Here is a 144,179-nt window from a genome sequence, read left to right on the forward strand (position 1 = left end):
ACAAACAAATCTAAATTGTACTGCAGTATGCACACGTGCATGAATGTAAAAGTTCTCTCCATGCCATCGATCTCTGAGTCTAGGGACATCCCATTTTCACTTCCTGGTCTGTGTTCCAGGTTCTGAGCAACTTCTGTAGCTGACCCCACTTTGGCAATCTCCAGAGCTCCCTTCCAACCTCAGCTATTCAGAGCGTCTATGATTTCATGTCATCGGTAAGGGACTGCAATCTAAATCATCATTTGGCACTCCTCATCACTATTCCTCTAAGACATTTTGTTAGCAGTGTCATCAAAATGTTATGATCTATACATAGTCTGTATAAGACTCCAGGTAAATTGTCTATTTTCCTGTACCTGAGCAAGTTTTTTTTTTTTTCCTGTTTCCTCTTCACTTAATTTTTAAATTAATTGCAATGATTCTTACAGCACTGGATTAATTTGTGTCAACCATGACTGCCACCAAAATAAATAATGTAAACCAATGTAAACCTGTTTATCGACTAAGTTTTACTCCTTTAGTAGAGATTCCACAACAGTCCAGGACAAGCCTGAAATTTTACATATCAGTGATCTAGAGAGTTAAAAATTGAACCATAATTCTGAATCAACTTTTCTTCCTGTGATAATTTTTTTTTTTTTAAGTTACGTATTTGTCACAGCATTATATTAACTGGGTAAGATTTCAATCTAGTATGTAAACATTACAATTTGGAAAAAAAGAAAAAAGAAAAGACAAGAATCACCTGGAAAACACTGAACAAAATTACAAAGGATTATTGACTATTGTAGAATAGCTTATCAGTCAGTGTTTTGTGTGTTACAGTACACTTTTTAAAATCATACACCAAGATAAAACTGGAACCAAACCAAACTACTGACTTTTTTTTTTTTTTAAGTGCATGGAGTATTAAAACAAATCTCTGCAGCACAAATAAAACCAAGCAGCTTTGTGTAACAAATGCCATCAGTTGTCTGCTGTCCTGATAATGTGATGGTTCACACTCTAGCCTTAAAAGTGAAAATGAACAAATTTGTTCCAAAAAGCTCTAGAAAAGTTTATTTTATACATGTAAGTGATTGATTCTCAGTCACCCTAGGCATACTGCAACAAAACTAGATAAATATTCTTAGTTCTTTTTCTCATCTGCTTTGGGGGAAAGTTGTCATCAAGTACTAGTAGATCTCGTAAGATATTTCTTCACTGATCTATCCTGTCCTGCTTTAACCTCTCACAGTAAAACATTTCTACCGAACAACAGTAAGTGGTAGAGTTTGTCATTCAGATATCATATGCGGTTGGCCTTTATTTTAATGGACAACCCCTTTTGCAAAGCAAAGGATATTTATTTGTGCTTTTTTGTTTGTTTGTTTGTTTGTTTGTTTGTTTGTTTGTTTTTCCACCAGCAGATACTGGAACCCTCATTGGAGAAGCTGAAGACATTCAGTGACCGACTTCTGAACTAGCTGGTGCAAACCAGAAACCTCTGTCCTGGATGGACATATGGCTATGCCCAGTCCTGAGTGTAGTAGGCAGCAGAAAGTATCAAAGATCTGCCTCCAGACAGCCAAACCAAGGGATTCAGTTCCTCACACAGATGTGTCCTTGGCTCAGAAAGCAGGAAATATCTAAAGCACTTTAAGTAAATGGGGATAGTATAGAAAATGCAGATTCAGTATCTAGCATTAATTCAGTAGCCTGAGGATGGTTTATTGATGTAGAAAAAACACTAACAATACAGAATGCTCCTGCAAGGTCTTTCAGACAGCTTCTATCCGTATTCAGAATATTAGCACGTGACAAAGCAATTTCATTTGTTTGTTGGTTAGACCAATAGCTAACAATATGCCTTCACAAAATGTCTGGCCTTTCTACTCTGTGTTTTCTACAGAATTTCTAGTGAAATGTATAGTTTTTTGCATAGGTTCACAGTATCAAGATGAGTTTGCTTTTCATATTTTGAAACTTCATAAATTTTCTTAGTCTTTGCATTCAGACACATTTTTTACATGATGTGAACAATGTTTGCAAACCCTTGACTTACTACTTTATGTCTGCCACTGCCAACTCCATTTAGCTGGTAAAGGATTTAGCTTTTTGCAGTGCTATGTCTGATATAAGTAGTAACTATTCTCATAAGCTGCAAACAGTTGCCTTAAAGAAAGTTCTGTGGAGTCTGCCTTTTCTTCTTTTTTCCTTCCTAGAAATTATTTTCATGCTTAGTTTTAAACACTAGTAGTTTTTAGCTACAATATTCAGTTTAAGGACTTAAAAACTTCTTCAATGACATGAGGCCTGTAACATATTCATCTTTGAAAAGAAAGAGTGTGAAATATATGCTGATCTCTTCCACCACAGTGGTGCATAAACAACACACCTCACACACTGCAGAGCTTTTTGACATTCATATTGAAATTTTGTTTTCAAAGACTTTTATCCAAAGGCAAAAAATAATTGAAGGCTTACCTAGGCTTTGCAGACAAAGCATAGGCAGATTCAGGGATGGGAGAGCCAGCCTTGTTGATAACTTTCTGTACAACAAGAACCAAAAAGTAAGCCAAGTTTATTAGTTTGATTATTAAACAAAGGAAAGTGAATGCCTAAGCAGTGGCAAGACCAATGGCAGGACAGCATCTATGTCTCCACAGCAGCCCTGGCTCCTTCCTCTGTTCCACAGCTTGTCTGGTTCGTCTTCCATCTCCGAACACATGGACATTTTCATTATGTGCAGCAACGCTTACCCTCCCTTTTTCAGTGTAACCTTTCTCATCCCTTAAACCATTCCATGCACTCAAATGACAGAGCTCATCACATTTCTTTGATTTACATCATGTGGGATGTGCAAAGCACCTTGTGGAGACAGCGCTATACAGCTGTCAGAATATGGTTCCAATCTCTCTGTCTTTTAAGACTTCAACATCACTATTGCATTAATATTCAAACGCTTTAACGCCTTCATCTTCAAACTGTTTACAGTCTTGCACTGCACATGAAGCACCCTCAGAAGGAGGTTGGTTGTAGATTTAGGTAGTCAAATTTTCCCTTCTTTTTCTTAAAAGAAGTGTGGCACCTCACTTCTTACTGTCATTCCAGAAGAGTTCAATGGCTGTCTGAGGTGCAAGACTTCTACAAATGACTTGAAAATGAAGAGGTATCTTGAATGGACATAAATAACTATTGTTAAGCAGCTGAATGCAGTCTTTCATTTAGGAGGAATCATTCTGAGATTGACTTCTGAATTTAGATGTCCACATATATATGTGCCTGCCTGAAGCTGAATTATGGCCAGCAGAGAGTTACCTAGAGTCAGTGCAGCCTATATAACCTGTCTCTGGGGACAGCTTAACTGCTTAAAGACAGGTATCTAGTGTTGTAAGAGATACCCTAGACAGTCCAAGATATCAGTGTGGGACTGCCAATATGCCACAGGATTTAACAGAGATACATACTCATCTTGGGAGGCACGGGCGCTGGAAGCCATACCTAGTCAGACCACATTTCGGTTAGATGCCTACGGTGAAAATGTCCTTTGGTGTGTGCATGTCACAATTTGTAAACCAAATTTATTCCCTTTTATTTTATTTTATTTTTTTTTTTGGTTCTCTGTATTTTCTCCATTCTTCTTTCACTCGAGTGGTATAACTACCTGAGATTAAACAATTTCACTGTTTTCTTTAAAGAAAAAAACTAAATGCCCTGGTTTGTAATTCTCTCTCTCTATCTCTCTGTCTCTCTCTCTCAAATGCACACATTCTCTCGCTATATATATACACAATTTGACTAGTTAAATGAATCTTTCCTTGAGCCTACGCTAAAAAAAGAAGAAACTCTTTATTTTCAGGAAATTACTATGCTGTCACTTCTACAGTGACAATACATTTCCTCTGACATATGACAATGCTCAGATCCTGTACTGATATTACAGTATAAGCCAGTAACTAGATTGATATATATTATATATATTTTCTATTTTCGTATTTAACAGAGCAGAGGGGTGATTTCTCTAAAATATCCTCTGTTTCTGTGGCGTGGAAAGCACAGACTGATAGCACTCAGTTTACTTGCTGTGTGTCTGTGTCTTGCTTTTTGCTGTGTCCTCATGCTGACTTGATCTGATTGTCTTATCCTGGTGTGACAGACTTTGACTGAATGCTGGCATCACCAGTGAGTTCTTTGCTGAAGCCCCACTTTGAAATACTCAAAAAATCAGGCCTAGACAACAGCAGTCCGGCTGAAGGATACACATGGGGAGGACAGATTTTTTGTTTCAAATCTGCAGACTTGTAAAAAAGCTGAGGCAGATCTGAAACAAATACTGCTAGAACTGCAAGGAATCTTTTATTATTATTATTATTTTTTTTCCCAAAAAATGTTTACATATATGTTGACATGGTTTATAAGAGTGTATGTATTAAAGCACTCCGACAGAAAGTGTTTGGAATGAAGAGACATGCTTCATCTATATCACAGTTTGGAAGTGGAGATGACATAGGTAGGACATCAGCTAAAAGTAACACCATGTCTATTATACTGTTGAAAACTTTCCCTTTCCCATGTAAGTGTCAGAATCTTCCAACATTAATGAGGTAAGGAGGTATCATCACCTCCATTTTGTAAACAGTGGGATTAAGAACAGGACTCTGCTTTCTTTCTGGAGCAGTATGCACATAGCATATATGGAAGGCAAGTGGCACTGACAAGACCTATGGAAGGCCCAATTGTCCCTACTGTTAGGTAATGGTCCAAAATTTTAAGAATCTAAACATAACCCCACAAAGTCTGTGCATTTGGTGGTCTAGCAACTGTGAACATCCTGAGTTTTTGCCTGACAGTTGCTAGCAAAAGCACTTTAATTCTATGCGATATTGCTGTTCTTTGGACCGATTAAGAATCCATGTTTTAATGGAGCTTGATGCTAAGCTCTAATCCTCAAGTGTATTTAATACTCAAACTGCTTAATATATTGTACCAGGTGCCAGTGGTGAGGTGTTGGCAGTGGGAAGCTGCAGGGGTGGCCTCTGTGAGCAGAGCCCAGCAGCTGCCCCATGTCAGATCAGAGCCAGCTCCAGATGGCTCCAAAAAGGACCCGCCACTGGCTGGAGCTGAGCCAGTGAGCGACACTAGTTGGGCCTCTGGGAGATCAGATTTAAGAAAGGGGGAAAAAATAAATTAAAAATAAAATGCTGTGCAACAGCATCTGGGAGAGAAGAGTGAGAACATGTGAGAGAAGCAGCCCTGCAGCCCCCAAGGTCAGTGCAGCAGGAGGGCAGGAGGGGCTCCAGGCACACAGCAGAAGTTCCCATGCGGCTTGTGGAGAGGCCCCTGGTGGAGCAGGCTGTCCCCCTGCAGCCCATGGGTCCCACACGGAGCAGATCTCCACGCTGCAGCCCGTGGAGGAGCCCCCGGTGGAGCAGGTGGATGTGGCCTGGAGGAGGCTGCAGTCCTCCATGCAGGAGCAGACCCCTGACCAGAACTGAGGCCCTTGGAAAGGAGCCCATGGTGGAGAAGGTTGTCTGGCAGGAACTGTAGCCTATGTGGGACCCATGCTGGAGCAGTCCAATCCTGATGGATGTACCTCATAGTACAGACACCTATTGGAGTAGTTCTAAAGAAGGGCAGTCTGTGAGACCCCTCCAGAGACCCCTACACTGGAGCAGGGAAAAAGTGTGAGGAGGAAGGAGCCACAGAGATGAAGTGTTGTGAACTAAGCACAACACCCATCCTCCATTCCCCCTGCACCACTCAGCAGGGGGAGGAGATAAAAGGATCAGGAATGAAGAAGTGTCATTGAGCCTGGGAAGACAGAGGATAGTGGAAAGGTGTTTTAGTTTTTGTCTTTTTTTCTTGTCTTTTTTTCCTCAACATCCTGTTCTATATTTAACCGACAATAAATTAAGTTAATCTTCCCCAATTCAAGTCAGTTTTTCCAGTGATGGCAAATGGTAAGTGATCTCCCTGTTTTTAAATTGACCCACAAGCTTTTCCATCTTATTTTCTTCTGCTGTCCTGTTGAGGAGGGGAAGTGAGAGAGCATCTGGGTGGCTATCTGCCAACCAGACAAGGTCAACACACCAGATATTTAAAATGAATGATAGTTACACTGACTACCTTTAGGAATGTGATCTCAAAATAGATTTAGTCAAAAAAAAAAACAAAAAAAAAAAGTTAGCTGCAATCCCCAAATTATAATTCCTATATGTAGCTGTTAAAATTATTCTGTATGTAGCAGTAGTTTCACACATGCTCCACAAGTTCCCCTGGTTTAATCATGGTTTGCTGTATATCCACTGTCCCACCTACCACAAAATTCTGTTTTCCCCACATCATGCTGGCCCTTTAACACCCTTGGGTTGTCCCTAGTGCCCAGGCACTGTACTCATAGCTTCTTCCATTCCCTTGCCCCACATCTGCTCTTAGAATCATAGAGTCATACAATGGCTCGGGTTGGACCTTAAAGATGATATAACTCCACCACCCCCCGCCATAGGCAGGGATGCCACCAGGTGTCCCCTCCAGTCCCCAGATCCCTTTCCCACTCCAGAAACAGGTGTTAACCTCTTGGCCAGCTATCCTGTGCTGCATCAAAGCAGCCCTCTGCACAGGGTCCCAGGCTAGTCAACAGCTCAAACCTAACAAATAACCATTCAGGTCATGTATCAGCCAGTGCAAGCATTTACATGGGTATTTTATTCTGACATATTTCCTCTACTCAGCCACTGCTTGTTTAAGAGCTTAACATTTTTAAGAGCTTAATGTCTTTGAGACTTCACCCAAGTCAAATTTTGGGGAAATTGGCCAATGACTTCAAAATACATTGTTGGTGGGGAAGGTGATTGACAGAACGATCACAAAAAAGGAAAGCAGATTAACAGTCTGGTGAGCTATGAGTCTTTTCATCTGTAATGCAGAGGGAAAGTCTGCAAAGACTTCAGAGGTTACAGGTGCCATCACACAGCATTTCGTCTTGATCTAAACAGCATGAAATTGTAAGTTTGTATATTTGTACCTGTGACTTCTGCCATCTGCCCCTGAGATCAGGCTGGAGCATTATATGCTGGCACTGCATATCACATTATGAAGCATTACAGGCAGTGACCTTCAGTCTCCAGGGGCCACACTTCAGTTATTAAAAGATGAAAGAGGCAGCCGTCTTCTCCGTTTGATTCCTGGCATAAGATCCTCTCTCTGAGCAAGGAATTAATTTTTTTAAAAAATATTTTCTACAGCTGTTATGTATGCATTATGTCAGCTTAGCAGAATCATTTTCTTAAAAAAGACCTGAACCATGCATTCAAACCACGTTGAAAGAGCAAATTTGAAAGTTACTTTAAACTGAATGTAACATTCTTTTATGCCTGGGTGAGTAAATAATAACCTTACCAGTAAAGCTTCCTTGGGAATCTATTAAAATATGTAACTGTCATCATATTGCTTCCTCCTCCACATATGAGCCAAGGAGCTATCCGTGCCCCTTAGACAACTCAACATGCCTTCTCTAAAAAATAATATTTCTTGCTTCTTAAATGGGAAAGCAAAATTACAAATAAGAACACTTTGTATTTTTACTGACACTTCTTTTCTATTAAATGTTTTCTGCAAATATTAGTGGAAGAAAAGTTTTTCCATTTGTGAGACCAGTAGGGAGCTGGGCATCTGAGAGCCTCACTCTGCCAGGGCTCCCTCAGGCTGGTCCTTAATTTCCTGTGGAAATATCTATATAGCAGGACTCGGTGCTGTGAAGAGACAGCCAAGTAAGCTCACATGCAGGAGACGTGATTAAACATTAGTTTTTACAGTATTGTGCATGGGCTACTTAATGCTCATTAATAACAGGATGTATCTGCTCTGGAAGAGAACCAGGGTGGCATAGCTACACACTTCTGCTATCCTGACTAGTGCAGATGGCTCCATGAGGCATGCTTTGGGCTGCGCAACTGTATCCTAAAAATCCCTGACAGCAGAAGAGAGGAAAATTCTCCTCTTCGGAAGCTGGTTAGAAGTTAGAAACCCAACCTTTGTTTCTTCAGGAATGTGTACCATGTATGTGTACCAGTGTGAGACACTTCCACAATTCTCGTCAAAATGCAAATCAAAGTCTTTTCTACAGTGACATGGCAGATGTCAGATAAATGAAAATATGAATTCGCTTTAATGGTCCTGCAAACTGTCACAGTATTTGTAAAGTGGCGTTTAGACTCGGGAGGATCCAACCTACTTCCCTATGCCAATGCAATGGGATTTTGCTGTCTCAAAGACAGCTAGAGGTATTTTCTAGTTTGCACTTTTACTAATTGCTCCAACTTCCTCCTCCAATCAGAATTACAGATCTCCACTTCTTTGGGGGCTGGTAAGACCTTAGAGAAATTAAAGGAGATCATAGAGAAAGTTTCAGGATTTCCTTAACACTCATTAAGTCATTTATATGGTTACTACATAGGGTTTAGAAACAGGAGTTGAAGCCAAAATGCCTATTTTATCCCACATCAAACACTCACTGTGTTGTGATGTAGCCTGTTCCTTCCATTTCATTGGCAAAAAGGAGAGTAAGTCCCCTGGGATCCTAAAAGCAGGTCTGGGCTAATAACCTTGGAAAGGTGAAACGAAATGCATGTAGAAGTGAATACCATCCAAAAGTGCTCCATCTTCACCCAGTTATCCTATAGTCAGAACAGCTGGCTACTGTGAGCAAGGCAGTAAGCTATTATTTCTGAAGATATGCTGTAAATTTTCTTCCTGTCTCCTGCTTTGTCTTCCCCCCTCACCAAACATGAGCAGAGAAGGAGCGTCCTTGAGGCACAATGCCTCCAAGGGCTGCCTTTGTGGTGCTTCAGACTGTGCTGCTCATCTCGCTCAGGGCTGTGCCTAAAGACACAATCTAGCTCGGGGGTGCTAGCAACAAACATGTCAGCATTGTAATCAGGCATAAGAACATTAAACTAACTGAAAAAAAAAATGAAAAGAAAAAAAATGCCGGCTTCACTGTCTGTGCTGAAGGAAATATGAAGTATGCATAAAAGTGAATTTGGTTTGCAAAAATTCACTGTGACAATGTCACAAGATATTGTTAATCACCACACGGTGTTGGTTGTTGCACAGAGAAAGTATTTTAAATATAATTTTCATCTTTATGATGTCCTTTTAAACCTTCATATATGGACCCTGTTTGCATTGTTTCCAATCATTGTGATCCTTAGGAAAAGCTCTTCAAAGAACAGTATGACTGTAAATAAGGTCTGGGAACAAGCAGTTCCCAACAGGCTTAAAGCTGTTTTGCTCTGCCTGTCCCCCACCCCAAATCCCTTCAGATTAAGTCTAGCACAAATGGAATGCATAATGGCTTGTGGCATGAATTCTGATTTGATTTAAAAAGCTAACACCTGCATATTTTGGCCAATAAAATAAAAAGAAAGTAAAAAGCTGTAGATTTCTTTGTGGCATATAGTGTTTTCTGATATGAGTATAAGCTTATCTTATCCTGAAACCATATATGTCTGTGCTTACAGATGTTGTCAGCAACGACTATAGTTACATGTGGACTGGTTACATGAGTTGTTTCCCAAACGGATCCTTTCAGGACTGTATCCAACAAATCTTGAAGAGAGGAAAAACTATGGAAAATAGCTCTGAACAAAACATATTGCAGCATTAAAACATTGCACTGATTAGTAACTGATCACAATTTTCTTGATACAGGTCAATCTGCCCATTCCGCACATTTTAAATGATGTACCCCATCTCTTATGGTTTTGGCATTTTTTTTTTGTTGTTTGGTTTGTTTGTTTTATTTTTTTAAGGAAGATAGGAAAAGAGAAGCTTATTAAGGGCATTTTGTATTTACATTTCCTGTCACTGCTACAGACTCTAGTGTAAATGGCATCACACTGAAACACTGATACAGGATGTAACATGCCACATAATGAGGATGCCTCTCATCTGCTTTCAACCCTTTTCAGGATATCATGAGTCAGATATGTTTCCAACACACATACAGGCTGTGTGGCACACCACCAAACAACTTCTGCACAGTTTGGGTTTTCATCATTGAAGCGTATATTTCAGTTTTCATTTTGAAATATATTTTCTTCTTGGTCTATGTCAGTCACCATCACAACTGACAGGTGCATGTGGCATATGCTAGCTTTCTGCTTTGCCTAAGGTCACTCTTTGTAAGTGCTCTACTTTTGCCAAACCATGTTATTTCTTAGCAATCCTTCCTGGGACAGGTGCACAGCCTCCAGAAACATGTAAGTGTTTTTGATGTATGCTAGCACAAATCATTTTAAAGCCTATAAATTCATCTATATATAGATACACTAAAGAAACTGAAGTATAACAGAGCTACAGGTGAAATAAAAAGGTAAAGAGAGTATAACAGACATGAATAGACATGACAGGCTGGGTCCTTTGAAGGTTCAAAATGGGAGAGTAGGAATGTGCTCTCTGTAAATTTGGGATTACTAATTCAACATTTGCCTACCTATTTTAGCTTCTGCTGCATATAAATGACTATATATTATTCATAATATTTCTTTCATTATGATTTGATCTTCCCACTCAACTGTTAATAAGTTGGTTTTAATTAGGCCACCTGCATCTTGTAATTTAATGGAGGCACAACTTTAAAACTATGAATGCAAAACAGTAAGTGCAGCCTCACATGAAGAAACTTATCATGAAAAATAATTTGACATTATTGTTTGAAGCTTTGCATTTCTGTAATGTGATAAGTGAGAATAATTTCCTTTTGCTGTAATTCTTATAGGATACAATGTTCATTTAATACAGAATTTAATAGAACAGAAAGTGTTCATGCAATGGGAAAAGATTAGGAAAAGAGCTATGCAGCATGCATTTCAATGCAACCTTTCCCACACATCTATTTTAGTTTATGCAGGCCACCTGTTAACTAAATGTCTCATGTGACCAGACACAAGTACCATGCACCAGTTATGGCTGTGCCACTTTAGATACTAAGGAAGAGTGACACTTGTCATTCACATCATTGGCTTGACAGAAGATAAAAATCCTATTTTCTCATAGTTGTTATGTATCACAATGAAGAATACACAGCTGAATTGTCATTTGTTGTTTAGAGGCACAACAGTTGCTACATTTCTTCTTAAAACATTGAAGGGGTATCCTAAAGCTATGTAAGTAAAGCCTAGGCAGCACATTGGGATTCATAAGGACACAACAAGCATGATTCAAAAATAGGAAATTTGTTTGCAAAGACACTCCATGTACCTAAGACTAGTGAGCTCAACCCACATTCTTAACTAGTCTTATTTCAGTTGAATACACAAGAGTCCAGACATGAATAACAAGAATTCATAAATAATAACAATTCATGAACAGTATTAATTAACCACTCATCCACAAGTTGATAAAATTGAGCTAGACCTCTCAATTACAATTTATGTTTCTGAAAATACAGAGTTTGGCAAAAACATTTAATGATCCATTGAAGTTCATGTTTTGATTAGACTTTTTCTAAAAGGCAAAATCTTTCTAATTGCATGGTTTACTCATAAAAGAGTTATCTTAAAAAATAATGAGAACAGGATAGGTAATATATGCATTTGTTATTGTTTATTTAATAACTTTTTTTTAATGTAATAATTAAATGTCAGACCATGCAAACATGAAACAAGAAATGACGAAGTGATAATGTGACGTTTTGTGAGAGCACGCTAACCAGACTGAATAAACAGAAATGTCTTATCTGAGATGCATTTTCTGGTAACAAGTTCCATCACTGACAGATTTTATTTAGTTTCGAAGAATAAGTTTCCTACTTCCATAACACATCATTACATGAAACTGTGGCAATTAACTTTGAAATTTTCCTTCTGCCTTTTTTTTAATTACATGAAACAAAACTATTAATATGCTATCATTCAAAAATTAGAACTGTTAATATTTTTAAGTTTGCTTATGAAATTACTGTGTGATTACTTCTCACTCTAGCAGGAGAATGTAAATATATTCTCCCGTGAGTCTACAGCAATTCAGAAACTTTGACACAATATTGTGCAGCTATTGCAAAGCTTGAAAATATGTGAAACCATTTTCTTACCTCTGTGCCTGAAAATTGTTTCTACGGTTAAGAATCTGGCTGAGCATTGCATGATTTCCCTCCCACTCATGCCTTCCCCCAGTCCAGAATCATTGCATTTCCTGACTGTTCCTCTTTTAAATCTGTTACAAGTTCAATAAAAGTCTGTGAGACATTGCTTTAAGCCCTTCGAATATGCTTCGAGATGTGCCAAAGTTTGCCTAGACTTGGCAATTCAGAGCATCCTTACTGCCTCATGAATTGAAAAACCTGGTTCAAAAATCCCCCAGAGACCTATTATCTGTGGATCACTGACACAATAAACCAGAATAGCTTTCAAGGAACCATTCAGGTCAGCGGTGTCGCTTTGTATGTGGTACCTGGGGAATCTTTAATCCATCACTCACTGACACAGTTCAGAACCATTCCAGACTACTCAGGCTTTGCTTAGGGAGCATTAAGGCAATAAATCTATACAACCTCCTAAGCTCAGCCTCCTAAAAACTCTTATTGAAGTTTCTGGCTAAAATTATTGATGAGTCCGTGGTTGACTGGTTTTGTGCCTGAATTCATCATGTTAAAATATGTACCTTCCATGACATTGGCCAGTACACCACTCTGGCATCACCTGGAGACTGAGAACCATGTCACCTTCAGGAGGTTGATTACAGGATGTATCTAAAAGATGTCCAAGGCTTTTGTGTCCCCTTATTACTCATCCACAAGAAAAACTAAGGATACCACCATAAATAACCCATTAGGACCTGGGAGAACCAACAGGCTATCATGGACCTGACCAGTCTAACCTTCTCTGTATTCCTCCTCTGGAGACTTAGAGTTCGTGCTCAAGGTGTGCCCTGATCTGGTGCAGGCGTGTAACCTGGAATCCGACTTCACATAAGAAAACAAAGTTGCAAGAAAAGGCCATGAGAAGCCTCCCCTGGGGCCTCCGTGGAGATGGGACCTGCACTGAGCTCAGGCTTTGCCCTCAACACCTGCTGGAGGCACCTTGTCACTCTGCCTGTGCCTGGCCTTGTGCACTGATGGTCTTGATCTTGACCCTGACTTGCCTCCTGGATTTCCCAGCAAGGTCTCAGACCTGCTTCATGGCTATGGCCTCACAGGGCACTGGGCTACCATGACCACAAGCCCAGCCCAACCCCTCTCACACAGCAGCCCCCTCCTGACCAGCCTTGGCTTAACCCAAGTCAAGAATATTTGTAATGTCCTGGGGAAAGGGTGAGGGGTTAGGTGGGTGGGTGGGGATAGGTACACACTCACGCAGGTGGCGTTGTCAGGAGGAATGTGACTCCTTCCATGGTCATTCTCCCCAGATGCTGGGCAAAAGCAAAATTTTCCTCACATCACCTGGAAATCTGTTGTGAAGAGGTTGTCACAAAAGACACGAACAGCAACATCAGCTTTGGGAAAGGTCTAGAAATAGAAGAAAAAAAATAATGGGGCATAGGAGAGAGAGGAAGATAAGCTGATCAGGTAAATATTCTAAATGTCTGCATATCATCACTAGAAGCATGAAGACAAATAAGAAGAGCTGGAAATCTTGCTACGTGATCAAGGAAGTGACTAAACAGTCATAGCATATATTTTGTGGAAAAACTCACGTTACACTTGTCAATAGTAAAAGATATAACTTTTTCACAGAGTAGGCAAAGATACGTTGGCCTGTACACTCTGCACCTAGATAGTAGCTTAGAGACCAAGAATACAGAGAAAGTAGAACCAACTGAAGCAAGGTTTAGTTAAGGTTAAAAAAAAAAAAAAAAAAAAAGCACCAGGAGACTAGGAGTACAGTCAATGCAGAACAGTTCATTACAGAAAAGGAAGAACAGGCTAAGGGAGTTTTTTGTCTGCACGAGGTACAATTAAGTAAGGGACCTTTAGGGAAGTCTCAACTGGCTGAATGTCTAGGGAAAGCAGCCCAGCAGGATAGACTTCTCATATGCAAGTTAGGGAAACATTGCTGGGTGTCCTATTGCATGATGCAAAACTGGTTGGACAACTGGAGTCTAGACAGCAGCTGCTAGTGGATAGCTGTCAAAACCAGAAGGAGGTCTTGAAGTTCCACTCTAGTGGGTCCTGGCTTTAGTGGCAAAAAACATTTTCATTAAGAGTCTGAAAATTAAAGAGGAAGGCTTCTTATGTTTTTTTGTTGTTGTTGTTCATTATAATTATTGTTACATTTGCATAAGGCAAATAAAAACAGGGCTACAAGTATCTTGGCTGGCATCATTACAGTTCAAATATTAAGAAACAAAAAATTATCTACAGATACAGAACAGGAAACAATTCACCTAAAAAAAAAAAAAGGTTTCTATTCTTAGCAGTAATTGCAAAAATAAAGAAAATATATCTGATTTCAGTATCAGTTCTTCAGAAGTGGATCTTTGGATTTACTGTGGATCGCAAGCTGAACATGAGTGACGAGTGAACAAAGTCCTACTCCCAAGAACAAGACAGCTAGACATGCTAGGATTTATAACTAGGAATACGTGGAGATGTGAAATAGATCCCTTGTTCTGTGTAGCATGGATTTGGTTTCAGATGGAAAATGGGATCCAGTTCTGGGCACAGAATGTCAAGAAAGTAGTAGCAATCTAAGCATAAAACACAAGGTATTGAGAAAAAAAATGGAAAATTGTGGTTATTTAATCAAAGGACACATAACTAATTTGGAAACATGGTAAGTCTTCACGTACATTGAGGGATGGAATGCAGAAGGGGATTAAATACTCTGTTCTCTACCTGTGATGAATAGGACAAGAAGTAAATGGCTTAGGCTGCAGCAGTAAATATTCATGGTAGACACTAGGAAAACCATACTAACAGTGGAGGAACAAAGCCCTTGAAAATGTTGCATAGGGAGGTTCTGAAATCTGTCAGGAAAGGTACAATGCATGTTATAGATCCCATTTTGGAAGTGAGTGGTCATTTTAGCATTTTTCCTATGCTTATAAAGTAACCACAATGTTACAAGAAATATATATGTTTTATATATATATATATAATGTATTCAGTATATTTTGCACTGTTGTAGCTCTCTGTTTGGATAAAAAAGCAGCATTCATCATGATAATGTTTGTTCCCTTTTCATCCACTTACGACCTGAACCATTTTCCAAAGTCTGATGAGGCAGAATTTTTTTTAATTATTTTTAAAATGATTAGATTAGTCTAAAGATTAGGATAACATCTGATAAAGTTATATCTTTACGTGCAAGAGGAAGATTTCCAAAAAAGAAATGAATAAGCATGTATCAGATTCAATATTTAATCTCCCAGAAAGAGTGCAATTATATTTTGTACCACCATAGTCTTAAAGCTGTATGTCAATATTATTAGGTTATATATTGTGTATATTCTCTGTATGGTTTCCTCAGCAACTATATTTTGGGTAGCTTTGCTATGGCAACCAGAGATGATTGCTTATTTTACTGTTTCAATTAATAATCCATGGCCTGAACCATAAAAGCAATAGTTAGATAATATCAATATGAAAGGCTAAATAAACATATGTTACACAAGTGGAAGCCTTCCGTAAGAGTTATTTCTCTGGTGTAGGAATAATACATAAGTACATCACTAATTAGGCTCTGTATTTCAATGCTTAAAATAGAAATACTGGGCTCAGTTCTAGCCTTATGTAGAGGAGGGCACAACAGTGGGTTTTGCAACATATGTGACAATCATCTATTATGTGAGAATCACATTATGTCAGAATCAGTTCCTTGTTTAAGAAGGTAGGAGAATGAATTTCCCAGTATGCCCTTCTGCCTCAGTCCTGCCCCCAATTATATGGAAACAAATCTATTAAGTCAAAAGACTGTCTCTATAGAGCCAAAAGAGAATTGGGCCTTTGTCTGTTCTGCTTACAGAATTTCTAACCACACTAAGCTGTTCCACTGCTTTTGTTATATAGTGGTCAATGTATGTTTCTGTAAGACTTCTTAACACTGATGACAAAATATTCTCAGTCAAAAGCGTTTCAGATTTTGGGACATTGAGCACGAAAGCTGAACACATCTTTAAGCTAACACTATTTTCTGTAATTAGTTTGGACAAATACATAGAGTATTGCAATTTCCACTTACATAAGAATTATTATTTTTTTGCAGCTCTCCACATTTCAGCACTTTGTCATCTGACTATGAAGTGGCTCTCAGATTTAATTATAAATACAAGCCTGGAAGCTGGTTGATGTTACCAGTCTGGATCTGAACATTGCTTTCACATGTCATGTCTACATTTTTTTTCTCATATCAGCAATGTCCTTATATTGAATGCAGGTCAAATTATCCACTCTTTTGAAGTACATGTTTAAACAATGTAAGGCAACTTATGGAAGGTCTGAAAATTAAAACATGCTGAAGTCTGGGATTTGTGCAAGTATTAATATATGTTCTTACTATAACAATTCTACTATCCTTTTGTATATATTATGTTATGTCAGAACTGTGTACTTGGTGAACAGCTAGAAAATGTATGCAATACATAATATCATAGCAAGTGAATATCCTAAGCTATGTTTTGAAGGCAGTACCTCATGGTAGCCTTTGGAAATCCAAAGGAAAACCATAAGAATCTAAGCAAATAGGTATACTTAAAAAATAAATAAAAAAAAAATCTTGGCCTCATTGTCTTGTGCTTCAATCCATCCACAGAAACATTCTTCTTACTACAAATAATTTAAGATTTTGAACTATACATGTGCATCAGTGTTATCTGTACAGTAATATCTAAATGTGTGATATGTTTATATAAATAGCTATATTTTTGTACGTATCCTTCACTATTTCCCTGTTCAACTTTCCCAGCTCAGTTAGATGGTAATCCATAATCAACAAAACTTCTTTGAATCCCTCTCCATGAAAACCAGGGTTCCATAACTTTAATGATTTTTGAACCCCAGGTCCTAATGGGAATACTTCAGCTACTCAATTTATTTGGAAAATTGAATAATGCTATTTATTTATTTTTGATAGCAACATTGCTAGCTGACGCACTTTTCTGCAGTTTGTCCATCTTTTTTTAAAAATGGTTAAGTCAGTGCCATCAGTTTCTAAGGAGAACACGGGAATTTCCGAAGAGAACATTACCTCATGTCTAATCTAAATGAAGGTGAAAATAAAAATCAAAATCCTCATGTACAGGTGGGGATGTGCAGGTGAGTACCTAGTGAATTTTCAAAATACAAAATCTATATATACGCTCCATGAATTAATTCAGAATCTTTCCTTGGGTCATACAACCATCACATTCAATGTCAAATGATCTTATTTTTTATCATCAGATTTTCCCAAGTGCTCTATAATCCATATGCTGATCTAGATTGCCTCGGAAAATCTCTAGATGTTAAGACGAGATTTTTCCTTGCCAAATCCAGGACTGCTTGAGCAAGGCATAATGGAGATAAATGCCACACTAAAAAGAAAAAATGAAACAAAACAAAAGACCACCACCAACAAAAATAAATTAAACAACAACCACAAAACAGCAAAACAAACAAACAAACCCCTATATCTATATTTCTTTTCATAGAGTCATAGAACCATTCAGGTCGGAAAAGACCTCAAAGATCATATAGTTAAACCTTTAACCTAGTACTAAATTCCACCACTATACCATGCCACTAAGTTCTAAATCTACACGTTTCTTGAAGACCTCCACAGATGGTGATTCAATCACTTCCCTGGGCAGCCTTTTCCAATGCCACACAACTCTTTCAGTAAAGAAAGTTCTCCTAATATCCAACCTAAACCTCTCCTGGTGCAACTTGAGGCCAATTCCCCTCACACTATCACTTGGTGCTTGGGAGAAGAGCCCAATCCCCTCACTATAGACTCCTGTAAGGTAATTGCACAATCAGGTCTCCCCAGAGCCTCCTTTTCTCTAGGCTAAACAAACCCAGTTCCCTCAGCCACTTCTCATAATACCTGTTTTCTAGATCACTCATCAGCTTCACTGCCCTTCTTTAGACATGCTCCAGAACCTCAACGTCCTTCCTGTAGTGAGGGGCCCACAGCTAAATACAGTATTCGAGGTGTGACCTCACTAGACCCAAGTCCAGAGGGACAAACACTTCCCTAGTCCTGCTGGCCAAACTAATTCTGATACAAGCCGGGATGCTGTTGGCCTTCTTGGCTACCTGAGCACACTGCTGGCTCATATTCAGCCATCTATCACAGAATCAGGTTGATGTATGATGGTGAGGGCATAAGGAAGAGAAAGACATAGGACAGAGGATGGTGGAGCAGCCCTTATGTAAGAAGGTATGCCCAGCTGGATAAAACTGAACTGTTGTCAAGTGAGAGGCAGCTACAATAGATCTGGAGACTCCTGCTGTTTAAACAAACAAACAAACAAACAACAGTGAATTTCCATGTCCAAATACCATTTTCTACAGAGCAGTTCCAGGATTAGAATTTCTCCTGGATACCAGTGCTACATCCCGTTTTTTGCAGATACCAGCACAACGGTAGATACTAGTTTGTATTTAAATTGTTTAATTTTATTTTCATGACATTTTCCTTGTGATTTACCAAGCAAAAATTCCTTCCATTTCAAGATGAAAATGCCTCCACTACTTCTTTGTAAATATATTTCATCTTTCTTAACAAAAGTCCTTAGCAAATTGTAATTCGTTGGTTTGACTGAAATTTCTAGACAGAATTACAGTTAAATTACTAAAGGCAAAACCAAAAGGAAGCTCTTCCAACAACTATCTTAGCAGAATCACCAGAGAGAAAGAAAAGGAATAGGCAGCATTTTAGCAAGAAATGTAGCTGAGGAAGATCTCCTACACATATTAGTTACCTTATTTTGAAATCAATTTAAACTACTTTTACATATTTAAGCAATAAATATTACCAAAAACTTATTCTTATTTTATTTTTCAAGTTAAATAGCATAACTCTGGCTTCTAGAATCATTTCCAAGAGGAACGCATCACTTTAAATGTGATTTGAGACTGAGCACCCTGCATAATGCATGTTTGTGTTGGTTTTCACACTCTAATAATTATCAAGCAACTTGCCAATGTTAAGCTTAATTCTTGCCAAAAACCCTGTTCTTGTAGTAATCAATCAACACTTACTCAACAGTAGTTTAAGTTCCACAGAAACATTTAAAATATACCACGAAGTATAGAATTACTTGTGAGGAAAATGGTGCCGACACTTCTCATGGATAACTACATGATTCTTTTCCTTTTATGACCTCAGTAAAAATGAAAATGGTGAAAATATTGCTTCAAGTTCTGCATTTAGCAAATATATATGTATGTGTATATATATATACATATATTTTAAAATGTAATAGATAGTAAGCAGGCAATTAAGCCTTTGAAATTAATTCCCCCACAGGAAGAAGGGAAAAAACAACTGAAAATCAGAAAATGTTTTCCAGGCAACAGAAGAGATGTTGCCATCTGAACAATGACCTTTTTAGGTCTCCAGAGATTTGGACTTACCAGAGGTAAAAGATCTGGCTTAGAGAGAAAATGTTGAGAAAGAAGGCACAAAAAAGGAGGTCACCTGCTTCCAAATCAATTACCAAACAAAAAAGAAGCACTGAGCTGAAAGTCAGCTGAAAGTGTAGTTTCAAATAGAGATCCAGGACTAACGAGTCTAGACTAAGACATTTATGGCCTTGATAGAAAATGCCAGTACATGTTGTCTCTTGAGAATTTTGACAGAGAATAAGAATTTGAGATTGAGTTACGAATACTAGGAATTATGTGTCATCTTCATGATGATACATAAATATGTAAAACTCACCATTCAAATTTTAGCATGTCAAGAAGTCTAATGCTAGGAAAAATTGCCATTGCCACCTAATGAACCAGCAGCAGGAAATTCAGAAAAGCTGACTTAACTTCTACAGGAGCTTATTTTAATATGGTGATGATTTCTAAGTTATGCAGAGAAGTGACAGCTTGCTAACTTTCAGAACTGTCTGAGTTTAATAAGCAAAACTTAAACTAAGGAAGAACAAGGAGGTTTCTATTCAGTTTACTTGACAACATGCAACACAAGGAGTACAATGGAGAAGTTCTCAAACAAATCTTAGAAATCGGGATAATTAGGAATATTCAAAACCATGTGTGTAAAAATTTCAGAGAATGAAGGAGAACTGGAAAGGAAATGCAGGAAGTCCCATCAAGTTCAAAAGTTATCCCAAGCCAGTTTGAAATGGACACAGTTCCCCTGAATAGGAGGGCAGTAGGAGAAAACAAACTTTCAAATATTTTAAGCTTTTAATGAAGCATAGAAATACTGGTATCTAGGTCAGAATTGCACATCTGGGTCCACACCTTCAGCAGCTGTAAGTTACTCCAAAAAACCACTAGCCTAACTATTGCCTCTTCGTGTATTCTGAATTTAACTTCCATAATGGACAAGACTGGAAGATCTCTGTAATGTTGTGATTGCTGAAATAAAGTCTATTTCTTATACCCAGTCTTAACCTATTACAAGGATATTGGGAGAAAATCAGCTATTCTTTTGAGAAAATCGGTACTGCAGATCTGTGATCCACACAGTGGTTACAATGACTCCAATTACAGGATGAGGTATTTTTCCCTAAAATGTCTGCATGTTGTGACTTGGTGGGGCATTCAACATGTGGATGCCTACAGACATGTTCACACCTGACAGTGTGGTGCTCTTGATGTGAATTGCTGCCATAACTGATTCTTCTAGTATCAAATCCAAGTCAAGCCGCATCCTCTCTGACACTCAGTGGTACTTATGTCACCTATATGAATCTATATCATTCTGTATAAAACTCCCTAGCAAAGCCAGTGCTGTGTATGTGTGCAAAGAACTGTGCCAGAATTTCTCAAAGATTCCCCATCCCCTGCAAATTGAGAGGAATTTTTTTCTCTCTCATAAAAGAAATTTCAGAATATTCAAAAATATTTATCCATCTTATTGCAAGTGTTATATGCCCTTGTACCATCAATCAGGAACTTATAGGACAGCATGATATCTTACAGCATGTCAGATCAGGAGAGAGACATTCTTGTATTTGGATTAGTTTTTAAAGCAAGACACTATTGTAATTCATCCCCAGCTTCTCCCGCCCTCCCTTGACCTCACAGTTAGGTACTGCTGCTCACACAGTAAATGTTCCCAGAGGTGTTATCTGGAAAACAAAAGCACCAAGTTTCATGGGGGCTGTGTAGACACAACAGTCTTCATGGACCATGAAGAATGTCTTCAGTTTGCTCATACTTGTCCATACCAGCACCACACAGTATTTATTGTGACTGAAATAAAAAGTGCCCGCACAGCTTTGCTCCCTGCAGTATGTCTTCATTCACACTCAGCAAGGCACTGACATGAAGGCACTAGTACTTCCTAGAAAAGACAGAGAGAACTTTACACCTCCCTTTCCCTCTCACTGGCACTTTCTGTCACTGATGTTCTCAGCCCCTATCTTTCCCTGCCCCTCCAGTCCTCCGTGGCATGGCACAGGATGGACATGGGAATGGGTCTACAGAAGTCTGTCCATCCTCCAGGCAGAAAAATGAATCATCCTTTACTGAAAATAACTAATTTGCAAGGACAAAGCCAACACAAGAGGAAAGAGAACCAGGCCTAGATTTGTGCTTACTTATTCATGTAAAGACATTAGAAAACAATTATTTTGCACCTTGATAATAGTGAATGAAAACTTCTACTGAAGTACAAAATATTATTACATCATTTTTACTGCATTATTTGAAAAGTAACATGAAAAAAATGTTATTTCTAATATTCTCTAGGAGGTCTTTCATTTAAAAAAACAAACAAACAAAAGAAAAAAAACAACTTATTTAAGTTAGTTTAAAAGACTAGCAGCAGTGAATACATGCTCACAGCATTCCCCCTGTGACAGACCTGCTAATGGACATGCGAAAGAAGCGATGCTGCCATTACAAGGGAGATAGCCATGACAGATCAGCCTCAGGAGATGTCTCTGCAGGTGCTAATTCAAGAGACCTATCTTCTAACCAGAGACCTACCTTCTAACAGGGAAATACAGAGGAAGCACAAATCCAAATTATTCAGTGTGTGCATTTGTTTTACTGGAAGCAAATTAGAACAGAGGTAAAACGCATCCCACTATCACACAGTTATTTAGCACATAGTGATACCTTTGACATGCAATTTGTCTTTCAAGATGGGGAAAATACTGTCTGCATTTTAAAACTGTTCAAAAGATTATCTAAGCTGGCATACCTTTGTACTTCCTCTCCGGTCTCAGGTAGCAGAGCCGACAGTAATGTTCCTTGGTGTCACAGTCAGGCTGCAATCATCAAGCTGCCCACTTCCAGAGAGGCGAAAATTTACCATGTTGACATATTCTTACTGGCAGTGTAGCTATTTCATCTCACGCAGAAGGAACATACTGTCGTGTTAGGTTTTGACAGGTCTCCAGAAAAAAATGCACTTAGCTGGCAACTTCTATGTAGAGATGCTGCAATATCTAACCCACTTCCCTGAAGACCAACAGAAACATTTTCATTATTATTGACAGTGTAATCAGCACGATATGGATTTTCATTAAAACATTTCCTTGTTAGTTGGTTCTTAGAGAAGCTTTGAGACTAAACATATTGTTTTACTGTTGTCTAATCTCCACCAAGAAATTAGGGAGATTGATTTCAAGATCTAAAGATGAACGCCTTCTCACAATCATTAGTTCCTTTCCAATTGCTCACTGGAATAAGCTTTGATGTTTCTAACTCTGCAGGAGACAGAGTTAAAGAGTTTTCTGCTATTTGAAATCTGAAGTCTAAGGTGTTGCTCTATATAATCCCTTGGTTTACATGAGAAAAGTTAAGTAAATTCAACCTCCTTTGTCTTCATTCTGGCACTTTTAAAAGGCAATGACCATTCATTGTTACCACATATTCTTTCTTGGAAACAAAAGGCATCTTTGTTCATTATTAGTAACCAATCTAAACATTATGTTGCTATAATTGGGGACAAATATTCTTCCCTTCTATATGCCCTGTTCTCACTTGGTTGTTTTTCATGGTGCTTTTCTCCAGCTCCTGAGCTAACTGTCCTGGGTTATCCTTGGTGTGATATCCAACAGGATTTGCTCCATACTTTAGTGTATTGCCCATGTTCTGCTTTTGGTTACTGGACAAGTCTGATTCCTGGGAGCTGTAGTTGAAAGAACATATTGGTTAAAAGAATAACAATAATACGTGGACCATATTAAAAATGTTGAACAACTTACTTATTATTTATCTGAAGTAATTGGAAGAGTTTCAAGAGCACTAGTTTGGATAGTAGCCAGGCATAATTACCATCGCTTTATGGTGGAGAATCAAGAACTGCATTGGGGATGTAGGGATCTGCCCCAGCACATCCAACAGCTTGGTGGTGGTGCCAGGAACAGAGTTGCCCTACAGGCAGCCTGGAAAGCAAAAATGAGGTGTATATTTGCAGAGACAGCTGAGTATGAGAACCCCTCAAAGATCCCACCATAGGGGGGTCAGATGGTACTCACTGAAATAACCCTGTTACACTGGTAGCAACCAGATACCCTTTTTATTGCAGTAAAAATCCTTGCTTGTTTAAATGATGGTGGATGAATCTTTCCCACCACTAATGTTTTCTACTTGCAGCTCCTATCATACAGGTTTGTAATTGCAGTAAGCTAGAAATGAAGCTGTGGTACTTTTGCAAGATTATGTATTAAAATAATCTTCATTTTCAGAATCACACAAACTGACAAAAAACATTACTTCTACATTATACTGCCAGCTGCAGCATCTAGTTCTTGGTATGCTTTAGAGAAGTTAAATTACCTGGGATGGATTTGCCATGTCTCAGAATTGAATCAAAAAAAAAAAAAGTGGTAGGACAGAGATGAGAGGTTTATTGAATTTCCAGTACACAGGAACAGAGACCTAAACAGGAAATAAAACTTTTATTGGTCTCTGTTCGGGACCTGTGCTACCATAAACCATCAAGTCACCCTGATAAAGCAGTGAAGAAAAAGGGTAATTAATGATTTGCAGTTCTAAATTGCAGTTTCTTAGCTTGTAAAAGCTGCCTGGCACGTTCATGGGGGCCAACAGCAGTTCAGAGTCAGATCCAAAAATAAAAAAGCTTTAAATTCTGCAACACACAGAGAATGCACCATTTTTTAACTGCTTGGAATCCAAACTCCTGAATAAATCCCATGAACTCCTCTGCAGTGTGCAGGGAGACCCATGAGAGACATGGACAGGACTCTCCGTAGGAAGCTGGCTGAGGAAGGCCCAGCCTAGTGCCAGCCCTTCAGAAACACCTGCAGGTGGGCAATGCTGAGCCCCTCTTCCTGCTCAGGAAGAAAGCCAGAAACCAGGGTGCAGGGCAGAGCAAGGTTTGTGTACACAAACTTCAGCCTTCCCTGAGAAATTAGATGTAGGGGAAGCCAGATGTGGGCAAAAGATAGTTTGAGAAGCACTACCTTAATACAATTCAAATATAACCCCCCACTGAACTACACTCCACATTCTAGGTCTCTTGTACACATTTTCAAAAAATAGTCTGTAGCAAATTTGAATCGCAAATGAAGCTACTCTAATCTTAGCTACCTTAAATACCTTACTACATGAATCCTTCAGGGTGACAGATGACTAGATTTAGATTTCTTTCAAGTTAGTCTCATGACAGCGATTTGTGAGATAATACAATCTCTATTTTTCTGCAGCTCTGAGGCAGGCTTTGGCTGTTTGACACACACTAAAGACATCTTTGTTCCAGATCTTTGATATCTTGCCCAAAGGAAAGCCCAGTTACCCCTTGGTTTTTGGTCCAGGGTCTGTGTAACCTTCTGTCAACAAAAGAAAATCTTCTAATCACCAACAGCGTGCAAGCAATTGCTGAGCATATAGCAACAGCATTATCCACCCAGACAATTACAGCATTTCTAGTGTCTAAACCAGTTTGGCAAAGCACTTCAAGATTTACAACACAGGGAAAACACTGCCTAAAACCAAAATATATTGCATGCTATTTATTGGTTAATCACCAAACAGTAAAGTTCTTGGGACAATTTCTCAGTAAGATTATATTAAACTCAACTGAAACAATTTAGTGAAAGATACTGCTCTGTGCTCTAATAGTTTTTTTACTCGAGTGTTTGCTATTGCTAAATTTTGTGTGGACATGTAATTTCAAGTGACATATTTCAACCCACAAATCTCATATCAACATTGCTGGAAAAAAAAAAAAAGTCTATTATTCCACATCTCAGTAGCTGCGGTACGTTTAAATTGAGGGGAAAAAAATCTAAATTGAACTATTACTACTTTTATTGATGTAAATAACACAGCAGTTCAGAACTAAACCCACACAAGGAAAAGTAAAAACCTGATTGTTTTCAGTTTTGCTAGATTGCATCATAAAAAATGTTATATCAATGTCAACATCTAGAAATGCAGAGAGAAGATATATTTCCATTTAAATAGTCTGACAGGCAAACTGATATTCATATTCTTAAAGTAGAACTAATGGCCTATGCACAAAAAACAGTACAGTTTCCATACATTAGAAATAAATCGGAACTAATGAGCATTTTAAAATGAAATATCACTAGCTTTGTTGGCACAAAGGACATTTCTAAGAGGACATGGGACTGCTGCCTTAGAACAATTGTCACAGGAGTAAATTACTTTTTTACCATTTCCTCCTCCTTCTACAGGTTTTGTCAGGAGAATGAATATATCTTACACTGCATTCTGAACTTGCTGTAGTCTGTCACAGGAATGAATTATCACCAAATTTTAATGCTTCAACACTGTGCATTTTTATTCTCATTATATTCTCCCTTTTTTCTCAATCTTGTGAGAAAAATTATAATAATAAAGAGAAAATAGCAGAACATTTATCCATTTATCCATTCCCTTGACACTCTTAAGATTGTAACCAGAACAGAAAATTATATGAAAATGATTTGTTCTTACACTAAATATAGACACAAGGAAAGAAATAAGTTTAAAGTTAATCAGTTCCCTGAAGAATATGAATTCTTGGTCCATCTTCAGTGCCCTAAAATGTGCTTCTACATTGAACATTGTCATCAATTCAAGCTATAGACAGTATTAAACATTGACATCTGGTACCGTGATGTGGACTGCTGTGAAGTAACACTGCAGTTGGACCTGATACCCCATTTTGGTACAATGAGGCACAGAGAAAAGAGAGCAGAGCACTAGACCTCTGCAATTTCTTAACAAAAGCATAGATGTCAAGAAATCTGAGCTCTGCAAGTCCTTGTCTCTAAACCAGAGAGGGACACATCTCTGCTGAATATTCTGTCTACCTTATATTTAATCCTTTTTAGTCATCTTTTCTTTAACACAGAATAACAAGCTACAGGTGTATATATCTGGGTAAATAAGATCTCCATACCAAGGAAGAAAAAATATATATTTGTTTATAAGAGTAACATCTTATAAATATTACCATGTAACTTTCTCTCTTTAACTGTATATAATGTACGCATATACTTATATTTGAATATATCTATAACTGTATCTGTACACAAACACACACACACACGTATATATACAACAGTATTCCAAGTATGTGGAGTGGAACAACCTTTTGCAGTTAAATTCAGGATGAGCTTGCAGCTGAGTATTCTGTAGTAATTACCCACCTGTCTTTACTGTAGTGGGTTTACATGGCAAGGTTTTGGTAGCAGGGGGCCATAAGGGTGGCAAAAGTGAGGAGGATCTAGAAGCTGCCCCATGTTTGGTAAGGGCCCCACTGCTGACCAGAGCTGAGCCAATAAGTGAGGTTGTTTTGCGCCTCCGTGAGAGCATATTTAAGATAAGGGGAAAAAGAAATAAAAAAAAAATGCTGCACCACACAGCAGCTGGGATAGTGAGAGGAGTGAGGAGCAGCCTTGCAGGCGCCAAGGTCAGTGAAGAAGGAGGGGAAGAGGTGCTCCAGGTGCCGGAGCAGAAGTCCCCTGTAGCCTGTGGTGAGGACCATGGTGAAGCAGGCTGTCCCCCTGCAGCCCATGGAGTACCATGGTGGAGCAGGGTTCCACGCTGCAGCCCGTGGAGGAGACCACGGTGGAGCAGGTGGACCTGCACCGACGGAGGCTGCGGCCTGTGGAAGAACCCTGCCGGAGCAGATTCCGGCCTGGACCTGTAGCCCGTGGAGAGGAGCCCACGCAGGAGCAGGGGGTCTGGGGGGAGCTGCCGCCCGTGGGGGACCCGTGCTGGAGCAGTTTGCTCCTGAGGGATGGACCCCGTGGTACGGACCCATATCTGGAGCAGTTCTTGAAGAGCTGCTGCCTGTGGGCAGCCCACGCCGGATCAGTTCAGCAAGGACTGCATCCCGTGGGAGGGACCCCACAGCACAGGGGACAAGAGTGACCGAGAAGGAGCAGCAGAGAAGAAGCGTTATAGACTGACCATAACCCCCACTCCCCCTTTCCTGCGCCACTCAGGGGGAGGAGGTGGAAGAGGGTGGACAGGGGGGTAAGGTGCTTTTGGTTTCTTTCCTTTGTTTCTCACTTCTCTAGCTTGTTAGTAATAAGCAATAAATCTTACTGTCTCCCTATGCTGAGTCTGTTTTGCCCGTCACGATAATTACTGTGTGATCTCCTCATCCTTATCTCAACCCTTGAGCCCTTTTCATCGTATTTTCTCCCTGTTCCTCTTTGAGGAGGGGGAGTGAGAGAGCGGTTGTGGTGGAGCTCGGCCGCACACCTGAGTAAAACCACCACATTCACCCAGGGGTAAATGTAAAGATAATTATCCTGCAGAGTATGAGTATCAGTAGCAGTGGCCATGGCCAAGTTCAAATTGCCTCTTTTCCTGATGCGACTAGTTCACCTCATACCCCCAGGGTGAGGGCTGCCCTGTAAGGCCCTGTACCATCATGTAGTGAATGGTGATTCCTGTCCCAAGAAGATTATAAACTGCATCACTGAGAAATGGGAGAAGAAACTAAGGCACAAAGACACAAGATGACTTGATAAGGGCTTATCAAAAAAATGTGAAAAGAATATGATCTGGGTTTCCTGACTATCATTCTAGCATCCTTCCTCTTCCCAGGAGATGTAACACCTATTCACCAACCTGTAAAGCAAGATAATTTAATGACTGGAGATGACATGAGGATCTTTTCTGTGATATCGGTGAAGCACCTGATATTGTAACCACCTTTAGAAAATACTTTGTACACAAAGTTCACCTAAACAAGTCTAAACATTTTACAAGCTGCAGGTAACTGTACTTAACTGTCTAAGGCTTCAAGTTCAGATTAGCAGAAGTGTGAATTGAGAAGCTGTGAACCACATTATGGGACAGAGAAACCCAAATCCCCTGGGTGATTCTGGAAGCGTATTTCCCTGTCCTGGTAGATCTTCTTCTGTACTATGCTGATAATATCACATCTAGCTTTCAAGGACTGTTACTTACTAATTAAGTATGTTCATTCTCTTGCCCTTGGAATTTTCCATTAGATTCTTAGCTGATGAAAACGTGCACCATAAATGAGAGAATAATGTGTAAACTAATTGCATTTTTTGTGTTAATAAACTCATATCGGTGAGTTCACACTAAAACAAATGCATTTCCTGATTTTAAGGTAATGCAATGCAACTTGAATGTACTAGTTTGTCATTTTATGTTGCTCAGATAAACCATGATTCTTCTAGAAGAATCAAAATGAACTTTTGGGTTGAATCTTAATAAGCATAAGAATATATCACACATGATTTCTGGCATCCTCCCCACCTCCGATGCATTCTTCTTGCTTAAAAACAAGCAGCTCTTATTGGGTCCCTTCCTGGCATAATTATATCATCTAATCCAGAATCTGAGTTTAGGAAGATCATAAAAAATGCACTCATTTTTGATCCAAAATGTACTTCTGTGGATATAATAAACACAAACAAACAAACAAACAAACAGTTGACAGGAAGCAGTTAACTACAAGCCTTAGCAGAGTACAAGCCTTAGCAGAATCTCATAGTAGTTAAAAAATCACATTATGTAGAAAACTAATAATGAAGTCTGTTAGCCATATATCTGCATTGTAGGTAAGTTTTAATAATTTAAAAATCAAATGAGCTCTCCATTAGCCCTAGAAAGCAATTTTAAATTAATTTAAATTATTTTCATATTAATAATATACTGATATTATTATAGCACCATGCTCAAGGTCTTTTCCTAATTATGCATTCAATAGCAAATTAACTGAAGTATAAATCTGTCAGTATTGAGAAATAAAATGGAAAAATATGGTCAAAACCCACAGCAGTTGTGAAAGATGTTAGATCTTCTGGATGAGGAAGACATAGTTATTTATAATATGAAACATACATATATGTAAATATATGAATTTATAGAAATATAAAAAACACAGGGCTTGAAAACATAGAAAAAGAAAACACAGTTATAAGTTTTCAACTCTCTTCTTCAAATTTGTAATGAGCAAATGGTAAATGATATTTTTCAGAAGGAATCCTTTCCAGATTTGGTCAAGACCTTGGCCTAAATGGATCACAATAACACCGCATGACATTTTAAAAATGTTATGTATCAGATGTGTGGGTAATACATGAGAATGGCAATTCTTGGAAATCTTAAAATGAAGGAGAATATAAACAAATGAAATTGAATATCTGAATTAAAGACAGCAAACCTAAGGACTTTAGATTTTCAAGAATGGAATAACATAAACAAGAAACAAAACCACTGTAAAGAAAAACCCTTTTACATTCACCACCAAAAAATAAAAATAAAATGAAATAAATTAAAAAAAAAAAAAAAAAAGAAGTGTCTTAACAACTCCTTAACTCTTGGAAAATAGTGGGAGACTTGAAAATTTGAAGAAGTGGCAATAATAATGAGACTTACGATCAATAGAAATAAAAAGAAATTTGTTTTTGTAAACTGGCAAGAATAACTTAGAGAAATTTATCTAACTGACAATAACCAGGGATATCGATAATAACCAAGGACATCTCAAATACCTAGCAAAATCACTTATAAGTATCTATTAGATGAGGAGGGATATTAAGACATGAAAATTTCACTTTTGTCCTTTCGGCTAGTGTTTAATTCCAACAACCACTGAGAAGAACCAATTTTAAGACAGCCATACCCTTCAGATGCAGATAATAACTTTTAAAATAATTAACTAAATAAGCATTGGGATTAATTTGGGGGGCAGTAAGAGAGTAAGATTAAGAAAAAGATGTAACAATAAATTGTAGAAAGCTTCAGGGAAAACATCTGCAGCAAATACAACAAAATTCTGACAGCCTTGATGGGCCACCAGGAAACTGAGTTAAGACATGCTGCGCATAGCCCATGAATATGAATTTCCCTCCGATAGGACTTTCCAAACTGTTTAAATACCTATGTTTTTTGTAGCCACTAGAGATCCTCTTCAACTGTCACCATGCAGCCTGAAATAGAACAGGTAAGAGTCTTTTGGGAAGGTCTTCCTCTGGTTTTCTGCTCTTGCACAGCAAACAACTGGAAGCTGCCTGGAAGGGATCCTAGGTGATGCTGAGCTGCCATCCCCACCAGATCCTTTGACACCGATAATAATGATGTCTCAATTCAATGACTTTATGATTTTTGGCTAACCTTTGGCCAAACTCCCTGCTTTTTGAAGTTGTTTGTTTGTTTTATTTTACTTTAAGGTTTTACACCTTTCCATGCTTTACTCTTTTCCATGGTTTCCCTCTTGAATACTTGAGTTGCTAACAATCTTGTCTCAACAATCCTACTTCTGTCTATAATTTCTGACCTTCCTGCAGAATTTCTAACAGCTCTTTCACATCGGTATGAGCCAAGGTCAAGCAGCAGGGCTGTATGAAAGCTGGGACCCGGAACATCAAAGACGGGTGCAGAACCCCTGGGTAGGGCTTATGGAGAGAGACAGTAACCCTGGGTGCACAGGGTGTATGCTCCTCGCTATTCTTTGCCAACTGCTGGATCCCCATTCGCTTAACGTGTATTCCTTGGGGAAGACACTCTCCATCTCTCCCAGAGTCAACATAATAACCTCAGACAGACTGTAATGGAGTGCAGCTCCCTGCCCCTTGCCAGGTCCAGCTCAGGGTCAGACATCTGAGCTGTGTGTCCTAATGGACCAGGAATTTTTACATACAGAAAAGTTCTTTACTTCTTTTCAAGAACAAAGTGAGATCTACTGCTAGTTCCGGGGACAGGATGGTGTCTTTAAGGGCCTTGATGCTCATACAGGGAGCTTTGATGTGATATTCAAAGCTTTTTCATTTTCTTTTTCTTCTTTTTTATTTTTCATTTTCCCTCACAGCCCACTGTACTAAGGAATCAAAGTGCAGCCATACAGCTTACACAATGTAGGGAAAATGGCAAGCTTTTTGCAGTATGATACTTTACAGCTGGTGTTTAACACAGCTATGTGCTCAATCAGCTGTGGCAGAACCAGTCACCAGCCCAAAGCTGCCTTCTTCTGCAGGACAGGTGGGACCTGGATGGTCCTGTTTCTCTCTGGATGGTCAGGTTTCTCTCTGGTCCTACCAGAGATTTATATAGCCCAGGGTCTTGGCATGTGTGACCGATTATGCGCTCTCTTCAGTGGTCATGGGTGTTTCATTTTTCATGCCTGACCAGGAGAGGGGAGGCTACCCATTAATCACTGACATAAGTATTGTTTCAGGTACGCATGATGGATAGTTATAACTTTTGCAGCAAAGCTGCATTTGCCAGGCTTGAGCAAATACTGAAAAAGTGGTCTGAAACAAAGGGAGTACCTAAGCATTTCACTGCTATTATAACTATATTGAGAGAGAGAGGGAGTGAGCAAGCTGGTGACTTTTTAAACTCTAGATACTTTTTGCTCAATCTGTGCATAGTCAGGATAAACCCTTTAACACTAGCTGTGACAAAATCAGGCCACAGCTTTTGGCATCACCACTACCTACAGATTATTATATCAAGGAATAGGACTGATATTTTATCAAATTTATTAAGTATTTTGATCAAATATTTTCTCTAATGCACCCACATTTGCAAGAATCTGGCAAATTTCCTTTAAAATATAGAATCCTGTTGCACAAGTATTATACATCTAGGGAAGGTGTTGGGTGGTAGTTTGGCATCCATGACATTTCAGCAGAAAATATGGCATATTTTTTTATGATGAGTCCTGCATAAAGGGCATTTTCATCTGAGAAAAAATGCAAGAACAGTTCAAACTGCTTAACAGAATTAACATATAATTTTCATCCTGTGTTATGGAATGAAAAGAAGTGAATAATAAAGAATGTAAGGGTATTTCATAACAATCGGACACTTTACCATTATGCCTGCTTCAACAGGCAAGCAGAATCACAGAGATTTCTTGTAAGAGCCATCAGTGTTCCTGCTCTAGCTGTCTGTACTTGCAAGCCAAAAGAGCACCTTCAGGAAGATACACAATGGATGCAACATACTGGTATTAATAAAAAGTTAGAGAAGCACAAGAAGTTACCTAAAAGAACCATCAGTCCTGAAGTACAATGACAATAAATATACAATTAAATACTCCATGAGTACTTCTGGGAGAGTGTTGAAAAAGACCTGTTACCACAAAATGATCAAAATGAAGGGCCAGTGTTACCGACATAAAATCTAACTAGTTGAGATTTTTAGAATTTTTACACTGATTGGCAAAAATTAGGTATTCCTACTACAGTGCCTCAAGATAGTTACAGTTAAGCAATAGATTTTTCCTGCCAAATCTGCTTTTGCCAGACTTGCTATATCTGACAGCAGTGTCTGACAACAGGATCATACTTTGGAGGACATGAATTTAGGCAGTTAAAAATTATATATGTGACTACATGTATGATAATGAGTCCATTTTAACTCCCAATCCCGACTGAAGAATGTTAAAACAATAAAGCAAGTACTGTGGAAGCATGTAGGAAATCAGGAGTGTAGAAAGAACTTGAATCAGTGTTGCAAAGCCCCACACTAGACTTTGGGGGTGTGAGACAGATGGTTTTATGTTAAAACAACAGTAGTTTCACTCATCCATGTCACAGTCTCGTACCCACACATTCACGAGCACCAGGATGGAGGTACCCAGGTGGTCGGTCTGCCTGTCCTGGCTGTACAGAAGATGAGGGATGCCAGCTACTGAGACCTCATCACATCTTCCTGGCTCTTCTCGGGTTGATGATGACATGCTGTTTTTAGATGTGCTTTTCCATATTCTTTAGGAGTAGAGTGTAATTCCTGTTCCTCCTGCACTGATTTTTAGGACTTACTCACTGTTTCCTATCTTCTGATCTGGGTGTCCTGAGAAGCTGTGTATAGATGCACTGAGATCCTAAAGACCTGCCCTTACAGGTGTCAAAAGCACATGCCTTTCTTTTGTTGCTCCTTCTGGTTTTGTACCGTAGCATTTGCATTCACTCTCCACTCATACCAGTCTTCATGGCTCTTTATAATTCTTTGCACAGATAATATGATCGCAAAATTATATCAATGAATCATGTGCTGACAGCTTCTGACAGTTTGCTAAACAAAAACAAAATACCTGCACAATTAGAAAACAAAGTCAGACTCACTAAAGAACTGTGGGATGAGAAAGAGACAAATTTGGTATAAAAAAAAAAAGAGAAAAAAAAAGTCTATCAGTATTCTAGGATTTGCCACCCCTTCATGAAAATAACACTGTTCATCTCTGTAACAAGAAACTGTGGTCACCAACAACTTTCTTGGGGGTTGCCCCATGGATTACATGAGAGTCATTCTCAGCAGAGATAAGAGAGACAGACAAAGAAAGGTATTTAGGAGAATGCTGGGGAGGAAGGACTGGGAAATGTGCCCAAGAAGGCCACGGACAGGGACGAACCACAGCAAGCCAGCCATGGCACAAACAGACATCCAGACCTGTCACCCCCAAAAGCAGCCATGCTGAGGGGCCAGGGGCTCCCGTTCATGCAAGGGCAATGTTAAGACATATAGCTAGCATAGTTTTTTGTTCAGTATGTTATAACGGGGGAATATATTACTGCTTTTTCAGTGTTACGATTAGCTGTCAGCAGGAAAAGGAAAAGATGACGCCGAGCTTTTGAGGCAGCAGGTCTGCATGCAGCGCAGCAGGGCCCTTGCTGGCGGGCACCAGGCACAGAGAAAGCCTGACCCTGGCAGGATCCCCTGACCCTGGCAGGATCCCCTGTCCCACACAGCCGTAAGTGTACATTTCTTAAACAGCGCCTGTCTCTGGGATGCTCTCAGTCATGCCTGGGAGCAGATTTCCACACTTCTAAGCCCTCTGTCACTTGTGCCCTGTCACACTGGAGCGTAACTCCACCATGACATAGCGCTGTGCCCAGCCTCCCCTTGCCCTGGGTTGCACAGGGGACATCTGGGAGACTGCAGAAGCCATGTGAGAATTGACTGCACAGGAAAACGATTTGGGCTTGAGCTAAGCAGCTGACCTCTCCATGGACACCCACCCATTTCTGCCTGGAACACCAGACTGTAAATCTTTGTGTATCTAAGGACATTTTGTCTTTCTAAGAGAAAGAGCAATTTGGCAGCCAGAACACTCCTGCTTTCTGTGGAAAACAGAAGTTCAAGTCTGTACTCCAAATCGTGCTGGAGTAAAGATTTGAACCTGAATGTTTTGGGTACAAGGTGTTGCTCAGTGCAGTCCACTACTGTGTACTTACAGTGGCATTTCCACACCTGGTCCTTGGGCTGTGCTTAAGGTCACGGCCAGCTGAAGCACACCTCGAGCACAGCCAGAATCTGATGCTGCACTGACTCGGGGGAGACACCTCCAGCTCATTGAGGACCCCACTTCTGCAGCTTTGAGTTAAGGTCTCTCTTGAATGGTCAATGGGCAGATCAGTCCTGCCTGGTGGCAGGATTACAGACGCTTAGGGATTGAGAGGCAGGTGGGTAGTACCAATTACAGTGGTATTATTACAGAGATGCATACAGGGCCTAAGTCTGCTTGAAGAACCTATGTTTGCCAAGGTTATGGCTGCAGTGCTTTCAAGGTTTTAGATTTGTGTGCTTTCTTCCAGTAAATGAGTATCTTTATTAATGAAGCCATGGGGCATTTAGTTACTGATAATCAGATGTCACAACTGAGACACTGAAAACAACACACAGAACTCAGTTCAATAATTCATAGTAAGAATAAACAGAAAAAAAAAAAAAAGTGTTGTGCCAAATTCCCTTAGATGATCACAGAGAGGATTAAATAACATTAATTCTCTCATTATTCATCTCATCATAAGGTCAACTGCATCTAAAGGATAAGTAAGATGCCTTTTGGTAACTTTGAGATCTTCAGGGAAGTATGATTGCTGCATCTTATCAGCTTGGAAATGTCAATGGTAGGAAGAGAACCAAACAAGTCAGTAAGGTTTATTCTACTTTCAGCATTATCCTAAACTTAGAGCAGATCCTTAGAATATTGTTAGAAAGGAAAAAAAAAAAAAAGGCAATTAATATACTCCACTTTCAGGAATGAGTTATGTATCTAGAATTAGCTGACCTGGGGAAAAGACTTTGTATCAAACTTCTTTAGCACATGAACTCCAGATACAGCCCAAAGCATTGATCTCTGTATGAGTCCTTTACTGAGATTTGTAATGCCAAAAGGTAGTAATGTCAAAATGACATCAAGGGTTATCATTTGTCCTTCATGTAGACAGCAGAACAACTGTGACCCCACAGAGACATGAATAAAGCCAAACACCACAGGATTATTAAACAGTCCAGGTAGCGTTCTTCATCTTCCTAAGAGCAGCATTCACACACTGACGTGTTTTACAAACTTCTTACTGTCACAGTGACTTACAATTTATTTTTTTTGTGCAAAAACGAAGTAAAAAGTGATCTTGTGAAAAACAAAGGACTATAGGGGGAAGAAGTTTTAGTAATAGTTGCTAAGCTTTCTCTATACAAACCTGTGACAAAACGAGGAACGAAGATTTCTCAGTGGCTGTTAATGGGTTGTGCAGCCTTTCATCTGTGCACTGATTCAAATCCAGACTGGTCCTGAATTCTTCTTTCAGTCATACTCAGCTGACTATTGCCCTGCCAAAGTTAAATGATCACCATCAGCTTGAGCTTGGAAATTTTATAATTCTTTCCCTTCTTTTGTATTGTCCAGCATGAGCCCAGTACTGGGGACCTCCCAAGACAGCCTCAACACCGTAGTGCAAGCCACCTGGTCCAGTGCCAATGAAAGTAACAAAACTGATCAGAAATTACTGCTTTTAAGCAGTACGTTCAGATGGCCTCCATCTGGCTTCACATGTTAAAACTCACAAGCCAAACTCATCTGCTTTCTTTCCCACCATATGAATACAACCACTATCTGAGGCTCGCAATGCCATCTTCTACCCACAGTTTCTGTCAGACACCTGATTGTCAATAGACCTTGTCATAACTTTCTCTTTAAATCAAAACACAACATTTTCTCCCCATACCTACTGTTAAAATATCAGTCTGTGGTCCTGTCGTATACCCTCTTTGACCCATACAACTTTCTCTTTTATGGCCTCCCCAAGACACACATAAATCTTCTCCAATGCATCAAAAATAATAAAAAGTCATGAAACAGAAGGACAACATTTGTAAGGAAAGCACCATCTAAGCCAATCTGCATATAGCTATTGTGTTCCAAAATATGCAGTCTAACGGATATATGCTTTCTAATTGCCTGCAATCATGGATAAATAAAAGGCTACATTACTACAGGCTGGTGAAGAGAAAGTGTGACTTATTATCTCTATTTGGACTGCAAGTCATAAAAAAGTCAGAATAAATTTTGAATCCCTCAGTGCTTGACACTTCCAGAAGACGACAGATACTGGCAAAAGGAGTCCTCAGAGACTACGAATGCGAGCAATTAGCACCACCTATTAAATACTTTCAAGATATTCTGCAATGGGAACAGATAGACAGTGCATTTATAATCTAGTCAAAAGCATTAGAATGCAGATGTTCGTATAAAATTGGTTTCAAACTTGCTAATCTACTGTCACCCCTTTTTTTAAAGTTTATTCTCCACATCCTCAGACGCCTTATGTATTAGAATGCAATCTCAATTTGTCTTTAATGCAGATGCCTCTTATACATGTCTGTAATTGCAAAGTCTGGCTGAGCAGTCGTTGCCATTCTGTGCACAGAGGTGCACGACAGCACGTAACACTGAGGCATAAAACCTGGCTCCTATAGACTGAAAACCCAACCTTAATACTCAGAAGAGTCTTATCAAAAAGTGGGATGCCAGTCGCAGAACTTATTGCCTTATTGCCTCTGTTTGCTGGGATGCATGTTCAGGGCTTTATCTGTCAGGGTGCTGAACGCCTTGCTCCTGATGCAGGGAGGCAAGCAAGCGTGTGACTAAGTTTAAATGGTCTCGCGGACTGTCCTGGTACTGAGGATATGCTTACAGGCTGGCACGTGATTAAGTGCTTCACAGGATGTCAGACAGAAAGTTCAGACAGTGTTCAGGCTGAGGGGGAAGTGAAACATCCTAAGGACTTCAAGAGCGTATGTGTGTGCATGTACAGCTGTGCACATACATACATATCTTTACATACATACACACATGTTTGTGGGTGTCTTATACATGTTCGTGCTATCATGGGTATTGGGCATTTTATCTAATAAGTGATTAAGTTTGAGCCTTGCTCTGTTCTGATACTGATGAGTTCACACCTGCAGATGAAATGATTGCAGAACATATTTTCAGACACTTCAGAAAAGAAGTAACACCACCCTAATGCATAAAATGTGTGATTTTTCCCTACTGCTCTGAAGAAGGGACCGATTCCCAAAAGTGAGTAAGCAAAATAGCAAATAGCCATGTAAGTTAGCAGTCTCTAACCCATTTGAAATTTAGGATTGGTAAAATAAAATGTTTTGTGATTTAAGGTGCTACCAATAAATCCTGAAAATAGTGATGGAAATATATATCTATGACGTACATACCTGTACAGCTTCCATCACAGTACTCCCTGTATCACAGCTGGAACATAAGGACAGTCAGCATGGAAAATGTTGAACTTTGTCACTGCAAAAGACTTCTCCTGAGACATTCGGGGGCTTCGTGGTTTGGCAGGAAATTCCATACATCTCGCCAGAGACAGAATGCTTTCACAAAGGGATTTTCCTTTTCCATTTCCCCAGAACTCTATGGAAGTTACTGTCAGCTACAATGGGAATAGAAGTAAATCACTACAAATGGCTTTTGGTAATTATGTTGATTTTTGAAAATATGGACTGGTCTTTCGCAAAATTAAAACAAACAAACAAACAGACAAAAAAAACACCTTGTAGTCACAAGACTCCTTGGACTGACTGTGGTGTGTCTGCCTTCCCTTGTGGTTTTTTTTCTAATCCTGTGATCCAGCATCATCATCTAGTCAGATGGTTTCCCAAAATATTGCATAATTCCTCTATCCTTTTGCCAGCTGGGATATGTAGCTATAGATAATAAAGATGTTTAAGAGCTATCAGGAGCCATGTCCTTCTAAAGACTGAAATATTTAGGACACAATCAATATCATATATATATAATGTATGTCACTTTCATTGTAAGTGTTTTGCAGGAAGTTTGACACTGTAATTTAGTGGCTAGAAAAATAAGATGTGGGATCCTTTCCTGATTTGCTGTTGATCTTCCACAAGAATTTCAGGAATTCATTTCATCTTTCCATGTGCAGTTTATTCTGGCTGTAAAAGGGAGACGACCAACCCCACTCTCCTCTGTAATATGCCATGAAATCAGTGAATGAAAGCTAATACTTAAACGTCATCCAAAACCCACTGAGTCTATGAAAAAATCTTCCAATAACTTTGGTGGCTAAGTTTGGATCAGGTGCCTTAATACTAAACCTGCTATTACTATTATTTTATTATTTATATGAATATTATTACTAAACATACACAAAATATACATATATCCCATCTTTCATGTATCTTAGATTTTTATCACCATGGTCACTGGAGCCATTAAGGTGAGACGTGTCAGTTTTAATTACATGTATTTACAACTGTATTTCTCAGTTTACTCTTGATGAGTGATTTTTCTCACTGCATGAATTTTCAAACGGGTAACAGAAGATAAATGCACTTTCCTTTAAAGGTTTGTGTAATTTGTGAAACACAAAGACATTAAGCAGTTATATTTTTTCTGAAATCATGGTGTCTTTTGTAACAACAGCTGTGTGTTTAGTTCAACAGTGAAACTCAAACTGTTTTTGCTAATGAAAAGGGAGCCAAATAACCAAGTGCTGGAATGAATTGCAGGCTATTGAGAGCGGACAGTTGGCTCATTAAATGTGTCCCTCATGAATGATGTCCCTTCCCTTTAGACTGGCATTGAAATAATCCAGATTTACTTTCTATTTCACAAAGTATTTTTAGAGCCTTCTATGACCAAGATAAGATACGGGAAATATATTCCACAAATAAACTACATTTTGATAACTCACAACAGCAAATCTTCAGCATTTACCAAATAGATGCAAATCGATTTTTGGATAGGTGACTCTCAGTGCAATTATTTATTTATGGGATCTTCTATGGGCTTAGCCCTTACCATTGGACTAGAGCATCTGGCATATGAGAGGAGACTGAGAGAGCTGGGATTGCTCAGCTCGGAGAAGAGAAAGGTCAAGTGGGTTCTTAGTGATGTGTATAAATATCTTGTTAAAGAAGACAAAACCAGGTTATTTTCAGAGGCATCCAGTGACGGGACAAGAGGTAATGAGTGCGGACTGATATAAAGAAAATACCATCTAAACATAAGAATTTATCTATTGGTTTATTGCTGTGAGGGTGACTGAATACTGGCACAGGTTGTGCATAGATGTTGTGGAGTGTCCATCTTTGGAGATATTAAAAACCTGACCGGGCACCATGCTTTCCAGTGTCCCCCGTTCTGTGACACTGTGATTCTCCTCCCCTAATCAGTGAGTATGGACATACAGCACAGCTCCTTCTTCTGACTTCTTCCCCTTCTTCTGCCAGATACACCACCTTGAACCTCTTGTTTTTCCTAATTCTCTTCTTATGTCACTTATTTCACATTCTTTCTCAGGCACCAATCTTTAAATAAAAATAAAAAATAAAGAAGTATATTTTAGGCATGCATATGTAAAGGACAATTTCATTATACCAGTTTTCTAATTTATGACTAACACACTTGGATTTAGATGCTCAGAACTTAAGCAGACAAGCTTTATTTCTAATAATGTCAAAGCTGGTAAAATAAAAAAGGCTATTTACATGTTCCTATAGATAAGCATGCATCCAAATATGGATTAGATCTAGATTTGAAACATACGATTATTCAAGCTTATTATGTTTTAAATCAATTTTTATTTTCATGAAGCTTCTCCTACTTATTACAACCATATGCGCAGAAGCCAAGAAAACATCTGAGAGCATAGCTTGGGAAAAAAAAAAAAGATGTACTATACAAAACAATGTGTGGATGACAGCTGCTACTCCCCCTTTAAATCTCATTCTGTCATTCTTGTGTTGTATCCTCTTTTGCTTACCATTCAATACTGATGAACATAGCTTAACCAGGTCCTCTGAAGCTAAGCTGCTGGTGCTGTATATGTTTTCTTGCTAATGTTGTACGATAATTGATTTTTCTCAGAAAGAACCAACCAAACACAACACAATATTCCAATACCTGTGGAAACACTGATGCGTATTGAAATAACATCTCAATAGTTCACATTAGTACAAAGACAGACTGAAGTCAAGAAGGCTGTACTCAGTCTTTAGTTACTTACTCAGCCCTGGAGGGAGTTTGGATGCTTTGTTCCAGCAGATATCTACCTCTAATATACTATGCTACTTAATAATAATAATAATAATAATAATAATAATAATAATAATAATAATAATAATATCATGGTGGTGCTCACAATAATCACAGGGAATCCCTGGGTTTGCCATTATTGACGGGCAGCTCTAGCATTCCCCTGCAGTTGGGCAGGGCAGTCAATCAGTGGGTGTTTAACTCTGGCTGGCACGCTCTGCACTCGCTTCTGCGGTTTCGCGGCTCCCACCTCCTGCCAGCACCAGCTCCAGAGCTCCTTTCTGCAGGGCTGGCAGCTGCCTCCGTGCCTCTCTGCTCCAGCCAGCACTGCACAGAGACACCTCTCAAGTCTTGGCAAGAGAGCTCAAAGAGACTCCAGCGGCAGAGGAGATCCCCTGCCAGACTAGAGGAGCAAAGGGCTGAGGGAAAAGGAATCACTGGGCTATTTAATCCTTGATTTTCATGGCTGTATAAAGGACAGCAGGAAGCATGTGGTGCCAAAGGAAAGAATTTTGTATCAAAAAGTGGCACAATTCTTTCTGTCTCTTTCCCTGATGCCTTTCCCTGCTCTCAGAAAGAAGTAACTTTTGCTTCTTAGGGGGATCAAAAGGAGTCTGCCAGGGGTGACAAAAGAAAGGTAGAAGTTAACCTCATGACATGGCAATAGGATAAACCAGTATGAAGGAAGATTAGACTGCAAAGGCCTTCTAGGACTGAGAAGAAAATTGTCTTTGGTTCAGCAAAAGAGGGAAGGTAACACCAGAGGATTAAGAAGTGAGGGAACACAGCAGAAATGACAAACCTGAGAGAAGCACCTTGGCAGCAGCACTTTAAATAAACAAAGCTGCAGGGGTCACAGCAAGAGAGAAGAATAATTGTAAGTCCATGACTTCAGGTAACACAGTCAGAAGGGAATTGCTAGGCCTAGGAACTGCTCTGCGAGATGCAGTAAGACTTCAACACCACCAGATGGGAATAAAAAGAGAGGGAAGATAAAGAAAACGTGAGTTGAAGGATGATATCCGAAGCCATGTTTGTTGAGCAGGGCAGCCAGAGACAACGTATAGACACTCAAGTATTAAAAACACAGATGGAAACTTATCGCAATCTCAGCAGCAGAAAAGGAGGACTCAGTAACAAAGGTTTAAGAAGCAGAAGTGAGGAATCAGGAGAGGAAGCTTTTTTAAAAAAGCAAGTGATTACTGGATTTGGGAAGAGGAATGAGTGTTTCAAAAGCAGTCTGTCAATCAGAGAGACAATAAGGAAACACAGGCTTTCATATTTGAGATACTAACTAGAGATACAAATGTGAGCAGCTTCAGCTGATGGAGGAAGGATGAGCCACACTTAAGGAGATGTAGGATATAATTAGAGCAGCTTTGGACAGCATGTTTGGAGAGGTTAGAGATGACAGGAATAAAAACAGAGTGATAGTTACAGGAAGGGAATCCAACTGGTGTTTTCATGATAGGGAAGGTCTGACTACCTACACTGATTTGAGAGGAAGCTTAAGGACTTCAAGAAACAGAGGGGAAAAAAATGAGGCAGGACAAAGCAGATACACATGATGGGAAGGGAGGGGATAAAGAGAGAGGAAGGAAGAGAAAGGATGAAGTCAACATTTTTGTGATAGCGGACTGGGAAGCAAATGTGGAACAAGTTAACGACAGAAGTAACTCAAGCTGTGTTTTAACTACCTCTTTTCTCTGCAGAGGCAAATGAGGTGCCTGTGGTAGAGTCTACTTTCTGATGGGGAGCTCAAAGAAAGAGAAATGAAAGCCAAATAAAGCAAGTCCCAACTTTTGTAAGGGAAAAAAATGGGTGGATCCGAGCAAAGTGATGAGGTGAGGACATAGTGATAAACAGCTAAAATGTCAGATTAAGTATCACCAAGGTAAAGTAGCTCAAGGGGTGAACATGTTGAAGTGATAAGCATTGCCCCACAGTCAATGTCTTATCAGTAATCAGAGTTAGCTTTTCTCATTACAACTGAAGTCCAGAAATTGATCAGAATGCTTCTTAGATCAGTGTAGTCTTAAACAAATGGCTCTCATAAGCAGATGAACTGAAGCAGAGAAAAAAAAAAAAAAAAGGGGAGAAAAACAATCCCCCCTTCAGGGTGCAGTCTTGCTCTGTTGATTATGTCATAACCTCTTCCTGTCCAGAAAGTGCACTTTATTTTCAATTTCCAGTCTCACGCATACCTCCTTAGCCTTGTGCTCAGAATTTACAAAGCTTTAGCTTGTCAGCTCTGGGAGTTCTCTGCCTTTCCTCTGAATATTAGTTACATAATAGCTTGAGCTAAGCAATCAAAGTGGTGATAGGTCAAAAGGAAGATTTGCCTGAGGTGATGCAGGAAGTTGATGGCAGAGCTTGAAGCTGAATACACATCTCTCTGCTATTCAGACAGCATGAAAAACCACTAGAGTCTCCTTCACTGTTTAGATTTTGTTGCCATTTTTTCAAAGCAGCCTTATTTCTGAAGCCAAATCTAAGAAATGCAATGGCATTGAAAGAGCTAATAAGCCAGAGATACATCCCCAAATGGCACTGCTTTCTAACTCTCAATGGCACTTCCATGCTATTACTAAAAAATGACATATCTAACAATCAATATTTTCCACAGCATTCCTACTGTACTTGTCCACGTGACTTCGACTGTCTTTAAATTAGTACAGCTGTTGAGAAGAGGGAAGAGACAGCAAGATAATTTTGTTAGGTCCAGTCTTCCCCTGGGATTTTACACTCCTGACCTTCAAAATACTCAAGTCCAAAGATGCCATAACTCTTTGGTACTGACATTTCTAGTTTTAATACATAAACTTGAAAGACATTGTTCAACACCCTCGCATCTGTTTTGTGGGACTAAAATGACAACTATTGAAAATTTTAGTTGGTAAGTGCTGGTGACAGCAAATACAACACTGAAATTTACAGGGATGACTTAAACACTTTTTGACATACTGAACACTGTAACATTCACCTGTCAACAGTGTAGGATGCAGTAAAAAGGCCAAGCAGGGAACAAAGGGGGCCAGGACTCCAAGGCCCCTCTCTGATATGACAGCAGTGATTAAGGTGACACCTACCTACCTCCTGCACTTCACATTGCTGCTCTCCGGATTCAATAGGGCTTAGATTTGTCTGTGATTCGTTAAGGAATGGGTCGGGAATTGTAACATTACTCTCCTCTCTGACATGGTAACTTTATCTCAGAAATTTCAGGCTTTTTCTCAGGTAATGAGTTTTCTGGTTCAGCTTCTCGAGAAAATGCCTTTGGAACTGACATCAAGTATTTCATAACAGAAAAACTGTGAAGAAGGTTTTTCACGAACAAAAGGGATGATTATCTGTTATATTAATATTTATTTTTATTTGTATTACCACAGTGTCTAGGGACTCTCGCTTATAAAGAATAAGCTTTCACACCACTTGATATAAAAAGAATGCAAACACACACAAAATAAAAAAAATAAAACTACTCCTATCCCTGGAAGTTCATAGTCTAAAACAGTTGATGGATCCAGACATGAGGAAAGCATTAGCAGTAATAAAGTAATTATGGTCAGCACAACAGTAATATCCCAGCTCAGACTTACAAAGTTTTTATAAGCATGATGAATGGTTGCTCAAGGGCAATCGTAGTGAAGTTATATAAGGCAGAGGCAAAGCTATATGTATGTCGGACAATCTATCTGAGTTTCTAATGTTCTTAAGAAGCTCATCAGAGATTGCTTCTTTCAAGAGAAATGATTACAGAAGCTGTTTTCTTGCACAAGTGCAGGGAAACATTGTGACAACGTGGGTTATCATGAATTAATGCTTTACATAACACGTTACAAAGTCTTGGTTGATTTTACCTCTGTATTAGCACAGTTATGTCTGATTATTTCTATGCTCATTCCAAAGACACACACTTCATAATAATTGTTTATATGTCTTTTATACAAATATAATCCCACACATTTTCCACCAAAAAAAACCAAATACTTAAGCTTTGATTAGGAACTAGCTAGGTATAACTAGGGGCATTTACAATAGTAAAAAATAAAAATAAAAAAATTTAGCCCTGTTCTACGTAACAAAAGGATATTAAGGATATCACATTGCAACACAGTACTTTCACAAGCACCTTGGTCTGAAGCAAAGAAATAGGTCAAGCTTGACTTGGATGCTGGGGGTGAGCTCAGGTGACGCCTGGTTACCCTTGCCTTCTGCCTGTTTTGCCGCAGAAGGCGCCGTGCCGCCGTGCACCCTGTCAGACTGCCCCAGCGCTGGTGAGCGGGGGCTGTGATGGTGGCACCGACCAGCACTCGGCACCACAGCCTACAGCTGAAGTGAAGCAGGCAGCGGCTGCAGTAGGACCGAAAGCAACTCGTGCTGTTTAATCATTTCGAGGGAGAAGAGCAGACAGCCAGCCCAATCGTGCTTTTATTGACTCCGCCTCGATGCAGCCGCGCCGCCGGCTTTCCGTGACAGGCTCGGGACGCTGCTCCCCTCACGGCAGCCGCCGCCATGGCGGCTCTCACGGGAGGGCGACTCCTCTCACGGAAGGCAAACGGGGCTCGGCGGAGGGCTGGAGCCGGGCCGCGCCGCGGCGCTGCGTGCCGGGAGGGAAGGGACGGGAAGGGAAGGGAAGGGAGAAGAAGGAGGCGGCCCGGCCGGGTCACGCCCGCCCCTGGCTCCGGCCCTCCGCCGCCCCTTCCTGTGATGGCGGCCGGCGGCCCCCGGCAGCGCGGCGAGGCGGCGCGGGCCGGCCCCGCGGGGAGCTGAGCGGGGACGTTCCCAGCCCGGAGCCAGCGGCGCTGCCTTGCGCCGGGAGGTGACCGAGGGGCGATGGGGCCGCTGAGCCCCGCCGAGGGGGCAGGGGTGGGGGCAGCGGCCGGTCCCGCGGCGGGCGGGTGTCCCGGTGAGGGCAGGGCCGTGCTGGGAGTGCCCCACGGCCTTCGCGGTGCGGCTGTGGCCCGGCGGGTTTGGGTTTCCGCTGCTTGCGCCAGCGCGCCCCCCGCAAGGCGCTTGTGTGGCCCCCGGGGCAAACTGCGTGGTTTTTTTTTTTCCTTTCCCCTCGGTTTCTTCGTGGTTGCCTCAAACCGGTTCTTCTGCAGATGGTGCAAACAGAAAGGGTATTTGTCCTGTAGTATGCACGGGGAGCTTGCTCAGAAGAGGGACCGAAGGTTAAATCCACGACCTCCTGAGCACATACCCATCGCCCCACGTACGCAGAGAAGCTGTGCCGTGCCAAAAGGTAGAAAACCTACAGGAAGAGGCCCTCGGTGAAGAAGGCACAGCCTGGAGTAAGCAGGCACTCCCCACTGCAGACAGCGGAGCACATGCTGACCTGACCTCGTGATGAGGCTGAGAGATTTATTTCCACCGAGTGAAAAAGGAAGTGAAAAGAGTTGCAAACCCACTAGTTTCCTCATATTAAGTCATTCATTTTTGTAGTTGCTTGTGAAGATAAAACCTGTATGTCCTAGCTCCTGTGCAGATATTTGTAATGCAGCAGTCACATTGGTTGGCTTTTGGGGGGAGAATCCGAGGGGGCAGGAAGGGAAATCCTGTCACGTTCCTTCTGTTTTCCTTGTAGATATCGCTGAGGTCCCTGCGTTCCAGCACTTCCCTCGTTTAACTTCCCTGTGGGGTCGGCAGCATGTCTTCTACCGGGAGCACCTCAAAACTTTTCCTGGCCCTTGCTTCGCTGCTGCTGGTGCTGCCAGCGGTTGAAGCCATGGATGCAGGAGATACGATTGCCTTCCTGCTAGGCCTCGCTGTCAGCGTCATTGGATTCTGTGCCTGCCTCGGCTTGTATGCCAGGAAAAGAAATGGACAGCAATGATGTCAAGAAGATGCTCAAATGAAGTGTATTTCCAAATGCTGCTTGGGGTTGAGGTCTGGGAGTTAACACTGTGTTCCAGTTCTGGATAGCTTTCAAAAACTTCTAGTAGGTAATTCTGCAAACCCCTCTTACTGTGCAATACAACAAATCGAGATTGTACCCAGTAGAAGGGATTTGTAGGATCGTGTCCTCATGACTGTAAGGTGATTTTACATTGCTTGTGATTAAGTACTGCCTTAGCGAAGGGTAAAAGACTGTTTGAATGGGGAAGGAAAACCATAGAGTGGTTCACAGTAAATGATTACAAATGAAATGTGTGAGGGAGACCTTCAACAAGGTCTGCAATTTTGGTTTCAGGAGTTAATCAGGTGGAAGCAGCTATTAGTCTTCCAGTCAGGATGACGGAGCTTTGGAAATACCTCTAACGAGACAACTAGCGAGCAGACTGCTTTGACATGTGTGCATGTGCTCACATTCTTTGTAATGACAGTTAGTACCTAACAGCTCACTTCTGCTGTCACAGGGACAAGATTTGGGAGAGCTAAGAAAACATGGAAAACTTCATTCTATTGTGTTTTTATTTTAGAATGTGCCCCTTCTGTAGCCCGGGTTTTTGTTACCAGAGTGGGACCGTTAATTTTCTTTAACGTGAATTTTGCATGTAAAACTATGTAAATCAAATAAGGGTTATGTTTTGTTCTCACATGTTTATTATTTGCACTCAGCTTTCCTTTAAGCACACAAGGTTTAAACTCTTTTTCTTTTTTTTTTTTTTTCCTGAAAATGAAGATTTAGCTATTTTACTGAGGAATTATGTGTAGTGTTTCTGCATTAGAGGGTTGTTAGAAATATATCAAGGCAGTTGTGCACATTTCGTTTGCAATATGGAAACCACTTGCTTTGTTAAAATCCTGGTTTTAGTCAACAGATCTGTTGTTCTTGAGTGTCATCCTCATAACAAACTTAGTGTCATTAGCTAAACATTTAGGCTTCTTATCTATTGATACATTGGAGTTCTATGGAAGAATAGGACCAAAACCAAAGTAAACAGTCCTGATGCAAAATTCTATTCATACTCAGTCAGATTGTGTTATATGGTCGAAAGAATCTACTCAGTAGCATATCTAGAACCCACTTCTTTCTTTTAGTACCAAAGGGGAAATGGCACAGCCAAGAATCTCTACCACAAATCCCTCTGGCTTATTATTATTGTTCTAGCTGTCAGCTTGATGCAAGGAATACAGTCCATAAAAGCAAATAAATAGCAGCGGAATAAGCAGTGTAGGAAGGTGAACTCTCCACAGTTCACATAATTTCCTTCTGATCTCGTGCTGTGGGCACTGCCACTCTTGCTAGAAATCTTGGCTTTTATCTTTTGGAGCTGGGGAAAAAGGTTAAACGTGATGCAAAGTTATATATTTTGATACTGTTCCTCCCCTTTCTGTGTAAATGTCTCTGTTCACTAGAGTACAAAGCAATGGCTAGAAGAATTGTCAAGTAGGCCTTAACATAAGTAATTGGATGGGCAGATCATGTTCTACAAATTATTTCTACAGATTTCTATATTCTGTATGCCATTTGTGGCTGTTTTGACTTCCCTCTCTAGCTTCTGAGGAGACAGAAGCCTTGTTCATTTCAGTCTTGCAATTTGTGTCTCTCTGTCTCATGGTTGATAGCGGGAGGAAGGTAAAATTAAAGCTTCCAAAATTTTGTGGGGTTGAAACTGTAGGACTCAACACAGCAAGCCGCAACAATGGTGGTTTCTGCTCTCAAACTACGGGAATAATAATGGTCACAAAATTGCTGTGATGAAATGTAAGCCTTGCCGTGTAGCTCTTCTCAAACCTCTTTTGTAACTTCCAAACATCACAATGGGGATGTGGTGCACCATTCTCATACATATGAATGAAATTTACAGTCCTACAGGGAGCTTTGGTGTCACCTTCAAAGGCTGCCCTGGAGCAGTAGATGGTCCGATATGTGATTTCTTTCAGCTGGGTGGATGCAAGCACACATCATGTGTGATCTTCTGTATTCCAGCTTGGCTAAACCATTAATACCCTTTCAAAACAAAAGATAACAAAAAAAAAAAACAACTGACAAACTCAATTCACTTTGTATTTCCCAAAATTTGAGAAGTCTGCCAATTTTTCAATAGAATATTAAATAATGCTCTTTCAATAGAATACGTTTTATCGCAAGCAGCTTTTCTCAGACTCCTTTATCTTCACATTGGAAAAGATCCCTGGCAATGGTTTCACAGGATTGTGCAACAGTTTCACTCCAGGAGAATGAAATTTTAGCAGAATAATTAGTGTCAGGCTGTAGGGATATGAGGAACTGTGGTGTTTGCCTGAAGCTTTATGTTCTCCATTGAAAGGTGTTTGCACAGCACAATGGCGTTTCCTAGGCTCTGACAGAGCTTTATTGTTGGCGACTTGCATTTGTCAATGACTTGAGTGTAAAATTGGATATCCCTCTTTTTCTTCTGTTTTAATAAACTTTCACATATGATTTGTTACCAGTTTGATGAGTAATTGTTATGAAAAGGAAAATAGGGATGACAGAAGTGACTGAAACTGCTGCAATTCCTTATATTAAATATTTTCTTATATACTTTTGCTTACGCTAGGTGACTTTACAAACTTAGGTGTTGTTAAGACGTCTTTTCTTTTCTGTACAAATTGTATACTTCGTCCTGTTACTGTTATATGTGAAAATTATCTCATTTCAATATTAGTTACTTGAGAGCACTTTTAAGAGGTTGGCCTTCTTACTTTGAATCTGACAGCTTGCAATTTTGAAGAAGCCTGTTTTCTCTGGTACCAGGGAAACTTGAAGTATTTATTTTTCCTTTAGACTGCAAATTTTGAACATTACTATTATGTAGTTGCCTTTGTACCAGAAAAGCCATTTATGGCAGTTTTCTAGCTGGAGACCCAAAGCATATAAAGGACCGTTTTCTCCTTTTTTTTTCCTATAGAAAAATTGTTCTAATGCTTTATAGTTATTTGACTTATACAGTTTTTAGACTTCAAAAGAGGTTGTTTTATCCCAGCATTTTATGAAAACAGGGTTCTAGTTCTTTGGGGACTTCAGCTCGGTGCACAAAGCAGTTTGTGCACTAAGCTAATACCATTAGTGGCTGTCTTCAGAGCAGAAAGCAAAACCAGCCTGACAACGCCCACCTCTTAGCAAACACAACCTACCCTCTCATTAGCGCAGGAAAGTTGTAAGTCGGGAACATAGCTTTTGACTCCTGTGATTACCATCTGCCTTAACAACAGCGTAGCTCAAACACAGCCATCCCACAATCATTTTGCAGCCAACCCACAGTTCCGTTGTGAATGGACAGACGTCCTTCATCGCTCATTGCTGCCTTCAAGTGCCGCACAGCAGCTGGGCATTGGCATCCTGCTGCATGCAACGGTACCTGAGAAAGGAACGCAAACACTGCTTCCAGTTCCTAACACCCGTCCTCTTCTGGGTGTGTTAAAACCGATAAAATTGCTGTGAACCCCTTCACCCACTCAGACAAATCCTGGTGCTGCTGTAATACTATAGTGAGACTCAGCAATTCTGTGGCATCTTCCATCTAAGAGCCCTTTTATGCTTATAGATGTCAACGTTCGCATACCCGTTTTATCCTATGAGTGGGAAAAGTGGAAGTCACGGTCAGTGACTTGACCGTGGTGTCACAGGAAGCATCTGGCACCTCCCTGGGATTTCTGGAGCATATTGTGCATGTAGTTTGCAATCAAGGTGTCCCTGCCAGAGGAGCTACCCCTGGACTAGCCCAGAGACCCTGTACTGACTAGATGCAGTCTGAAGCCTTGATTCCTCTTTGCAAAAACGTGTTTACATAAGCTTTGTGAGAATGGAGTAGGGAGTTGAGTTCACCATTTCTAATAGGATAAAACATGCCTAAATGGAAGAACTGTAATAGGTCTGTTACCATGGCAAAGGCTGTAATTATTACACTACAAAAGTAACCTCTCCGTTCATTTTTTTGCATATGATGAAAGGTTCGGCAGATCTAAGCTGATGTAATGACAAGAGATTCTTGGGACTGGTGGAAAGGAGGGCTTGGATCTGCCTGTCCTCCCAGTTCCCACTTGAACACATTGTTAGGAAGTGATCTGAAGTCAACAGAAGTGGGGGTGGTTCACCAGCCTAGAAAAACAAGACCACTATTCAGAATCAAATGCAGCAAACCATATCGGGTGACCTTTGAGGCAACTAAAGGTGGACAGCACCCAAAACATTCTTAAAAGAATGCAACCAGCTCTAGAACTATGAAGATTTTATGTGAGTAGGCAATATCACCTAAACATTTCCAATATTCAGTAAGCTGGAACATACAAACCAAGCTATGGTATGGTAACTACCATAAAAGCATAAAACCAAAAAAGCAGTAGAATTTTATAGATATTCAAAACATTTTTAGAAGTTGTGCTGATCTCCTCAGCTCCTACTTATTTGAAAATAGGTGGGAGGCCCTACCAAATTAAGGTGCAGGCACAACAGGCAGCTAGCATAGCCTTTGGATTCTGGATCTAATCAGATCAGAACTGAGATTTTCATGAGAAAAGTAAAATTAGAGTGCTGAGCAGAGAGAACAAGCTCTTGATGGAAGTGAAGACCTGAAGTGAAGACCTCTAGCAGACCTAGCAGCTGCAACCAGCAGAGGCAGCAAAGAAAGCATCCTGCCCCCAGACAGTGGTCATAAAAAGCTTGGCCTTGCTGCTGGGTTGGGTTAAAGTTAGTCTTCTTGAGCATCACCGTACTAGCTGTGTTCCTCGTCACTCATCCTTGTCTTGGAAATTTTAACTGGAAACAATATTTCCAGCAGCTTTTCCAGCTGCCATTCATTCAAGGCACTAAAATGCTTGTGCACATCTTCATACTGTTACTTTGCAAATGTAAGAGCTTGGGAAATACCTTTTTATCTGAGTGGGGTCAAAATTCTGTCTAAAATTTATTAGAGCAGGGTCTGTCTTTTTCTGTTGTTCTTCTGTTTCTGCAGCTCTTTACACACATTGCTATAATACAAAGAATAAATGATACAAAAACATTTCCCTTCCCTACCCTCTCACAGAATAGCAGCAGCCCTAAAACATGACCAGTTTTAATCCTGGCACAATTAAAGTGAAGAAATCTGTCATTTTTATCAAATATGTTCACTTTCTATTTTATGAATTACCTGTGAAACCAGAATGTCTTTAGTTAATTCTAGAACTGTTCAAGGATATTTTCTGCCAACCTTTTTCAGAACTCAGCTGGCTATGGAAATTATGCAGTAAATACCTGCACTTATTCCTTAGACTTTAACCTAACATGATCTAGCTGTGATTGTTCATAAGTCATGTGGTAGCAGTTTTAAAATGTATTTTAATCTATTCATATGATCTGGAGTATTAGCAGAAGCCATCTTGACTCATTTTTCCTCGAACTGTGTTATTTATTTCAGTGTCTTCATGAATAGCAAGGGACAATTATGCCTTGTTAAAGTTTCAGCTTTGAAGAAAGGCCAATTGTGGTCAACTTTCAGAAGTCTACCTGAGATTTGGAGTTTATTATCTATAGTGTTTATAGACTACAGTCTGTATCTATCAAAAAATAAAGGTCCTTTTTTTTCATAAAAAGTAGTACTTCAATGGGCCTTACACAAGTCACTTTTCATCTCTTCATAAAAATTAAAGATGGTGATCATATATCCAGAGCAGTTGCCTGTAAGAAACCAGGACTCAGCAATAAATGTCACAGCCATGTTTTTCATTCTATTGTATTTGCAGAAAAGAAACGTAAATCCCAGAAACAATTGTACATTAAAAGTAGGCAGAAAGTGCTTTCCCAAGAACCAGTCAGTGTTATCTAGTAATAATTATGACCCTCGTGAAAAACTCGGTGAAGTCAGCTCAAAAAATTTTATTGTCTTAAAATTAAATCAAGCTCTTAGAGGGGTGATCAAACTGTGCCTTTTGAACGCAGTGCAACTTTGTCACGGCCATCTGGCCATATGGCAGCAGGCTGTCCTGATGCAAGGGGTGCTGGATAACCTCAAATCCTGCCTGCGATGTGACACGGCTGGGTCACCCTGGGTTCCCAAAGAACACCCAGGCCATTGCTACCTTCTCTGGGGAGTCACCTCCTGCTACGACAAAAGCCAGACCAGGTATTTGTTTAGACACTCTCAGTTATAGCTGTGTGGCTTAAGACAGTCTTTAACCTTCTCCCATGCCAGATTTCAGGTTTTAAAATTCAGTCTCAAATGTTACCCTTTATTTTTAAATACCACCTACATAATTGTTTAAAATATAACCTGTACGTGGGCTGGGGTCTGTGCTTGGATCTGAGAGAGGTAGGAAAGCAGAGGTCACTGTCGGAACTTAAGGGTGGCTGAAAGGATATCTCTAAATTGCTCATCCTCAAAAGGGGAAAAAAAAAAAAAAAAAAAAAAAAAAAAAAACATCTCTGGGAAGAGACCAAGCCAGGAAACGGCGGAGGTGACCTCCAGAGCTCCTTTCCAACCTAATTTACCGGATGATTCTATGAAATCTTAGTTGTAAATGGGATGCATAAACAGCAACTCGATTCACTCATATCTTTATGGCAAACAAGGATATATTTGTGGTGAACAAATCTAATCACAGTGTGAGCCCATAGGGAATCTGACTGCAAAAGCTGTGAGGCTGTTCAGTCATCATGTAAGACCACAGGGAAACCAGATGTACCAGGATTCTCCCACTGCGTCTAGTGAAACTCAATCCCTGAGGCATTAAAAGGTTATGGAAAAAAGGGAGCAAATATAGCATATGTACAGTAATCCTCTTTTTGGAGTCGAATTTTCAGAGATGGGCTTATGGGGCTAGCACTGTACTACAAAAGGAATTCAGTTCAGTTCAAAGCCTCAAACGCGAGTTACCTCGACTCCTGGCAAATTCAATGTTTTGAAAATATTAAGAATCAACAGCCTGAATAAAACACTGTGTTGCACGTGGTGTTCACATTGCGCATCAGTGGGACCTTTGGACAAGGTCAAAGACAACATGCAGGTCTGGATGCAGTAGCCACGTTGACAGGTCGGAGAGCTCCCTGTCATTTGAGCAGTAGTGCACCTTGCACTGCGTGGTGCTCACGGGGGAACTACAGCCACGTTAGGCTCCATCCCCACCTCATTCCTTAGCAAAATATTAGCTGAATTATTTATTCGAATAACAGAATGCCAATTTTTCCTCTGGTTAAAAAACAGCCTGAAGTTGCTGAAATCAGTACAGTCATCCTGATTTAAATTCATTTTGAACAGAAATCACAAGAGGCTTCATTCTGACCTTGCACCAGCCCTTACACTTCTGTGTAATGCAGTAGAATTATTCTTGATTTCCATTTATGTGAAAATCTAAATTGGTTCTTAAAATAGACGCTGTCTTTTTTTTTTTTCTCTCAGTCCGCTACCAGTAAATTATTTGACCTACATCTTAATACATATTGGAAAAAATGTTCTCCCCACTCCTATTTTACAAATACATTTCAGAACTCATATATTCAACTTACACTCTATTGGTTTCCGCCCCACAAGATTTATCACCCAAGGAAAAGGGAAATCCAGAGGAAAGCCCACTCTCAAGGACGCCAGATGAATATAAAGTGTCTATTCACACACTTTTAATGCATATGTGCTGCGCACGTTGGATGTACACCAGCTTACATTTCTGTCTTGTTTTTTCTATCATTTCAGTAATGAGAAAAATCCGTTCTATGTCAAACTTCCTTAAGAGCTCCCTTCACCTTGTCTGCATGATGTCCTCTGTATTGAATGAGAAGCACTTTGTAAATTTTCTTTTCCGATCCAGAAGTAACAATGAAATCCCAGCAAAAAAAGGTTACGTGCTCTCAATTTCAGAAGTTAGAAATACAAAGCACTCAAAATCTGAACTTTCATGAATTTTGCCATACGTTTCTTTGCTTAGCTCCCAATAGCCTTAATAGGAATTAACTATGAAAATCCCTTCTACTTCAAAAGGACTACTGACCTTCCAATACCGAATGTACAGCACGTGGTCACTTTATGCACCCTACCAAAATAAATTTAGTGTATTCAAAGCAAAATCCCAGTAAGCTGAAATGGACCGTACATACTCATTGTCAGATTGCTGCCTTAACATATCATGATGCCAAATGTCTTAGCGCAGGACAATGACGGTTACTGGATTTATGGCAAAATACAGGCTTTGCAAAGCAAATGTCACAGAAACAAGGTGAAGAGGCGCTGACAGACTCACCTCATATACACCCTCTTTCATGTAGTAGCAGCTGAGCTGTTTGTTCAGTAAGGATTTCACATCCTCTTACAGGACTGGGCTTTCGTTTTTTCGCTATTTGGCGTGGAAAAAACTATTTCCTTTTGTCCTGTGTTTGCAACAGCTACATTCTTAATTGTCAAGAAACAAATGCTAAGGGAGTAAACTTCATGAGTGAAAGATTGTTTTTTCCCTTGTTGAACCACTTGATCCCTACCACCTGCTTACAGTAACTATTTCTGGTCTCATTACCAAGACTGAGAAATGTGCAGCTTATATGGAACTGGGACATTTGCGAAGAGTTGTATAAGTACATATGTTTCTCTAAATTTGCCACAGAAATAATAAAACCCCATAAACTACACTGGTTCAAACAGTACCTTCTAGGATTTACTCACTAAACAGACCAGAACAAATCTTTCACCATCCCCTGGTACAGGCACTTCAGAAATCCTTTCTTAAAACTGCTATGTAATGCAGTTTTATTCACATTACAGCGTACCCAAGCCTTAAGCCATAATGCTGATTCAAATTCTACTAAACGTGCATTCCTTTCTTCATTTTAGCACTTGGTAACCCAATGTTAAAATCTCAACATATTCTTAGTACTAGTAGTTATTCATCCTCTTACTCTTTCTTATATCACTCAATGGACGTGGTGCTTAGGGACGTGGTTCACTGGCAGACTTGGCACTGCTAGGTTAAAGGTTGGACTTGATGATCTTGGAGGTTTTTTCCAACCTAAGCGAATCTATGCTTCTATGAATTTCAGAAACCTCAAGGCATAATTTAACATGTAAGGTTTTTTTTTTCTTTTTTTTTTCTTTTTTTTTTTTTTTTTTTACATTAAAAAGAAGTATTTAGCATTATTTTCTGTTTTGAAATGTGTCTTAATTTGTTCATTAGGAGCCATATTTGAATCCATATCCCCAGTTTAGCAGAATTTTTCCGTAAATTTTAAAGGGTTTAAGAGTTGAACACCTACCTCACCTTAAAAATAGTTTTGGTATAAGCAGGTTCATAATTGCACTCCAAGACTGCAAAGCACAGCAGAAGTCTGAAAGTTTCATAATTAAGACTGTAACTTTAGCTGTCTCCTACTTCTTGCTGTATCTACTGAAGGCTACCCCAGATCCATTACCTAACTAGGCTCACCTCAACAAAAAGTACGTTTAAATCTCATCTTGCAATTCCACTGATACTATGTTCTCAATTGCCTCTGTCTGTTTGTGACAGCAGGGAAAAAAAATAAAAAAGTAAAAACCACCTTCTTACATTCCTGCAACAAGCTTTTTCTTCTGATGTCTGTCTTACTCCAGAACGGCCCTTCCCTTTTTAACCTTTCCTTCTGTTTCAGCATCACCAGGTTTTCCTGTGTTGTGGTCTGTGTTTTAGCAACTAACCCACTTCGGCAAATAAATCATTCTGAGCAATTGCCAGCTCTTTTTGTCTGAGGGTCCTCCATTCAATTTCAGGTTGTCAGCATTTCATTATTTTCCATGGTTGGCCTCATGGCAATGTCCTTTTAAAATTCAATACACTGAAAAGCTTAGGAAAAAAAAGAGATAAAAAAATGTTCCCTTTTCAGTAGAGAGCATGCAGGTTGAAACAGATATATCTTGAGGACCCATGATATCAAAGAGAATTCGTAAGTTTTACATAAATTCCTCAAATTGCTACAGTTTTGTTATGCATGCATATTTATGAGGAGATATTATACATAATAGAGATATACAGTATATCAACTAAATGTTCTGTTAGCTTTTGAAGCATAACATTAATACCAAACTTGCAATGCAGTACAGAATTACCCAACAAGTACGTTTTCCTTGGCTGCCTGTCCTGTACTGTGAGGAACTGGTAAGTTCACTCATCAAAGGAGTGCTTTTATGTCCAGGCACATATCCCAGATTAAGGAGAACAGATCGCTAGTATTTAGGTCTCTTATTTCCACATTTTATATTAATAATGGAAAGTGAATAAGTTCACTGAAGTTTAACAAAATTATGTAGTGCGGAAGTGCAAGAGCTTCAGACATGATTTAGATATCTAAACCATGACTTGAAAAGAATTTAGGACATAAATCCTCCAAAAAGTGACTCAGGAACCCTTCACTGCAGCAACAGCAAGACTTATCAGTGCTCACTTTTCACTTTGGCATTTATGCTTTGGACCTGCGTTCACAGGTTTCCCATCCATGTGCAGGACTGCCCGAGAGTACGCAGCTCAGAACCTCTGTGATCCAGATGTGAGACGGAGCATAACCTAAGTGCCTCCCTCCCCCGCAGAAAGACTCTAAAAGACTCTGATCTGACTGGTGTGGTCAGGTAAGGTATATCAGCAGCAGTGCTGAGCCCAGCAAATGCACAAATACCGCAGGAAGCCCTCCTTCTGCGCTACTGCCTAGCAGTTGCAACATGTGAAAGAAGATCTGGAATTCCTGTTCATCCTGGATCCCCGACATGCAGAAATGCAAGAGCAATGGAACCGGAAAACAAAAATTGAAAACAGAAACTGACTCCCAAGTGCACTGCCTAGGACACTTGCCTCTTCTGGTAAGATTTGGGTCTTGATTGTTGCTCCATGGCCTGACCTTATGCAGCCAGTGAGGAAACAAACCAAAACCAACACTAAACAGTGCAGGTAGCAGGGATCAGAACCCATGAGTTTCTCTTGCCAGCTGAGTGTCTGATTTAGTGCAGTGCAATATCCTGCTCTTGCTCTATTTTCCACTCTTTTCTTTAAATACCATTAGGCATTCAAACATTGCCTAATTATATGCAAATACTAGTCCAATTAAGCACCAGATATTGCCATTTGCTAACATTAGGCTAGATTAGTTTTGTAGGTGACAATTCAATAAAACATTCATTCTTTCATACCTCCACGAAACAGGCAATTCAACAATAATTTTGTATTTACAATTGCATCATAGAGCTGCAATCATGCACTTCCTCCTACTGTGCCATCGCCACGCTGTTCTCACAGTGTCTGAACAATTCCAACTGTCACGTTTCTTACAGATGGCTTACCCTTACCCAGAGACTGTTTTCTGCATCCTCATCAGTATCATAAGACCTCCAGTCTTTCCCCCCTCACAGTACCTAAAGGGGGCCTACAAGAAAGATGGGGAGAGACTCTTTGTCAGGGGAATGATTATCACTATCATAGTGACAGGACAAGAAAGAATGGCTTTAAGCTATCAGAGGGTAGGTTTAGATTAGATATTAAGAATATTTTTTTCTGCTCTGAGGGTGGTGAGGCACTGGCACAGGTTGCCCAGAGAAGCTGTGGATGCCCCATCCCTGGAAGTGTTCAAGGCCCGGCTGGATGGGGCTTTGGGCAACCTGGGCTGGTGGGAGGTGTCCCTGCCCATGCTGAAGAGGTTGGAACTACATGATCTTTAAGGTCCCTTCCAACCCAAACCACTCTGCGATTCTAAGACTTAAAATTGCTTCACCTTTTTCCATATATAAATCAGAGCATTTCAAACTTAATAACCTACAAATTGACAAAATGAAACCTTGGCACCAGGTTTCAGATGTCAAATTAGTTGCATCAAACAGGTAGCAAGTGACACAGTAGTATCCAGGAGCATTTCCACTTTCTAGACCATAAGACCTAAATATAATGAGTAGAACATATATTCATGCTAACTGCTCACAAAGTCAGCATTCACTCTCCACCTCTGGTGCTATAGACTTGATTCTTCATTGTCTAAATCTTGTGCATTCAAAGCAATTATCATTCAGGATAACACTTTTTTTAACCACTTTATATTTTCTTTGCGGAGCTTTAAATCGATTCAGAGCCCATATACTGTACATCTATATTGCCTTCAATTGAAACAATAAATTAGTACGAAGTTTAATGCCTAGCTGTGAACCAATTGTATCAGCAAAAATACATATTTCTAACACTAACACTGTGAATTTTTGTCCCTGAGAAGGGCCTAAAAGTTCTCTGAAAGCTGTCAGTGACAGTTATCCCATTTTATCTTATTATTTTTAAATCCCCTTCTCAGTATGTTGCTAGAAATAGAAAATGTTATTGCCAAATAGTCTCTCTAATCCTACAACATAGTGTCCATTCGTGGTTCACCTCTAACCTAGCCTTAAAGATGGTAGAAAATGGGAGAAGTGATATAACTCAGCTCTGCAAAAAGTGACTGAGGTATACTGCTGCACACCAACAGTGGTCATGCAAATATTTCTGTGAGCAGCAGAAGAAATGGAGAAGTAACTGTGCAACAGAAGCAAGGAGGGGCTCAGCAGTGTTCCTGTGGGATGGTTTGATACTAAACTACCAAACAGGATATCTTCAGACTCGCAGAACCAGCAAAGCCCTTGGTTCTAACAGTGCTGTGCTTGCTACTTGCCATTCCTCCCCTGGTCAGCTGCACAGCTGAGCAGAGCCAAGCCTGGTCATGAAGTGTCTGGATGAGGACGGATTGAGACTCCAGGCCATGGCTGGTTTTGACCAGCGGATAGATGGCTGTAACCTGAAGTGTCAGGCATCAGCCAGTCCCTAGGGTGTCCTGAGATCACAAGTGGTGGCCCATGAGAAAGAAGAGCAAGGGAAAAAGGTAAACTCTAGGACAAGATGCCAACACCTACATTCACAAAATTTACAGGAATCTCATTTGCCTGTGAGACCTCTCTGCTCATGTATCTAACTTCACTAAAAAGAGCCTTCGGGTTCAGTGAAGGGGACGAAATGTGCATAAATTTACTTAGTCATTATCTAGCTTCATGATAGAAAGTATATGAAAAATAATGAACCATAATCACTTCTTTCATCAGGTCCCAACCACTTCCTAATAATCTCCAGTGAGCCAACTGCACAAAAAAATAGATGGGAGCAATACCTGGCACCGTACCAGCCCAGGAACCACCCCAGAAAGCTGAAGAAGCACTGCACACATACCCATACAGGCTGGAAAACTACACAAGACCTCGGGACAGAATAGCTTTACGTAACTGGTATAGCTACATGCATCACAAACACGGGGCTGTCTGCACTTAACACCGGGTGCATGAAAATGCTGGACACAGCTCAGCTGGAAGAAGTCATCCTTCCCCTGTCTCTCCTGCATTTTTAGGTTGCTCTCTCAAGGCGAGCGGTCTCTGTAATGTCACCAACTCTATTCATTTTGCTCCACAGTGTTGCAGTGGCACCTGTAATGGTGATATATATATATAAAAAAAAAAGAAAAAAGAAAAAAAAAAAGGCTCTTGAATGCAGTGATTGGCATGGTTAATGACCATGACACTGCAAAGCTGCTGTGTGCTTCAGCACTGGTTGGCTTATTTCAAGTCCTGACTTTCCATTTAGTAGAGTAAACCAGGAGCATTGCATAGCCTCTGAGTAATCATTTTATTGAAGCTCAAGTGTTAAAATAGCCTAGACAAAAGGACCATCAAACATAATACTTAAGAAGGGGTGAGGTGGGCAAACACAAACCAAACACTTCCTTTGTTAAAAAAAAAAATCAAAAAAAAAAATCTGCAAGCTTTTGTCTATCATCGGTTTCTAAAGCTAGTAGACTACACTTCTAAAATCATGGTAACGGATTTCCCCACCGGAGTAAATGAACTTAGCTTTCTATGTTAATGGTGAGTGCTGCTTGCATTGGCTAGAAATATTACCTTGAGTGGGGATGCTCCACTCTTACCAAAACATGGTTGGCATGCTGTCAGAAGGTAACGTCTGTGGAGAACAGTCAGGGAGGCCAAGCCTGCTTAGCCATGCATTGGAGCCAGAAAGTCATTAGCATGGCTCTCATCAGTTCTCCCAGTTCTTTTTTTGGATTCTGAAAGACTCTACCAGTTTCTTACCAGATTGGTTTTGTATTACTGGCTAGACAAGGCACTTGCAAAAGATACAGCTTTCACCAATGGTGATTTAGTCATGAATTCATAACTTGTCAGCATCGTTCCTTTCAACTATCTTGGTTGCTGAATTGTACCACTATGATGTATTCACATAGCCATATGTCATGCACAGGAAAAAGTATCGGCGAATGGAATGTATTTACAGGAGTTGAAAGACGTATATAGCTTATACTAAAATATGTACAATTAATTGGATTAATTAAAGCGCAGATGAAAATATATTAAATAAATGAATCGCTATTTCTGTAGGACTATTCCCAGTGTCTGTGCACATGCTTCAACAAGTCCCATCTACCAGATTTGTAAGCAATGGTATTTTATTTTTGGTTAGGGAGAAAGAAGAAAGTTATTTCCAGCCATTCCACATTCAATTACCAAAACACCAACAGAATTTCTGGCACGGGAGGAGAGCAGAAAGACCGGATATAGCGGGTACTTTCCTAAGCTTGGTCCGCATTCTCTTGAGTCCTGATGAGAGGTTCATTCTCTTTCCCAGGAGGGCAGGGAATAACAGCAAGTGTCCTTCCAAGGTCAGCAGCTCAGGACCTCACTGAAGGCTACGTTGTTGCTCATATTAACTAAAAACTGTTGACTGGAGGAGAATTTCAATACTTTACACTAACAAAATTGCAAATACAGCATTATTCACATTTAGAAAAATTGATAAAATGGACACACAAGATAAGAGTTTACCCTCTGTTTTGCTATTTTTTTTTGTAAATTTGAGCTAAAAAAATTATTCAAAGATTAAATTTTAAATACACCATTATCTATGCATACGATTTACAAGAAATCCAAGACGGCAATATTAGACAAATATTCTCAGCCATTCAAAAATGTATCTACATGATACGTCTACGATAAAAGTTCCTTTTATCTTTTTTTTTTTTTTAATATACATCTGTGGTAATAAATCATCTATTCACATCACTGTGGATGTGATTATCTGTATCTTTAATCAGTTATTTATTATCACTCCACCTTGGCTGTGAAAATAAGCAATCTGGTAATTCTTCAGTACATTACAACATACATATGGAGTACAAACCACAAAGGCAGCATGAACCCTTCTTTGCCTCTCTCTCTCTCTCTCTCAAATATATAAAAAGGCCACTTGTGAAGTCCAGCAATTTAAAAATGTAGCTTATCTTTTTGTAGAAACAAGTAATTAGCAGTGCAATTTAACATTGGCAACTAGTCACGGGCATGGTTAAGTTCATTTGCATTTCTGACTACCTGATAGCAAGTGAAGTCAAGTAATTACTTGTCCACACTACCTAAATTGCATAAAAAATAACTGAACGTAACACTGCAATATTTATGTAACAGTATATCTATGAAAATTAGATGCAGAAGACGTGTGTCCAGTCTTTCAGATATAGTTGTAATGAAAAAAATGTTAAAAGATGTTCAGAAGCTTGAGGACACCGATGAGTATCTAATGCGATTTTCAGAAGCACGTTGGTTTCTCACAGCCATTAGAGTTGCACAGAGCTGTTGTTTCCCTCTGCAAGACAAAGCCTTTTTATGTGCTCAGCAGACAAGTTTATGTATATTGGCCCTTAAACCTTTATTTATCCCTGTGTTAGCGTGCAACATAGTTCAATTTTTAAGAATAAAATTAACTTTCAAAGGGCACTTTGGAAACATTTTTTAAATACCTCATTAAACACTTCTGAGAAATATTTATAAAACAACTGAGGATCTGGCAAAATATTAATTTTTAAAATTGCAATAATTACCCAGAGGAATTGTTTTCAATACTCATATGAATGTGGTTTTGTCATATGTGAAACCAGGCATCACTGAGGTGGAGACCAGTTCAGGCACCTTTAGCGTGGGGTGAAATTTATGTCTGTGCTCAGGGCCAACCCCGCAGCCAGACACTACCAACGATGTCTTTACTCTGCAAACACTTTACAAAGCACAGGAACCAAATATATTGCAGGTGAAATTCTCTGTTGTGCAGGGGTCTTTCACAGGTCTCTGTATTACATAAGTTGTACTTAAATACTATTTCAAAGTTGCACAAATCTACAGCACTGGCATGAAACTTCCCTTGGAAGAATTCCTTGAGCCCTTTGAAAAGGATGTACTTTGATAGCATCTATCACAGTCTCTTAAGCAATACATAAATCTTGTGCTGGCCTCTGCACAGAGGTGGGTACACCTTGCAGAGTATCTCCAGTTTTGTGGAGATGTCACAAAATCCCACAGTGCTTCACAGTTTGCATTTTGCAGACTGCCCAGGCAACACATACATCCAAATTTCAGAACCACTAATAAACGCTTTAATTACCCAAATGATCAAGAGAATAGAGACATGAATATTTTACAGGTTAGCTGCTCACAGCTTCTGACCCTGGGCTGAAATCTTGATTCTGCTGAAATTGGCGAGAGTTGTTACTGACCTTGGTGAGGCTAATATCTCACCCCATCTTTTCAACTGATAGCTACTCGTCATCACTAGCCTGTCTTCCAGCCCAATCTCTACCTCAGACTCCATTAGTGAGATTTGTCAGTGTCAGACTTTTCTAAAAAACCTCTTCCATTCTGAGGAAAAAGCTCAAAACAATGAGAATCACCTACTCACCAACCCGACCTGGTTTATAACTTTGGTACACAATTCCTCAAAAGAAATCAAGTGCCATGTACCCAAACTGCTCTTATATGCCAACAAAGTTCCTTTACAATAGTAAACTGTCCCTCACACAGGTGCCAGAACTCCTGGTACCCAAACATCGCCACCACCTCATGGCAATGGGTTGCTGCAATCTCTTGTCAAAGACCAAAAGCCTCAAAGTATGACTCTCTAATAAGGTGGTCCTGTTCTGGGAATGGACCTAGTGGGTCCAATTCACTGGACCCAGACCTTGGTTATTCTTATACACTACCTAAATAGCAAAAAAAAAAAAAAAAAAAAGTCAGTCAAAATATGGAATTCTCAGTTACCAACAGCAATGCTGAGTACCTCACCCATTATCTTCTAGGCTGTGGGTCTTAACTTATGAAAAAACAAATAACTCCAGCAGGAGACATGGAAAGATCTCTGTACCATAACTGTCAACAAATTTGCAGTAGGGTTACCCAAACCTGCAGACAGTTCACGTCTTTGATCTAAATCAGAAAATGAGGGAAAGAGTCTCGACTCTCATATTTTCTAGGGAAGGCTTGAATCATTCTGCTGTTAGCTCCAATGGGGTACATAAATGCTCTTGCTCTTACACTTGACTTGTTCTCTGTCCCTTTCCCCTTCCTTCCTGGGGAAAAGCAGACAAGAACTTACATAAAAATAGCAGGGAAAGATTATTTACCTTCCCAAGAATAATCACTTCTGTCCTCTGAGATGTTTATATAGCATGCAAGTCCTCTCTTTTAAACTTCCTTCCTGCTGTCCTTAATGCTGTCCCCCTTACACTCAGGAGCGGGCCATTTATTCCAAGTTCAGGATCCCTTCTTGTGGCAAAGCCCCAAGAAGTTCTGCTTGGCTACCCCTAATCAACTCACTTTACAACAAAGGCTTCCCCACTTTTTTTTTTTTTTTTCTGTACCTTTCAGATCTCTAGCCTGAAGAACTGAAGAGTACAAATCTGAAGAACTACTGAGGACAGATCTCTTCACCTGTCCTTTTGTAGCTTTTCTCCTCCCCCCCTTCCAAAGGCATATTCATTTCAGCTCATGCTTCCTGGAGCCATCTTTAACAGACCACTCCTTTCATCTCCCAGATTCCCAGTCCACGACTCCTGGATTTGCTTTCCATCCATGGGGAAAGTGACCTGCTCCCAGAACAACAGCTTAACATAGTGTTATTTCACACTTCACCAGAAATCTCTCCGTTTCTAACAAGGGTTTCTCTTGCTTAATTCTATTCCAGAGAATAGTGTATCCATCTGACCTATTTTAGACTTGTGCTTCAAAATGAGGTGATCTGATCCCTAAAACATCTTCTCATGTACTGTAAGGAGAGGCCAAGGACACTTGGGTTGTCTAGTCTGGAGAAAAGAAGGCTCAGAGGCAACCTCATTGCTCTCTGCAGCTTCCTGAGGAGGGAAATGGAGAGGGAAGTGCTAGTCTCTGCTCCCTGGTAATGGATGATACGATGCATGGGAACTGCAAGAAGCTGCACCAGGGGAGGTTTCGGACTGGGTATTCAGAAAATTTCTTTACTGTTACGGTGGCCAAACACTGGAACAGGCTTCCTGGAGAAGTGGTTGATGCTCCATACCTGTCAGTGTTCAAGAGGCATTTGGAGAATGCCTCAATAATAAGTTTTAACTTTTGTTTAATCCTGAAGTGGTCAGGCAGTTGGACTTTCTGATCTCTGTAGGTCCCTTCCAACTGAACTATCTCTTCTCTTCTCTTCTCTTCTCTTCTCTTCTCTTCTCTTCTCTTCTCTTCTCTTCTCTTCTCTTCTCTTCTCTTCTCTTCTCTTCTCTTCTCTTCTCTTCTCTTCTCTTCTCTTCTCTTCCATTTACAATGGGAAACTAGCTTAGTTATATGTAACTTCAGTCTAGATGTCTACATTTCATTGAATAAAATTAGAGCATTAGTTCCCAGATTACACATATGATGATTATGCTAAACCAGCAGTTGAACAGTAGTCCATGAATTCTGAAGTCTATGGACTTCAGCAGTCCTTGACAGGTATAAAAGAAAAGCAAGTTTTTAAATGTTATATAGCGATATAAATTGTAACAGCTCTATGAGAAAGCACACATATTTAACAGAAAAGGGGTAGCCAGAGAGGTCTGCTTAGCTCAGCTGATTGTGACATGAGAAGCACATCTTGAAGTAGTAGCTTTAATAACCACCCAAAACGGCAATTTTTGGAAGTGAAATCAACCCCAAAGATGAGCAGCAACCTAAGGTCATAGTAATTACGTTCATGAAAGAAACAAAGAAACAAAGAGACAAAGAGACAAAGAAACAAAGAAGAAAAAATGATAAGGTATCTATGATAAGGCTCTATGTGAGTTTTCTACTCAGAAAAATGTTTTATTTGAAGCAATTCACATGCTTGAAACACTGCAATTTTTTGTTCTGAGTAACTGTATTACTCAGTGGCTGCAGACCTTTGGGTCCAATCACGCTGCTCCTGAAGCTAATTTTGTGGCTTGGCCACTAATTCCAAAGACTTTTAGAAAGTGCCAAAACCAAGAAGAACCCAAACTTTGATAACAGCTTTAGTAGTCTACTGGCGATCCTGAAGATGTGCCACATATTATGAATCAACCCCACAAACCCATTCTCCAGAAGGACTTATTTTGGCTTGAGTGGAGGCTGCCTGTGAAGAAGTTCCTCAGAAACCAAGCCTTTTTCTACCCTGGAATACCTCATGGGACTTCCTCCTCGAAGGCTTTTGGGGCACCTCTCATTAATGTGCCCACTTGTCTGGGATAAACCTCTACAAAGATTCAAGAGGCCGGAGGGCTGAGGGCCACGCTCCGTCAAGGTTTTTCGCCAAACCCTCTGCTTCTTCCCCGGGTTTTATACCCTCTGCGAGTGGCAGTGGGCGGCCAGGCACTCGCAGCAGCTAGGCTGCAGGCTGCCTCCCGCCATGACCACCTCGGTGCCCCCGAAGGGTGCCATTTTGGGGGACGGCCGGGCCGAAGGGTGCCATCTCGGGGGACGGCCGGGCCGAGGGGTGCCATCTCGGGGGACGTCGACCCACCCCGTCCCCTCGCGTCTCCCCGCTCCCTCGGTGCGCGTCGAGGCACAAGCGGGGGCCGCGCCCCGGCCGGAGCAGGCTGCCGTTAGCATTCGGCCTCGCCGCCATGCAGCGCTGCCAGCAGCCCTGCGCCGGCCGTGCCCGCACGCTGCCAACGCCGCCGTGCCGCCGGCTGCCGGGGGGGCAGCGGGGGAGGCAGGGGGAAGGTGCGGTGTCCTAGCGGCCCCGCAGCCGAGGCGCCCGCCCCGAACCGCGGCGCTTTCTTCGGGAGCCCCCCTCCCTCTCCCCGCCGCCGCAGGGGCCAGCAGGGGGAAGGAGAAGGGGGCGCTCCCTCGTCCCCCCCCCCCCATTTTCAGCACAAGGGGAGGGAGGGGGGGGAGTTCATCGGCACAAACAAGGAGCGCAGGACCCGCTTCCTCCCCCCCTCCCTTCCCTCGGCGATAAATCCAGCCGGGCTATGCATCGCGATGGGGACGCGCTGCCGCCTTCCCCGCGCTGAGGCGGCGGCTGCTGCCGCTGCCGGGGGGGCCGCCATCCCCTCGGCGGGGACAGAGCAGCCGCCGCGGGGGCTGCCCGGCCCCCAGCGAGGGAGCAGCCGTCGCTGAGGCCGCCCTGCCCTCGGCCAGGGCCGCCGCCGAGGGCCGGGGGGTGCCCGAGCCGCTGCGACACGGGAGGGAGGACGGGGCTCGGCGCGCAGGGAGGAGGCGCAGCGGGCATGCGCCGGCCGAGCCGCTGACTGAATCCTCAGGCGAGGTACCGAGGCAAAAAAAAAAAAAAAGGGAAAAATAAATAAAAATAATCCTAAAGGAATGAGAGAGAGAAGAACGGAACGCGGCGGAGGAAAGCGAAAAGGGGTTTAAAAAGGGGATAAAGCAGCGCTGGAGGAGCAGCTGTGGCATGTGGGCACCGCCGGCACCAACAGGTAGGAGGAGGAGGGCAGGGGCTGGCGAGCCGGGGCTGCCGCAGCCGCAGGTGCGGGGACCCCCCCCCCGGGCTCGGGGATGGGGTCCGGGGGAGCGATGAGAGCCGAAGCCCGCAGACAAAGCCCCGGCTCCCCGCCGCGGGGGGCTCCCGCAGGGCGCCGGCAGCTGCGGCTGCCGGGCGGCGGCACCCGGGCGGCGCGGCGCAGTCGTGCCCGGCATGGCCGCGGGTGGCGGGCGGCCCTTCCCCGGGGGGTGCGAGCGTCTGTGGGGTGCGTGTGGGGTGCGTGGGGTCTGTGGGGTGGGTGCGAGGGGAGGCAGGGCCGCCCGGGCGGCGGGGACGGCGCCACAGAGGAGGGGGAAGCGGCGGGGGGGTGAGGGGGAAGGTGGGGGGGGGGGGGGAGGGGGAGCCTGATTTCATGGTTTTAAAACGATGCCATGATCTGATCAGCCTCTGTTTACACAGCAGCAATCAGGCTCTTTTGTGGACGGTAAGAATGGAAGGGTTTTGCTGGGATTCAGTGGGAATATCCTTTGTGCACACCCGAGGTGGAAACACTCGGGGTGGGGAGCGAAGGAGCCTGATCATGCCTGCTGTGGCTCCCGTCCCTGGCTCCGGAGGGAGGGGGAATAATAATAATAATAATAATAATAAAACAACAGCAGACAGTTCTTTATTTTATTTTATTGCACGAAATGATGTTCCGGTGAGGTTCACCGGGAGGATGAGTGGGAATCGCGGAGCCCTAATTAGCTAAAAATATATATATATATATCAATTTGTTATATGTTTATTTAAGCATAATCAAAACCAGCCCTCCTGAAAGGATGGGCATTGTATCTTGGGTGTGTTGCCTATTTTTTCTCAGTATTTACATCAAGCGTTGCTTATTCTGAATTATGTTGAGGCTCTAAAGATTTGCATTAAAGCGGGGAGGGGGGGGACCCTAAAGCTTAGTGCTATCGCCTGTCTGGCATACCTGTTTATTTGGAAGCCTAAATGATAAAATTATGGCTTATAGGAGGAAGGGAGGGGAATAATGAATACTGTTTCTCTTACAATGTGCATGAACCAACACAGTGTGATTAATGTGCTTTGGTGACTTGGGTTAAAAAACATAAATTCTGCAGGGTTTCTTTGGGTGTGATCCGTATCAACACAGCAGCTGCCTCTAAAACATTGACAAATACTGTAGCCGTAAAATAAATATAGGTAATGTCAAAATATCAGCAGCCTTTGGGGATTTTTTTAAAGATGCCAGTGATTAACTCTTGGGCTTGCAAACTAGGAATCTTTTTGATTCATAAAATCTCTGAGGCTTTAACTGTAAAATTATATATGCTACCGAATATAAGGGGCACTGGTCAGTTCTGAAACTGTAATGAGCCAAATCTGTGAAATGCCAATAATCAAACATGCTAAACAGTAAGTATAAAAAACAAAAAAAAAGCCTCGAGATTTTTAAAAACAAACAATAGTACTCAAATTTACAACTTCATTTGCTTCTCCATAAATTAACATCTTTGTTAGCACTTTCTGACATCATTTCTTGTTAACTTAAGAACTGATAGCTCGATTTTTTTTCAGATATTTTGATGGCATGACAAATCAGAAAGAAGAGGATGTACTGTATGACTAGACACCAGATCAGTTCTGTTTGTGGATTACATTTTCAGTAAGATGTATGGATCTATTTTTTCCTTGTTCTTATATATAGATCATGAGACTTGACTGAGGCAATATACATATCATCCATCCATCTATGGCGAACTACAGCCATGCAGCTGACAACATTTTACAAAATCTCTCTCCTTTAACAGCTTTTCTGAAACTGACTTCACTGGGTTTCATAATAGGAGTCAGTGTGGTGGGTAACCTTCTGATCTCCATTTTGCTAGTCAAAGATAAGACCTTGCATAGAGCTCCTTACTACTTCCTGTTGGATCTTTGCTGCTCAGATATCCTCAGATCTGCAATTTGTTTCCCATTTGTTTTCACCTCTGTAAAAAATGGCTCTACTTGGACGTATGGGACTCTTACTTGCAAAGTGATTGCCTTTTTGGGGGTTTTGTCCTGCTTTCACACTGCTTTCATGTTGTTCTGCATAAGTGTCACCAGATACTTAGCTATTGCCCACCACCGTTTTTATACGAAAAGGCTGACCTTCTGGACTTGTTTGGCCGTTATCTGTATGGTGTGGACCCTCTCTGTAGCCATGGCTTTCCCCCCAGTTTTAGATGTGGGCACCTACTCGTTCATTAGGGAGGAAGACCAATGCACTTTCCAGCATCGTTCCTTCAGGGCTAATGATTCTTTGGGATTTATGCTTCTTCTTGCCCTCATCCTCCTAGCCACACAGCTTGTCTACCTCAAGCTGATATTTTTTGTTCACGACCGCAGGAAAATGAAGCCAGTCCAGTTTGTTGCAGCAGTGAGCCAGAACTGGACTTTCCATGGTCCTGGAGCGAGCGGTCAAGCGGCTGCTAATTGGCTGGCTGGATTTGGAAGGGGTCCCACACCGCCAACCTTGTTGGGAATCAGGCAAAACGCGAACACCACAGGCAGGAGAAGGCTACTGGTTTTAGACGAGTTCAAAATGGAGAAGAGAATCAGCAGAATGTTCTACATCATGACATTCCTCTTTCTGACCTTGTGGGGTCCCTATTTGGTAGCCTGTTACTGGAGAGTTTTTGCAAGAGGGCCTGTAGTACCAGGGGGATTTCTAACGGCCGCTGTCTGGATGAGTTTTGCCCAAGCTGGAATCAATCCTTTTGTCTGCATTTTCTCCAACAGGGAGCTGAGGCGCTGTTTCAGCACAACCCTTCTTTACTGCAGAAAATCCAGGTTACCAAGGGAACCTTACTGTGTTATATGAGGGAGCATCTGTAAATCTTTAGCCTTGTGAAACACTACCATTCTCTGCTAAGCAATTGTGGCCTGTAGCCATGTCTTGAGAAGAAAATCAAGAATGGGATGTCAGCAGTTGTAAGGATTTGGGCAACATTCTGCAGTCTTTGCAATAGCTCACCTCTAATCCTATTTTAAACCTAAACATGTTCCTGCTGACCACTGCTGAAGGTTTGTAATTAAGAACAAAGGACTGAACTACTGCCCTGAATTCCTTTATGTGGTTGAAATCTAGATTATGAAAGTAGCAGGTGCTAAGTATCAGTGCTAAATGCTGTGTATATCACTACATAAAATAAGACCATCAAAAAGATTAGCATTGGACATCTTAATAAATTAAGTTGATATGAGGTTAATGTGTTGATAAAACTAATTTTAGACATCTGAAGACCTTTAAAACATTTCATACAATTATTGTTTTGCAAAGACTGAAAACTGGGGACTCAAGTACTGTAACTGATTAAAGATGTGCCATGCATTATTGGATTATCACACTTACAAATCTGTTTGCCTTGCGAGTAAGTTTTGGGGAGCATTCCAAAGCAGTATTTTTGTTCGGATTTAGACTTTACTTTTTTTTTCTTTTTTTTTTCTTTTTTCTTTTTCCCAGATATATTACTCTTTCTAAATACCATTTTCCTTAACGGTGAAATTACTAACATTTAACTGTATTCTGTGGGTTTTGCTGATTTGGTATAAAGTTTAATAGACTCTTATTTATATTTTTTAAAAAGCTAGATATCAGTCTGTTAGGCAACGTTAATGATAATATCCAGTCATAATTGAACAGTTATAATTATACAGAATAAACACATGTTGCCTTAAAGGGTTATCTAGTATCTTCCATTTTGTTTAGCATTGAAGCAAATAAGCAAGGAAAATTGAATCAGTAACTCTGGTCAGTCATTTGGGAGTGCATGAGAGATCACTTAGTCCTCTTTTTTCCTTTTTACTCCAATGGTTCCCAAAATCAGTATGCACATCACTGGGATGATATGATTTTTTTTCTAGGTGTGCCGCCCTTTCTAGTTTGTTCTGAGAAACACAGGCAGTTGATGTATGTTTATATTTTAAGACAGCTGTCATGGGGAGACCGCAGCCTTAGTATGATATCTTGCACAATTTGTGAAGCATTTATTCTACTGAAGGCACAGTCTTGTTTATATTTTCTGCACATTTTGGTGTATTGGTTGTTTTAAATTATTTAAGTTTTAACTTGTGAAAGCATATAATATGATTTCTTAGTATTTTAGAAATACATTAGAGTCTGTGAGTCTTTCCTTCTTTAAGATACAGATGTGTGGATTTCAATATAAAGTTGCATTTGCCAAAATTTACCTGTGTAGCTTGTTAATTTTCTTGGAATAAAATTTTACATTTTTCCAGTTATACAATTAACCTTTTTTATTTTGTCTAGTGAGCTAGCATGAAGTACTGAGAATGTAGCCATTATGAATTATTATCCTTTGCAGTCACTGTATTCCCAAACTGTAAATGCATGAATGATGGGGACCACAGGATTGATAAATGATATTATCTACAGTAGCACTATTGTGTAGTTTATCATAATTACCCATCTATCTGTTCTAATATGTCAGTTATATTTAAAGTTACAACACAGTATTTGACATTAACTTCACGGTTTAATTTTGGAAAATGTGTATATTTGAAGCACAACATCATGAGTCAGTCGATCGTAAAGAACATTGATTTTTTTCTTAATTTTTTTGGAGAGACAAGACTAGAGGTCTTAATTCAGTATTGGTGTATCTTGTTCTTTGTTGTAGTTTTATGACCAGCAAGTTAATATATACATACACGAGCAGCAGTCAATAATGGAAATGCTTAAATTTGTATGATAACATTATACAACATATGCAACAATTCAGAGAGTTGTGTCTATATGTGATCAGACAACTTGATCAAAGATTTAGTGAGCAATCTGTTTGACCTCACTTACACTTTTATACTGAGGTTGATTGGTTGAGAGGCATGGCTTAATATACTGTGTTGAAACAGAAAACTTGCTGAAATACCGAGTCCTCATCAGTACAAGGATGTTTCAGAACGTAATTTGAAACGGGACCAATAAACTTCCACCAAAAGGACTTTTTTACTACACCGAAAAGGCTTTGAAATTAAGGTAGTTAAGCAATTGTCAAAGATAGCAGGAGTGCATAAAAACTGAATCGTTTGTTGAGAAAAATTCTGAAAGTTATCCCACTTAAGTTTATTAAAAGGTTGATTGGCAATAACTTCAGTCTAATTTCTATAAAATAGTAACCTTTACAAGGAACATTGATATTACATATTGTAATAAAGAAGTACATATAAATAAAGTTGTAAATAGTGTTATAGTTGTAGAAGTAGTCGGTTCTGAGGATTAGCCAGAAAATTTTCAACTATGAAATTTCACAAGCTGCGAATTCGGGGCCTGACCTAGCTCCTAATAAAGTCAGTTGGTGTTTTCCCATTAACTTCATTTGGAGCAGAAGCTGGCCCTCACGTTTCTATAGTACTATGCTTCTGAAATACTAAGAAGGCTGTATTTACTATGCAGTGGGAAAAGGAAAAAACAATTTAAAATTATTTCCCTGGAAGTTTTGCAAGCAGTAACTGATGTAAACTAAAATAATAAACAGTAAACAAGTCTGAAAGCAAATATTTTGCTAAATGTTTTTCTTTTGATATGAACATAATTCCTTTGACTAACTGAAAAATACACGAGTGTATTGCTACCTGACAGGGGAGGTCTTTCTCTAAGTGAATTTTTATACTTGTTCCAATAAGAAGTCTTGTGACAGATGTAATTCCTTTTATTCTCTCCAGTGTTAAATGAACAAGGGGATGTGCAGTGAAGTTAAAAGCCAACATATGGAGTAACATGCCATGCAAAGTTATTACTCAGTGGAACTCACTGGTGCAGGATGTCCGGTACCTTAGAGAGGTTCATCACATGTAGACATGAAGTAAAGCAGTGCTTGCAGGTTCTGCCATGGGTGTCATTTGATCTTAGTCAGCACATCAAACCTCATGCATTGGGGGATAAATTCAAAAGAGCAAGAAGGTTTCTTCCAGCTCAGTACACAGTTGTGTCACAGTATGAAAAGCTTTCTGCTCTCCTTTTAGTACAGGAGTGAAATCGGTGCCAAAGCTTATACAGGGCTGGTAGGTTAGTCTTCTATTTCAGAATAGCAAAGAGTGTCACAGTGTTTTATGTCTGCGTTGATCTTTGATGCTCATGGGTTATATGATGCTAGTTGTTTTAATTTTCCTGGGGAAGAAGAAAAGAGTAAGAACAGGTGCCCTTGAGAAAAGACTGTCTGCCCCTCTTGCTTTCTTGCCCTTTACTTGTGCCACTGGCCCTTTGGCAACCTCTCCATCAGTTCTTGTTCAATGTGAAGTATTTCATATATTGAGTCCTGTATTTCTTCTGCTCCAGTGCTCCTTAAGAAGTATCTCAGCCATCCCCCCTCCACAGCAGATAAGAGGAGTCCACTTTCCTCAGCAGTAGCTTCTTGCAGCGGCTTCCCAAGGTTTGTCAGTGTCTGATTTCTCTCCTAAAGACAGAGGGAGGCCACTGGTTCCTTCCAGCTGCCTTCCTGGTGCTATCATGCCATGATGCTTGGCTAGCACACTGTCTATCTGTGTCTTTTGGCTTTGGTCATGAAGTAGTCACTGTCTATGTTATGCAGAGAAAAATGTATAATGGCGAGAGTGCAGCGGGAAACAATTTCCCCTCTCCCAACTCCTTCATAAAGAAACCACAGTTATTGTTGCATTGATCCTCTAAATGAATAAAATGGACAGTTAGCAAATTAATGCAAGGTTTTTGGTATAGCCCTAAAATATTATTACACAATGGTTTTCAGGCAGTCTCCAGGCCTCGAGGGCAGAGCAGCCTGCTGTATCCATCTCCTTTTAAGTGCATTGAGTTTGCTCACTTGTATTGTCTGTGCTTTGCCTTCCAAACATAAGAACATTTTACTTATATTAATCCCAGCCCAGTATTGCAGCAAGCTGCTATTATTCATGGGTTTAATAAATAAAGTCAAAGGGAAGTCTGGTGGTTTTTGAGGAGAATTAAAGATGTACTTTGACTAATACTTGTTTTTTAGCAAATGTTGAGTAAAACTATGGGTTGCCAGGCTCTTCCATAGTTACACAGTCAGCTGTCAATTATTGAAAACAGAAATGGTGTAGACTAACTTGCATAAAACATAGGTAATACAAAGCATATGCACGCTAGCCTGTAAGAACTTCCTATGTTTATTACATTTCTTGAGGAATGAAGTTAAGCTGAACTAAAAAGCTGCAGGAGAAATTCAAAGGAAAATGGTGGGTGTTTTTCCTTTTATTTCTGCTTTGTTTTAGCATAGCCCTGCTAATCTGCAACCTGGGTTACACACCCACAGACAACCAGGAGTTGACTGTACAGTTCTGCATACCACATAGACAACTTCCCTCCAGTTTATACTCATTGAGAGCTATGGAAGTGCACGCTACTAATCTGATTGACTTTTCAGAGAAAAGAGAAGTCTCAGCCAGAGATACAGTATTCTTCAAAACTAAAATTCAGTGTATGCTCTTTGCTTTTGTTTACTGAAGTGATTTTGAATGTAAAGAAATCAGCGATCTAAATCAGTAATGATCATAAGCATTCTCTGGCTGTGTCCACTAACAGCAGGACAAGATGACATTTTGCAATGCATATGCCAGCAACAAATCAAAGAATTTGATATTACACACCATGACTTTCCTTGAGTGGCCTGAAAATAGCTCATGCTTATATTTAGAAAAGATACGATGAAGCTGTCCATTTAAATGGATAAAGTCTTTAACTAGCCAGTATCAGAAAACAAAACAAAACAAAAAGTGAATTTTAAAGATTGCTCATTATAAATAGCAAAGAGTTTTTGTGGTGGTTTTTGTTTATCTGAACTGTGTAATTACATAAGTATATGATGATCAAAGGAGTGCCACAGTAAATAAGTCAGAGTTTTAATAGTCTAAAGAGGAAATAAGTAACAACAAGCCATTTGAAGTAAAATAAATGTAGCTGACCATGTGTTTCATAATACTTAGGAAACAAAGCAATAATTGAGATTTTCACTACATAGTGATTTTACGTACCCAATGCATTTAAAAAACAATGTCATTAGACAGTGAGGTGACTGATGCAGTCCAGTGAGACTTACTCTTCACATCACAGTTTTTGTACTATGCACTGCGTTTAATGAGCATGAGATTTGAAAACAGAATTTGTCTGATACAATCGTCAACAAACTGCATTAGGTACAATAAAACTTCTCCAAATATTAGGTAAATTACTGTCTCTAGAGATTATTCAAAATTATCGCTGTCCTAATTCAGGAAAAGTCTACTTCACCTTTGTAAAAGAGCCATCTAGTTAAAGATGTTTTTTTCATCCTTTCATTTGTTAGCCAAGACAGGTTATTCTGTAATGTGGAATTAAAAATACCAAGTTTGAAAGGATACATTTGAGTTCCAACTATTATGCCCCCTATCCATGATACTGTTGCCATATTTTAAGTAAACCCACAAGGTCTGTGGTTGAAGAATGTAAACAATCACTTAGAAAATGAACAAAGCAAAACCCAATGACATGCTTCCAGTTCATTCTCTCTCCTATTTGCATGAAATGCTAAAATTTCAATTTCAAGAATTTGAAGGCAAACTCTGAAAACAAGCATGTTGGAGGGGAGAGAAGGCAAGCCAGAAATACGTTTGTTGAGGTTATCGTCACAAAGAAGAATGTTATCATGTATGTATTGCATTTTCTGCATGGTTTTAGTCTATCAGCTTGCCTAAGCTTTGCCAACGCATTTAAGCAGCATAGATTGAATTCTCATGCTACCATTAACTGCAGCTTTTCCTGACTCCTTTTATTTTCATTCTATAACCGTAAAGCTCAGGCATGTTAACATTCCTATGCAAACTGAAGAAATTGCTAAAAATAGTTTTGCAATACAATAATTTTGGAGGATCAGCTTCTTGAGGCAGTCTAAGAGCAGGGTACCTATTTATGATGACCACTTTAGGCAGCAGCTTGGAGGATACAACAAAGTTTTAACCCCTGTTTATGAGCTAGCTAAAATCCTGCTGCTGTCCCTCAGTGAAACCACCTCCCGTGGAACTGGCCCACCTCCAGCCTGTGACCCACTTCCATGCTGAGATTAAGTAGGACTTCATTTGTGCATACCCTGAGTGGTAATGGGTGAAACTGAGCAGGGAGCAGAAATGCCTAGACAATATTCATAGGCTACAGATAGATTATGCATTTGTCTTCTCAAAACAGAAGTAACAGAAGAAGCAGAGCCCCAGAGGTAAACACTTTTGTGAGCTGGTTGGTATTTCATGCCCTGTTGTCCCCTCAGAAGTGACTGAGATCTTCTGCTTTACTCTTGATTTTTTATTTTTTGGAAAATATATTCTGTCTCTGCCACTCCACTATGTCCCACCCCTTACAAGTTGATTTTATGCTTAATCAAGTTTGTATAGTCGTTACAATACATATTTAGTAGTAAAACATTTGTAGCTTTGCACTGATTATGGAGATATATATCAGTGTAAGTGCTTGCCCATTTCCATAAGCAATTCCTGTGTTACAGGCACACAAATCCTATTTTTGAAATTAAGGCACTCTGCAATTATGTGTTTCCTGAATTCTCTGTTAAGGCCCTTAAGCTTTGGAAATTTCTCCTATTTGATCCAAAACACTCAATGCAGATTATTATGGCACACCGCAGGGAACATTCGATCTCTCTGACTGCAGGACTGTTTGGACATGATGAAGACTGGAAATGTATATTTAGCTCCTGTGTAATAATTTATGGTAATGACTGAGCAATAGAAGCGATAGTGATGGGGCTCCTAAAATAACATATTTGGGTAATTGCAACTTTTAATCGTAAGACATCCAGCACAAAGGAGAAATGCTCCTTTTGTAAGATGATTATGTAAATGAAAATTAAATACACAATTAAATACAGTTCTATAGGATTTTGATTAACATATTCTGTCAAAGCTACAGCGAGATGGACATAAAAAAAAAAAAGAAAATAGAGTACCATTTGACATGTAATCCTTGTAACTTTGGCTATATTCTTGCAATCCCTACTCACGGAAAAAATTCCCTCTCTTTTGTGGAAATTGTCTCAATAAAGTCTGTAAGATCTTGATAATTTACGTAAGTGTTCATGTTCTTTACTTGACTAGTTCTCAGTAAGAGGATGGTACAGCAGGACTTGAACCGTAATTATGTCATAGTCTATGTGCAAAACTAATCTTTTGATTGGTTTCAAGAGGGAATGTGTATGTGTATATGTGGGCTTTTCTCAGGCTCTCTGACAGAGTGTGGTGTAGTTGGTTCCAAGTAGTGGCGGTTCCAGCCCCTGAGGAAGGCACAGGACATCACACCAGAGCATGACAAGTGAGTAGAGAAACAGGTGCAAGGAAGGTGAGGGACCTGTGCTAATAGGCATAGATAATGCTTTTGGGCTCATTTGTAAGTTCCTAAGTGTTGGTAAGGGTGTCTGCAGTAAGGTGGGGTGGAATGCTGCTGCCCCCGCCTCTTTGCATAGGGGCAGACTGGGAGTAGTACACATTACAGGTTGGTTCCCGCCCCAGGCAGCTGGCGTGGTAGTTTGGGTCACTAAACCCAGCAGCCTAGGGATTTAGCCCAGGTGGATTATTTGGTCACAGTCCATGCTGTTCGAATGTGCGAAGCTTGTTTTTCTTTCAGTGTTTGCTGTGAGTAGTTTCTGGTTTTCATAGGTAAAAAAGAGGTGTGTGTAAAGAGAATGAATGGGCAGATCAAATCCTTTTCAGCACAACCTTTGTGTGAGGAATTTCAAAAGGATGGAGATAGATGTGGAAGTCCCTCATGGTTTTACCACATCTCTCAGACAGTCTTGTATTTCAGCTTAGTTAGCATATATGCACACAAGGGACTGAAGTGATCGGCCCCCATCAGCATTCAGTCTCTTTCCAGTGTAAATCTCCAAAAAGACAGAACAGCGTTTGTGGAGACTCTTTTATATAGATGACCTTCTTCTAAGAGATGTGTTGTCACAAAAGCTGAGATTTATTGTGTCCTTTTGTATTGGAGAAAATTCAACACGGTATCTTTAGGAATAAAATTTCATATTATATTTGCTTATTAGCATACCAACTTAAAGGCAATGTTACAAAAAGAGTCCATTGCCCTCTTTGAACTAGGCGAACCACAAGTCTAACTGGTAAACAGTATCAGCAGGGATATCGTGATCCTTTGGCATCAGATAAATGCTGATATGTTAACAGTCATTGCAATATTTGACTGTGTAAACCCCCCGAAGGGGTTAATTTCCCGCTTTGACATTTTCCTTACACAAACATCGTCATCCCCTTTCATACAGGATAGGCTTGGTAAATGTGGGTGCTTTGGGTGGTATTGACATCTCAGCCATGCCATCTAAGGACAAGTGCTAAATAATTTATTAATTGAAAGTTCAGAAGAGGCTGTGTAAAGCAACAAAACAAGCTATGTTTTCTTAAGTTGTGTTTGTGATCCATTAAACACTGGCTTTGGTACCTGGGTATTGTCAGACCTAGCATACAGACCTGATACAAAGTTAGAAATCAAGCTGTCAGGGTAATTCCTAGTCACTGAGTATAACTATGAAATGTTATTGTTAGGTGTATTCTAATGGACTGCTTCTTTGCAAATATTCACAAAGTCTGTATGATAAGACACGGATAGAAAAGCCTTGGCCATATTGAACTTAGTTATAAAAGGCCTGTTGCTTTCAGTGAAGTCTGAATGCTGTGCATAAACCTTAATTTCCAAAGATGGCAGATTCACCTGTGCATGCCCAGCATGTCTAAGGATGGAGTTTTTAAGGCCTTGACCGTATTCTTAAGCATTTTGGTTCTCTTCTTCATGACAAGGTTTTCATATGATGCTTGCTGCAATGAAATCTGAACTCCCTTTGTAATTCGTGTTTATATAACCATGTTGCTTAATAGCCTCATTACGGACAAGTACCTCTTTGTATTAGGTTCTGTGAAAAAGCAGCCTCTGTCTAAAAGCTTACAATTAAAAGATAACAGAAGATGGGTACAGACGAGTGGGATTCCAAGGAAATTATGAGACAGTGTTTGTTGGTAAGCGTGATGGGAGAAGAGATCCCAGAATACTCCGTCTTTTTTTTTCCTTTTTTTATTTTTTTTTAAAGGGAGAGAGGGAGAGAGATGATGGAAAAGGAGAGTTTTCAAAGGATTGAAAAATAACAAGGGGATGGGTTCTCAGCAGAGAAGAGCAGCTTGGGAGAAGGTACGAAGGCTGTTTCCTGAAAATGTAATTGTCGGTGATAATTGTCAGTGATAGCCTGTCAACATGAGCAGATCAGAACCTCTCGATAAAGAAAGAAAGATGATAGGCCAAGAAGAGCAGAAAGAAGTGGCAGTGAAGCTGAATGAGGGACAGAAAATAACTGCTGATCCACAGCATTAGGTAGGGAGAGGTCATTAGAGGTCATGTTGAAAGTAAGGCTCAATGAAAACAGCTGGGGAAAGCCAAGGAGATTGACACCGGGTGCTGACTGCAGGCAGGGAGCTTAGAAAGGAGAGGTAGAATAAGATAGCAGTGTAGTTGGCAGAATAAGTGGGATACAGAAGCCTTTTTTTGTTTGCTTGTCTGTTTTTGTTTCCAAATTAAGGAAGAGGCTACATAGCCCCTGAGCTGTTATGGGGGGAGTCAGAGGACAGCAAGAAGCTGATGAAGCCAGCAAGAATGATTGAAGGACAGGTCTGGTTATTCAAAAGAGTGGTGGGAGGTGAGGATATCTGAAAGAAAGGCTGTAAGAATGACCAGATTTGGATGATTGTCCACAAATCAAAGCAAGTGGATGTACATTTGAGGTTCCAGGAGGAGAAGCACTCAGGCAAAGATGGAAAGGACAAGGAGGAAGGGGGGTCGCATTAGCTGGGGAGTGGGAGGGTGAAAGAAATGAAGAGCCAGAAATGAGGGTCACCTAGACAGGAGCAGGTTGCTGTAGTCTATTCGAGGTTCCCCTAACCAATGACTTTGTGCTAACCCATGGCAAAAGAAAGCAACGCCAAGGGTTTCCAACAACAGTGTTGTCTAGGCAGCAGTGGTGCCAGTGCCTGCATAGCCACTGTGGTCCCAGTGTGGCAGCAGTGGTCCCAGTGTCTTGTAGCCACTATTATATCCGAGTTCAGCAGGAGCCTGAAGAAAAGCAGAATAATATCCATCATTTTCCATTCATTCCTCTTTAACATTATAACAGGATTTTCTGTTCTACTTCCATGTTCTTTTTCTTTCTCTTTTTGTAATGTTACTCTACTAAGAAAAACTACATGTTCTTCATAAGTGACACTCTGTATTTAGAGTATGTTGGGCCAGCAATTTTGATAACTTTCAGACTGAATGATAGCTTTTCAGAACAGTGAAAGTGCAGCTCCTGTGCAATTTGAGAGCACTGCAGTGTTTTATTATCATTATCTCCCATAATGGTGGTATCTTGGTCTGGTGAAGTGACCATTAGGATGAAAGCCAGTAACTTCCAGGTTCTCATTGCAGCTTTGCTGCTAACATCATTGCATGGGTGACCTTGGATGATTTATACACGCCAACTTTCCAGTTATCCCCAGTTAATTTTAAGCAATCCAAGGACATTTTGGGCTCCTAATATAAGACACTAGGTGACCAATTTCCAAGGGAATGCAGCACTAATAAGTACAGATTATGTTAGTGTGCTAGGTGTGTAGGTGGTAAAACTGATGAAGAATGTTTTGTTTAGCACATTTTGCCAAGTCTTGGCCTCCTGCAGGAAATGTCAACGTCTTTTCAGATTTTTCCTTCTTGAGAAACTCAAACTATTATGTGAAAAAAGCTCTGTTTCCTAACCTCTTCTTAAAGATTAGGCCAAGCAGCATTTCAGGATACAAAAATAAGATAGCCAGATTATTGGTCAGCTTGAAAATGTGTTTTTTGTTGTTGTTGTTTTTTTGTTTGGTTGTTTTTTTTCTTCCCCAAGCATTTTTTTTGCATAATGTGCCAGTTGAGCAAAATGGCTAATAATATAACTTACTTGAAGGATGAGAGAATTAATTAGCTAACGTCTCTAGATTTCTGAAACTCATTACAAATCAGGATTTACATCATGGCCTTGTAATTGACAAGGCCATGATGAGAAGCCTGTAGCTACCCTAGGCAAGCAAATAGTTGTTAGAGCCTTTTCAGCTAAAGGTTGACGAGACAGTGTGGTGGTCAGCTTTCATTGCTGATGGTAGACTGCAGCCCAAAAGTTTGGAGACAACTGTGACAGATGATTTGGGATGTTCAGATAACCTCATCTTGCCAAGAGATATGTTCATTAAGTTGTCAAAGAACTGAAATGTATGCATTGCCCATCCATCTGGCATATAATTTAAATACAGCTGAATTCCTGACCTCAGATATGATATAAGCATTTCTGAGTAGACGTGACTGATAAATTTGCATAAACAGAGGCTCTTAGAATACATTTTAAAAGGAGAATAAAAAAAACACTTCTGAGATCTAGAGACTCATGACAACATTGATAGATGGTAACATACTCAAATAAAAAAAATTTACTGAGTACTAAATAATATTTTTAAATGTTTAACAGAATTTTTAGTACAATTAAGAAAGTCTCTCTGTAGCCTGAAGAAAGGTGTCAGCAGTTGAAGTGCCTGAAACCGAGATACCGAATTCATCACAATGAGTTTTCTGAGGGCTGAATAGATAATCTGCATGATTTTAAATATTAAAAGCCTTTGTCAGGGTAGATATACCTGCAAAAATGCAAGCTGGCAGTTACACATGATGAAGGCACAGTTGTCCGGGCAATTCCGTATCTGGGTTACCAAAAATATAAATAAAAACAAATATTGTTACCTGACTTCATTTTTTTTTTTAAATTTACTTTTGCCAGACAGCAATACCGTCATCAGTTAGGTGGATTTCAGCAACACCTAACATCTTAATATTTGAAACCCAGTCACACTGATACGATGCTAGACCCCAAACCTGCAAAACCCTATGTACTGACCCTATGGGAACAGTAGCGCTGTGGATGCTGGCTGTGTCCCCTGGGAGGCTGTGCAAGCAGCCTAGGCCCCCCCAGCTGTCTGTGGAGCTTCAGCAAACAGGCTGATGGTTTGACCGATAGGCTTGGAGAGAGGTTCTCTGAATGCTGCAGGCTTTCAAAGTACGCACTTAAAGCAGAACCTGAGGTTTGGTGCTGTCAATACTCCTTCAGTCTTTCTTCAGGTCTCTCTGCGAGAGCACTGCTGCAATCTCAAGGCTGAATCTAGCAGAAAGGGAAGAATCATCCCTCTCTATCTGTGCAGAAGGGCTGGTGCATGAATTTAAACTTCTACACAAGCAGATGGCAATATTTTCTTTTCCCCTCCCTTTTCTCGGCATGGAGCTCATCACTCTCTTCAAGTCACGAATCTGGAGATATGTTTATCAAGAGAGCTAATAGCAAACCCTCCCTCTGCTGTACAAGCAGTTTAAAGAGTGATGTATTTCTCACATGCTCATGAACATGCTGAAAGCCTGTTTTGCTCATGGGCACTTCTGAGTAGCCCCTCAGTGCTGCTCCTGCCAGTGAGGGTCTCGCAGGCACCCATGTCACAGCGTGGGAGGAAATGGCCCTGCCTTCTAGCAGATCATCAAAATCCACATGGATTTCAGTATTTCCACAGGGCAGAAACTTCTGCCAGCATTCAGATGAAGAAAATGCGGACCTGTAGATAGCAGAGGTATAGGCGTTAGGTATTTCTGTTCTGGCCATGGGCCTTTCACCACTTCCTCTGCACAAGTACCGCCCCACCCTCTGCCCATTTTTTCCTTTCTCCTCCTACAGTTTCTACACGCTTGGAACATTTTCTTCTTGGAGGGCAACAACAGCAGAACTCATTTGTCCCTGCTCAACAAAAATTAAGTGAATGTATATCCGTGTCTTGAGCTGTTTGATGCCCCTGTGCTTGCTTCCAGGCATCTTGTGGGAGGGCAGAGCTCATTCCCAGGGGACAACTTCATGGTTTTCCCTGCAAGGACTGCTTAAATCTATAAGCATTTACAGGATCTGGTCTTTATTCCATCTTTGTCGTTCAGTGTTAGGGAGGCTCAGGAGCAAGCTGAGGCACAACAGTGCTCCATGACCCTTGTTCCGTTCATTGCAGGTCCTTCAGCTCACAGTGACCACCCCACAGCACCTCCTGCACAAACAGCCAGGTGTTCTGGGGTCCCTCTGGTGGCTTCAGGCCATGCTGTGGTTAGGCCTGTTGCACTGCTGCTGCTGAAAGGGCGCGTTTAAAAAAGGTGGCATGTCAGCTTTTTGAAAGCCTCCTGCTGAGTGCCGTCTTGCATCCAAACAGTTCATGCCGTGGCTGTAAGCCACACGCAGCTCTCAAGGGGATTTCAGCCGTCTGAGGGGGTGAGCAAGTGCTTCTGTCCTCAGGAACTGAGGTGGGATGAGCACCCCAGCCAGTGGTTGACTAGTGAGGGTGCTCACAGCTTTGTTGTTGTTGCTCAGGCCTCTAAGCCAAGCAGCACACCGCGCAGCGGGAGCTCTTCCTGAGGGACTCAGGGTGCGTGGGCCCTGCGAGGTGGGCAAAGGGAGGAACTGCCACAGAAGAAGGAAATGGACAGTGGTTTCCAGCGTGCTGGAGAGGATATGCAGATGGCAGAAGTTTTACTGAAAGTAGGGAAGGTCCCTGGGAGCAGTGTGGATGCTCAGGGGAGAGAGAGCTGGTGTGGAGAGGCTGCAATAGGCATAGGGGTCTTGGGGAAAGGAGGCAGCGTGTTGGGCTGGATGGGAGGCTACTGCGGTACGAAAGGCTGCCGGAATGTAACCTTTCATTAGTAGGCATCCCTTAAATTAGGTTAGTTTAGACACAGCCAAGGTGTCTTCAGTTTAGAGAGGAATTTGAAAGTTACTTAAAAATAAGATAAATGCAGCCAGAAAGCTCTTAAGGATTATGGGGGTCAATGACAATTGGACCCAGCGATCCTGGCTCTTCCAGGCCAGCTAGCAATGCTGGTGCATACCCCACCAAGGGCAGGACAAGGTGGAAGGAGAATATGGGAGGCCGTAGTTGTAGGAGATGTGTGATTTAGTGCTTTCCCTGCAGCCTCTCTGTGAAATGCTTCTCCTTCACAGAACTCCCAGGGGAGGATGGGAACAGCATTGTCTTGCACCCTCATTGGGATGATTTCTCTCTTCCCTTTCCCCTATGTGACACAAGCAGGGAAATTAATATTCCAAACCATTGAGCCTGTTTGGTGAAGCTAGCACGTTGTTATTTAAGGTGACTGTGATTTTTTAATTGTATTTTTTTAATTGACTCCATCTAACTCAGCATTTGAAAAACCTTGAAGATCATATTATGTGCACAAGCACAATTAATTTTTTTGTTGCAATGACCCCAGTCATAAAATGTGTATATCCAAGGCCATTGTGGAATTAAGACTTAAGGTCATTTAAGCGACTCTGCGTGTGAATAAATAACATTCAGCCTCCTGATGCCCAAAAAGTATCCAGGCAAAGCCCACAGAACCGAGGCTTTCAGCACAACACTGCCCTCTGGAGCATTCTGAATCACTCTCATCACAAGCCAAACAAAGGACATAAAGGAAAAAAATAGAAAAAGGCCTTGGTCTCCAATGTAAAAATGAATAGCACAGTGCAATGAGTAATGAAAGCAGCTATACTGCAAAAGCAATGGAAATATAAAGACATTCATCCCCGTCACAAATACCAACAAACATTTTTCAACATTGAATGGAAGGCAGAAAGAAATTGAGAATTTAGAACAGACCTGGAGAGAATGGCACATAATAACAAAAATGCTTTTTAATTTTGCTCAGAGGTCTTGGCAGAATTCTAACAAAGAAAAATCAACAAGCTATTGGGAAGGAAAAAAATAATTTGCTCTCTCAAAAATCTATTTTAGATGCAGATCTTTTACTGCTAGGCATCCTTTCACATTTTGGTAGTGTTTGTGTCAATGCAAAGATGATATGTTACCTTGTGCTGTCAAGAGCTTACCAAAATAAACCTCATCAACAAGACATTAAATAATAATATCACCTTTTCCCGACGTTTTGATATTCTCTGTGATGTACTTATGCATATTTTTAAAAGAACATAAATTATTGATTCCCTCCTTCCATCAAACCTGTCTAACCAGTGAAGTGTGTATAGAATGCAGTCCTGTACTAAGCTCTGTTAAAGAACAATCTACAACGTGTAATTGAAAGCATGGGCTTGATAGAAGTGAATTTCTTGAATTTATTAAAGGCCTAATCTTGCAAATACAACCTATAACCAGCAACAGCTTATCGTTGCTGATCCTTCTGATAGCGGATATTATTGTCAGTAATACATGTGTGCAGAATTGGATTCAAGGATGTAAGAACCACATTCCAACACCAGCTTCCCAACACAGTATGTTTCAGCTAAACAGAATCATGGAAAAGCTGAGGTTGGAAAAGATCTGGAGATCATCTAGTCCAAACACCAGCTCAACGGAGGATCAGGTAGAACAGGTTGCTCATGGCCACATCCAGTCAGCTTCTGAGTTCTTGCAAGGCTGGAGAGTCCACAACCTGTTAGGGCAATTTGCTCCAGTGTTTGACCACCCTCACAACAAAGATTTTTCTTCTCTCATTTTTACAAGGTATTTTCTGTTTTCTGATTTGCGCCTGTTTCCTCTCATCCTGCCACTGAAGATGGGAGGACCCGTCTTCTTTACTTCCCCAACTGGGCATTTATTCATGCCAATAAGGACCCACCTTAAGCAGTCCCAGCTCAGCAGTCCCAGCTCTCAGCCTCTTCCCATATGTCAGGTGGACAAAGCCCTTAATTTTCTTTGTGGTCCTTTGCTGGACTCACTCCAGTGTGGCTTTGTCTCTGTTGTATGGAGTGGTCCGGCACTGGACCCAGCACTCCAGATGGATCTTGTTGGCACTGAGCAGAGGGTAGGGGTGCCAGCGCTTGACCTGATGACCAGATGCTGTTGGCTTTCTTTGTCAGAGGGACACATTGGTGGCCTGTGTTCAATTTGGGGTCCACCAGGACCCCAAGGGCCTTTCCTGCAAAGCTGCTTTACAGTCAGCCCCCAGCCTGTGCCGATGCATGGGGCTATTCCTCCCGAGAGGAGTTCGTAGTGCAATTAAACATCATCAGGATAGTAGCTGCCAATGAAAAGAGCTGAAATAATGACTTGGGAATAAATGACTTGTGTTGCTGTAGTTGAAAGAAAGGTTATTTGAATACCAATAGACTAAGGGGAATGGATTGCAACAAACAGAAATGGCAAGAAAAGGGAAACAGCCATCGCCTGGTGAGTGAACGTCTGATCATAGAAACAGAGCTCCTGGATGATTCACTCAGGGCTTGATCCAGTAGCTGTTTAAGCCAGAGAGATTTTCCCCAGGGTTTTGGGGCACACTGAATGAAACCCAAATGTATCATGAAGAAAGGAAGAAGTTGCATAACAATCTTTTTTTTTTCTTTTTTTTTTTTTTTCTATCCTGCTAATAACAAGCAGGCAGCACAGTGAGCTTCTACAAACAATGGGAAATTCTGAAGACACCTCATAAACTGAATTTAGAGTAATAAAATATAAAAATGTCAAGTACAGCTTTAGTTAGCCTCAGTGGTACCTCTGCAATGCAAATAATTAATTATGCACATGAATGTTTGCAGGACTGATACATATATGGGGAAGGATATTCAAAGTAAATGATAACACAAATTCTATTGTCCTCTCTCCGTTACTTAGGGAATAAAATCTAGTTTGGCACTACTGGATTTAAATACGTTCGAGTGTTTTATGGAGTTGACCACAGTGCAAAAAGTGAAGAGAAATGATTATACATTTTATCCTATGATGCTAGTTATGAAATATTGATGCTAACATTGCAGTATATAATAGAAAGTAACAGTTATCAGACTTCATCCTTAGTGCAAATGTTTAATAGCTTAATAACATGTTTAATTTCACTTCCGATCCAACCAGATACCATGGGGTCAGCTTGGCTGATTTGTGTATCTGTGCATGTAAATGTCTCTTAAAGACTGTTTTTCCCTTTAAAACTGACTTTTCCAAATACGTGAGTTTGTAAATATGAGGCAGAAGCTGGAATTCAAATAGGTTTTCCTCTTCACTGTAAAAACTTGGAATAAAAAGTTTGCAGAACACATGTCCTGGTTGGGTGTGAGGTAGGATTTGAATTTAGGATCATGGATTAGGGCTGCTTTTGGAAGATAATTTATGAAGCGGATTGGTCCATTCCTACCTTCCCTAAAGTAGAAATAGATCACAGAAATCTGAGATGTTTGTTTTTCATTTCAGTATTTTATTAGAAAATCTAAATTTCCTATACAGCATTCAAAAGTTTACTTATTTCACTCTTTCATAAATAATTAATCTTAAAACACCAGATGGGAGGATAAACTAATCTCTGTCCAAGGTGAAGAGCTCTTTGCCTCCCGTGCTCCCTGTGCAAAGCCCTGTATATTCAGTGTACAGATGCACTGTAGAAAGGATAAACTTCTTATTTCAGAGTGTCCTTAGAGAAAAATAAATAAATAAATGACAAAGTAGAAAACAGTGATCAGAAATCATCGCAGGACTTACTTTGTTTCTTTGCATTGATTCTACAAGTATTTCTGTATCATCCAGACACATTTTAGTGGATGACAGCTTTTTTACTTGAGATCTTTAGGATGATTTCTACTTTAAATAACTTCAGATATAAAATCTTTAAAGCATTCATTGCTAGGTTTGTATAGTCAAATTTGTCTTCAGTCAGGCTAAGTGATAGCATTGTTATCATCGTCTAATCTTTAAAGGAGCTGAAGGTCTTGTCCTCAAGGATATCAGTTTAACTCCAGCTCTGTGTATGTATTTAGCTAACTCAGAGGACATGATGTGGCTCATAGTGATTAATAACTATGGTCTTCAGAAGCTGGCATCTTCACTGAGGTCTACAGTATATCTAATTGAATTGGCCCCACTGAATTTAATCTTGAGATCCCCAATACACAAAAGAATTAAGTACAATTTTAAGTATAGTTATTAAATTATACTTTCATTTGACTAGGAAATATGGGCATGCAACACTTAAGTGACATGAGATGAAAGATTAATAATAAACTCATACAAAACAACTTACAACTTTTCTTTATAAATAGAATGGCAATGTTTAGAAAAGATAGAACAATTATTGAAATATTTACAAAATATAGGCTAAAAGCAAGTCCTTATTCGTTGTAAGTCCTCTGATATTAGTGAAATCAATATACAGTTGGGGATTCAGACTATCATCCAGGCGCACTGCCAGCAGAGTGAATGACTCTTTACCCTTGACTTCAATAATATGAAGTAGAGAACCAAAATGACTATTGAGATGCCTGTAATTCAGACACTGGAAAGCCTGACTATAAGGCAGCTATGTCATACATGTTGATTCAGTGGAGTGGCAGCATACCCTTAGAGGATATATCAGATTAACAAGAAGGGGGCGCCTACTCAGAGGGCAACCTAGAAGGTCTACGAACTAAACAAAGTAAATAAAAGCTCACTAGTAAGAACCTCACAGTGGGCACAGAAACCCTCTTCTGACCTTCAGCACCAGGAGGCTTTCCTGTCCAGTCAAGATCCAGAACACAAAATCCTCTCCTGAGGATTTTAAAACAGGACTCTGGGAATGATTAGAGACCTGATAATTCAATCCCTCCTCAGGCTGAAGGAATTCAAACCTTCAGTTGTTTCATGCCATGCTCCAAGACTGGACTACGACATAATCTGTTGAAATGGAATCATTGTTTGATCAGTGCTGTGAGACTGATGAAACCGAAAAGAAAGCAAACATGAGGGAACTTGATGTTATAGCCCAGTGAATATACCTCTTTGCTCAGAGGTATTGCCTTCCTGATAAACAAACTCCTGTATTGTTGCTGATGATCTTGGACCAGTGTCTGCAAAAAGCATTTATGCTTCTAAAGATTTACTCAAGATACAAACTGATTAGCCTGGTATCGATATCAGAGCAGATAAAGAAACAGTTGGAAAAAAAAATGATTAGTCCTAATAATAGGATTTGTGATAGGATTAAAGAGTGGTTAATGAATGATTAGTGCCAATCAAAAAAGTTTTAATTGACCTATAAATAGAGATTTCAATATTTCTGATTAAATTACAAATGTGATTGTTAAAAGCAATATTGAGGATATAACATACTTAAACTTCTGTGCATCATTTGACCTAGACCTGTACAACTTTCTGCTTAAGAAGCAGGATACAAAAATAACTGATTAAAGCTATTGAAAACTAGGTAAATGACAGAACTCAGCCTGAAACTGTAGCCTGGGAATCTGCATCAAATAGGATTTTTTTTATGGGGGCCTTCAAGGATTTGTTCTTGGCCTCAGATGATTTCATTTTTTTATCAGTGACCTGGAAGAAAAAAAAAATCATGACCGAGAAAGTTTACAGAAATTGAGGAGGCAGTGAATAATGAAGCTGACAGATCACTGATACAATTCAGATTGTGCTTTTGACCAGGCACAAACAAACAGTATACATCTTTCTTCAGCTGAAGCTGTTCTTGGAGAACAAGAACAGCATGCTAGCCAACAGTCATTGCAAGGATGACTTGATGTGCTGGTAGATATCAGCCAGGTGTAGGCTTCTGGTGCACAGGTGTGGCTGAAGGAGCCAAATGAAATCCTTTAGTACACAAATAAAACTGTGTGAACAGTAGTAAAGGGGCTGTGTCATTCCACATTGGGTACTGATGTGACTGCCACCGGACAACTGTGACCAGTTTCTGTCCTGGTGAATGCTGAAAAGCCAATCAAGATTTAGCGAAGCCCACAGCAGCACTTAAAAGAAAGTCATGAAAAGACTATTTAGCTTGAAAGACTGAAAGAACTGTTTTATTTGGGGCTACTGTTTAATCCCATCTGGGAAAGAAAAATTCATTTTGCTGAAAGATCAGCCTGATACAGGCCAGCAGAAAGGCTGATGAAACAGTGACTCTACCACAAGTCCTTGGTGGCTTGGTGGCATGTGTACAGGGAGGGTTAGGACTGTGGTGCCGCAGTGCTGGGCCCTGTTGGAGTGAGTGGTTCTGCACTTGTTCCTCTGGCAAAAGCTTATAAGGACAGGCAGTCTAAATTAAAGAAAGGATCCCACGACTCGGCTGCTGTCACTGCTCTACCAGGTGGACAAGAGAAAGAGAGTAGGTCAGGTTAGATAATCACCTTACAGTCTTGGTGCTTATCTGAACCTTATGTCTATCATATCCTACCTTAATCATTTGTATCAGCAGAACTAGTTTCTAGCCTCATTAGAACAAACTGTCCTAAAACATTTAATATTTATCACATCTAGTCAAGCAACAATTCCTGGGGAAACCGCATTTTTCCATTATATTTCAGCACCAAGTCTAGAAGTGCACTAGCTTGCAAAAATGAGGATGGGGGGAAATCCTAATTAAATTTCTCTATTAAAATAACTTAGTCCTTAGGGAGGAGGGTGTTAAGGTGTGGACAACAGGTTATTATGACTAAAAGGGCAGAGCTGTCACCATTTGTTAGCTTGTAAATGACAAAAATGCAAAAGGTAAATTTTTAATGCAGTAACCCACTGAAAGCAACGCTGCTTTTACAGAGCATTTCCCATGCAGGCTGCCTTCCAATCCATGCAAGCCAGATGAAAGTTTGAGCACTAAAATATTACCAGGTGAAATGAATTTGCACGGTAATTGACCTCCTGCAACATGTCACTAATACAGTGTCCTTTCCCCTGGCTGTGGCCTCTAATAGAAGTTTTGGAAGAATATTAACCTGGCTGTATATTATTTTCTGGTTCATTAAATATAATAGCAATTCTGGCAAAGCTTTTTGTTGATGAGAGAGGTTTGGCCTCCACAAGAAAACGTTGTCACAATAGTAGATGCTGTATCCTTATCTAATTTACTTACAGCCAATACAATTTTGAATAGAGATATTAGATGGCAAAACCACAAAGGACAATTTATAACTTGCAGTCTACAAAACTATCCCAGCCCTCAACCACCCGCTTTGCCTCTATTCCCAAACATTCCTGCAATCCCAGCCACCTTTAATGTGTTCTCTGTTGCATATCAGCCGTTGGCTCCTCTTCCCATGCCATTAGGACAAACTATTTTGTTCTAAAGGTTTAATTCTCCTTTGCCAAGAGGACTCTGAGGGAAGAGAAAGCTTATCATCCTTTTGGTGTTTTCACTCCCATACTTAAGAAAGACCCTATAAAACAAAAGGGTCCAAGTGTCTGTTTTCAGTGTTTCATCCGGTTTTAAAGCATCTGCTGTTGCCCTCAAAGCATCTCTTTCAGGCCGTTTGTCACTGTCCTGGTGTGACTGGCAGTGACAGTTCACCTTTTCTTATCACCCTGCAGATATTTACTCAGTAGTTCAGTTTTTTTCCCCTGGCGTACTAATAAAACACCTGCATTTATACAAGACCTTTTATCCCAAAAGATTTCAACAAGCTCTGCAAGCTATAAATTTACAGCAGTACTGTACAGGTAATGTAGCTTTCAGTTCAATATAAAAGGCAGTATCCAAAATCTGGAAATCCTGATATTTTAACAAGTGACTGCTGAACACAGGATTAAAGCATAGGGTTGTGCGTTTTGGAGGGTTAGTCTCAGATGTAGAGCTAGGTTAAATTCCCTGCTGAACCCACACCCAAAAAACTCACACAGGTTTCCTGTGGGACCTTGGGGAAGGTGGTGGTGCCCAGATCCACAAAGTATCTTGGCACCTGACATGGGACCTCTGTGGAGCCGAAGCGATGAATTTCAGCGGTGTAGGCCTCAAAGCTATGCCTGGCTCCTTAGTAAGGCTGTCAACTCCTGCATTTTTGTGTTTGTGGTGATGATGAAAAATTATCAGTAATACCAATATTGTGCATACCCAGAACTTCAACCATATTGCCTAGACTGAAAAGTTTAATGTTTATTACACACCCTTACCCAGTCAAGACACACATTAAGTGTCCCCACTTACATCCTTGTTAGGTCAACTCCATGAAGCAGGCTTAGGTCAAGCTTAAGGCCGAGTGGCAGCAGTTTAGCTCAGTCTGGATAGAGAGGCAGGAAGGAAACTGCTATGCCATTGAGCAGATCCCATTGAGGTGAAGGGCTGAGGAAGAGGGACCTTGAGTTGCAGAGCAGAAGACATCCACCCTCAGTCCAGACACAGCTTTCATGCCTCACCCATTTAAAAATAAATAAATAAATAAATAAATTTATCTCCTTTGACTAGGACGCTGCATTCTACAGTAGTATTCAAAGTCAGGATTATTTCCAAGCTCAAGAACCTAACATATTTAGGATCAGACTTGGCCTCCATCAAATACAGATCTAAAATAAGCAGTCACTTTTTAAATTTTGGCCTCAGTAGCAAAAGTAAGATTTGGATGACACCAAGTTAGAAAATACAAACCTTTCTATTGGATTTATGTCACAAGCCAAATGCAAATTATTACTGTTCCTCATTTTCAGTTTACCTCTGGCTATTTAATCCATCCTCCACTAATTCTCGTCTGCATTATTGGTCTGGAATTTAGTCTACATGATGAGAATCATTTAGTTGATAGCACTTTAAACTCATCTATAAACAGCTTTTGATGACTAATATGCATTTTTCTGTTCCTGCAATAAATTTGTTTCAAGCAAAAGGAGACTGTTTGGAAACACCTTACATTTCCTGGTAAATCAGCTATTTAATATTTAATTTCAAGCTGTACTGGGAAAGCAAATCTAATTTTTTCTCAGGCTCACATCAGAAGGGAAAAAAAGTACAATAGCCGCAGAAAAATAGACAGAATTTGTATAATTTCAGTATGGATATATGTCTTCTTAAGCCATAAAAAGAATAATTTTATATGGCTTTTTTTTACATTTTTCCATCTTAAAAGACATCCACTTTAGATTCATTTAATTTGAATTCCTACATGGCCTCTGCAAATAAAGAGAATGAATAACCAAATGGAAAATGCTTTTGCTTACTCCCAGCCCTGGAAGTGATTCATTATTTAAAGCATTACTATTAAAAATGAACCATTTCCACAGATAACATGAAACAGGTAATTCTCTTACAGGCATCCTTACAACTACAGAAAACGTGAATATTTGTATACTTGTATGCTTTTGAGAGGAATCCTCAGTAATATACACACAAAGAGACATCACAGATGTCTTCTATCTTACATTTTTTATGCCATTCTCATGCTAAATGGCATTAGACTTTAGCATACCTTTCTTTAATATTCTTCTTTTTGTGCTATACCCAGTCCCAGTTTGCTTCTGCAGTCAAAACCAAAAAAGCCCTCAGCTTCCACAGCTGCTTCTGCTATTCAGTATTATAAAACCGCACTACTGCCACTTAGTGATACTGGATTTTACCTTGCTGCTTGATCCTGCCCAAGGACAGAGTGCATAATTGTCCTGTTCAGCCACGTATGAAGCAATCTGGCCCACAGAGGTTGTACTGAGTATATTTTGTGTTACTGTCAGAGGCTCTGTCATCAATACTTTCTTGGCTGCATGCAGTCGAACCAGGCAAAAACTCTTCAAGGAGCAGCAAACACCACCTGGGGCAGGAGCTTAAGGAAGAGAAGTCCTGTCAAACCAAAATATTCTTTCCTCACCTATCCACAAAGGCAGAAGCTGTGATGAGGGAAGTTTCCTGATGTACAGGGGTTGTGCCAGGAGTGCACATGCAGCTGCAGTAATGGGAGATGGGGTATGATCAGCATCCAAGAGGGGCAATAGATCTAAACCACACCATCCAGCTCATTTGGCTGATCACTTTGAGTTTTTTCATCATTCTTGGGATCTCTGTGTTTTAGTCAGAGTGCGCAGTAGAGAATTGCATTAGTTAAAATAGTTCTTGAAGCAGACAAGAATTTCAAGCAAACTGCAGACTTAGAGCTTGCCATTAATATTTTCAAAAGGTAATGACTCAGCTCAGTCTTATCACAATTCTGTTGCAAATTCAGATTTCCATCTTTGTTTCTGCTGACTTCACGCAAAGATTTTGCTACTAAAATGAGACTGTGTTTTCTGATACAGGCCCTTGCTTCACGCCAGTCAAGCTTTTGTGCCAGTGGAGTTGCAGGATTGTCTGTGCTGTTCTGAGTATATTAGGAATGTATACAGGATATTTAGTACTCAGAAAGTACCAGATCAGTTCAAAATGACCTTATCTGCTAAGTGGGGATCAACCCCAAGATTAATACCATGCATAGTTGTACGTGCTCTGCGCCCCATGAGGGCCTGGTTTTATTGCTTTATGACACTTCCCGACCCCAACCTCTGCATTTGCCAACTAACAGCCAATAATCCTTACAGCCACATTTTTTTTTTCATTTATATATGCAAGACTATCATGCATAAAAGCCTACAGCATTCTGTAGATAATTTTAAAGAAAATCCCCTTTCCTTGGAATTCAGTCAGTATCCTGAGCTCTTTTGGCACTTTATCCGAAGGTTGAGATACAGGGTCGTATTTTTAGCTTTCAGGCCAAGTCAAAGAGTCTTACTCATTCTAAGTGGCTGTTTGTGCTCTTCACCATGAGGTATGAGTGATTCATGGGTTTAGTCCACTTGGGCTCATTTACAGTAATGCTGTACAGAAGCATAGTTTCTTGGTGTAATGAATTTCTCTCTCTTCTCAATAGTCTAATTTGACTGGCATAATTTGACCGACGTAATTGCTGGGCTTTCTATTAAGCAAAATAGAAGTACAGATCATGCATTCTAGTTATTCAGAGGATTCTTGACTCAGATGAGGAGTACTTAATCAAGTTATTATTCAGGTAAATACTACATGTACAAAAGTGACTTTCAGTTTACCAGCTGGAATTGATGTGAAGGGGGATTTTTCAGCTCATTTTCATAGTTGCACTGATGAGTTTGTCAGAGTTCAATCAGGAGAGTTATCCACATTCCTACAACTGTGTTGCTATTCTCTTACACAGTTTTGTCCCATTCTGTTGTGATAAAACATTAAAAGACAGTGCCCTGTTTATCAGCAGGAGTTTTGTCTTTGCTATTCAAGGGGCATTTTCACTAAGCCAAATAACAGGTTTCCCATTTGCAGTCTGCAAGTTGTGTGCTTCCTTACCATTTGGTGGGAAAACTAAGTGTTGACATTATTTCTTTCTGTAACTTTGAAAAATGTGTTTCTTTGTGCACAATAGCTGGTGCCATCACAGTGTACAACATTCTGGGCCCTATCCCAAATGTCTGATACGTTAGCACCAGTCAATAGCCTGCCCTCCCATACTATTTTCTTTCACCTCTTATGAAGGTAACTCAAGGCCATTGCCTCAAGCAATTTTTACAGTGAATAAAACTGACTATAGAGCAGTCAAGGACTACAGAGTATTTACTTAACATCCTCTATATTTCTTGATAACCCCATACTTTCATGTAGCTCCTTATTAAGGCATGAAATCATTTGACATTTTGCCTGGTTAATCAAACAACAGGAGGTAATCTGGGAAAGCATCAGTCTTGATTATCGCCACGCTACACTGGTAGGGTTGTTACAATTACTTTGGAAGTAAAACTTCCTCTGGGGAACTCAGAGTCAGTCAACAGCCAGTCACATCTTTCCGTAACTTAAGCCACACAATTAGTTCCTCGTAAAGGCTCGTATTTCATACTGGCTTCTCCTTCAATTAAATGTATTCATTCAAAGCAGATACTTTATCAGCTATTCAATTATTGGGAAGTAAGTGTGATGCAGATCATATTTCTATTCAAATTAACATGGTTCAATATTTGAAGTATTCTGTGGTCAGATTATAGAGACAGCTGGAGGAGTTTATACCAAAATGCCTACAGATAGCTTTAGTTTTCTGTTAGAGCTTCTTCAATGACACAAATTAAATTTATTTTAGCTACTAATAATATCACACCATATGACACTGTGTTAAATGTTGGGCTTGATCTCCTTTATCTTTAAAAATGCACAAGGATACAGCATATAAAATGCAAGAAAAGGGTAAAGGGGGATGATAGTTCACAAATCAGCAAGGTTTTGTAGTTAAGGCTATCTGGTTAGCTGTTTTACTATGCAGCTTACACATCCCCAGTGCGAAGCACAAAAGTGTCATCTGCTTTTTGACACAACTTAAAGACGTTGGCCTAAGTTATGCAAAGACTGTGTGGGGGTTCGTAGCAAGAGTGAAATGACATATGAAAAACTGTTACTATTAAGTTGCACATTTGCTGTTCTGCACTTTGTATGTCAATAGTGGAGGCTCTGTGCATCTGCCCTCACCTTCACTGCGGAGGTTACCAGAGCAGCTTCTGAGAACCCAGCCAGACAGCCTGGCTCTGCTGTCTGAGCAAAACCATCCTACTTTCATACTGAAAGCGTTGTTAGGCATTGGAATGGGCTGCCCAGGGAAGTGGTTGAGTCACCGTCCCTGGAGGTCTTTAAAAGACATTTAGATGTAGAGCTTAGCGATATGGTTTAGTGGAGGACTTGTTAGTGTTAGGTCAGAGGTTGGACTAGGTGATCTTGGAGGTCTCTTCCAACCTAAATGATTCTGTGATCCTCTCTGGTTCGCTCTGCACCCACTGTAGATGCTCCACTCTGCTTTTCACAAAAAGTTCCTCTAATGCACTAAAGAACACATTTAATAGTCTTTATTTCTCCTTGCCTCATCTCACGCCAAAATTATCTAAGGATTTCTTTTCACTAACAAAATGTTTGCTTATGTTCAGAAGGGCTAAAATAATTCCTCTCTGTTTCTTCTTGGTTGTGTCATTGAATTTAGCCTTGTTTCACAGTGGTGCCTATACAATACCAGTATTACACGTAACCCTGTGAACTCATTTAGGGAACATCTTGTTTAAAGAGCTGAGATGTTTCTTTCATTCTCTGCTACAAGCCACTAAGAATAAATCCTATTAAAAGTAATGCAAATTGCTGTCGTTAAGCAGATAATCCTGTTTGGCCTACATAGAGTTCACATTTTTCTCCAGCAAAACATTACAGATTCTTGGTTTGTTCAGCAAGAAGCACATAGGCTATGCTGCCATTGCTGATAAATAACACACTACCTTCTTTTTATTTCATACCTGCCCTCAAAATATCATTGTTTTGTGCAAAACAACTATAAATCCCATAATCAGCCTAGTAGAGTTTATAGGTGAGAGTTACCTGAAGCAGGGATCACTGGTACCCTGTGTATGTGGTCTTTCACTGAACTGGGCAAATTTGCACGCATTCATTATACCCCACAGTACCCAGCACATACGTTAATTCTAATAATATATTATACTGTGTATTATACAGTCATTCATACTGAGATATTGTCAGTGGGGAAATGACAGCAGATCCTGCGACAAAAGAATTTTAGGTTCCAAAACAATGATTATGTGGAAGATAGCACTGTCTGTCTAAATGAAATCTGAAAGACTGGCATCCCATAATCGCAATTCATAGTCCTAAAAATATCACGCTGTCCTTTCTGAAAGTAATATAACCATCATATTAACTTACTCTGAACACACTAATGGAGGGTTTGACTTGGAAATGGAATAGATCAAACAGAGAAGTGATCTGCACGTACTTCAAACGTTAGTCCGAAAGTCACCATTTTAAGCAGAACATTCGGCTTTATTTGGAAGCAGAAGACTTCAGCCGATGCCCAAAGCACAATATTAAATGAGAAGTTGGAAGATTATTTTAAATCACCTGCATAGTGTTTTGTGTATGGTTCAAGATAGCTTTGTCAATAATGTGTGCAGTGCTAGTCAACAAGATCTGGACGATGGCGCAGAGTGCAGCCTCAGCAATTCTGCTGATGACACAAAACTGAGAGGAGTGGTGCATACACCAGGAAGTTGTGCTGCCACCCAGAGGGACCACAACAGGTTGGAGAAATGGGCTGATAGGAACCTCATGAGGTTCAACAAGGAAAATTGCAAAGTCCTGCACCTGGGGAGGAACAACCACACGCACTGGTACAGGCTGGGGCCAACTGACTGGAAATCAGCTATGTAGAAAGGGACCCGAGGGTCCTGGTGGACACCAAATTTAATACATGCCAACAACGTGCCCTTGCATCAGAGACTAATGGTATCCTGAGCTGCACTGTCAGCAAGCTGTGGGAGGTGATCCTTCCCCTCTACTCAGCACCAGTGAGGCCACACCTGGGGACAGACTGCTCTGGATGGTCCTGCTTCAGCAGGGGCTTGGAGCAGATGATCCCTTCCAACTTCAACAATTCTGTAATTCTGTGAACCAGAACTCTACTGCTATGGTTAGAGATAGTCAAGAGAACAAAGTTTTGATGACTTCTGCAAAGATTCAGTATTTTGCTCAGTGACTGTGATATGTGTCCCCGTTATTTTAAAACAAAAGTATGAGTTTGATCTATTTTAAGACAAAAAAAAAAAAAAAAAAGAACAGCAAGAGAAGCAGTGGCTTTCCTTGAGTGCCATAAGTGCTGTGGATCACAAGAAAAATTGCTGACAGTTTTGCACTTCTTCCTGGCTAGACTGAGATTGTCCCAGAGGCAGTGGGAAGTTCATGCATCCTACCTCTTAGTAAAACTTACACTTTTCATGCCTGTACAGATCTCAACCAAAAGACAAAGTAAAAATTTCTACAGGAGAATAATTTATTTGTAGAACTATAATAAACATTTGAGCATTACAAACACAGATTCATTGGCTTTCCATGCCCTGACGTGTGTTTTCTTAGTGATGTCAGTCATTAGAAATGTCAGTTTTACTGTTTTCCTTATGTTTTGCATGTTTAACAGATGTTGACTTCCTAAAGATCTGGTCTTAAATATTCCTTCCTCCTATGCATGTAACATCCCTCATCACAGTCATTTTTTTCTTCCAGTATGGCTCTCTCCAGACTTGGGATCTCTTCTTATCAATTAGTGCATATTTTTCATTACGCTTTAGGGACAGAAGGAAAAGAAATGTTTTTTCTCCGTCAGTAGTAATCTCTCAATGTTGCAGATTTCACTGTAGCTTGCCAATGCTTCCTACTGATTTCACATATCTGAAGTAGTAACTCATCATTAAATGATCTTTGATATTATTCCATGTCTACACCACTGAAGGAGTAGTTGTTTCCATCAAGAAATATTTCTGCCTGTTTTCCTTTTCAGTTATTTCAGTTATTTAACAGAAAGTACAATGTCCCATCTCCATTCAAGACGGCAGTAATTTCAGCCCCTATCACAAAGTTCTTTTGTCATGTCATGACTTCCAACAAAAGCAACTTAAAACAAATAAACAGTAAGGAATAAGTATCTATAAAAATTAGTAACTCATAACAAATCTATTTCTAGATCTACTATATCAGAATCATAATTTGCATATTTTCTGCCAACTGCCATTTGCAAATCCCTAGGATGGTTTTCATCCAACTGTGATCATAACAAACCTTTCCATCTGTGTATTTTTCTAAGAGAAATCTTCATCACAATTGTTCCCTAGAGGCCTTTTGGGCTTCAAAATTCTGATATGGTTCCATCATTCCCATAGGAAAAGTGACACAAAATTTAAGGGAATGTTATAATTGATCCTTAGGATTGCTCAGCCATGATAAAGAACAGATCATTTGCTTTGAAAATTACTTTAAAATTTATATTAACAATATTATTTCATTAAGTCATTCTACATTCTAAAATATCTTTTCTAACACACAATATATGTAGAATATTTGTCACTTTGAATCTACAAATTCCACAAGACTCTTTTAAATAAGGCTTACTATATATTCTGAAAAATAATAAGTTCACATTTCTATAGAATGTCGATGATATGTTCTGGGAGCTCCAAAAGTTCTCTGCAAAGAGTAGCAAATTAAACAGATCTGTATTCTTGAAAATATGTTAGCTCCGTTTATGTGTGGGTAAAATGAGTCCATAACAAATTCTGCCATTTACTAAGATACATCCTACTCCTGGCAATAGTAGTCTTTGCTACTGGTGTTGGCTACAGACATGCTCTGTAGTTGATTTATTGCAAGGTGCCAGAGAAAACAGTTGCTAGTATGAGAAAAAAATAAATATATATATATATGTATATACTTAATTTCAATTCTGTTTTAACTTTAAAATTATCATTCAATTTTTAAAGATGGAATGGGAACCACTATAATTAATGACAACAAAAGTTTATATGTTTAATTTCTTAGGTAAACAAAGAAACAGTAAAGAAAAGATCTTATAGTCTCTTTTGAAGCAAAAGTTTCAGATAAATGAAATTCAGGGAATTACTTCAACGCACAACTGAACCCACCCTTGTTTACAGAACTGATTTGCAAAAGTGAGTCTTTGAGTTTGCTGATTCAGGACACAATTCTCCTCTTCCAGAAACATGTAAGTAAAGTGGCAGGTGGGACTAGGGGAATGAGAAACTTTCCAAGAAACAGGACTAATTATGAAAGGAGTAAGGACTATCTGAAAAATGCACCACAGCTTCTTTTAATAAGTCATCATTTTAAGTAGGTCGTCTAATAAAAATGTCCATTTCCCCACTTATAGACTGAAATAAACATATCAAAAGTAAAACACTGGAGCAAGTTTTAAACTTCAAGAGTATACTGACTAAAAAGACCTGCAGAATCAAAGCCCAATATAGGTAGGAAATTATTTTGCAGTACCAGGACTTCGCTGTAAGAATGCAAGGACAAGCCATCTGCTCTGATCCAGGCAGGAATATTAATCTACATGAGAGATCTGATTTAATACTTTTATTTATTATTTTCTATGAAGTTAGCCAAGCAAATGTCTTCATATCAGGTTTACCTTGCAAATCCTGTAAGACCTATTTCTCATGTGAGGCGTCTTGTCAATAATGGAGCAGTAAGTACTGTGCCCTGTATCTGAGAGGTAAAGGAGGCACTATACCAAGTAACATCAGCAGGCTCCAGTATCAGAGGAGAAGGACATCAAGACATAAAAAAGAAAAGACAAATAAATCTATCAGGCACCATGACACACGAACAGCATCCAGCCACATCTACAAGGGAACTCCTAGGGCCACAAACACACTCCTATTATTATGGGAGATGTTATTATCTTTATCATGTGCTGGAGGCACATCTATCTAGCCATGTGTTGTTGATGAAGGGGCTGTGGAGAGACGGAAAGAAGGAGGCAGGGAACACGTCACAGGCTGACAAACCAGTGAATTCAACCAGCATCCCACTCCCTGCTCCTGCCTGCAGACACTTGGAAAAGAGGCTGCAGGAGGAGGTTGTGGGGTAGGAAAACACTTTAAGCAGGCTGGATCCATATAATAGGTCATACTTTGGAGGAAATCTAGCTAAACTATCAAAGAGTTTTAAAGGAAACCACTCACAAGCATACACGTGTTGCTGACAAGACATACTTCTTTATATCAAAGCTCATCAGGGAGAATATAGAAGCACCTACTCATTCTGATAAATACTAGACAACTTTAAAATCCAAAACAGCACTAAAATAAATTAATAAATTACAGGGAAACTAGTATCACAGTCTAGAAGGAATTCTTAGTAACACTGGTAATAAGGAAGTCGAGATAGACAGCATTACCTCCACAGTGGGAATGGAAAGCTGAGTTCTCAGCTCTGGCACTGATCTTCCAACTGATTGTGAAGCAGTCACTTCACAACCTCGTGTTTCTATTTCCTTAGCTCCAAAATTCTGATAAAAATCATTGCCTTATTTGTTAAATACTTTTGAGATCCGATGTTATTGATAAAAATCAAGGCAAGTGTTTAAGAAGAGGAGAGGTAAGCAGTGGTATATAATCTGTTGCTAATATCTTTGCTGGAGAATTAGAGTATGGAAAATGTTCTACTACTCCTTTAAAAAGATACTCAAACTGAACCCAAGAGTTATGGATCAATAAGATTGAATCCAATTCAAGGTCACTCTAAATGCAAGAAATAATTAAAAATAAAAACAAACAAAAAATCACACACACCAAAAAAAACCAAAACACTTTTAAATCTAATAGAGTTATTTTAAGGAGCAGTTGATAGTTGTTTATCTACTAGCATTACTGTAAGTTTGGACTATTGACTCTGGGAGAAAGACTCATTTTTTGGAAGTTCAAGGCTCTTTCATCAGAATACTCTGGAACAAAAAGCCACAGTGATGAATTTTAGACTAACTGGAACCATATAAGAGGAACACCTAGGTGTCCTGGTAAAACACCTGTTTATTTTGGAGAACTGAAAGAGGAAGGAAAAAAAAAAAAGAAAGCTTAGGCATAGAAAGGCATAGAAAATAATAACCATATTTGTACATCTCTAGTCCACATCCTGAGCTAACCTTCACAAAATAAAAGGTGAAGATTAAGAGGATCAGCAACAGTGATTTCTGGGAGAGAGGGGGGAGACTGGAATCCTGCCCATAAGGTTATAACGAGAAGGGGTCTGGAACAAACTTTGCCTTTTATTTTGTACACAAAAACACCTTGTGTGCTGCTGAAACATAGTCCTTCACTTCAGAAGGCCTGTAGGGCACAGTCATGAAATACAGTACTGAAAATGCTACAGTGTCATCGCAGGCATTGATGTCACAGTTTCCACTTGAACACTGTTGTAGAGCTCATGAGTAAAGCAGTTTAATTTCCAATAATTTTTGTGATCAGTTTATGGTAAGATCTACCTTTTAGCACTCAAACTTTCAGATTACCATAATAAATATAAATTTCTTTCAAGAGTTCTTTTATTAAATAATTTAGATTTGTAGGCTTACAAGCAGTGCTATGTTGATGAAATTTGGTAAGATGCAGATTTCAGCCCTGGAGCAAATGTTTTAGAAGACTTTGAAAATACATTTCTGGGAACTGTGATTTGATTTAAAAGATATTTTTCAGAGAGTGGGATGGGGGAGTGTGTTACATGAGATGAATAATATGAAAAAAGAAATCCTATCACTGCAGCAAAATGCAGTGGATTTCAGAGGAAGGTGATGCCCTATAACATATTCTGTAGGAATGCTGTAATTAGATGAAGCTTTTTCTGATATCTAACATACTGCAGCAAGAAAAAAAAAGCATAAATTTGGAGTTTATTGAGCATTTATACATGGTATTGTGCACTGTGATACAAGCAAGGAAAATTAGATTTGTGTTTCTATATTAGTAGATCAAAAATTCATAGAGCTCCTATGATCGTGGAACCATTGTGATTACCAGCTCCCAATAAATGCTTAAAATTTATTTGATGGACGGACTTGTTTCCTTGATAGAAACAATGTCAGAATAAGTTATATATAATATATATTATATGTATACATTATATGATATATATTATATATCATATATAATTATCCATGTTTGCTTATTTAATATTTCTGCTCATTAAAAAAAAATAAAAGAGTCCCAAATAGCAAAAAAAATAAAAAAAATCTGTGTAAAACAACAAAAAATGTTTTGTTGGAGGACTCCTACTTAGACAACATATTGGCAATGAAAAATACTGTCCTTGTGCAAGCATTTGCAAAGCAGTTTTAAGGACAACTTTAATATTACATTAAATAAAATAAAGCAGCATGAAAACTCTTTGCTATAGTATTTTTTAATAGCAGAATTTACTATAATTTTTAGACAGTCAGGTTTCCTGAATTCCAAAAAGGACATGAATTTTTTCAACCTAGCCTTTGTGAGGCTCAGGACTGCCACAAAGCACAAACCATTAAGATAGCAGTTCTCAACAAGCGACAGAAATAACAGTTCACTTTCTCACAACAAAAGATGCTGAAGTACTAGCAGCATTTTCTAAGCTCTTTTAAAATACCTTAAAAATAAATCTATATATTTATTTACCTACAGTATACTATAAAAATCATGGGCATCTTCCCTTATATTTTTAGAAATAGTAGCATTTCAGGATGCCATGACTAAGACACACTGATGCTGTCAGAAGTTATTATTTGAGTGGCTTAAAGATGTCAAAAACTATCTCCTAACTGATGGGAAAGGAATTCAATAAGAGACAATTTCAAGACAAAAAAAAATGACCACCTTGGCCTTAAATAAGAAAATGTTGTTAAATTGGAAAACCTCAATTAAATTAGAAGCTTATGGCTTAGTGATGAGCTGGGCTACAAACAGATGCCTTTTTTAAGGAGAGAGCTTTTAGTAATACTCATTTACCGTATAAGAAAATGACACAAGGCAGAACTTTGTTAAGGTTTATTTTACATAATGGCAATTTACCCATGGGAGCAGTGCTTATATGCAAATTGTATCCCCAAGTGAGAGCTGCTCTCCTTGGCGGGCCATCGATTCTTCCAATGATGGCAGGCAGCAGCTGTGTCACTGTCCTCAGAGGGACAAAAGATATATATTATCCAGGTTTTTTAGCAGCTTGGCCACTAACTCAGAACATCTCCCAGCCCAGGGACCTCCATCCCTCCTAAAATGGCGTGTCACCATTAGAGGTGAAGATTGGAAATGTAGACAATGGTCTCAGGATCCAAGATTTATAAATCTCATCACTGCATCTGTCCACAGATCCGGATGTCAGACTTTTATCTTCCTTTCTGTTCCTCTAGACCACTTCAGTTTCATATTATTGTTTAGCCTATCAGTCTTATTTGAGAAAAATAATAGAAGTTAATCTCTTAGTTTCCAAAAACTCACCTTAGTCTCACAAACAACTAGTATCTTACACTTCTCTCATTGAAACTACCACTTGTATTGAAAGGATGTTAGTATTAAATTATAATGATGCTCCTAGGGAGGTACATGCATTTATTTGGGCACCCAAAATTTTCAACATGATTAATGTGATTGCAACCAATGACAAGGTAATTTAAAATGATTACTAAAAATATCACTCTCACACACGTTATTTTTAGAGTATCTCCAGCAGTAACAAAACAGCAAAGAGCTGGGCACAACTTTCACAAACAGTGTAAGATGTGAAATCGAAGAAGAATAAATTAAGTTACTGGCATCTGTCTGTCTAGAAATAGAATCATCTTTAAGAGTGCTCTCTAGAGAGAAGGAAAACACACACTTGTGAAAATGAGTCAATATTTTCAAAAAAGCCACGGATTCTGAGAATGTCATATTCTTGTTACCCAGCTTGGACACGTGAATGCTGGGTTTTTCCCTGAGCCCTTCTCCATAGGCAGTTAGTTTCAAGTCCTTTGTCAACACATTTTCTCTCACATTTAAATTGGCTTCATTTATTTGTAGGTCCCAGGTTCTGGACCCCATCCATTTCCCTCCCTACTTAGTATCTGCCCAACACTGAAAGAAAAAGAAAAAAAAAAAGTGTTGGTTTTAACCCTCAATGTCTCTTAAATGTTGAGTGTAGGGGAACAACCTTTATTTTACATGATAAAACTCCTATTAAATGATGGTTAGCGAGACCTGTAAAATAGCCTAAGTTGTTAAAGTCAAGCTACTTGGAGATCAGAGAAAAAAAATACATATATCAGCTTCAATGAAGCCATACACTCAGCAAATCTTGATTCTATGACTTTTCTTAATTTTCATTAAAATTCTCAGATGAATTATTCCTGGACTAAGGAGGATACATCTCGAAAAGTCTCAGGAAAATCCAATTCTCTTTTCTCCTTTTCCAAGGGAAGTAATATTTCCATAGAGAAGCACATTATCAAGATGTTAAGGCCAGCAATTTACTTAATTCCACAAGATGTGATAGTATAAAGATAAAATATATCATGGCCAAAAGGTAAAGGCCACGTTTCATGAAGTTTTCAAAGAACATATTTCTTTTTAACTAAGTTCTTAAGTTCTCTGTGTATGCATTACTGCTTCTATTAACAATATTCATTTATTTGTGTAGGCAATGAGCTTTACAGCTGTCTACTTGTTTTATTTGCTTGGTAGAATTTTGTCATGAAAATTACAGTTACATTCTGGCAGCAGCACATTCCAGCAGCTTGGCGCACTTCTTCCCTCACACACTTCTTGCAGGTTCCTGCTCAGGAAAGCACAAGTGTGGTAAACCCTATCGGACTCAGTAGGCTTCAAAAACAAGCTTAAATTAAAGCACGTGTACAAGTGTTGACCTAAAAAGAGATGGATTTATGCACCTTTTAAATTTTAAAGAATGTAGGGGCCACTGATATTTACATCTATTGCATTATTTTGTCTTACACCCTCGTATTGCTACCTGCTGCAGAAATTCCTGTGTAGTGGCACAGGAATTGTGCCATTTGTGGCTGGTGGGAGTCTGCAAAAGCCTGAAGATAAGTTGGTAAGCTCAAGTTCATTAAAAAATTCTGAGTAAAGCCTCAATCTTGCTAAAGAGTAGGTGAATTTTACTGTTTGTCTTTATATGTTATTATTATGTCTTTATATCACTCTAAATGCAAGTCAGTCATGACTAAGGACAGCATCTGGATGCTGTTCTGCAGCAGACATTAATGAAACCATGTTATTTCATCAAGATTGTCCCATTTTCAGTGTCTGATTGAAGCTGTTTTTTGTCATTGATAGGGGCTGTCAAGTCCTGTAGAACTGTATAATTAGAAATCCAGAGAACCATTGAAAATCAATATGGTCCAACTGAAGTGATTCTACAAACGTTCAGAATGTAATGGACTGCAATAAATCATTCAAAATTCCGTACATTTGGTTAAAAAAAAAAAGTCTGTAAATATGCTTAGTATTAACTTCTGTAGAACTTTACCTTTAGGTGCAGAGTTTGTCATATCTTTGGAATGATTTAACTGATATCTATTAATATCAATAGGATATTGAGAAAAGCAGGATAACCCATTATTTTGATTCATCAGAACAGGCAGTGTCTGTGTATCTCCTATCTACATGACGCTACATAACTGTTAGCCTGTTTTCAAGACAGAATCACATCTAGGAAACTTATTCTAACAACTTTCTCCATCTTCAGGTAAGTACCTTTTAGTTTAGTCAAATTTGTTTAACCAAATCATGTTGTATATTGTGGTTTGACTAGTCTTGGAATTTGTTTTCTCTTATAATTTATGATTACATATTACAGCATAATTATCTCAAAGCCATGAACAGGTCAGGACTGCAAATTCATTCACAAATTAATTAATTCCCATACTGAAAACAGTTAAAACTTGCTACATATTTGTCATTTGTATTAAGCTAACAGGCATACAAATAGATTCAAAAATCATGTAAAGTCATTAAAATGATGTGAATGACTGAAGACTATGTCTCACAGTGGCCTTAGACCACCATTTTACTACACAGAGATGTCATCTTTAAGACTCATTTGTGTTCTATAGTTTTCCCACCTCAAATGTCTGCCTGACTTTCAAACTAGGATGGATGGATGGATGGATGGATGGATGGATGGATGGACGGACAGACGGACAGATGGATAGACAGATAGATAGACCTATTTCTAAAAATCCTTTTTCCAAACAAGTCAACATGGCATCACATAAAATATCTGGCAACAGCTATAAAGTTAAGTGTTGGTCCTTAAAAAACTCTAATCCTTTCTGGAAGGTGGTCTGCCAAAACTGGTCTCTTTCAATGACATGGAGAGAGCATTGCTGTACATTTGCATCATCAAGAGCTCTCAAAAAAATAGTGAACTGAACAACTATCCTTACCAACAGACAGTGTAGAGAGGAAGAAGGCTGACTCGTGCACCTTTATCCATTCAGCTGTTAATAACAAGTAAAACAGACAGTTATTACAGATTTGCCCAAGGAAATACAATACACTTAAAATGAATTTTCTCTCTTCTCAAAATTTAAGGAATAATTTTTTCTCTGACTGATAAGTAACAAGCATGCTCATATTAAATATTATTCCAAAAATAATGCTTGAATGGGATCTTCAGTCACTAGTTCTCAGTTCTAATCCAAAGCAATCTATTTGTTATAAACTGCATCATAATAAATTCAGTTTTACAGCCCATTCTCAGGCCTCGGTATGATAAATCCTCATTGATTTCTTTTTGAGTAATCAAGTTTTAGACATAAGTTTTAGCATTTTTTAAACTCACTGGCATCACTTCTCTAATATAAGGGAAAATAAAGTGTGAAATGGGTTGTCAAATTCAGCTAAAGACCTACTAACCCTGGGAGTGTTAGATGTGTTAAAGTCTTTCAACCATTTTATACCCTTCAAAAAACAAAAAAACAAAAAAACCTGTAACTTCAGACTTCATATTTTATGGTCACTAATATGAGTAAATGAAAAACCTTCCAATATAATATCTGTGTCTGCTACACTTCCATTCTCATCTATAACTTTAGAGACCAGAGAAGAATTAAAATTTTCTGAGTGAAATTTGGGGCCCATTGAGTCAATGGCAATCAATTTGTTATTCGTTCACTAAAATCAAGAACTCTACTTTCATTTTTTGCAGATTCAGTGACTGCTTTCATACTGTTATCCAGTAGTACTGGCAAATTCATTTTATGTCCACACAAGTGTATTAAAAATGTGAGTTTTCTTAAAAAAAATTTGGACCAAGCTTCTGCAATACAGCTGTGTTGTTTTGTCAGTATTTGTTTATGTTTTTACATAATCATGTATTCAGATGTCTTATGTAGTCTATCACTATTGACAGAGTATTTCCAAATTTTGGAAAAATTGTATACTTTCCCCCTTCCATAGCAAATACTGGAGATTTCCATTAAAAAAAAAAACACCTATGTTTGTTGTATCAGATATTTAAAGAAACATTTTATTTTATTTTTAGTTACTGTACTTTAATGGCCTAACTACTGACATCGCAGTATGTTTTACAGCTCTGAGTTAGGAAATAGCATCGTTTGTATTTCCCAGACGCAAAAACTTCCCATTCTAGCATCCCATATTTTTAGGCCATTCATTTTCATTTAATGACTACTAGACAGAGCTGAACAACTCATGGTTAGAAAAGAAATCTAGAAAGATATTCAGCTCTGTTTCAAATGTAATAAAAATGATGAACTGAAGCAGAAACAATGAACTGTCATACAAGAAGATTATGGTGGAGCTGAAAATTGAACTTGGTTCTCCTGGGTCTCAAGCTAGCTGCACTAACACCTTATCCTTTATTCCACTCTACCCAAGGCATCCTCCAATAAAATAAGGGAGAAATCTCTCTGAGGGTTTAAAAAGTGTTAGAGCTGATGAAATGTTCATAACTAACTTATCACCTTGGCAAGTTTAAAATTTTGCAACAAAAAAAATATTTAAGCTGAATACCTGCCAAACCTTACCAAAATATAAGTGGTCAAATGAAGGCACTGGTCAACTGCTTTTGCCAGGGATTGTTTACTAAATAAAACCCCAGAGGCAATCAGAGGTGTAGCTTCCTCGTTATTATGAAAGCTGGGTCATTTGGGTTGTTTTTACTCAGAGGTCTGTTTTTTTTTTCTTTGACATCCAGCTTTGCAAATATCATCTTGTGTCTCTCCCCTTTCTCAGAATGAGGTTGGAGGGTAGGCTTGCTCCCAGTGCTAAACGAAGATGTTGTTCTGATACAGAACAAACTGTCCCATTCCCAGAAGAAATCTTCTGCAGGTGAAAGTAATTCCAAACATCCCCCTACTTTCAAAGTAAAGAAAATGCAGGAGCATCGTGCGCAGAGTCAGTGACCTGCATCAGATTGCCACAACTACTGCATGCCTTTGCTTGGTGACCCTGAAAGAGCACAGCACTTGGTGGGTATCTGGGAGGATGCAAGAGGCTTCCACATGGTTTACCTTTGTCTTCGTAGATCAAACAGCAAACTCATTTGGCTTGCCTGGAAACACAATTGGGCTAAAATGCAAAATTTTCTCAGAAAATTAAAGGGACTAAATGGATTAGAATGAAAGCTATTTCAGTCTTAACCTTTAAATTCCATTAATGTGGTGTCTCCATAACATTTCTTTGTTTTATCTCCCTAAGGCAAACGTCTTTTGTGCATCCAGCTGAGGAATGTGGCCAGGCATTGGGAAACTCCACAAGAGGAAAAGAGGATTCTTTTCCATCAAACGCCTGTTCATTTTAAGTGCCTCCACACTCCCTTCTTCCACAGGAGCAGGATATTTGGCAGTTCACAATGGTGCATAGGGTTCCCCTGTCCTGTTTTCTGTCCCATGTGGTGGAGGCTATGACTGTTTGATTTGTGTGTTATTAGTGTTTTGGGTTTATTGTTTGTTTGTTTGTTTACAGTGAACGGTACTGTACAGTGTATGTTTTATCTAAAATAATACAGTGGCTACGTGGCAGAGGATAAAGCACCAGAAGGTGAGGAAGAATCAGAGAAAGGGAAGAAAGAAGAAGAAGAAAAAAAAAAACAAACACAACAACACTGTGCTTTCCTCAAATGCAGCTGTGCTTGTTCAGCTGAAGGAGATGCTTGAAAGGAGCGGGCCACAGGAATGGTGTCAACCTCAAGAGTTGTGGAAAGCAAGAAGCTTTCCAGGGAACTCTGAGGAGCCCCCACAAAGGGAGCCACTGAAAGCTGCTGGATTGGAAAACAAGAAGCTGCTTCTTCTGGAAGAAAAGACTTGTCCCACAAGGATGCTGGAAGATTTGTTTTCAAACCTTTGTATTTAATCTGCCTCCTTCATTTACCATTTTATGGCAGAAGGCTGGGAGCCTTCTGATATGTTGGTGTTCTCACCTCAAAGAAGATATTGACCAGTTCTGCTCCAAGCCTCTGTTAATTGGGGTTCTGTCATAGTCTTTTTCCTCATATGGAAAACAAGCTATTTCTGGATTTCCAGCAGTTCTTATATGGCTATAATTATTGAAATGATTTTATTATTTGCACTTAGAGGTGCGCCACAAAATTCAGAGTTCATCTTCTTTTGCATTTTTGTTTGTTTGTTTGAACAAATAAAGATTTACAGATCCCTACTGTACACCACAGAGGGATTCCAGGTCTTTGGCACTTGTATTTGTTTGTTGTTTATTTTTATCTCACTGTGTAAGTCTTGGGACAAAGCTTCTTTTACAGGTAAAGACGAATGGCTGAATTTCTGCTGCATTGGGACCAAATCACTTTAGCTTCATTTTGTGAACAAATGCAGTTTCACGGCTCATTGCTCAGATAGTGCAGCCTGTCACAACAGAGAGGACATGAAATAAGAAAACAAAGGGAAGAAATGTAGCCATGAGTAGCCTTGGTTGTACCTAACTAGAAGAAGGTTTACTTTCTGAGTAGGGATGGCAATTTCCCCATCATAATGCTCTCAAGGTGTGCATAGGGAAAATGTTACCAGTTCAGTTGGCAAATAGACCCAGAGACGGTTTTCTTCCTTAAGGCATCATGTATAGGTTGAGGTTCATAAAACTTTGTCCTTTAATATCTTTGCAAATAAACAGATGCAAGGCAAATTAAAACAGCTGAGTCTGGATCTAGACTCACTTCAGCAGGCTGTGGCTTTCCACAAGGGAGTTATACATCAGCTGAATAAAGCAATTTATAAAGAGTTGAGGTGATCTGCATTTATCTACATTCAGGGAATAACTGTATAAAATGAGCCTGATTCTTCTCGCATTTACCCAGTTTTCAAAAGGATTCCAGTGGGATTTCACCTCAGAGCACCCTGAATGAGAATCAAAACCCATGATTTCACACAGCAGTGATGAATCCAAATAAACTGCTCTGCTTTCCACACTGCTGAAAACAGGCGTGCTTTTCAGGGCATCCTACGCAGCTGCTTTATATTCATTATACATCCACATACCAGTCGGAGTAAGGGAGGTATTGCAACGGAGGGAGGGGAGGAGAAGGACAGATGGGTCTGTTCTTCTCTTAGGTCCTTCTCTTAGGAGGTGGGGTCAAGAGGAGCTTCTCTCAGGGGTGACAGCAGCATTTCAGTGGGGGAGGAAGCCCCAGTCTTGGGGCCTGGGGAAGGTCACCATCTCTCCACTGGATGTTGCACATCCCAACAGACCTGCCAGAATCGGGGTCGGTTCCTCTGGATGCTCAGAGCAACACCCATAGGAAAGACCAGCAATGAAGCCCTTAAGAGCTTTGTGGAGACTTTTTTTTTTTTTTTTTTCAGGTAGCCTTTTGGGTAGAAATACTTTTGAAATATTGCAGAGGCTTTTCTCTCATAAAAATGTTTGATATACTGGTGTTCAACTCGTTGCCTGTGGAAATCGCTCCTTCATATCCAAGAACTGTTTGTGAGTGGATCTGTGACTGTGCTCCTGTTTCCTCACATGAGCATTCGTATCTTCTCATCTGTTAACGTCTTGGTTAATTTTCCAAGATTAGAATCAAGGCCCTAGAAATCACAAATATTACTTTAAGAAGGGGAGAGAATTAAGAAGACAGTCACATCAGACAGTATCTACACTCCCCATTTTTCTGAGATTTGGTGTTTTACTGAAGGATACTTTCCTGAGGATGAGACTTGCCATTGGATAAGTCATTGCCATCTTCAAATGGTATGAAAGCAAAACAGCACCATTCTTCTCAGTCTCTTCTGAGTATCTCTTTACTTTGTTTCCAAATGAGTCCCTTGTAAAAATGTCACATTGCTGTGCTGCTCAAAAGCTGCTTAATATTCTTTCTATTCTTAAAAGAGCTCTGTATTCCCTGACATCAGAGGTTTCTTTAATCAGCTCTGAAGATGTCCCATCTTCCGCATTGTTTTCCTTGCTAAATTAGAAGGAAATGCACAAAAAAATTAATCCATATATTTCTCATTTGACTTGGGGAAATAACTAGCTTTGGGAACAACATTTTAATTGCTGAGTTTCTTCTGTTGCCTAAAATATTACTAAAGATAAAGGATTTGGCCTAGTCATGTTTTTAAGAACTATTTACAAATCTAAGCATTTTACAGAATCTGATTCAATGTCTCCAAGCTAACGTGGCAGCAAGCACATCATTATGAATTTCTTGTTCGTTATATGCATTAGTTTTCATGCTTGAACTGTTTGTAGCAGTATTCCTCAAGCAAGTAAAATACAACCTGTAAGAAAAGAGAATGTTCATTTCTGCAGAAAAACTAATATTTCAAAATATTTATCTCCAAACTGGGATAAGAATGTGAAATTGGAATTGTATTTATGCTGAAGTACGATGATTTTTTGAATATTTGAACACTTAATATTTTATATAAGGATTTTTTAAAGTATATACGAAACAATATCACATTCAATCTGATAGTTCTAAACTGAAGTTTAGAAGAACTGATAGTTCAGTTCTAAACTGAAGTTGAGTGAATCAAAATCTTTGTTGAACTAAGAACTTTATCTCATTAAAAATGAGACATTTTTTCTTTTCTAGTAATTAAATGTAATCAATTCAAATAATTATCTGTTAAAAATGGAGAAACTTGTTTTACTAACACTTAAAAGTGAATAAAACTGTAGCCAGAAATTTAGCCAATAATCTTTCTGAACAATTTTAAAGTAAAATAGTCATTGAAATACCCACTCTACCAGGCAGTTCAGCATATATTTAAAACTTGTAAATTGAAAAAGGACACAATTTTGCATGTGGCCAATTTAAAACTGTGTGACTGCACCTCTCTTCTTCCAAAGGGACATGTAAAGGTACTAATTGTATTTACCATTGTTTTATGGTAAATGTAAGCATTGTTGGATATGTTGAATTGATTTTAATTGATTTTAAAGAAAAAGACAAGATATTTCCTTCCCTCTACAAATATCTGTGCCTCCCAGGGCTCCAGAAGGCACAACACTGCAGCTCCACTACATATCATATAAAAGCACTCACAAACACCAAGCACACGAGTTGTGATATAGAGAAAAATCCCATGACAGTTTTCTGGGGTGAAACATGAAAAGAAAAATAGAGATGAATATACAGCAGGATCAATGAATCCTTGCAGATTCTGTCATTCTCCAGTCTGAAGTGCTAGCAAAACAACACCTACAAAGTTTGCTTGAGTTATAGTGTAGTATCAGGAGCAAAGCAGATTCACAGCTATGTCTGTAAATTGTGATGAAATTCCATGTTTGCACCCCATAAAAATGAATGAGGATAGTGTCAATAGTCTCAAATATGTGCAATAACCTAGCTGAACTAAACTATATATTACATTTTATCTTTTTCTAAATTAATTTTTTTCTAATTACTTTAAAAAATTGCCTTCAAGTATGAAAGTTGCAAAATGTTAAACAATGTAAAAAAATGTTATAAACATTTTAACCTAATTATTATGTTTGTGTTTCTGAACAGATGGTGTTCTATGTGTGCAATAATTTAAAGTAAAAAATTACTAGGTTACTGCCACAGGAGCTCCTTTCTCTGATGCTTAATTCTCTGCTGTGTATGAGAAGGAAGCTAGAAAGCAAGATCCTCATGGTCTGGATTTGACTTTTGCAAGTTTTATATCTTAGGTTTATTGTAGGTTTAAGGGAAATGGGAGTATGGAAATTTCAAAGGTCATAAGGATGTTAGGTCTGTAGAATGAAAAATGTCACAGCTCCCAAAAGGCAGGAAATCTGTAAGTTCTTAAATTCACCCACATAGAAAAAGTAGAGTATGTAAAGACTCAGCATCACCCTTCAGTGACACATTTTAGCCTTAAAATGCACTTTGTTCTGGACAAAAACATGCAGAAAAACTGTGTAGGTGCTATAGAGGGGTCGCAGTGAGTGGGTTACTAGGAAGGGGGAATAGGTGGCAGGTAGGGAAAAGCAAAGGAAAAAATATGGATAGAAATATATGTTGTTATGTTATGTTATGTTATGTTACGTTATGTTATGCTATATGTCCTAATACTACCCTTTACCTTCCACATAACATTGTGGGGGATCTATGACATCCCCAGGGCTTGGAATTGCAACTTCTCATCTATTTCAGTGCTTTCATTCTCCTGCTTCTTCCTACTCCTGACATGCAGTGTCTAACCCTATGCAGTTATGCTTAACAAGAGCCTGGTTTTCAGTGAGTGATGAAAAGCTTCCTAAACCTTTAATATGTTTGTTACTTCAGGGAGGGATGCACATGCATTTCCATATTAAAGTACCTATCAGATTTAATGTGAATTAAAGTGTAGTAAGTAAAACCAAACAAGGCACTAACTTCTCCAGAGGACTTCTTTTTCTTGCTGTAGCATCAGATCATATCAACTTCTGTTCTTGTTTGTTGTAAGGCACTTTTATACCACATTGGCAGGACAAAAGTCTTCAGTATTGTTTGGAATAGATCCCATACCTCTTTAAACTTTGGATCAGATCAAAAGAATAATTCTGTAAAAACAACACTGTATTTCTTCCACCTTCTATTCAACTCCAGAGCCAAAGTATTCGTCGCATGATGCTCTCCAGCTCAGTCTGCTGTCAGCATTGCAGAGCCATTACAGCAATCAGAAGTAATCTGCTTTATCACCAGCAAAGCAGTTGCCAGGAAAATTTCAGATTACTGAGATTTTTATACTAATTCAGTGAAAGTGTCCGTGGTATTTAAAGCACATCTTGATTTTCAGTCCCAGAGTTGTATTTTCAAGCGTAAAATTTGGATAGCTTACTTAGCAATTTTGTTTTATTGAGCAAACACATACTTTGCGCAAATTAGGAAGGTTAAGTATGAAACATCAAGACAGCTTTTCTGCCGAGTAAATTTTTCACCCAGGCACGTTTAGCCAAAAGCCAAAATTTTAAGCTGATTTTAATTGCATGTTGATTTGTTATGGAATTAGCTGTGGACAAAGAGAAATGTTTGATCCTTGAGCCTTACCTCTGGAATATCTAATGACCTTTTCTGTGCCAGTGCAACCACTTGTACTGTATTCACACGACTCCCTCTGGTGGCTAACATCTCCATGCCAAGCGCGATAGAGCATCTTGCTTTTTTGTTTGCTTGGTTGGTTGGTTGGTTGGTTGAGTTTTTTGATGTTGCACATGAGTTACAGATATGCTGGTGGATTCTCAGCTCATCTGGACAGCGAATATGCTTTTAAAGTTTTTGTTTGAGCAACAATATCTCTTTTTCTATTAATTATATGTATACCAATTCAACTGAATAAACAAACTACTGTTAAATCTGCATAATGTTGAAAAGACCACTGAAAAAAATGTTAAATATTCATTTTTGCAAAAGATATAACATTCCCTATTCATATATTTCCCTTTTATGTAGCACACCGCTACAGAAACACCTCAAAAATAGTCCCAATTTGTCTCCAAGTAAGTCAGTGGCATATTGCAAAAATGAAACCTTAATTTTCTTCTTACCTGGGGCAATTTACACCACCTGGTTATATAAGGGGACCTTTAAGTCTACAAACTCACTTTTGCTTTCAAGGGCTTTCTTCTCCCACTGTTGGAGACAGCATTATGTATCAGCTGCCATCCTTACCAGAGCATTTTTATGCTTCCTAGACACATAACAACAGAGCCCGATAGTCTGTGTATCAAACATCCTGGCAAATGTGGTAGGAATTTGATGATAAAAGGCCCCCAGGGCATTGCCGTCCAATCACACAACTCTATGAAACCTGCTTGGCACCAAAAATATCTCACATACTTCAGACATTTTAGTGACGGTTAAGCTTCTACATAAGCATTGCATTGCAATTTTTTTTCATGTATGGTTTGTCCTTTCTTATGCACACCTGACCTCACTTTCATCACACAATGCCATCCTAGCTAAAATATCGAGCAAGAGAAATCATAGATTTTAAAGAAAATCTAACCATCAGCAAACTTTCAAGATGAAAGAAGGGAAGATGAAAATTTCTGTTTGTCCTGACATCAGACTGACTTTGATTTATTTGCTACATTACACAGATGAGTAACACCGAGTTGCACACGGGCACTGTATTGGTAAGTCACACTCCATGCCCACCCTGAACATGCAATTCCTTATCTCGGCATGAATAAATCATCTTAGCTGAGTATCTATGGATGATGTGCAAAAGCAGCATGACTGTCCCAGAATGTACAATAATGCAGTGGGATGTCTGAGGAATCAATGAAGATTCAGATATGAAGCACTGTAATGTATGATGATGTACTGGTGATCAAAATAGAGGAGTCTTCCAATAAAGAATAATGTGCTCTACTGGGTGACTAGGAGACTAAGGAGGCCTCTTATGTCACCTCTGCTCAACAGGATCCTACTATTTTTAACATTTTAATTCAGGTTAGAATTCAGGACTCTCTTTCAGACATACACGCCTTCCTGCCTGTATATATGTACACAGTATAAGTGATATAATTTTCCATTGCTTTGAACAGACATTTTTATTTGGTGATTTGTTATTCCAAGGCTGTTCTTCTGCAGAAAGGTATTTCCTAGTGAATTCATTATGGCCAAGGCTCAGGTCTTTACCCTGTAAGTACTTATGCATGGTTTTTTTATGTTTGAATTTTATTTTTATACATGAACCATACCTATTGTGGGTTCTAGGAAATGGAGGCATCATCTCAGTGATGTGGAATAAGAATAATGGTGCAAATTGAACCTAAGCACACCAATCTTATCTCTGTCTGTCAAAGAAGAGCAAACCCTTATAATTTTTATTTTATTCTTCTGTTTTGGTTTGCCCTATATTATAGTTCCTTCAAGTAGACTGGCAATGAAAATATAAAAGAGTGAGGACTATCAAGCATAAAAAACAATTAACACCAGAGGCCATTCCCATCTCAGTGCCATAACCATTTGGTTGCATTTCTCCCTCCTGATATTTTTTTTCTCTGCCTAAGCAAATCTTTTTCTAGCTGCAGAGCAGATCAACTGGAGCTGATGGCAGAGCTCCCCACATCACCTAGAAACCAGGGCATTCTCCTGGCACAGGGGCAGTGTGGATCCAAACACTCAGAGGCTCAGGGAAGGGTAGACATCAGAGTGTCCTGTTCCTGGGTAGGTGCTCCCAAACGTCAGCTCTAAGTAGAACCACATTAGTTAATGAATTAAACAGCAATGTTTTTTGCAAGGCCTCTGGATTCAATCTCAAGTATTCAATATCAGGGAGGCCTAAGCTGAGCTATTCCGTGCGGTGTCAAGTTGCTGACACCACACTCTATGGATGACAGGAACCAAACAGAGAAAACAAAGTATCAGTGAGAATGATGCAAGGTCTAAAACCCGTAACTTACAGGGAACGTTATGGAAGAGTTAGTGTTGTTTGTGGAGGACATGATCAGAAACATGTACAGCTAAAAGACTGGCTCTTGCTAAGAATGAAGGATCTGTTATCCATGCCTGTGGTGATAAGACAAGAAATAGTAGCCTTTAATCAAAGAAAGCGTATCTAAGCTAGATACTAAGGTGCATTTTCTTGCACCGGAACAGCCCACCTGAGGAGAAGGTCCAAACTCCATCACCAGAAGCCTTAAGTGACAGCTGGGATGCAGCCACAGACTCGTCCAGCCTAGCAGAGGGTTAGATGACCCCCAGCCCTCACTTTTAGTGATATTAGGATTCTCAGAGCACACATAAGGGGTGGAATTCCACTCTGAGGTGGAAAAGCATTCAAATTCTGTGTTACAACAGCTGTTCATCAGGAAATAGCTTCTGCACACGCCCAAGTGAAGATGCTGCTTGTATTTAGATGCCCAAGGAACTTTCAGACAGACCTCACAAACATCTCCAGGATATGGCAAGGGCAGAGACGCTTCTGCAAAGGTGTATTGGACACAGAGTTTACAGCAGAGCACAGTAATATCATTCACAGCATATTGGCATGTGACAAGCAAGGAATTTTAGACTTCAGTGAAGTGCAACTAGCTAATAATAACAATTGCACAGTTTATTTATGGGCATAAATTTGCATAGGTTCCTCAGGGTCAGTAAGGTCAAGAACTCAACACATTTTCTTTTCCCAGCTCTGCAGCAAAATTGTGCAGTTATGTATGCCAAGAAACACAGTTAATTATAAACAGATAATGTCTTACCCAAGCCTGCACAACAATTTAAATGTGAACAACTCAGGTTTAAATATGGTATAATTCAGGCACAATCTCTTTTCCACATTTGAGTAACACAAATACCCAAATCCTATCTGTTTTACCTTATCTTCCCGGTCTGCTCTTCTATCCTGTTTCAGAGGCAGCTCCTTTCTGAAGTTGTCCCTCAATGAATCGAAACTCTCCCTCTTTACTGTCCATGTCATGACTTCCTTAAATATCCCTATTTTTAATCACAGTTTACTTTGATGGTGCATCCTTAGCTAAACTACAGTATCAGGATTACATACACTTAACCGTCCGGCATAAGCATCCACAGTCCAATTCATCGGGGTTTTTATGTACACAAGTCCCTGACCCATTAGCTGTTGACACACTCTTGGGTAAAAGTACTTATTAGTGGATCTAATTTTATATACAGAAACACATTTATCAGTGGCACTGTATAACTAACTGTAATGAAGACACATAGAATATCATTTGGATGATACCCTTGGTTTTCTATGATTTCATTCATCAAAATGTCATGTGGAATAGATATAATTAACATTGCTCATGTATTTTTGTACAGCATTCACAGCACCTTAACTGGCACTCTTTAACAAAAAGGCACTGAAGGAGCCTGAACAGCTTAGCCAGGAAGCAGCAGCCTGGCTCTTCTCTCTCCGTGGGGTCCCCCCATACCTCTGAGGAGCCTTGCAGAAGCATTAGCTAGAGCACTGCCAGTACAAAATACTCCCCACTTTCAACCAAGGTGAAACGAACTTCTGACTCAAAGAACAGGCAAATAAGCATTCAAACCTGTGATATAAAGGAAGTAATTTAAATGATAAAGGAATGAACTGAACAGGAGATAAAGTGGAAACCACGTTACAATGCCGCTGCTCAAGTTACTGCTTGCTGGAAGCCCATGAGTTCAAAAATGTTTACAAGGCACTTATTCTGTTCCCTCTGATCCTTTTTGCTGCTGATTTTTAACTCCATGAGCCTCAGCTGCTCCTGTACACAATGTCACAGTGGCTCCTGGACTGCCAGGGCAGAGCAAAACATCGTCTCATTAAGGTCCATGGTCATTCCTGCCCATGTGGCAATGTTATTGAGACACTCAGAGGAGGAGGATTTACTGCCATATTGCAAAAGCATGTACTTTTGCTAACAGGTAGTTAAATGATTAAAGGCAATATTTTCATTCCTATGAACTTGCTCGTTGTTTCAGTCTAGGAGATACAATGAGAAGAAGGCTTCAACCATCCCTTTTTTTCTTTGTAGAAGGTTTCATAATCAGTTTCTCAAGGTTGAAGGATCATGTTTATGTACAGGTTGGTTCTGAAAATGGTCTTTGCTTATTTTTTTTGTTTTGTTTTGTTTTGTGGTCCGATCAAAATCTGTATCTCGTGTGTTTTTCCATTTATCAGTGTAACTTTCTCTAAGGTATTTCTGAATTATTCTATTTCCATTTTTTTCTCAGATTATATTTTTTTCTCAGATTGCTGGATATTTTATTTTCCCTCTTCACTTGCTGCAATATTTTTCATGTAGATTTTGAATCCACTTCTCCTAAACTCCTTGGTGATTTAATGAAATTCGTATGTCTTTGATTTCTTTCAAGAATCCTGGCCTAAAACATATTTTCTATCCTCTCTTTGATGTTTTGCTTTAGGAGAATATTCTTTAGATGGACTATTCTTAAAAGGCACCCTCTGTGGAGACTTTATTCCTTTCAGTAAGTACATTTTTAAAACTCCATCTTAATAGCACACTCTAGTATTCACCTTTAATATCACCCTGCTTATCACATCAAAGTAATGTTTGTCTGTGGTGCTTCACTGAGGTATAATGAAGAGTATATCTGACAAACATCAGATGATTTGCATGTGAGTATGCTTCAGTGTGGTTTCTTCTGAAATTAAACCCTTCTGAAGCAGCATTAACTTGGCTTCTTTTGGAAGAAGTAGATTTGGCTCCAAGCTGAAATAGCAAGATCTCTCACTAAATTTCTGGTAAGAAGACTAAAATTATTTTGAGCTCTTGAGTGGGAGATACCCTCCTGGGTCTTTTGCACAGTCTTCACAAAGCCTGGAAAGACCCGAGCACTCCTCCAAGCCCAGGCAATACAGGTCCCTGTCCTACTACGTGCGTTGTTACCTTTCTCTGTGCCAAAGTCTCACTATTTTTGAAACCTAGGAAGGTCAGATATTTCAAATTAGAATCTCACTGGAGATGACTAAGTGTTTCCATAACATATGCAGTCTTCAGTAGCTTGCCACTGCTGTAATTCAGGCTGTTTCAGCCCTAAAGATGTATTCTGAAATAGTCTTTTCCCTGGGCAAGCATCTCCCTGGTTGAAGAGTTCAGAGCGCCCGGGCAAGGGTAGATCACTGAGCGCTGCTCCAAAGGCACCTTCAGGGCTAATTTGTTTGACATTGTTTTGCTTATGCTTCCTGCTGCAAATCAAGAAGACACTTAGGAAATTAATATATAAAGCCCCTTTATCGCACCACTACATCCTGTTAGCAGTTCAGAGACCAGCTGTGAACGCTTGCTTGCCAAACCCTCCTATTGACACAGTGATAGCGCGGAGCACAGTTTTTTAACCTTTTTTCCCCACACCTTGTGGCTTTTTTGCTCACCAGTGTCATTGGCCTTGTTTTTCTGTAACCCAGCAGAGATATGCTCTTTAGGAGGATTGGGCAAATCCATCAAGATCTAATGCTCTGCCCCATTGAAAGCTGTGCAAGAAACATCACATAAGATATGAGGCTCTGTGTTGTGGTTTTCAGTGAATAAATCTACATCAAAAGAGTGACACGGGGGCACTGCACTAAATATTTAATGTTTTGAGGGGGCAGTGTATACATATTTTCTTTAACAGAGCATTTTCTCTGCACTTTGATCTGAATACACATATTGGTAGATATCATTTTTCAAAAATAATTGCTATTGGAGCTGTTCATAGTATTAGTTTTCATAAATTCATCCAGTTATAATTAATATGTGCCTTTCAAGGACCTAAAAGGGAAGGCATTCAATATTTCTTGTCTCTAATTTTAGTATGATCTGATTTTCCTCTGGTTGCCTTTCCAAACACCTGGGGCCAGCCATATGAGTAAATTAGATTGTGCTAAAATGCATATTAATGAAGCTCAAGCAATGGTTCCCTAAAGGGACAGTAAAACTATATATAGCTCCTTTTTTTCCCCTCTCTTGGTTAATGTGCCTTTCAACACATTTAGATCCTAGTAAAATCATGCCATTTTGGAATAGCCAAAAAAAAAAAAAAAAAGAAGCCGTTAAAACAGAAACACAGAAGCACATTTATTTGAAGTGTATAAATGATCACTATTTTTAGTACTTGCATTTTAAAATTATTTCATAATAAAAAATGTATTTTCTTTTAATTGTCTTATCCTACAAGAAAAAAATCATATCAAGACATTTGGAATAGAAAGAAGTAGCATATCTTTTAATTGCCTACAGTACTCTCTGTTTTAGCTTTCTTAAAAAATTTTAGTGTTTATTTTAATGGACAACAATGGAGGACATCAACCAATTGTCCTGCACGACCCTTGGTATAAAGAAAATGAAAAGAATTTTGGAAAAGGACATTGGAATAAATCCCAGTTCCTCAAGGAAGTGAGGAAGTGTGGAGTTTATCAGGGTTTGTCTACAGCAGCATTTTAGTCCAGATGAGGAGGGTGCTTTTTAGGTGAATCACTGCTCATGATGCCTTGATTCACACTACACACTGGTCATAGAGCATACACGCCAGATTCATTTCAGGAAAATCTAAACTGGAAAATAAGCTCCACAGGCACATTTAGAGTGCACCGACTGCTCATGGGCATTCAGTTCATAGAAAAGGACTAAATTAAATCCAAATGAAGACCTCCTGAATGTATGGGCACTGGGTCCTCAGCACCACCAGATGGATGTGTGTCTGAAGAGTGCCTGGATGATTAGGGAAGCCCAGTTTATCATATCAGAAAAAATTGGTTTGGTAATTAGACCAAAGGATATGACTCAGGGATAAACAACAGGAAGGGAAAAGAAATACCGAGCCACAAAACAAACTGACACAGAAACAAGCGAGTAGTACTTGCTCACACCCTTGAAATTAGAAAGAAGATGTAGACACACATCTAAGGACTGGAAGAAAGACCTAAACCAAACTGAAGTTTTGGAACAATCTTTCCACGGGAATATCATAGCTTAAGGAAGCTTTTAAAATGCAGTTCAAGGAAGGAATTTTATAATATGGGTGCTTTTAAGCACAGTGGACAGAATCTGACAGTTTAATCTGTTTGAAGGCCTTTAATTCCTAAAGATTTTCAAAGCATTAATGTAGGATCTCCATTTTATTACAAACAAGCTATATTTTAAACAGGCTCAACTCATTTTTAAGTACCTTTAAATGTAAAAAGAGGGGAAAAAAGAGTTCTCACTTCTCAGTGTCAAAAAAAAATTGAGGAAACATTTAGGATGAGGAATGTCTCTGTTAAGCTTGAACTGGATGGAAATGTTGAAAGCCACTGTCTACAAACAGTGCAATGGTCATGCAATTGCAGCTTATGGATCTACAAGCAAGTTACCAGTCATGCCTGTTTACTTACTTATTGTCATTGCACAGCGTAAAGCATATCAGAATAGGCAATCAACAACAGGGACACGCAGAGTCAGTGTCTGCTTCTCAAAATGTTGCCAGTCAGACAGGGGCTTTGTCATGCATGGTTTTCAATTAGAAAGAGGAGAGTTGGATTCAGTAAGCATTCACATAGTCATCCAGGTTTTCATTTTCATCCAAGCACCCCTTCAGAGACAACAATAGAAAATACAGAATGAAAGCTCTCTCTGTATTTAATGGAAGTTTACTTTCTCCATTCTTCTTTTCTTTCCGAGTGAAATGGAATTTTTATGTGTGTCAAAGCTTTACTTGTTAATTTAAAAACTGCCTTCAATTTTACAACTATTGTAGTTTCATTTTGAGTGTTTTATTATTCCTATTATTGGCCTTCTTTCCCAACTACCTGTGCTAAATTTTCTTCCCTATTCTCATATACCCATCCTCTTGCTCTTCCCTTTGAAGACAGTCCCATCCTCCCTGCCAGAATCATCCTTTTGCCCCTGTAGGCAATGTTTGGAGCCTGCTGGTTTCCAGCACAAAGACCAGTAGGAACAATCATCCCTGCTACATGCCTCCTCACTTCCCCCTACCAGTACACATCTCTAGAAGCATACAAAACATGTATTTCTTCTCCTGAAGTTGGGCAATCATTCTTGAGGTAAGATATCCTCGTAGGAAGTTCTCACTTGTTTCTTTTGGTTGCTCTGGACACCCAAAACTGGCAAAGCTTGACTCACATCCTTGATGTTATTTCTGGCACTAACACTGGCCCCTCTGGAAAGTAAAGACTTTGTGTAGGTTTTGGGCTTGCTCACCAAAAACTGGGCAGCTAGTTGGGAGAACGAAGGACACCCACCTACAGGCACACAGGCAAAGGATGCTCTCGTTCATAAGTGGCCTATGGATGCTATGAAGTAAAACCTGCAATTTCAGCACGTTCTCCTAGGAAAGGAATATTAATTCAGGGATCCCGTTGAGTTTTCTGAAATTTCCACTTTCGTTCTGTCACCATAGGACAGTTCAACTAGGCTCTGAAAAATTAAAATGCCAAACATTAAGTTAGTGCATATATTAATAAATGCAGAATTAAAAACTAAAGAGAGAAAGAAAGATTTGTATAAGATAGTCTGACTACATCAGACAATGTCTTTCTATGGAAGTAATTCCAGGTCAGTTAAATTGCTCTTAGAAAAATTAAATCTTATACATAAAATATGCAAGACCTTTAACTTTTAATCTTTTATGTTTTAATTGTATGGTAAAATAGTGTTTTGTCAAAGTAATTTTGTGTGTTTAACTTTGAAGCACTTTTCAAAAGTCAATGACATGGTTTTAAAATATAGCATATCAAACGACATTTCCATCGACATACAGCAGTTGCCATAAACAGCCTTAATTTCCAGTCTAAATTACTGATCTAAATATATTCAGACAAATTAATGCAATGGAAAATTATAGAACCTAAAGTGTATATTTATTTATTGCAACATGTTTAACTTGCATCTCATCTGCCATTCACACAAGGTTACTTCAAGTTTAGTGATTTTTCACCTTTCATGCTCAAATTGAGGAAAAAAAAAAAAGAGCCTCAAAATATTCATAATGGAGCTGGAAAACATATTATAACTAATCTGTTCAATGGAATATTATTTCCTATATATAACTTCATTTAAGCTGTTACCACTGTGTTGAGCTGTTTGAAACTTGAAGTCAAGTGAACAATAAGCAAAATTGGCCTTTCAGGTCAGGCATGGGAGTTTTTGAAGCAGCCAGTGCTACAAGATGTATCAAGGTGCAGAAAATTACCAGGACACGTGTAGATTTGTTTCACAGCCTGTCTCCTGATGACAGCTTTGTAATTGGTTTTAGAGTGGCACAAGGTGCAGGCAGGCTGAACCAGGGTGCTATTGAGACTGAGCTCATTGAAAAAGGGTTGTATTCATTGAGGATGGGTTTTTCAATATTAAAAAAAAAAAGTCTTAGCTAATGATATATCACTAATCATTTCAGGTTGGGACAATAGAAAGTAGATTAGATTAGATTAGATCCCACAGCAAGTGTTAATACTGAAAATCAGAAGCCATGAGTGGTACAATTTATTTCAAAGTCCTAACAAAAAAGCTTCTACTTTAACACAAATTAAGACTGGGTTTCTTTGAGACAGAAAACTGTCCTCTTACTCTCCAGACTACTTTAAAATTGAGTCTTTTTCTCTTATTTTAGACATTGCAGCTTATTATGAACAAAACCCCTCAACTGTTCAGTATGTCACCTTCTGTTTGACAGGAGGAAACAAGGAACGATTACTGTGTCTGTGAGTTTCACAAGGAGCTGGGGAAGACAATAAAAAATGAAGTGAGTTTTTTTATAAGGGGAAATGAAAAGAAACCATTTATAAGCAGCAGAATGAATGGCTGTCTTTTTTTTTCCTTTTTTTTTTTTTTTTGTTTTTGTCTCACAACTGAATTCTATTAGCTTCTTTCTGTGTCTTCTTCTCTGTTAAATATCTGAAGGTAGGGTATAAAGAGGCTGGGCCCAGACTATTTTCATTGGCGCCCAGCAATAGGACAAGAGGCAAAGGACACAAACTGAAACACAGGAAGTTCCAACTGAATATGAGAAAACATTTCTTTGCTGTGAGAGTGACAGAGCACTGGGACAAGTTGCCCAGAGAGGCCGTGGGGTCTCCTCCAGAGATATTCCAAAACCACTTGGATGCGATCCTGTGCAACATGCTCTAGGTGATCCTGCTTGGCTTTGGGGTTGGACTACATGATCTCCAGAGGTCCCTTCCAACCTCAGCCATTCTATTATTCTGTGATTAAACCTCTCACTTGCAACACTTCAGTATGATGGAGGGTGGGATGGCTGGGGGTGTATAGATACCGAGACACTGAGGACCTTCTGTCCCTGTGTGTCCAACATGAGACAAGGAGAACTGCTCTGCTCTGCTCAGACCAGGAAGGGGAAAGCTTTTCAAGCAAAGCATATTGTGTGCTGGCCCACTCTAGGAACTTTAAATCCTGTAAAAATACCACACTGTCAAGTATGGCTAATGCTGATGCACTGGATCAAAAGATGGTTCGGGGGAGCCAAGGTAAGCAGAGAACATCATATGAAGTGGGGATAAAAACACAGAACCAGAGATTAAAATTACACATAGGAAAGAGAAGTTCATTACAATTACAGCTGAATCAGTGCAAAATCAGCCAGCTGTTCCATGTCACTCAAATAACTACATCACCTCTATCCCTTCTTCCATTCATTTCATGGTCCTTTGCATGATGAAAACACTTGCTCTTTGTGTAGTGTCTGATATCAAGCAGGAAGAATTTGGAAAATCCCACCTGAAATTTGTCAGGACTGTGTGCCTCCCAACGTCCAGATTTGTCTGGGACACAAGCTGGAATTTGGAGATCTCAAAGAAAGCTTGTGGTGAATAGTATAAATTTGTACATTACTTACCAAAGGTTGGTTTGTCTGTAATCTGTTGGAGCAGCGAATACTTAGCAAATTGGGAGTTGCTGTCTTGGGACATAGATAATATGGGACAGCCTGGGACAGTCCCTCACAGACCTGTGATTTATTGTAAAAAGCTGGAAGAGCCACTATTGCTGGCACACAGATCAGCCATGGTTAGGCAAAACTAATTTATGTATGTAGTACAAGGTCACCTAGCTGCACTTGTACAAAAGCTCCTTTTCTGCCTTGCAACTACAGAAGTAAAGGGAAATGTCCCATGTCCCGTATGCTTCTCACACAGCGCATGGTATTCAAACATGCAGTACAAGAAATCTTACTTGTTCTCTGGTATCTGGCAACCTTAGCAAAAGCTCCTCTGCCTTGCAGGCCGTATCAAACCAGTGCCTTGAACCTAAACCTTGAAAAATTGAGTCTTGAAGGGGCACTTGAAGATGAAGATTGGTTCAGGCATTTAAAGGGTCTGAGTCACTCTTCCAAACGCGGCCTGTACATTCAGTGGCTGATAAGACCTCAAAATGAACAATTTGGAGGTCAGAGACTAAGGAGTGATGTTAGAAATTGCTGCAGACAGGATAGGAGGGAAGCAGGGGTTCAGGCAGGAGCAGAAAACCCACAGAAGGGCAGGAGCCAAGGCCAGCACACGTTGGAGGCAGCCTGGGGACCCTGCGTGGGCTGGGCAGCACACCCTCAGGTCCCACACACGCTATAGCTGCAACAGGGACAGTTTTGGGCCCACACTCCCACGAGCTGTACCGAACCACTCACTGATACACTCGGTTTGGCTAGCAGCAGCACCCTAGGATAAGCAGGACAGGGGGCTGTGCTTAGGGACAGGTCCAGCACTCACTGAGCTCAGCATAATGAGGCCACTGACAAGAGCTAATGAAGGTCTTGTCAGCTGCTCTTGTCATAAACGCTTCACACACGCTTTTGGAGGTGGCAGTCAGCCCCTGCTATCACCAGTGACAGCGTCGTGCTGATGGGACACTGACATGAAGCCACAGATGGCCCTGCGGGGACAGCTGAGGGCTCCTCCGCAGGGCTTTTTCAGGTGACACATGGCAGGCAGAGCTCCCCTTCTCCACCACCTCCCTGCTGCGGGACCGCGGTGCCTCACAGCTCAAGGGGTGACATGCCAGCAGGAGGGGCCTCAGGCCTCCATGCCTGCCTCTGGGAAACCAACTCCCAGGGGACTCAGGGCCCCCAGTTTGACCATCGACCATGTCAGGAGAGAGAGCAATGAATACGTTAAATTGCAATTTCCTTAGAAAGAGAAATTGGTCACGGAGAAAAATATATAACTGGCTTCAGGCCTTAAGAAACAGTTAAAAATCTTGCTCTATTCAGGGTTTGCAAAAAGTCATAAAAGCAGGTACAGAAACAATTTATAGCAGCAGCCAAAAACACACCATCCCAGATGAAGCGCTCCAGCACGGTTTTTCCTCTTACAAAGGAAGTTGTGGTAACGCAAATGTAACAGCCGCTCTTCAACACAAAACAGATTTGCCCCAGAGCTCTGTAACAAAAACAAGCTTGAAAATGGGTTCTTTCTGCTCAAGTACAACATTTTTCCTGCCTCTCATTCCTCCCTCCCTACCTTCACCCAAAAATAATTGCCTGGAAAAAGAAGTTCCTGTAGTTACTCCTGAAGAGTGTTGTATTCAGGCTTTGGTGAAGTAAGGCAGATCACATTAGAGGCACTGAATATTTGAATTAGTCTCAGCAGGTCAATTACTACAAAGATTTTCTGCTCTAGTTGCTCACAGAGAGATGTGCACTTCTTAAAATCCCAGCTATTTTCTGTTTAATTTATTGGTAAAACAAGACATAATAGTGCAAAAAAATCAATTGAACAAAACAATTTTATTGGAATTCAACATGCTACAACAAGGTGTACAAGCACAAAACCTCAAGCAAGACAAGCAAGCATTCTTGTAACTTCTTTCAAAGACCTCTGCTGTTTGCAGCACATCAGTCATTTAACAGGTTTCCCCCTTGATCACTTATTTAGCCTTTCCTTTTATTTTTCTGAAAGTTATTTTCTTTCCTTAATTGCTACCTCTAAAAAAAAAGTGTATCCTTATACTTCTGTACATTTCAATTTAGGGCAGTATAAACTCCTGCCTTCCTACTTCTGTTTCAGTGGCTTCTCTCTACCCTCAGCTGTTTGTCAGGCAGGGGAAGGATGAGAAGTCAATAGAAGTTTGAGCAGATCAAAGAACGGGATCTGTCAGGCTTTCACAGCCTCCATGCCCAGTATTTATTATATTGCCATCCTCAGGAGCCGACGAACAACCTTTCATTTGAGAGCTTGGACTGAAGAAGTTCCAGAATACCAAAAAAATGGATGAAAGCCAGAAAAAGTCGGTAAGCTTGAGAGTCACAGGAATAAAGGGAGAATTAACACTGTCACACACAGCTGCACTTGCTGTCATTAAGTAGAGGAGATAATAAAAAAGATGTCTGAGGATAATTGGCTAAAACTGTATTGTAATCTTCAATTGAAAAATAGATCCTTTACAAAAATTCCCTACAGAAATCTGGTAGCTCCTACAGTATTTATTTCTACACTTTTTGTTTGTTTGTTTTTATTCAAATACTTTATATACACCTCAGATGCAATTGATATTTAAATTTTGTACAATCCTTTATGAAGCTCAGAGGAAAGAAGCAATTCAATCAGAAATAAAGAATGATGTGAATAAGCAGCAAGGGAGTGCCTCTTCATTCAGCGCACAGAAAAAATAATATCCAGAGAACAGCTATTAAATAGGGCAGATTTTTTGCATGGCTTCAGTAGTAGAGCCACACTCATTTTGTACCAAGCAAGTATTATACGATTAAGGAAGCTGGGTGACAGAGCTGAAGTTTGCTAACAGGGAACAAGGGAATAAGTGTTCTACTTATTTGTAATGATAAATCCCAGGGTAAGACACTAACAGGTGTTACTCTACCCACAGAAAAGATTTCTGCTTTCTTTTAAAAAAAATAAATCAATAAAACAAAACACACAGCACCTAGTTTCACATTTGAAAAACAGAGAATGTTTAGCAAGAGGTAATGCTTAACCAAACAAAATTATCTTACCATTCATGATCAACAGTTAATTAAATAGCTCAAAACTTGTCTTCTTTTTATAGCACAGGCCAAAAATACCAGAGGAAAACTGGACAAGCAAAGTAACAGAAAAGACAGATATACTTGCAAAAGCTGCAAGTCAACTTCAAAATTAAATGAATCTCAAAAACAAGAGTGTCCAGGCAAGAGTATACATGCTGAGAAGGCAGGGGCAAAACAAGCTTGAGTGTGTGCTGCTGTCACTTGATGGGTCTGGAACGCTCCTCTAAGCACAGCACAGCTAAATCTGGGATTAAAATACCAGATAGATAGTTACGTGCTATGCTGTTTCATGTCTGATGTATGAAGCAAGGCATTGTAACAGCATGAGCTAAAGCTGGAAAGTGGAAATGGGAGAAGCCCCAGTATGGGGGCACCTCTCTCACATGCACAGGAGCCAAGCAGAAACACAGGTCTGGTCAAAACGACAGGCTTCTCTGCAAAATCTGAATGGTAACAAATAGCTGCAATTTAAGCTGTTCAAATAGGTTCACCCTCTCATGCAGAGCCTTTACATAGCTCATTGTTAACAGGAAGGTTCTGCATAGTGATATCAGCTTTAACTCTGTAACAAAACTGTCTGAAAAAGGAATTTAGAAGTCCAGGCTGGGAAAAATCCCCTTCACAGGTACAACACAAACAAGGGTAAAAGCATGTTTTCCCCAGGAATACTGAAGCTTCTTGTAATTTCAAGGTCACAAAGCAGCCTGTTCAGCACCACATCTAATCTCTGCTTCCTCAAAGGGAAAACCATATTTTCAGTATGTTCTAACATGAAGTTTTAGAATTAGTTTGAACTAGAAGGAGAAATATGGTCTATTGTTTTTCATCATCTAATCAACACTTCTTCCAGGTCAGGACATCTTGTTTTTATATATGTGCCTAGTACTTGCATAAAAGGGTAAGGAAAACACCATCAGACAATCCTTATGCTCTTCAAATATCTCCATACTACACTAGTGCAAATTTCCTACAACGTGGAAGAAGATGAATCCATATTTACAAAAAATCCATAATAACACAAGAAATAAATTCAAAAATAGCTGTTCCTTCTAGGACTAGAATGGAAAAAAGGAAAACAAGGGATGTGGAGAGACTTAAAAACAACATTTTCATGAAATATTTTTTCTCAGAACAGTAACAGAAATTTAGAATATTATTTTAAATTCTGCTCTTACAGTTGCACTTCAGTTTCTCACATACTTTGACATATTAATTGTAGAAAGACAAGTTGTTTTAATTTAAGCTTTCATATGACAATTCCTATAAAATACGCAGATGTAATTCCCTGGTATATTACCATGGTTTATAGGATGGTTGGCTTTGTGTACCATGATGACATTGTATATGATATTTATATTCTATTAAAGTGGCTGGTAGTAATTATAAAGCCTAGACGTTTCCTTAGTTTGAAGGTTTTTCGATAAGATAGCGTTGTTTTAATAACTTCATAATGAATCTACATAAAGATGGTATACTGCCATAGAAAAATAGATGAGAGTTTCTTCCATATCAGCACTATAAAATTAGGTCTCCTTTTTAATCCTATTTCTGGGCCATACAAATATAACCTTTATACTTGCCTACAGGTCATTAATAATGTTACTTTCCATGCTTCATTTTGTTACTGTAGGGATATATAAACAGGAAAAAAAATGTACATTGTGTGCACCAATTTAAAAATGTATATATTCTTAGTTCATGAATGTGTGGTGCTGATAGTACTATGAATATTACATATTCATTTCTCACTCTTAATTAGAGTCTAGATTTAATGAACTATTACTGCAAGATTTTCAATTTTTCATGTTTCCTAACAAGGTTGTGGAAGAATGCAGCCATGCAACCACCAACTAATTTGTAGTAAAAGATACTGCAAAGGAAATCGAAAGATAAATGTTGCAATTTTAACAGTTAAGCAAAACACAAACACATTCACACAAAACCCCCAATATGACTTCATTACAGTAACAAAGCACTAGCTTTTTCTGACAGTTTAATAGCTGAAACAAAGTGAGAAAGGAGAACCTGACACCCACAAGTAAGCAGGAAAGGTGATGTCAGGACAGATATCTGATCATTACCATGTAATCACAGCTGGAAAAAAAGAATGATTTCACATGCAGATTTCTATTGAACTGAAAGACCCAGTAAAGGCTCAGATCATGCCCAGCTAATAGGATGTGTCAGGAGGTAGAAACCACAGGTGACATTGATTATCCTACCCTCTAGAACAGAATTGCTGCCAAACAGGAAACAACAGAAAATTTCAGCACAGTCTCCAGATCCCCCATAAGATCACACTCGGAAAAGACAGCTGTTTTTTTGTGCAGTGACATTGGGGTGGTGGGCTGCAAGATGTGCTGTGCTCTGTCCCAGGCAGCAGGACCTGCTGTACGGGCCTCTTCATGCACGGTAAAATTGGAGCGGGGGGGATGTTGTAGTTTTTCCCTTGCCAAGCAGGTATCAGCATGGCTTAAGCTGCCCTGTACGTCAGCTGGCCGGTGCTGGACAAACCCACCCTGCCTATTTAAAACCAGCCCTTTATGCACATAGTGCCTGTGGAGATAACCTGAACTTGACTGGAGGCAGCCAAGCAGAACAGGTAAGCCACCTCCCCAGAGCCCACAGTGTGTAATCCACCTCTCACCCCCTCTCTTCCCATAAATATAGATATTATTTTTAACATTAATTTACGATGTAAACTTACAGTTTTACTTCATTTGCAAAACAAACAAAAAAAAACCAACTCTCACAATATTTTTAGGATGACTGAGAGCAAGTAAATAATAATTTTAATAGTCTAATGCCTTACCTCTTATGTGTCACACACACAAATTATCTCTGGATATTTTCTATGGAAATCAAATGGAACCAGAAAAAAAATCATATACAGAAACTTTGGCATCTTTTTGAGTTTCACATTAATATATCTTATGAACTGTAAGAAGGTAGAAATGAGAGTACAGCCATTTTAGAAAAAGGATCAGCAGGTTTATCACCATTGAAAAGGACTATCTAAAATGTCTATCACCCACTATATAACATTTACTTTTAATATAATATATGAAATTAATTAACTGCATCATAAACCAGCAACACAGACCCAGGACTGGGAGAGGAATGAGCTGAAGATATATTTGAACACTTGTTTAAGTGCTCAGTAAACAGAAACATTAAACACCTGCAACCTCTGATTTCTATGCCAACAAAACCCACCCCTGTCTGCAAAAGGGGCAAGCTCGATTCAAGCTTGAGAAAAGCTTTAAAATTCCAAAAGCTGATTTCAGAAAAGTTCTCTGTGACATGGGTGATAGCTAAAAAGATAAACTTTAGAAGGAACAGTCTGACCAAAAAATGTTCTCCCTGTTATATTTAGCTCTGGAAAACTGGCATCCACAAGAATCAACTGCAAAATTTGTTAATTCTAAAATGATTTTTCTACACAAGCTGAGGGGAATATGAGGTGTAAAATAAATGTCATACTTCCTCGTATCAACTAGTCAATCTTATTAGGGCACAAAGCAATTTAGATGATAGGCTGAAAATTGGCCAGTGCAGAATGCAGACAAGACCCTATTAAGACAAAAAGCAATTTGAGTTTACTGAATAATCTATAAAAGCCAATAACAAATTACAAAAGCCCAAGAAAATTACAAGTAGGTTTGGTTTTCAGTTCACAATTAGATGTATTAAAAGAAAAAAAAAAAAAAGCGTAACATTACCAAATAATTAGAGTAGGTTTATTTTACATTCAGTCTTCATTGGTGAAGGAAAAGCTAGGACTCTAGGGCACTGAATCCACAAAAGGATAGATAAGATAGCACCTTATTTTTAGGTGTAGGGTCATGAGCTGGGTTTCTTGCTCTGTTAATGGCCCTGAAGTCAATGCCCAGGCTCTGTACAGGAGGGCAAAGTCAGGCTGCAGCTTACTGATCAAGCTGGCTTAAGGATTTCTAATGCCATATCAAAATATATGAAATTACTCAAATCACAGAGATGGTCTAAAAACAATACATGAGCCAAAAGATCTTACAGGGTTTGAGCCAACAGCCCCCACGTTGGAGAAAGTGTATTCATGTCCCACCGTGCCTCCCCATGCCCCGTCATCCCTGCTCCGGACTTGGGGATGTCCTGCCACAGGACCCGGATTACAGGCAGTAATGACAGCTGCTCTGTCTCTGATGGGGCGGTACAGACAGCACTTATGGCTCCTGGAGCAATGACAGATGAAGGCCAAGGAAGAAGCCAAATCGTGATTAAGGCCAGGCTTGTGCTGGCTGACAGACCAAAGCTGCTTTTTACCCTGCCACACAGATTGGAGATGCAGGACCCTCCCACCATAAGAGAACTAAATGACATGAAGTCCTCCAAGACAAAGATGAAAGCAAAAAAAAAAAAAAATGTAAATTTTTAACTGGAAGATTTAGGCCTGTCTCTTGTGTATCTTTCCTGAGGCAACTGTTCAAGAAACCTCAGTGCTTAAATGAAAGTGAATCCCACAAAGCAAGTGACTCCAAGGTACCTACCTGCCACCACTTTCATCATCAAATTTCAGTATTTTCTAAGCGTGGGCTACATCGTCATGAACATTAGCACTCCAGTCTGAAATAGAGTATCCTGGTGCATCACTCTCCTCCTGTATGAAGCTGTGAAAAGCACAGAAATAATATATACCTTATTGGCGTATAAATATCCTATTCAAAGCAAACTTTGAGTGCTTATGATTGCAGTGGGCAGCTAGTCGAATTTCCAAAGGCTGTTAATGTGCTTTGGCTGTTAATTGAAAGGATAGCCTTACAAATCTGGTTCCAGGTCAAGCTAGGATCTATTTTCCAGACCTTTATACAACTTGCACCACTATAGCACGAGCAAACATTAGCTCAACCAGCCTTAAGTCTGCAGGTATAAATGTAACCAAAAGAATTATTTTGAACAATCAAAGTATTTCTACATTAAATCAGTATTGAATTGTTTCAGTAGATTGATCATGTGTCTTTATTGGGCTTTCTTTCCACTTGATTGCACTGTCGTAAATCAGACAACACATTTGCCTATGTCAAGACAAGAATTCAGTATTATGCTTCACCAATATTTTGCAATATTCAGTTAATCTCCATTTTGACAGCCACTTGTAATAGCTAATTTGTTATCTTTGCAGAATGTGACCACCAAGAATACGAATATAGCCTAAATGAGCTTCATAACAAATTGGAGAGCTAAAGCCTCATCCCATCTTTACTCACTGTTTTCTCAATTGTTTTCATGTTGTGTATTCTTTTACGTGAACACCAAGGAGGTACCAATTTCTGCTTGTACAAGTTACTACACAAGGACTGAAGTGGTGGAGGAGGTGGCACAAGATTTCTCCACCTGCAGTCAAGAAAAGCATCATCAAAAGCAGAGCACAGATTTACTATTAAAACTTCAATGACAAATAAGGTCACTCAGCAGAAACAGGAACTCCCCAAGGGCAGCATATTCCATAAAATCATGTTTCATTTATCTACGTTTATATATGTCACTTCTGGAGAACCATGCTGTGCTGGCTTTTCTTCAGGAGAGAAGGAAGCTTCGCCTTCTCTGCCACTGCAGCTTCAAAGAGCCCATAAGGAAGCAGAGTTCTGCTTTGATGCCACTGCCGTGCTCTTGAAGACAGGTGGATGATGGCCTGCCCTTCGGGTCACACGAGCAGAGTCCTCTGGATCACAGAGATGGACCTGCACTATGTGAGACTCTGGGAAATTGAACTCCGTAGCTTCTCTTCTAAATTGCCATTTTGGTCCTTAGAAAGTCACTGCTAACTTACTGGAGTGAGCCATAGCATCTGGAAAGCTAGCGCAGGCGGCAAACGACCTAATAGGCTAATTGCACCTTATATAACTTCAGAGATAAGTTTACAACCTCAGCAGTCATTCAAAATGTTCAAAATGCTCTCTCTCTCATGTAAAAGGTTTAAGAGAATTTTTAAAAAGGATTAATAAGAGATTGCTTAATATTTAATTACTTTTTTTTTTCCCCATTACTGCTTACATCTTGGGTGTTATCTTACAGCAACCATTCAGTTCGTTACCAGTCTGCATCTGTCAGAGGGGAGAGGGTTGCCAGATTTTAGCTGTGCTCTGTGTAACTATGCAGTTCTCTGTATTTCAGTTCTGTTGCAAGCTGCAGTTCACAAAGATGAACAGGATGCAGGCTCGTACCAAGCATTTTGCATAGTATTTCTCATCGGATTGCTAGGATCTCATATCAGCAAGGAGCAGTGAAGCAAAACCCAATCTTTTGGTCCTTACTGTTCATTTCTGGTAGGTTGTTTTCTTCTTCTGTTAACCTTTGTGCCAGAAGACATCAGCTAGATCTTTGGAAGACTGAAACACTGATGTCACATCAGTCTGAAACATGAGTTACAGCTGTTCTTCTGCAGAAAAGGGTGTCTCCCCATTCATCACTTGGGCCCTCGTTGTAGGGAGGCAGAGCTGCAGCTAGGATTTCAGCTTCACATGACATGGCTATTCCAGACCTCCCGCAGGCTGTGAAGACCTGACCTTTCAAACGTAAAAATAGAAAACTGAACTCCCTGGACAGAGAACACAGCTAGAGTTTGAGGCAGTATGATATTTAACTTGTTTTCCTATCAATTAGATAGATTTCTTAGACTGCATATACCCTTCAAACTCTCTTAAATTAAAAACATTAAAATCTTAATTGGTAACCAGCCCTTTCTGCTTCCCCTGGGCAATTATGACAACAGAATTAGACTCAGGTAACTCAATTAGACATCAGCCTAACCTAGCTTTCTCCAAGCAGGCTTCTTAGCAAAAGCCTTCGTGAGATTGACGAAAACACAATTCGGACTGCTTTGCTGAGGTCAGGTAGTGCATGCCTACAATAATCAAAAGAATTATACTTTCTCCTCGAAGGCCAAATGCTGCATAGTTGTTTATCCCATAAACTGCTCAGCTCGGCACTTGGATGCCGCACCCATTCTGACCCAGAAATTCTGCAGATCTGCCTAGTGTAGTGTGAGTTTGACCTTGTTCTTGCCTTCTTTCCTTTCAGACCTACCTTTTTTTCCTGACAGTGAGCTTCAGACACACACACGGTGAACAAGAGATCAGGTAGCAGCAATCCGTGTTTCCTTTCCTGCACACTCCCTTCCTCTTGGCTGCCAGAACCAAAGATGGGGCTTGACTTTACGTATAGGAAGCACAACATGAAGAGATATATGATAGGGCAGCTCCAAAAATCTGCATGGACAAGGCTCCGTCCAAGCTCCGTCCAAATGAAGAAACTCGGGGCCACATTAAAACAAAATCCTTAGCCTCTTTGCCTGCAAAAGGCAGTGTAGGATAAGGCACAGGGACATCAGTGCAGTACATGGGGAAAGGCAGGTGTCTCCAAAGCACCGTCCAGACACCCTCTTCCCTGAAAACATCATGTGTTGCATGCTGTTTTACTACCACTGGCTGAAAAAACATACTTTGCTATGGAACAAAACTTTCCCTGCTACTACACCAGGTTCCACTTTTCTGCTCTTCAGATGTGTGGTAACTGTGCTCTTTGCTGCCTGGTAGCCCCACATCTGCAGAGGGGACAGGAGGTACAGTACCTCCTCTGGTGAAATGGACAGCCACCAGAAGCAGGTTCCCAGGCTGAGGTAAGCCAAGGGCCCAAATTTGCCCCGTGCCCTAGACACAGGCCCCGTCTGCTGAGCTATTATACAAAAGGCAGGAGGCACTATCAGACAGAAGGCAAGATTTCTAAAATTGTGAATGTTTGAAGACATCCAAAAATGGGAGGTTGATCTTTTGATACAGGTTCACAGAGATGGACCTGCACTATGTGAGGCCTGCACTTTCATAGAGGTGACACAAAAGCTCCCAAAAGGGGCAAACACCCAAATACACCCTTGTGCTCAACATCCCCTGCCTCTAACATGGAGGAGATTTGTGTTGTGCAAGGGCTGGTCCAAAACCTCCCTCAGTCCATTAATTCATCCCATTCTCTGTCTAGGGAGCCTGTATGCTTTACTGTTTGATTGCATTTTACTCCAGGTACCAAACACTCAGGATTTGGGCACTGGAGCACTTAATACATGTGTGCTAAGCGCTTTATTATATCTGCTCTCAGTCAGTAACTTACTGACACAAGCAAAATTGATATAGACAAGGGTTAAAAGGATTAACAGAAATCTACATTAGAGATTTGCACCAGATGAACCAGATTGATTTTTAAATCCACTTGATTAAAAGGGTGTACTTTTTCAAGACTGATTCATTTAGCAATTTCTCCCTCAAAGGCTTCACTGATATTTCGCATACAGTGACTAATTACTTTTCAGAACACGGTGTACTTGTTCTCTGCTTCTGTGGACTTCGCGCAGTCACTACATCTGGGTAAAGTGGGTATAAAGTGCTTTTCTGCTTGACAGTGTTTCACATCACTCTGCAGGGAGGAATGAGGGATCACAAAAGGGGCAAGAGAGTGCCCAATAACTGCGACTGGAGATAGAGCTGCAAACAGTGGAAAAATACCCTGCCAAAGCCTCCCCAGGTGCTGGGGTCCTTATCCTGGCTGCACACCGTGAAAAAAGGCAAGTAGGGGTGGGAGCATTGTGCAGAGCTGGCTGAGTCCTCACCGCAGAGATCACAGGCAGCACAGGGGAGGAGAGGGAAGAAACGTGGCACTCTGCCACCTGCCCGCTCCTCCGCTGGTCCATAGCATACCTGCAGGGCACCTCGGGCAGCCAAGGGCTGGCATCCTGCTGCCCTCCTGGTGGCAGAGGCAGATGACAAGTGATGATTTAATACCAGCTCTTCCCCTATTTAACATTCTTCCCATGCTAAATTCTTGAACCCCTCTGCTTTATCACTGCGCCTAGGGTTTATTTCCTCCCCTTTCCTAACTCTGTAAGCAGTGTTTCTATGGTTCTGTCTCACGTTCATGTAGCTTTTTTTTTTTTTTCCCCTGCCTCCTTCATGCACAAGTGGATTTCAGTATAAAAGTCTGCCAAGCCTTCAGAAATCCTCTGAAAATTCTCCTCGGTGAAACACATTTCAGGATAAAAGTTACAAAGGCTTCCAACCTCCTACAACTTCTCCTCCTCAGCGAAGCCCGCAGGACCCAGATGAGCAGCTGATTTCACTGATGGTAGCGTCTATGTCCATCGTGCCAAATAGTGCTCCCTGCTATCTAAATGTTTTATTGCTGTGTTGTGCCTCATTTTACACAAAAACTGTTTCCTTTATGGGACAGGGTGGTGAATTTATGTTGTTTGAATCATATTTATAGCTATGAAATACCTGTTTTTACCATCCGCCATCAAGGGGAGATGACTCAGATGCCTCCCTTCAGACCAGAGCAGGGTTTGTGGACCAGTCTCAGTGTAGGTTTTAAAGGACAGTTTGTCCAACCAGGGGCTCACTTAGACTGTTCCTGCTCTGACGAGCACGGGCAGATCTGCATTTACTTCCCCCGTGCTTGCCCCAGAGGCAGAAGTGTGTAGGACACAGAGCTGACATGGCTGGACGGGAGCCAGCACAGGTCTGGCTTTAGTCTGGATGCATTTGACTAACACGGGCACAGTGACAGCCTCAGAGAGGGCTCCAGCAAAGAGGTTCAGATCTCGGAATTCATCTAAATTACTGTAGTCATATGCTGCCCTAAATTCACCATCTCATTAAAATTAATGCACCGTACTAACGTATCTATCTAATACCGGTAGTCTCATGCTGCCAGTGCTGTCGTGAGCAGGAGGAAGAAAGCGTGCAGTCAAAAGAAACCCTTTTGAAAAGTATACAAGGGGATCTTTTTTCTTAAACACTATCACCTTGCTCACTGTAATGGTTGTGCTCACATGACCCAGAATGACAAGAAGCAGAACTGGGACAAAACCTCCCCAGAGACACATCTCCAAAGCACTCAGATACGTTCTTTTGCTCTCCGTTGCAATGTAGGAAACCTGGTTGCTGCCTGTGGCATTAGCATGGCCGCATCCGCACACACACAAGGGGAGGATGGTGTCCCAAAGCCTCCCCAAGCCAGACTGCTCCTTCCAGAGCCCCTCGTTGGGATCCAATTGCTCTCCTGTTGTTGAGTTGCTAGAAATGCTGAAATTCACTCCGAGCACATTGTTGTATCTTCATAATATTCTGTACTTAACAAAGACATTTCACCTCTGGAAAATTTGTCATTTTAATCTTCTTGCATGCAGCCAGGCTATGCTGGAAGGGTAGCTGGATGGCTACAACTTCTCTGCTTTCTTGGACGCAGCTTTAACCAAATGTGGAAATTTCCAGGGCTGTTAGTGCCACCACATGCTCCCTGCTAAAGCCGCCAGGAGCTGCTTGCGACTGTACATGACCTCTGTCATGACCAGGAAAGGGTAAGACACTGCCCAGTCTAAAGGAATAAAGGTAAATAACTGATAGGTAAATAACGGGGAGCTGTGCGCCAAGCCCAGCTCTGGCTGGATCCTGCCCCTGACTTGAAGCAATGAAATTCCTGTCCCACTGTCCTCATCTATAAAACAGGTATCTGCCCGCATCGTGCTGACGTGGTAATTACATCACAGTGTAAATAGAGTAAATCCCCGTCATACATACCCTACACAGTTCCACTGTCTTTAGCATTGGTGGATAAGGTGTGAATCATAGTGGAAATCAGTGAATTATTTCTAAATTGTTACAAATATTGAGCAGTGGAAAGGAAGAAATGATGGTAATCTCCGACCTTGAGGAGGCAACACTACAGAGACAAGGGCCTTTCCAGTTAAAGTAACTACAGCGGAAAGAAAAGGCAAAAACAGAAAGGGGACACGAAGAAAAAGTTTGCAAAATTAACTAAGAAAGGAAAAGAGCCAAGAAAACGAAATCCTTTTCAGAAAGTAGATTATATTAAAAAAAAAAAAAGGAGGAAAGTCAACACAAATAAATAAAAAACACACACACAGATAAACCAGAAATAAACCAGAAATAAATCAGAAATAAAAAGTCCCCATTTACAATAGTTTTTTTTTTTCTACAACAGTACCATTTATTCTTCCTGTTAACTCTTTGTGCCCACTCCTAATGTACTTTCAAAATCACAAGACCTGATTAATCAAATATGGGTATAATATACGCATCCTTCATGCTAAGCAACCTAGGAAACGTACCACATAAAGTCCAGGATAGGATGGTGATTCATTTCTCCCATTAGCTCCACAGACATGAAGACTAAATTAATAGGATTTCGATACAAAAAAAATTTATTCCTTCTTATTGCCAACCAGTCATCCATTAGAGTCCCTCCTTATAATGTATTTTGTAAGACAGCACTCTTAAGATTTGACAACACTTGATGAAAGAAGATATTCATAATATTTAAATAATCACTATGAGATTAATCTCGATTTTGAGGTTGTTCTCCTTTATGTCTGACAAGGTTAACACTTACATGATTCCTCCCCTTTGCTCATATTCTGATTGGACTAATGACTGTGACATGACACAGATTTCTTGTCCTACTTTCTACTTTGGATAGTAATTCACTTCTTCCTCTGACAATTAAGATATATCTTGTAAAATTACTATTCTATACACTACACTGAACACAAGTCAAAACAATTTTCAGTTCAGTTTGCAGGCCCCAGAGGAAGCTGCTAGTATGTGCATATTGCATCCTGTATAAATGAAAGCATGAATTATACATCAATGTTATACATCTCAATTCTTTTTAGATTATGAGTTGTTTATAGAGTACATTAAGATTATACAGAATTTAACATGCAAAGTGACCCAAACCCTGTCTTGCTGAGTGCATAAGCAGAGGTACCAGTTAAATCTTCAGAGTATATAGTCATACCATTTACAAAAAGAGAAACAATGTAAAGCTTCAAAACGAAAAATACAGGGAGTTCACCAGCATACCAAAACACCTTTGTGGCTCCCTTGATAAGCCATCAACAGAAAACAGTAAACATAACCAAATCATCATAGGCCCTAACTGCACAAGACGGCCCTATTTAATCTAAAAATCATATCTTTCCATTAAAATTTGTGAAAGTTGGCACTAGATGTTGGTCCTTCAACTGTGTGTTTTTCTGGAGTCATGAGTCAAAGCTAGCACAAAGCTTCGAAGACTAAATTACATAGGCTACAATTTTATGATCCTGAAGTCAAAGATTTCAAGGACAGGAGAATCCAACTTGCTGAAGAATTAATCCCAATTAAAGAAACAATTATCATAGTTTCCTTGGCATAAGATGAAAAGATCTTTTTTCAGCTGTAAATGGCTATATTTCAGGAAGTGAATTGCAAGGACTTCAGAAAGAGCAAGAACATCAAAAAAGGATTCCATGTTAGCAATGCTGGGCAAATGGGTAAGAGGATTATGAAGAGCTTTACTAAATACATATATGAAAAAGTAGGTCTAGGACCGGGGCAGAAATTAACGATAATGCAGAAATGACTATGATATTGAACATGGTCTGGAGTAAGTCTGAGCATGTGGTAAGAGAAGATGAGCCGCTAATGTAACCAGATAAATACAAGTAAAGGAAAACATGAGGACCTTCACATTTGGATAAAGTGCTGGGAAAAGAGCATTAGACAGCTTTCTGCTCTGTTCAGTATTTGGAGAGAGCAGTCAATGAAAGGAGAAACCTGAAAATAAACCCCCAAAATAAAAATGGCTTTGAAAATTAACCTCCAACAGAAAAAGACACTTCCAAGCTATGATCCTCCAAAGTCTAGCGTTAGTCTTAATAAAAAAGGCTGCCACTAATTTACCAGTACAGTTAAGTAAACAGATATATTGAACACTAGAGGTGGAAGACATTTTCAGAGATCAGAAGTTATGCTGAGCAAATACAAATCTGGAAGGAATTACAATCACATTGAATTAAGTGAACAATTTTAATGCTTTTTTAATTAAAACACATTCCATTCCAAAATTAAATTTTCTTTTCAAGTCAGAATGATACATTTAATGTGGAATAAATCCAAACAATTTTACATCTGATTTTTATGCCTGCCCCACAACAAAATCCATTACTCACACAGGTCTGGTAAGTACCTCTCATTTAGACTGAATGAAGGAGTAATTAACTATTCCCATGTGTGATGACACCTGAAACAGAAACTCCTGCCCAAGGTTAAAGCCTGTACAGTAAGCAGTTAAGCCAGTTAGGTCAATAGTCTTCTCTGATTCCTCATTTGATTGCAAGGCCATGGGCTGAGGTAAATGTGTTTTTTGCTCTGTTATTAGAGGCAGAGAGAACTGAAAGGGCTAAAAGCAACCCAGCAAGTGTCACAAATTGTACTGATACTGAGCAGATAAAATGCTTGCTGTTGTGTAGGACCAGTGCAAAAGTCAGACTTGGCAATAATCAACTAAAAAGTTGGTCATGGGAGTCCATTTCTACGGTGTGTTGCAGGAAATAAGCAAAGTTGCAACAAATAAACACCCAAGGAAGATCAAATTCTGCTGTCAATAGGGAGAAGACAGAAGCTCCAATTATTGGCAAACCATTTGTGCCAAAGGACAACAAATTACTATTGGGCTAATGTTCAGAAAAAAATACATCAGAAAAGGCACCAAGCCAAAGAAGTAGAACCTTGCAGTACTGATGTGAATTGGCCTTCCAGGGCACAGGG

The 144,179-nt window shown here is 39.8% G+C and overlaps 2 protein-coding genes and 1 long non-coding RNA gene across 13 annotated transcripts; 2 read left to right on the forward strand and 1 right to left on the reverse strand.

Moving 5' to 3' along the window:
* Positions 1 to 39,247: 39,247 nt before the first annotated feature.
* On the reverse strand, positions 39,248 to 44,726 carry LOC310884043. 3 transcript variants are annotated; one of them, XR_014573999.1, is made up of 3 exons: positions 43,974 to 44,726; positions 40,609 to 40,748; positions 39,248 to 40,153 (listed from the first exon to the last, which is right to left on the reverse strand). It is a non-coding gene; the product is annotated as an uncharacterized lncRNA (long non-coding RNA). The 3 variants fall into 3 exon arrangements; XR_014574000.1 differs by having other exon boundaries at positions 43,970 to 44,726; XR_014574001.1 differs by having other exon boundaries at positions 40,609 to 40,759; positions 43,970 to 44,726.
* Positions 44,727 to 45,153: 427 nt separating this feature from the next.
* Positions 45,154 to 49,237, forward strand: LOC310884026 (uncharacterized protein). Of its 2 annotated transcripts, XM_083805215.1 has the most exons (3): positions 45,154 to 45,702; positions 45,986 to 46,125; positions 46,468 to 49,237. In XM_083805215.1, exons 1-3 carry the CDS (start codon positions 45,329 to 45,331, stop codon positions 46,602 to 46,604), a joined length of 651 nt encoding a protein of 216 aa, XP_083661341.1. In that variant the 5' UTR covers positions 45,154 to 45,328; the 3' UTR covers positions 46,605 to 49,237. The 2 variants fall into 2 exon arrangements, 1 of the variants encoding a protein (XP_083661341.1); XR_014573986.1 differs by lacking the exon at positions 45,986 to 46,125 and having other exon boundaries at positions 45,546 to 45,702.
* An 11,802-nt stretch (positions 49,238 to 61,039) lies between these two features.
* GPR85 (G protein-coupled receptor 85) lies at positions 61,040 to 110,685 on the forward strand. 8 transcript variants are annotated; one of them, XR_014578667.1, is made up of 5 exons: positions 61,040 to 67,500; positions 69,087 to 69,181; positions 73,849 to 73,942; positions 107,291 to 107,403; positions 107,771 to 110,685. XR_014578667.1 is itself a non-coding variant. In XM_083821543.1 (2 exons), the coding sequence occupies exon 2, from the start codon at positions 69,262 to 69,264 to the stop codon at positions 70,372 to 70,374; it is 1,113 nt and encodes a 370-aa protein (XP_083677669.1). In that variant the 5' UTR covers positions 65,976 to 67,500; positions 69,087 to 69,261; the 3' UTR covers positions 70,375 to 71,948. The 8 variants fall into 8 exon arrangements, 3 of the variants coding, with proteins under 3 accessions (XP_083677669.1, XP_083677671.1, XP_083677670.1); XR_014578668.1 differs by lacking the exon at positions 73,849 to 73,942 and adding an exon at positions 100,711 to 100,894; XR_014578669.1 differs by lacking the exon at positions 73,849 to 73,942 and adding an exon at positions 100,827 to 100,894.
* Positions 110,686 to 144,179: the final 33,494 nt, after the last annotated feature.

This window comes from Anser anser (genome assembly GCF_964211835.1).
Source record: "Anser anser genome assembly, chromosome: 1".
NCBI lineage: Eukaryota > Metazoa > Chordata > Aves > Anseriformes > Anatidae > Anser > Anser anser.

Excerpts from the sequence above, each read along its gene's own strand:
- LOC310884026 (XM_083805215.1), top strand. The coding sequence starts at position 45,329 with ATGCAGCCGCGCCGCCGGCTTTCCGTGACAGGCTCGGGACGCTGCTCC. Across the intron at positions 45,703-45,985 it reads GCGCTGCCTTGCGCCGGGAG|ATGGTGCAAACAGAAAGGGT; the intron begins GTGACCGAGGGG and ends GTTCTTCTGCAG. Across the intron at positions 46,126-46,467 it reads AAGCTGTGCCGTGCCAAAAG|ATATCGCTGAGGTCCCTGCG; the intron begins GTAGAAAACCTA and ends TTTTCCTTGTAG.
- GPR85 (XM_083821543.1), top strand. The coding sequence starts at position 69,262 with ATGGCGAACTACAGCCATGCAGCTGACAACATTTTACAAAATCTCTCT.